This window comes from Malania oleifera, chromosome 2, assembly GCF_029873635.1.
Source record: "Malania oleifera isolate guangnan ecotype guangnan chromosome 2, ASM2987363v1, whole genome shotgun sequence".
Lineage (NCBI taxonomy): Eukaryota > Viridiplantae > Streptophyta > Magnoliopsida > Santalales > Ximeniaceae > Malania > Malania oleifera.
This window is the reverse complement of record NC_080418.1, coordinates 47342658-47486836: the sequence shown is the minus strand read 5'-3', so window position 1 is coordinate 47486836 and position 144179 is coordinate 47342658. Positions and strand designations below refer to the sequence as shown.

The following is a 144179-nucleotide window of genomic DNA, read 5'->3' as shown; positions in this document are numbered from 1 at the left end:
AATCATATGGTCCAACTAAGGATTATCATTGACACATTACATGTTTTAAATGTAAAAGGTTGGGTTATATAAAATTTGATTGTCCTTTCAAAAATAAAGATGTTAAAATTAAGAAAGTATGGAAGGTAAAAGGAGAATCTAGCACTAACCCCACTGGACCCAACAAAAAGTTGGGTACCAAAGCTAGTTGTTTGATTGTGTCTTGCAGATATGCTTAAGATCAGCATCCTCAAAAGACAGATGGTATATGGATAGTTGATTCTCACGTCACATGACCGGGGATAAAATAAAGTTCACATCCTTCACCCCCAAGGATGAAGGATTTGTCACTTTTGGAGATAATGGTAACGGAAGTATCACAAGTGTAGGTAAAGTTGGCAATGATTCGTCACTTATTATTGATGATGTTTTACTAGTAGATGGTTTGAAACACAACTTATTGAGTATAAGCCAACTATTTGATAAAGGTTACAAAGTGTCTTTTGAACATGACATGTGCACTGTTGAACACAAAAAAGATAATAAGATATTGTTCACTGTTGAACGTCATGAAAGCGTATATACCACAAGCTTTGATAACTTAACCTCACAGAGTGTGACATGCTTCTTTGCTATGAATGAAATAAGTTGGATTTGGCATAGGAGACTAGGACACGCAAACATGGATTTAATCTCAAAACTTGTTAAGAAAGAATTAGTTGAGAGACTGCCTAAGACTAAATTCGTGAAAGATAAAATCTGTGATGCATGCCAACTAGGAAAACAAGTAAGAACAAGATTTAAGAAGAAGAAAGAAATCTCCACTACTAGGCCATTCCAAATGCTACATTTAGACTTATTTAAACCAAACCTAACTCAGAATTTTGGAGGAAAATCATACGCCTTTCTCATAGTTGATGATTTTTCAAGATGTACATGGGTACTATTCTTGGGACACAAAATTCATAAACCTATGCAAGAAAATCCAAAATGAAAAGGGATAGACAATTACTAAAATTCGAAGTGATAGGGGTAAAGAATTTAAAAATCAAGGCATGGAAGACTACTGCAATTTATTAGGAATTGCCCATAATTTTTTAGCTCCTAGAACACCACAACTGAATGGTGTAGTTGAAAAGAAGAATAAGTCTATACAAGAAATGGCCATAACTATGCTTAACGAACATAAACTACCTAAGTACTTATGGGCTGAGGTAGTGAATACCGTCTGTTATATTCTAAATGGAGTTCTAATTAGACCATTACGTAATAAGACTTCTTACGAATTATGGAATGGCCATAGACCAAACGTATCATATTTTCATGTCTTTGGCTATAAATGTTTTGTGCTTAGAGACAATGAGCATCTAGAAAAGTTTGATGTGAAATCTGATGAAGGTATCTTCCTAGGGTATGCCTTAGATAGTAAAGCCTATAGAGTATATAACAAACGAACATTGACGGTTATAGAATCTATTAATGTTGTGTTCGATGAGTCAAATCCCTTCTCCAAAACTGATGAAGATGAAATTGAATTAAACAAGAAATTTGAAGAACTATTCATTGAGAATGATTCAGAAAAAAAAAATGAACTTAAGAAACCATCCATTGAAACTAAGCAAATTGAAAATGAGGTTAATGAACCACCTAGAGAATGGAAATACATAAAGAATCATCCCATTGATCAAATAATAGGTGAACGATTACGTGGACTAGCCACTTGATCCTCTCTTAAGAATATGATTAGCTATTTTGCATTTCTATCTCAAGAAGAACCTAAGAATGTGAGTGAAGCTATAGAGGATGAATCATGGGTGTTGTCCATGCAAGAAGAGCTAAATTAGTTTGAGAGAAACAAAGTATGGACATTAGTTCCTAGACCTGAGGATAAGCCAATCATTGGAACAAAATGGATATATAAGAATAAAAAGGATGGACATGGGATAGTTGTTAGAAATAAGGCTAGACTAGTAGCTCAGGGATATAACTAGGAAGAAGGAATAGATTTTGAAGAAACCTTTGCACCTATAGCCAGAATGGAAGCCATTCAAATGCTTTTAGCATATGCAGCTTTTAAGGATTTCAAGCTATATCAAATGGATGTCAAAAGCGCATTCTTAAATGGCTACATAAATGAAGAAGTGTATGTAGAACAACCCCTAGGTTTTGAAAACCATTAGAATCCAGATCACGTGTATAGACAAATAAAAGACTTGTAGGGTTTAAAGCAAGCTCCTAGAGCTTGGTATGAAAGGCTAAGCGGTTTTCAATTAGAAAATGGACTTATAAGTGGAAAGATAAATACAACTCTGTTCATAAAGACTAAGAAAGATGACATTGTCCTAGTTCAAGGATATGTAGATGGCATCATATTTGAAGCTACAAATCAAGAATTTTGTAATGAATTTGCCAATGCTATGCAAAACGAATTTGAAATGAGCATGATGGGTGAACTAAATTTCTTCCTAGGACTTCAGATCGAACAAGTAAAACATTGAATATTCATAAATCAATCGAAGTATATTAGAGATCTACTCAAAACGTTTAGTATGGAAGATGGAAAAATACTAGGTACACCTATGAGAGCTTCATTGAAATTAGACAAGGATGAACAAGGTATACCAGTAGATGTCAAACTTTATCATGGAATGATTGGTAGCTTATTATGTCTGACTACCAGTAGACCTGATATAATGTTTAGCGTATGTTTGTGCGCAAGATTTTAGTTTGCACCAAAAGAGTCACATTTGCTAGCTGTTAAACAAATTCTTAGATACCTGTAGGAACCATGGAACTTGGGTTATGGTATCCTAAGTACACATCTTTTGATATTTTCAACTATTCAGATGCTGATTTTGCTGGTAGCAAAGTAGATAGGAAGAGCACAAGTGGTATTTGTCATTTCTTAGGACATTCGTTAGTCTCTTGGTTTTCCAAGAAGCAAAATTCAGTTGCTTTGTCCACAGCTGAGGCTGAATACATAGCGGCAGGTAGTTGTTGTGCTCAAACGCTATACATAAAGCAACAACTGAAAGATTTTGGATTAAGCTATGAAATAATTCCCATAAGATGCGATAATATAAGTGCAATAAACATCTTAAAGAATCCCATATTACATTCACGAACTAAACATATAGAGATAAGACATCATTTTCTTCGTGATCATGTGCAAAAAGGGGATGTAACACTTGAGTTTGTATGCACGAATGAACAATGGGTAGATATATTCATGAAACCACTTGCGAAGGATAGGTTTATCCAAATTAGGCGTGAATTAGGCCTGATGCAAAGTCGAGAGGTTGCCTACAGTTATATTAGACGAAAATTCAGGGAGAGCAACGTCACTTAAGATGTAATCATTTGGTATCAAATCAATCAACATTTGTTCTCATTTGATATAACATTAGTCAACTTTTGGTATCACATCAATAGTCATTTGATATCCTCACATAATCTCTGAAATTTATGCATTAGCATGAGGGATGGTTGATCTAAAAAGGGGAGAAGTAATTTTTTCTTGGTCAAATCTGCTAGTTGGACAAGTTTAAAACTCTAAGATGTCATATGGAAGAAGAACATAAGGTTATGTACACTCTTGCACTAATTCTTATACACCTTTTTGTTGATGTCAAAAGGGGAAGAAAATTAAAGAGCGAAAATTAAAAGGAGCAAAAATGTTGTTGGCATTACTAGATAAATATCATAAGCAAATATGGTTGGAAGCAAAAGGGGAGAACGATAATAGCAAAAATTGTTGAAAAATCAGAAGCAAAAATTGTTTGGAAAAACTAATTGTGTAAATAGGAGAAGAATCAGGTTAAACAACTTGTGTATGAACATGAACATACTTTGTTAGACACACTCTCACACGTTTATTCATATTGACATTATTTTGAGAGTAGCTTCACTTAACCAATCTCACCTGAGCATAAATACTATTATTTGTGAGTGCCTTGGTTATTGTTTGAGGGCATCGGTACATATCTGCTTAGCATAGAAGAACTGGATTTGTACATGTTGATTGTGCTCAAATTGTTATATCTATTGTATTCCTGAGGTGTGATCAGAAGGGGGAGACTTGCCCTGTGAAAGTCTCAGACTTGCTCATACTGGTTAGGAGAGGACCAGATTAGTTCAGACCCAGTTAGGAGAACTAAGTGCACCAGCCGGTAAGGTGTTGTAAACGGTGTCGCTCCACCCGCAAGTGAGTAACTAGTGGAATTCTTTTACTTGTTAGCTTGAGGCAGGGATGTAGGCAGTACTGGTCGAACTCCGATAACATATCATGTGTGCACTTTATATTTTTTGCTATTTACTTTCTGCACCTATATGTTTATGTTTATTGTTTGAATATTTGATTGGGTTTGTGATTACATAGAAAGACCCCAGGTTTGTCTAATACTGCTTGTGGAATATGGTTTAACCTAGGAAGAATTTTTTAAATACCCAATTCACCCCCCTCTTGGGAATACACAAATTCCAGCAAATTTAAAGTGATCTTTGATAATACCTAAGTGACCTATGCATGTTTTGTTATAACTTAGAGCCATTCTAACTTGTTGCATGTCTGTTATTATGTTATATGATTTGTTGATTGAACAATTTTCTGAATGCATGGTTGTGTTGAACGTCATTAGCATCGCTGATGTAGTTTATTGTGAATTGCATACTGGTAGTAGATTTATGAAAGAACCCTTCATTTATATGCCTCTGCTTATTCCCAGACCGAGGGCACCTAGTAAGGATATTGATGTTTACCTGCATCTGTTAATTGATCAGTTGAAAGAACTCTGGGAAAAAAGAGTGAAGACATTCAATGTGGAAACCAGGACAATATGTCGGATACATACTGCATTGTTGTGGACAATTAATGATTTCCCCGCTTATGGTAACCTATCGAGTTGGAGTACAAAAGGTTACTTAGCATGCCCAATGTGTAATAAGGATGTTGGGTCCTTATCCTCGAAGTATGGACACAAGTTATGTTTTATGTGTCATCGTCGTTTTCTATGACCTGGACATCCTTGGAGAACTCGTGGTGTTAGAAGCTTTAATGGAAAACCTGAACGAAGGTTTCAGCCAAATCGACTCAGTGGGGAAAAGATATTCAACCAACTTAGGTTGATCGAAGATGTAAAATTTGGGAAACCACTGAGCTATAGAAAAATGAAACGTGTTGAGTGGAAGTTTAATTGGATAAAGAGAAGCATCTTCTTTGAGTTGCTATATTGGAACGATCTTTCACTACGTCACAACTTGGATGTCATCCATATCGAGAAGAACATTTGTGAAAATGTCATTTGTAGATTGCTAGATATAAATGGGAAGACAAAGGACAACACAAATGCTCGCCGTGATATGGAAGATATGGGAATACGGCTTGAGTTGCATCTGATTCGTGATGGGGACAAACTTCTTATGCCATCAGCATGTTACACATTTTTTAAGGATGACAAGAATCATTTCTTCGAATGGTTGAAATCAGTGAAGTTCCCTGATGGATATGCATCGAACATAACTCGATGTATAAACACAAAGCAAGGCAAGATGCTAGGAATGAAAATTCATAACTGTCACATCCTTCTACAATGGGTTATACCTATTTTCCTTTGTGGACACTTGACCAATGATGTTCGCTCAATGCTGATTGAGCTAGGTATCTTCTATCAATAGTTGTGCTCAAAGAAATTGAGCGCAAACGTACTTGAATGGTTAGAGGAGGACATCGTGATCATGCTATACAAGCTGGAGAAAATATTTCCGCCAGCATTCTTTGATATGGTCCACCTAGCCATTCATTTAGCAAAGGAGACCATAATTAGAGGACCAGTCCAATATCGTGTGATGTATCCTATTGAGAGGTAAATTATAAAGTCCTTCTTCAATGTTCACATTGTTTACTTGCTTTCTTTGTACGTAAAAGTTACTAATGGTATGTAAAATACACTAGTTCTTATCCACTTTGAAGGGATATGTGTGCAATAAGGCACGACCGAAAGGTTCAATCATTGAGGCATACATTGACAGTAAATGTCTTGCATTTTACTTACTGTATCGGCATGATATTAATACTAGGGTTCATTCATAAGGAGCAAAATGCAGACGTTCATGCTATTAATGTCGAGGAATAAGAACCAATGAGCTCTATATTTCAAGTAAATGTTCAGCCATTTGGTGCATGAGTTTACTATTTCATAGGTATAGACGACCTACGAAAGGTGCATTTTTACGTCCTCAATAATTGCAATGAAACTATTCCGTATATCGAGTACGTGGTTCCAAACTCCTTACTTTGCATTGTATTTACATATGCATGTATATATATATATATATGTATATATACTTAGTTGACATTAACATGTACTATTGTTGCATATAACGAACATAAACCTGAACTTCTGGCCCAAAATGAAATGAATGTTGACGAAAGACATAAGAAGGAATTTGTCAATTGGTTTGGGAGCCATGTAAGTAACAAATGTTGCCTGAGTTCAAAGCAATGTACATTTTCAATATTGAAATTTCACTCATCTAAACTCTTTTTTAATAAATAGATGCAATTCGTTTAGTATAATAAAGAACCAGTAGCAAGTAAAGATTTGTACGCGTTGGCATGTGGCCTCGATCAACTAGTTAACCGCTACAGTGGTTGCATTGTCAACAGCTTAAAATTTCAAACGAAGTCCGTCAAACTATATAGAAGAACGCAAATTTGTGGAGTTGTGGTGTTAGGCATAGAAGGAGATGAAGAAATTGACTACTTTGGTGTCTTGGATGACATTCTAGAGCTTCACTATGGAGCTAACGGACTTGTCCACGTGTTCAAGTGTACCTGGTGGGACGTTAGCAATAAAAAGAGTGGGGTAAATATGGATGCCTACTTTACCAGTGTCAATTTTAGAAAAATATGGTATCAAAATGATCTTTTTATGCTAGCAATGTAGGCATAACAAGTATTCTACCCTTAAGGACACAAAATTGAAGGATGAATGGCATGTGGCCCAAAAAATTTCTCTTAAAAATTCGTATGCTATATAAAAATCATAGATTTGGATAAAAGTATTAGCGATGATGCTTTCTAAGAAGATCAGCCATTTTTTAGTGCAGCATTGTAATCTACTTTCAATGGTGTTTAGGAAGGAGTTGATGCTATACCATTGAATAGGGTTGGTACCATGGAAGAACATGTAGGCACTGCGAACATTAGAATTGAATTTTCTGTATATGTTGACTTCATTGACAATGATGAAACTGATAGTGAAGATGAAACAGTGGTCGAGTACTATAGTGAAAAGGAAGACACTCTAGAAAGTGAGGATGATATCGATATTGAGAACGTATTAAGGGGTAAGCAAGTTATGTTGTCGCCATGTATCTGACATGTGTAAATAACTAAAAATATATTTATTATGCATCCATCTAATATCCCATCTTCTTATATTTACTTGTGTAATGTTTTTTAGATATGGTACCAGGATGTCGTCGTGGCTGACTTCAGTCCAAGCTCTCAATGACATCATCACATAAGGCTGATTTGACATTTTCGAGACTGGCGGAGCATGTCAGTCCTTATGTGGCACCATTATCGTCTAAACCCTTGGGACCTCGGCCAGACATGGATACTTCAGCTGGGGATCAAACCCAGGGTGAGTTGCTCACCATGATGAGCAGCGTTGGTAAGGTTACGATTAAATGATTTAGAATAAAACTATTGATGGTTGTACATGTGTATAATTAAAATGTTGTTCTTTAACTCTTCTTTCAGCATCGATGTCTACATCACAGATGACGAGGTTAGGCCATGGTGTTGCGAAGAACATGGCCCTAAAGAAGCACCTAGAGAGGACGGGGCAACGAATCCAGATAGACATTCATCCAGGCTTCACGGTCCCGCATAGCGATTGGTGCCCAACTTGGACATTCTTTACAAACGGATCCTGGTAAGTAATCCCAAACCTTTTTTTTTTTTTACTTTTACTATACTAGCCGAACAATTTTCTAACATTATAACTGTATTTCATATGCAAGAGGAGTTCGATATGGACATTATCCACGCAGACTATGTAAAAAGGGCGGTGGACGTGCAGGTGTGTAACAAATTTAAAACCTATCATGCCAAAATGCACCATATTAGGGCAATGGGAGATCAGGCAGAAGCGCGCCCATATTAAGAGGACTGGGAGGTCGTGTGTCGTCATTTCTGCAACCCCTACAATGCATTGCGGTAGGTCGAGGTTATTCATCAATCATCAAATCGTAATTTCTATAAAACAATTTGACTATTACTTGATGAGTGTTATTTATGTTTACACCACCAAATTAATATTAATGTTGTTTTATATGATAATGTAGCGTGATCCCAAGCCTGGCACAGAGGAGCCAATCCCCTATTTTTATCATAGAACACACCAAAGGCGATCAGGGGAGTGGTGCCAGGGTGCACAGGGGCAACATGTAACTCAAATATATTATTTAGTTCATTATTTTATTCAAAATGTCAAAGTTGTATTCTTATTTATTCATTTTTATCATTTTCATGACTGAAAATAAACAAAGATGCTCGAGCTGAGGGATGCACCCGTTTCAGAGGGGTGTCAGACAATGACGAATTACGAGATCTCCGCTCAAATGATTGGGGAAGGAGCGGGGGTTTGGGTCAAAGGTCTTTGGAGTTGATACATCGACCCAACAACATCATCTTCTATGGGTGCACCGTCTCGTGCTGAGATTGAACGAGTGCGTCGAGACGCCGAGTCTCGGATGGAGAAGATGGTTCACTGGGTGCATACGGTGCAAATGGACAACCAACAATTGAAGGAGAAGGTGTCCAATGTTGAAGCTTGGCTGGAAGCCATAATGAATGGGCAAGCTCAGCTCGAACAAATGATGCGCCAATCCCGACCAAACGATGTAGGTGGCTCCTCCTCTCATTCAAAGGTATGTAAAAGGTAGTTTATGTGTGTGTATGTATATATGTACATATTTATGTAAGTACATACATACATATTTGATGTGGGTTTGAATTGTACAATTTATATATTTGATGTGGGAATAACTAACGTATTGGGTTTTTTTTTATATACTAATTGAAATATCTTCTGATTATACAAATAAAAACAGTGAGACTTTTTTTTTTCCTGTCAATTTTCATGTGCATGTGTGTTTTAATGCATGAGCTGGTTATTGCATATTGCAAATGGATTGGAGTAAATTGGTTCTTACTGCAAATGGAAATGTTTGGTTTGATATTTTTCTTTGTTTTACAAAAAGTTGGTAAGGTTTATTCATGTTTCTCGAAGTCAAGTTGTATTTGCTATATGAACAGTTAAAACATGAGTTGTTTAAAATTTCATGAAACATGGAGTGGTGTAATATGCTGATTATGCTTATACATGTGTCCTTTGTGGATGGATTATTGATTTTGGTTGTACTTGGGACAAACTATGATCGTGCTTAGGGAAATTTTTTTTGAACTTTTTGCTAGTTAAAATGGACCCAAGTTTTCATGAGCAAAAGAATGTCATTGCATTTGTTTGTTGACTTCTTTCTTGAAATTGTCCTAAAAATATGTGCTGTTATTGAGTTCAGCTGGACTGAGCTACACATTTGTATGCTCTAGTTTTAACAAGTTGAGTTGTTTTGGATAGGCTTTACTCTTTAGCATGCTACATATATGCACTCATGTCCAACACTTTGTTTATATTATTCGATAGTAATGGAAATGTTGGTTGGAAGCTAGTTCAAGGTGTCTTTGGTTCTAGAAAACTTGGATGCTTGTCTGATATTCATATTTTTCCTTGTATGTGGATGGCTTTTCATGTTCATGTTTCCCCTAAGTAATTTCGAGGATGTACAAGAACGGCTATTGTTTTGCCCTATTTTATTTGATATGATGCACTGAAATGGACTTATAATGACGGAAACCATTGTTTTATGTTGTTCGTCTTCTTGCAAAGTTAGAAAATTCCAAAGGATGGAACTTTTTATTCATGTTATGCTAATAGACTGAAAGTGAAAATGCAACATAGGGTGAGGTTTTATTTTGATTTTCAAGGATTATGGTGACAAGTTTACATTTCTGTACATTAATTGATAGCTTTATACATTACAATTAGATGGACTAGTTTTTCATGTCTTATTATTATTAATACATAAGAGGGTGAACTTGGAGTGGTATGTATGCTCCAACAAACTGCCGCCTATTTTTTCTCTTATCTTCTTCTCTTTCCTCTTTTACCTCTCTAAATTTACAACTTGGTATCCTAGTATTGATCTCCTCTAAGTCTAATTCATCTGTTATTGGACACTCTGTTTTATGTTTTTTTTCACTTATCTTTCCTTTGTTGGCTCTCAAATTTGGTTTTCTGTTTAGTTTGAGAGTTGTTTAGGTGCAACATCCTTAGTTGTATGCTAGGTGTGTTTTTCATTGTCTGCTAATATGAAGATCTTGTGCACTCATAAAATTCATTATTTGTTGGATTATTGTGAATTATTTATTGCAAACAACATGTTGGGAGTATTTCTCTATGGAAAGTGTCCTATTTACCGAAGAAATGCTGCAAAATTTTTTCTAAACTTATATAATTTTGGAAAACATAATCCTATGGACTATCATGCATATCATTGTCTTTATTTTTTGAGTCCTAAGGTTGTCTTGAGCACATTGAGCATATGTACGATGCAATAGTCCGGTGATTTGCATGTTTTTGTGACTTGCAGGTTTGGGAAATGATCTATTACAAACGACATGTTGCTGAAAATTTGTTAAATTTTTCCTAAAAGTAATCAAAGTCATATACCATATTTGTGAGAATGATTATAGTGTGCAAAATATTAAAACATTTTCGAAAGGATGAGTGAAATTCAAATAAATTTTGAACTTCATCTCTAAATTTAATTTTGCATATGCTAAGTGAAAATTCTATCAATCATGGACTCATTTGCATTATTTGATTATTATAGTTGTTTTTGAGTCCTAAGGAAGTCATGTAAACCATGAACATCACATTCTATTTTTTCATAGAACTATATTCAGATAAAGATTGATTGTGGAATGCATGAACACTGTCGCGACGTCCCGGGAGCGCGTGTGCCCCGGGCGGCGAACTAAAAATCAATTTTAATTTTCATGGAAAATATGGAATGTCAGAGTCGCCACTAAACTTTTAGTGTGGTTAGAACACATGATTACTACCCTTTAGGGGTAGAATGGGTCTACGTTACCAGAGTTAGGTTCGGGAGTTCGGTTACGTGAGGGGAAGGTACTAGCACCCCCTACGCGCCCGTTCTTACGAACGGTACCTAATTAATTTGAAATTATCCCTAAGTTAACCTAATAAATATTTAAATTACTCCTTCTTATGAATTTATAAATACATATGAAAAATAAATAAATAAATATAATATATACATATATATTCCCTCAGAGCTTAAGGTACGTGATGCCTGAAGGCTCATACCCCCGCAATAAAATCATAGGGATTAAAAATCAATAAAATATCTAAGAAAATACGCTCTCAAATTTTAAAATTGTATATAAAATTTTTATAGGAAAATACTAGTATGGGAGGTTTTACTATATATTCATAAGATAATAAGTTAAAATATTAAATTATCACAATGCATATAAAAATAGTAATGATAATAAGCATATCTATTAAAATATTACAACTTTCAAAATAGGCAATAAAATACCATATGTATATATATATTAAAACACTCAAGACACTATACAAGGTAATTCCATCTATAAAAAAATGCCTTAATAAGTGAAACTAAATAATAATTATGCTGTAATATTATATACAATATCATACTAAATATAATAGCAAAATATATAACAAAACACTAAACTTACCATAATGATTGATACCTTTATATGTAAACATGATAAAATATTAGAATACGAATACTAAATATCAGAAAATATTAATATGAGTATAGATAACACATACAATAAAGAAAACCCTAAGTAATTAAAATTGAACATACATCAACGATGAAAACCCTAAATAGCCCTAAACATATGGATTAAGTAAATAATTACAATAACTATTCTAACTACATATTAAACATGCAACAATAATACTAACAATCCAATGAATAAAATGAAATTAAACTTTAAATATCTAGACAAATTCCAACTATAAAAATTCCGCACTCAAGAAAATTAACTTATATGAATAATACAATCAAAACTTACCCTGAGTACCAAAAATTAAAATGACTACAAAAATCATAAAAACCTATATACCTGCATACGCAAAGAAAAAAAAAAAACAAAAATCAAGACATTAGATATTAGGACAAACCAAAACTAGCAAAAATAATAATAATAATTATATTAATAATATTAACTAAATACTACAACAAATATTATATCAACATACACCTTATAACATGAACATTAATATTTTAACGAATACAACCACAGCCCTAATATTAGGTATGTAAATTGACTATCATATACTCAAATAAATAGGACATTTAAATACCAAAATTCATATTATAACTTTAAAACTCTTTTGTCAATATGATTCATGCGACAAGATTTCAAACTTCAACTATTAAAATGAATTTCCACAATAAAGATTCTACAACTATGTCTAATATTTAAGAATAAATGAATGAATAAATAGACATTAACAAGTATCATAAAATTAACTTATTTAATATATATACAATCAAATCATGACCATAAGATTTAATCTTTGAACATTGAAATAAGCCCCTAACAAGAATCTTACAAAACAGAGAACAAACAAATTAGTATTAACTTAAATAATAAAAAGAAACAAAACAAAACAAGGGGGTGATAGCAAAATAAAAAATCAATAAAGTGAAACCAAAATAAACAGGACTTGTGCACTGTGCGTTGTGGCTGGCATGCAGAGGATTACCTGGGAGAAGCTTCCAGCTGTGCTGCGTCTGGTAGGTGGTGACGGCGTGGTGAGGGTTGTGGAGTTGCAGTGCGTGTTGCCGGTGATGGAGATGGCTGTCGGAATTGCTGGTGTGATGGATCTCTGGTGATTGCAGAAGGGGACGGTTGGGGATGAAGATGACCAGTTGTAGACGAAACTTCTGCTGCTGCTGCAGGGGAGTTTGGCTCGCTGGCAGAGGGCGGTGATGGCCCCGTGCGACGTCGCCGGTCGTGGGGCTGATGAAGTTGGGCTCAGGGTGGTTGCCGGAGTCGGAGAAGAGAGTGAAGGAGAGGGGCGTGGGGTTGATGAAGCTGGGCTCGGCTGAAAAATGGAGAGGCCGTGGTCGTCTCTGTGAGCAGGGGCTGCGGCTGGTAAGGTGGCTGGTGACGAAGGAGAAGAAGAAGGAGAACAGAAAAAATCTTTTTTTTTTTTTTGGTTCCCTTGTGCGCTGTGCCCCCCGCTGCCTCCCTTTGCTTGGCCTCTTTGCCATTATATTAAAAAAAAAATTTCAAAACCCTAAAACAAATTCCTTTTTTTGATTTTCTTTTTCTTTTTTCTTTTTTTTTTACTTTTATTCTTATGGTAATAATGAAAATGGAAATAGTAATAATAATTATTATTATAGTAATAATATATGGATAATAAGGTAATAATAATAATAATAATAATACTACTAATAGTAAATAATAAATAATTATAGTAAAAAATAAAAATGAAGATACTATTGATAAAATAATAATAATAATAATATTAATAAAAATAAAGTAATAATACTAATATTAAAAGTAATAAATAATAATAATAATAATAATAATAATAATAATAATAATAATAATAATAATGATGATAACATTACCAAAAATAATAAAAATAATAATAGCCAAAATAAGATACTAAAGCTAATAATAATAATAATAATAATATATCAAAAACAATAAAATAAATGAAAAATAATTATAGTAAAGAAAAATAAAATAAAGATAATAAAAGTACTAGTATAATAACAAAAATGAAAAATAATAATAATAATGATAATAAAAATACTAGCAAAATAATAGTAAAGTACTAATAATATAGGAAAATAATAATAATAATAATAATAATAATAATAATAATAATAATAATAATAATAATAATAATAATAATGAAAATAATAAGAGGGGACCCCGTGTTCTATTTGGTTAGGGCAAAAATAGGGTGTCTACAAACACATTACATTATTTAATGTTGATTATATGAAGGTCTTATGCACTCATAAAATTCATTACTGGTTGAATTATTGTAAACTGTTTAGTGTACACAATCAGCTTTGGAGGATATCTCTATGGAAAATGTCATATTTATAGACGAAATGCTGCCAAAATTTGTCTAAACTGATAAATCTTAGCTATTTAAAATTGTATCATTTTTTTTTAACTATCTCCGATTATTTTGCTATCAAATCATTGATACTTAATAGTACGTATACATATAAGTTCAAAAATCGTATACTAATTTTTTTTTTTATAATTCTTGATTTACAGGGTTTGTGGCTAGTATAACATCAGCACGATGCCATGCACTATAGTTAGATGCAACTTTTTATTATTTTTTTTGTATTTTTCTTGTTATCTAAATAGATGAAATTTCTATATTTCAATTTATATTTGTATAATGTATTTGTATTTGAATTTTTTTTGTTAGCTGAAAAGAGGAAATTTCTAAAATTTAATCGAATTTGTTTAATGTATTTATATTTGTATTTTAATTTAAATTAGAATTTTGAATAATTTATGAATTTGATAGTAATTATGGTTTAATGTTATGTATGCGAAAATGTAATTACAGAAAATTTTATAGGAATTAATGATTAAAAAAATATTTATTTTAAATTATTAGTGACGGTTTTAAAACCATCACTAATAATTGTTGTCAATATTAGTGAAGGTTTCAAAACCATGACTAATAGTACAGTATTAGTGACGAATTTTAAAAACGTCACTAATAATAAAGTATTAGTGAAGGTTTTAAATTCGTCATTACTAGTATGTTATTAGTGACGGTTTTTAAATTCATCACTAATACTGCACTATTAGTGACAACTTTGAAACCTTCACTAATAATCTACTATTAGTGACGATTTTGTAATTCGTCACCAATACTCTACTATTAGTTACGATTTTGAGCCGAGCCAATGTAGAATCTATAGTGACGGTATTAGGGTTTTAGTGATGGTCATAATCCGTTAATAATACTCCATTATTAGTGACACTTTTAAAATTTGTCACTAATAGTTATTAGTAGCGGTAGGTATAACAACTAGTTCAAAACCGTCACTATTACTTATAAAACCGTCACTAATACTATTAGAGACGGTTTTGTGATTATTAGTGACAGTTTTAATCCTTCACTAATAACCTTACTTTTTGTAGCGAGAAAAATGGACACATAAAGTTTGAATGTTCATTTAAAAGAAAAAATAAAGTCAAGAAAGTATGGAGAGTAAAGGCTGAAACTAAACTTGAAACCAGAAAGCCTAAGAAGTTTTGGATACCAAAGAGTAACACCTTGAAACCTTCTTGTAGGTATGCTTTAGGACCACCCACAAATGATATTTGGATAGTGGGTGTCGAAGACACATGAGTAGAGACAAGTCCAATTTCACCACATTAATGCATAAGGATGGTGGATATGTCACTTTTGAAGACAATGCCAAAGGAAAAATAATCGGTATCGGTAAAGTAGGTAAAGAACCATACTTAACCATTGATGATGTTTTACTAGAAGATGGGTTAAAGAACAATTTACTTACCATTTGTCAATTAAGTGACAAAGGCTTTGATGTAATCTTAAAACACGACAAATGCATAGCTAATAATAGGGAAAATCATGATATCTTATTCACAACAAATAGAGTTGATAATGTGTATTGTATAAACCTTGAAAATGTAATATCTCAAGAAATTACATGCTTAACAGCTATGAATGAAGCAAGCTGGTTGTGGCATAGAAGACTAGGACATGCAAGTATGGAATTACTTTCTAAATTAGCTAAAAAGAATTTAGTCAAAGGACTACCCAGTACTATGTTTGTAAAAGAAAAAATACGTTATGCATGCCAACTTGGAAAGCAAACTAAAACTAGCTTCAAAAGAAAGAAACATATTTCCACTAGTAGGCCCTTAGAACTCATACACTTAGATTTATTTGGCTGTACCCGAACACAAAGTCTAGGAGGAAAGAATTATGCTTTCGTCATTGTTGATGACTACTCTAGGTTTACCTGGGTACTCTTCTTAGCCTTTAAGGATGAAGATGCTAATTAACTCATGCAAAAGACTCCAAAATGAAAAAGGGTGCAGTGTTTTAAATATTAGGAGTAATTAAGGAAGAGAACTTAACAATAAAGAAGTAGATAAATTATGTAATGAACATGGAATAGATTACAATTTCTCAGCACCTTGAACTCCTCAACAAAATGAAGTTGCTGAGAGAAAGAATAGATCACTTCAAGAAATAGTTAGGACCATGCTAAATGAGCATAAACTACCTAAGTATTTTTGGGCTGAAACGGTAAATACCACATGTTATGTGATGAATAGTGTTAGTCTTACAAGACTTAACATCCTTTTTTGATGCTAACAAACAAGTAGAACTTAACATGCTTTGTTTAGTGATGTCTTTTCAGGACTCAATGATGAATGCAAGGTTAAAGAATTCATGAAAGCTTGTACTTCAAAGAAGGATGATTATATCAAGCTTAAGGTATGGATTAAAACTTGAAGATCATGAGAGCATTGATATTAAAGAAAAAGTTTCAAGAATGAAAGCTCAAGTGATCAACATGGAAAGCTCAAAGATCAATGAAGCTCAAAATCTAAAGCAATTTTGAAAGATCAAGAGAGATAAATCTTGAAAGCTCACAATCAAATTCAGGATCATTAAAGCTCAGCAATAAAGAGAACTCAAAGAAAAGAAGAGTCAAATGAGTCTTTACGACAAGCTTTGCTCTCTCACTCTCAACTTGCATGAAGTCTACTGAGGATTTGCTTATTCCAAATCATCAATCTTGTACTACAAGTTATAATTCTTTCATCCATTGAAAGAACTATTCGGTGATATTTTTTTAAAGCTTCAATCTGAATCTCATATTTCAAATTATATTGAAGTATATAGTTTTGAAATTGTACTAATCTACTCTTTGTGACAGTATACTTGTACGTAACTTGTATCTTGTGGTTCTTACAGTACTTTGACATTCCAAGGTGTTTGGATCGTTGGTTAAGCGTGGGGTATCGTCTAGAGAGGTGCTGCTCTAGCCTATTGAAGAAGTGACCTAGTGAGGGGATATCACTTGGATAGGCGGGCTCTAGCCTACTAAAGGAGTGTGTAAATGGTGTTGTTCCGCCTAGCGAAGGATGTAGCGACCTGCTTAATAAATTGATTTTTTTTCCACTGTAGTAATTAATATACTCTCATACCATAATATTAACCTAAGCAGCGAGAAGCAGAATCATATAAAGATAACCATAACTATTATATACAATATAGAACCAATATCACTCAATACCAAAGTACTACATGTGTTCCCCATATACACATATATCTGAATTTTCCAAAATACCCTCAACTAGCGAGGGTAATACAAAAATCCTCCCAAAACATACTCACTTTGTTGACAGGGCACTACAGACACCCCTCTATTTTCGAGCCTGATCTGCTCGCCTACCTGGATCACCTGAAAAATGTTTCAACACTGGGATGAGCCAACGCTCAGTAAGAAGAAATATGTTATTACTAGTGTGTGGCAAATGAGCTAACAATATTATGCAAAACCTGATTTCATATAAACATGTATAACCGGAGATGTTAAGTACAGTATAAGTAAGAAAATGCATCCCTTTTTCCAAGTTGCTTAACATAACAGTATTGTAGGTTATAATTCAAAATACTTCTAGTGTACATAAGTAGGGTCCCTGAATCTGTAAATCCATATGTATGTAATAGTAACTGAAACAGTTCCCTGTGGCTATCTGTGTCATGACATGCCCCCTAATGATAAGGTTGTGCGGTCCATATGCTGGATTTACCCTGGCTGGCCAACTAGGAATAAATCACTGTACTCCGTCAATCAACCTGCCCACCTCAACCCATATCTGAATGGGGAGCCTAACCTCTTCAAGGGCCTAGGTGGTCGACCTTACCACGTATATCTGAATAGGTTGTTGCACTCGTAATGTAGCATAGTATCTGTAGCTGCAAGTCCAACAGGGTCTGATATCATATAATATATTTCTATACATAACTAACTGATTTGCCATGATTCTGAAGTACTGAAATAACCATGATGCTGCATAACGTACTGAAATCTGAATAATCATAACATGGAACTGCATATTCGTAATACTAGAATTCGTATAATCATGATACTGAGATTCATAAAATCATGGTACTGAAATCCATAAAATCATGATACTGAAGTTCGTATAACCATAATATTGAAATTCATAAAATCGGGAAACTAAATTCGTAAACCATATCCCCGTACCATATACATAATCACAAGCCACACCATACTAAAATATGTAATTTTTGTAAATAAATAAATTGTATAATATTTAGAAATTTCCTAGCATAGCATATTTCCCTTACCTTAACTTTGAAAAGCCCCTACTGTACTCTAGCCCGATACCCGTAGGGCCTTCTTTATAACACCCTGAAAACAATATTTGCCAGAACTAAACATCAGTATTTTTCCATCTATATCATTTCCTATAACTGCCAGAAAGCCAAAAACTAGCTAAAAGGCCTTACCCTGAATTTGGGATGAAATCCAACTCTGTTTTCCCGACGATCTGCTCCGACAGATTTGCAGAGAACTCTGCCAGGAGCATGGTGGTAGCCTCGGATTGTCAATCCGGTGATTGGTGGGACCGAAATTGAAGAGAGAAGGGAGAGGGAGTCGTAGGAGAGAGAGAGCGGCGAGAGAAATGAGAAATATCCCAGGTTTCCACTACTTATAGGGCCAGGTTCGTCGACGAGACACGTCACCTCGCCGACGAGCACTTCACAAAATTCGTCGACGAGGCCCTCTGTTCGTCAACGAAACTTGGCAATTTTCTGAAATTATAATTATTTAATATTATTTCCAAAATGTAATGTCATCGACGAAGTCTACGGCCTCCTTCTGTTTCTGGTTCTATTTCTCTCCCTCTTATTATTATTAAAATGCTATTATTCTTTGGGTCACTACATTCTCCCCTCCTTATAAAATTTCGTCCTCAAAATTTACTATTTGTATCTTTATCTATATTCTCTATCATTCAATAAATAAAAGGGTCTACTTATTTTATTACCTGCCCTCACTTATGGCAGAGGAATACGGTGGTTACATACCATGTTCTAGGAAATTACACGTATAAAAGTAAAAACTATCTACTATCCAAGATCAATACATGTGCCTACAAAAGAAACTTATCTAACTATTATACTTTACTGGGGTATCTCTATTCCTCTTGGAACAACTGTGGATATCTCTATCTAATATGCTCCTCGAGTTCCCAAGAAGCTTCCTCTATGGTGTGATTCCTCTACAAAACTTTAACTAACTGTATTTCTTTCGTGCGTAAAGTCTGAACCTTTCTGTCCAAAATCTAAATTGGTACTTCTTCATACGTTAAAGCCTCACTGACTTCCAGTTCTGCATGGCTGATGATATGGGAAGGATCTGGGACGTATTTCCTCAACATAGAAACATGAAATACGCCATAAACTCGGAATAAGGATGGCGGTAAAGCCAGCCGATAGGCTACTAACCTAATCTTCTCAAGTATCTCAAAAGGGCCAATAAACCTAGGGCCCAACTTACCCTTCTTCCCAAATCTCAAAATTTCCTTCAGTGGTGCTATCCTTAGAAAGACATGATCACCTACTCCAAATTCCAATTCAAGGCGGTGAGTATCTGCATAATTTTTTTGCTGACTCTGCGTTGCACTGATCCTATCATGAATAAGTCAGACTTTATCACATGCTTGCTGAATTATCTCGGGACCCAAAACTCGCCTTTTGCCAACTTCATCCTAGAAAAGAGGAGATCTACATCTCCTACCATATAATGCTTCATAGAGTGCCATGCCGATGCTAGCCTGATAACTATTATTATAAGCAAATTCAACTAACGGCAAAAACTAAATCCATCTTCCTACAAAGTCTAGCACACAAGCACGAAGCATATCTTCCAATACCTAGATGGTTCTCTCAGTTTGACCATCGGTCTGAGCGTGGAAAGTTGTGCTGAATGTTAACTGAGTCCCTAGTGCCTCCTGCAAACTCCTCCAGAATCGTGATGTAAAATTTGGATCACGGTGTGAGACTATGGATACCGGCACTCCATGGGATCGTACAATCTCCTGTATATATATCTCTGCTAATCGGTTCATAGGATAGCTGACTTTAATGGGCAGAAAATGCGCTGTCTTCGTCAATCTATCAACTATCACCCAGATGGCATCCTGACCATGCAACGCTGGCAGCAGCCCAGTAACAAAATCCATGGATACGTGGTCCTACTTCCACTCGGGAATGAAAAGTGGCTGCAACTGACCAGCCGGTCTCTCGTGCTCAGCCTTAACCTACTGGCACGTCAAACACTACTGCACAAACTCTGTTATCTCCCTCTTCATGCCACTCCACCATAAAGAATCTCGCAAATCCTTATACATTTTCGTACTGCCAAGATGAACAGTGTATAGAGATCTGTGTGCCTCCTCTAAAATCGTCCTCCTGATGCTATCATCTGCAGGCACACACAATCTAGTGCGAAATCTCAGAGCCCCATCATGAGAAATACTGAACTCCTTCCTCTGACCGTCCTGAACTCTGGCTATCACCTCCACTAACTCTGGATCATCTCTTTGAGCAGCTTTAATCTTCTCATATAACATGGGCTATACAACCAAACTAGCCATAAATTCCTGAGAATCATCCTCCACTAACTCTACACCAAGTCTTTCTAAGTCCATCTGAATCGGATGCTGAATTATCATTGCTAACTGTGCCGTGTCTCCTAACTTACGACTCAGTGCATCTACTACCACATTTGCTTTACCTGGGTGGTAACTAACGGTGTGGTCGTAATCATTGATGAACTCCAACCACCTCCTCTACCGCATATTCAATTTTTTCTATGTAAAAATGTATTTCAGGCTTTTATAATTAGAAAATATCTCGCACCTCTCACCATAAAGGTAATGCCTCCAGATCTTCAATGCATGTACCACCGCAGCCAATTCTAGATCGTGAGTAAGGTAGTTCTTCTCATATTCTTTCAGCTGTCTGGACGCATACGCCACCACCCTACCATGCTGCATCAACACACAAATGAGCCCTTTCAAGGTCGCGTCACTGTAGATAACATAACCATCGCCACCCGATGGAATCGTAAGAATTGGTGCAGTGACGAGCCGCTGCTTTAATTCCTGGAAGCTCTGCTCACACTCTTCATCCCACATAAATCTGGCATTTTTCCTAGTCAACCGCGTAAGAGGACTTGACAAGGCTGAAAACCCCTCAACAAAACGACGGTAATAACCTGCCAATCCTAAGAAGCTCCTGACTTCCTGCACATTCCTCAACCTATCCCAATTCACCATTGCATCAATCTTACTAGGATCCACTGCTATACCGTCTCCTGAAATCACATGGCCTAAAAATGCCACCTTCTCTAGCCAGAATTCACACTTGCTCAACTTTGCATAAAGTTTCTCCTCCCTAAGAGTCTGCAACACCTGCCTTAAATGCACCTCATGCTGCTCAAAACTCCTTGAGTACACCAGTATATCATCAATGAAAACTACTAAAACTGATCTAGAAACTGGTGAAAAACTCTGTTAATCAAGTCCATGAACACAGTCGGGGCATTCGTCAAACCAAAAGGCATAACAAGAAATTCATAGTGCCCATACCTAGTCCTGAAGGCTGTCTTCACGACGTCTTTCGCTTTTTCTCTCACTTGATGATACCTGGATCTGAGGTCAATCTTGGAATATACCCGTGTACCCTGGAGCTGATCAAACAAATCGTCTATACAGGGTAGACGATATTTATTCTTGATAGTAACTTTGTTTATCTCCCTGTAATCAATGCACATCCTCATGGACCCGTCTTTCTTCTTTACGAACAATACTAGAGCTCCCCATGGCGATACACTGGGTCGTATAAACCCCTTGTTCAACAAATCCTGCAACTGGTCCCTTAATTCACCAAATTTAGCTGGAGCCATAGGATACGGAACCTTAGAGATTGGCGCAGTCCCTGGAGGTAAATTTATAGGAAAATCTACCTCGCGCACAGGAGGCAACCCTGGTAGCTCCTCTGGAAAAACATATAGAAATTCTTGTACCACTAGGATGCTGTCAATCTTCAATTCATTTTCAGATGCTTCTTTCACAAATGCTACAAACCCCTAACCTCCATCCAAGAGTAATCTGTTCGCCTGCACGGCTGACACTAGCTGTGTTGGAGCACGTACCCATGAACCAACGAATCTGGATTCCTGCTCTCCAAGTGGTCTGAAAATGACTTCTTTCTGAAAACAATCAATGTTGGCATGATTGGCAGCCAACCAGTCCATATCGAGTATTATGTCGAACCCACACGTATCAAACAAAACCAGATCTGCCGGTAACACTTTCTGTTGAATTTCTATCGGATAGCCTCTAAGTACCCTCTGACATCTGATCACTGATCCTGATGGTGTAGCTACCAATAGTGCTATATCTAATGACTGGGTCTCACCCTCACATAATTTAACATAAGATGTAGAAATAAAAGAATGTGTAGCACCCGAGTCAAAAAGAACAATAACTGGATATGATGAAACAGTAAATATACCTATCACCACATCCATAGCAGTCTCTGCATCTCCTGGCGTCAGAGCGTATACTCGTCCTGGGGCCACATTCCTCTGCTGACCACCACAAGGTGCCTGGTATCCTCCTTGTGCTGCCTGATATCCTTCTTAATAAGGCTTGGGTGCTAGGACCTGATCCTGCTCACCTGGGCAATCACGCATCACGTGACCTCATCTCCCACAATGATAACATACACCCTTGCCTACCCGGCACTCTCCCAAATGATGTTTCCCATATGTCTAACAAACCAGGTAAGTCTGCGCACCCTGGTTCCCACGAGGTCCTGCCATCTGCCTCTGGTCACCCCTACCACAACCACCTCTCTATGGACCCCTACTAGTGCTAGCCTGGGAACCTTGAGGTGCAGGGACTCTGAGCTGCCACACCCCTCTGAATACCACTCTCAATGATCGCAGCTCTGTTTACAACCTCTGTGAATGTATGAGCCCTGAAGCCAATCCCATGCTCAAACAGATTCTGTCTTAGTCCCTCTTCAAACTTCCTCGCCTTCTTCTCTTCATCAGGCACTAGATGTGGAGGAAAACGCAACAACTAGACAAACCGAGCCGCGTACTGAGATACAATCATCTGCCCTGTACCAAATGCAGAAACTTTGCTGCCTTCGCACTCCGAACAATAGCAAGGAAATATCGCTCGAAGAACATATCCTTGAATTGGTCCCTCGTCACTGGAACTAGAACCGGACTCTGCTCCTCTATCAGACGCGCTGCTCTCCACCAGCACTTCGCCTCCTTTGTTAGTTTAAAAGTGGCAAATGCTACCTTCTGCTCATCTGTATATGGAAGCACCGCCAACATCTCCTCGATATTCTGGACTCAATTCTCAGATACAGTAGGGTCATCTCCTCCAACAAAGGATGAGGGCTTCATACGTGTAAACTGCCCAATCGAACAGTCACGCTCCCCAGAACTCCTGGCCATCTCAGCCATCACCTGCTGAGTGACACTGCGTAGCACAACATCAGTATCTCCTCCACCTATGCTGGATGGTCCTGGTCTGTCCTCCCCAGCATTCGTGCCACTACTCCCTGGGTCTATCCTGAAAATAAGAAACACACTTAAGCACTTATTCCTTATACGGACCTATCCTGTACCAACTCTAAATCAACTACCTTCCCTATCCTTAACCAATATCCGGTTCTGCCATCTAGACACACGATCCGACAATAGTTTACTATGGTTTTCCTAAAATTGTCACCCCAGGAAAAGCACAGAAACCACTATGGAAATCCTGTACCCAGACACAGAACAAACCTTAATTCCCTTTTCCTATACTCTGGTATTGCTTTTGTTGCACTCTAAAGTCTACACAACCTAGCAAACCTAGGCTCTGATACCAAACTGTAGCGACCTGCTTAATAAATTGATTTTTTTTCCACTGTAGTAATTGATATACTCTCATACCACAATATTAACCTAAGCAGCGAGAAGCAAAATCATATAAACATAACCATAACTATTATATACAATATAGAACCAATATCACTCAATACTAGAGTACTACATGTTTTCCTCATATACACATATATCTGAATTTTCCAAAATACCCTCAACTAGCTATGGTAATACAAAAATCCTCCTAAAACATACTCACTTTGCTGACAGGGCACTATAGACACCCCTCTATTTGCGAGTCTGATATGCTCGCCTACCTGGATCACCTGAAAAATGTTTCAACACTGGGATAAGCCAACGCTCAGTAAGAAGAAATATGCTATTACTAGTGTGTGGCAAATGAGCTAACAATATTATGCAAAACCTGATTTCATATAAACATGTATAACCGGAGATGTTAAGTACAGTATAAGTAAGAAAATGCATCCCTTTTTCCATGTTGCTTAACATAACAGTATTGTAGGTTATAATTCAAAATACTTCTAGTGTACATAAGTAGGGTCCCTGAATCTGTAAATCCATATGTGTGTAATAGTAACTGAAACTGTTCCCTGTGGCTATCTATGTCATGACATGCCCTCTCATGATAAGGTTGTACGGCCCGTAGGCTGGATTTACCCTAGCTAGCCAACCAGGAATAAATCACTGTACTCCATCAATCGACTTGCCCACCTTAACCCATATCTAGATGGGGAGCCTAACCTCTTGAAGGACCTAGGTGGTCGACTTTACCACGTATATCTGAATAGGTGGTTGCACTCGTAAAGTAACATAGTATCTGTAGCAACGGTACCATGCTCTGTAGCTATAAGTCCAACAGGGTCTGATATCATATAATATATTTCTATACATAACTAACTGATTTGCCATGATTCTAAAGTACTGAAATAACCATGATGCTGCATAACGTACTGAAATCTGAATAATCATAACATGGAACTGCATATTCGTAATACTGGAATTCGTATAATCATGGTACTGAGATTCATAAAATCAGGGTACTGAAATCCATAAAATCATCATACTAAAGTTCGTATAACCATAATACTGAAATTCATAAAATCAGGAAACTAAATTCGTAAAACATATCCCCGTACCATATACATAATCACAAGCCACACCATACTAAAATACGTAATTTTCGTAAATAAATAAACTATATAATATTTAGAAATTTCCTAACATAACATATTTCCCTTACCTTAACTTTGAAAAGCCTCTACTGTACTCTAGCCCGATACCCAGAGGGCCTTCTTTACAACACCCTGAAAACAATATTTGACAGAACTAAACATCAATATTTTTCTTTCTATATCATTTCCTATAACTTCTAGAAAGCCAAAAACTAGCTAAAAGGCCTTACCCTGAATTTGGGATGAAATCCAACTCTGTTTTCCTGACGATCCGCTCTAGCAGATTCGTAGAGAACTCCGCCAGGAGCGTGGTGGTAGCCTCGGATCGTCGATCTGGTGACTAGTGGGGCTGGAATTGAAGAGAGAAGGGAAAGGGAGTCGTAAGAGAAAGAGAGGAGAGAGAGAGGCGATGAGAGAAATGAGAAATATCCCGAGTTTCCACTATTTATAGGGCTAGGTTTGTCGACGAGACACGTCACCTCATTGATGAGCCCTTCACAAAATTTGTCGACGAGGCCCTGTGTTCGTTGATGAAACTTGGCAATTTTCTGAAACTATGATTATTTAATATTATTTCCAAAATGCAATGTCATCGACGAAGTCTACAGTCTCCTTCTGTTTCTGATTCTATTTCTCTCCCTCTTATTATTACTAAAATGCTATTATTCTTCAGGTCACTACAAAGGAACTGTTTCAGTGAATCCTTTGGTGGTTTACAAAGGCGAGGACGTAGGCTAGGTATAAGAGGAACCTCGTAAAAGTCGTGGTCTCATTCTCTCTTTCCCTTGCTCTTTATTTTCAACACATACAAACTGCATGGATGATTTAATTTCTTAATCATATATACTACGTAAATTTGAAAATTAAATAAACTTAAAGTCTAATTTTGATTTGGGTTGCGGAAATCGAAAGGGAGTACGTTGGTTAATCCCTACTTTGCGGAAACCATAAGGGAGTACATTAATTGGTTAACATCCCAAATATAAATTAACTAAGAGTTTATTTGAATTCTGAATTTTGGAAAGAGTGTGAATGTTTTGTTGAAAAACATTTTTGAGAAAGCAAATTCATTACCACATGGCTTGAATCAAACTGTCATAATTACAGGGCTGCAAACAAACAAAAGTTGAATCTTATATCTTAGTTTGGATATTGTGGTTGATTGGAAAATTGATTGGCTTGATTGATTGATTGGTTACTTGATTGTTTAAATACTTGTGTTGTGGATGTGAATTGAATTTTGTTTTAAGTATTCATTGTGCATTTGATAAATCAACAAGAAGCCAAGAATTTGTTGAAGAAAATTAAAATAAAATTTTAAATCCAATTCCCCCCCCTCTTGGGACTACACCTTAGTTTTCAAATAGAGTTTCCATAAGATAAAACCTAGACAAGACCCCCTATGAACTATGGAAAGGAAAAAGACCTAACATATCTTATTTTTAGGTATTTGGATGCAAGTGTTTTGTGTTTAATGATAAAGATGACTTAGGAAAATTCGATACAAAATCAGATGAAGGAATATTCTTAGGATATGCAGTAAATAGTAAGGCATTTGGAACCTACAACAAGAGAACACTCACAATTATACAATCAATACATGTAACCTTTGATGAGGTAAATCCTTTCACTAAAGCATCTAATATTGAGGAAGTTGAAACAACACAAAAACTAGAAGGCTTAGAAATAAGAGAAGTCAAAAATGAGAACAATGAATCAACCTCAAATGATGAATCTTTAGAAAATTCCGAACTACCTAAAGAATGCAAGTTTGTAAGGAATCACCCAAAAGACCAAATCATTAGTGAGCCTTCACGTGGGGTCTCTACTAGATCCTCACTAAAAAGCTATGTAATCATTATGCATTTCTCTCTCAAGAAGAACCCAAGAACATAGAAGAAGCCTTAAGTGATGATTCTTGGATAGTAGCTATGCAAGAAGAATTGAATCAGTTTGAGAGAAATAAAGTATGGAATTTAGTTCCCATACCCACTAATCATTCGACCATTGGAACCAAATGGGTATTTAGGAATAAAAATGATTAAAATGGAATAGTTGTTCGAAATAAAGCTAGACTTGTAGCTCATAGTTATAATCAAGAAAAATGAATAGACTATGATGAGACCTTTGCTCCCATAGCTATAATGAAAGCCATAAGAATCTTATTAGCCTATGCATCTCACAAAGAATTTAAACTCTATCAAATGGATGTGAACAGTGCATTCTTAGATGGATTTAAAATAAAGAAGTCTATGTAGCACAACCTCCTGGTTTTGAGGATATTCATAACCCTGATAATGTGTTTAGATTAACAAAAGCATTATATGGTTATAAAACAAGCCCCTAGGGTTGGTATGAGAGGTTAAGTGGATTTCTATTAGAAAATGATTTTTCTAGAGGAAAGGTAAACAACACATTATTCATCAAATCTAAAAATAAAGATATGCTTCTCATTCAAATCTACATAGATGATATCATATTTGGTGCAACAAACGAAGACCTATATTAAGACTTTGCACAATGTATGCAAGAGGAATTTGATAAGAGTACGATGGGAGAATTAGATTACTTCCTAGGACTTGAAATAAAGCAAGCCAAAAATGGAACCTTCATAAATCAATCAAAATATATAAAAGAAATGCTTAAGAAGTTTGATACGGAAGGTAGTAAACCTATAGGAACCCCAATGAGCACATTTATAAGCCTTGATAAGGATGAGAAAGGAAAACCAGTAGATATGAAATATTACCAAGGCATGATAGGAAGTCTACTATATTTAACAGCTAGTAGATTGGATATTATGTTCAGTTTGTGCATGTGTGCTCGGTTTCAGTTAGTCCCTAAGGAATCTCACAAAATAGCCGTAAAAAGAATCCTAAGGTATTTAATTGGTACTATTGACTTGGGTCTATGGTATCCTAAAGACATCGGCCATGAAATGATTAGCTATTCAGATGCTAATTATGTTGGTTGTAAAATTGATAGAAAAAGCACAAGTCGTACTTGTCACTTTCTAGGATGATCTCTTATGTCTTGGTTCTCTAGGAAACAAAATTTTGTAGCCTTGTCTATTGCTGAAGCTGAGTATGTGGCAGCAAGCAGCTGTTGTGCATAAACACTCTATATGAAACAACAATTAAAGGATTTTAAATTGGAATATTCAACTATACCTATAAAGTGTGATAATACTGGTGTCATTAATATTTCCAAAAATCCCATATCACACTCAAGAACCAAGCATATATACATAAGACATCATTTTTTTAGGAGATCATGTGCAAAAAGAAGATATCATACTTGAATTTGTAAATACAAGTGACCAATGGACAGATATTTTTACCAACCTTCTTTCAAAAGATAGATTTATATCAATAAGAAGAGAACTAGGATTGTTACATGGCATAGAAGTTGTTCAGCAAAGTAAAATTTGAAACACAAGAGAAGTCAGGCGACTAAACTACATGTATCAGTCAACTTAACCCTTACTAACTTTGTTAATATTTCAGGATAAGTAAGGTCGACTAACATGCTACTGTCTGGGAAAATTTAATTGCACTAAAATGTCATGCAATTGACACTTGATATTAGTCTACTGACTAAGAGCAATTTAAATACTCATAGTACGCAAAACCCTAACTTTTCAGATTCCCAGTCAACTGACCCTGGTTCGTCCCTCTTCTACTCTCATTTTCCTTCGAACTAAATCACTTCTACACTCAAAAGTCTCCAATTAAATCATGAATCCCATCTTCCTACATCATTTGCTCACAATATCTAGGGCTTTTATTGGTTGATTTTTCTTAAGATTAAAATGCCATGAACGAAAAACACTGGCCACAAAGGTTCTACTTCTGGGAAAGACAGCAGCGAGAATATTGAACAATGGCTTGTAGCTCCAAACGCCAAGCGTATATACAGGGAGTATATTCATTCCTCTAATCCTATTTTTGGTAAGGTTCTAGACACTACATTTTTCGAAGAAGAATTTCTAGACGTATTACCCATGTTTAGGAACTTAGGATGGAAGAAGTTCATTACATATCAAGTCAGAATACTTTATCCTAACCTGGATAAGATCTTCTAGGCAAACATCACTAAAGGAGAATCGGTAACTACTACCAAAGTTATGGGCAAATCCATCGCCCTTACTCCACAGACTTTGGCCAGCATTTTCAATATTCGCAAAGGAGAGTTTGAATGTCTAACATTTAGACAATCATGGATTATGGAACAAGGATTTACCCTTGAAGAATTTTTGCCACTAATCATGACCGAGGAGCCTATTTACTTTGGAAATCCCCCACTTTATAAACAATTGAACCTTCAGGCACAAATCCTCCAGAAGATCATCATATACAACATCCTTCCTCAGGTTGGTCCTCATGAATACATATTATATTTAGACTGTTTCGTTATGTGGTGTTTGCTGAAAGAAAAGAAATTTGATTTATTGAGCTTAATTCTTAAGTGTATGATATCTCGAACTGAAGCCCGCCGAGTTTTTTTACCTTATACAGGAATTCTAAACCTCCTCTTTGCTCATCCTCATGTACCCACTATGATCTTTTCCTCCACTAAACTAAATTAAATGGGATATGAGAAACATGAGCAAGGTAGGTTTTATAAAGGAGGGCGATAGCAAAGACAAGCTCTTGAGCCACAACCTCAACAACCTACTCCTCACGCTGATGCTGCACCTTCATGGTTTCTCCCTTTTCATCAACAATTCACCACCTTTAGTGGTGACATGAGATCTGTACTTCAATCTCTTCAAACTAATTTTGCATCTCCTCAAACCAAATTTTCTTCACTAAATCAATGAGTTGGTCGTATTAAACAACACTTGGCTAGTTCTTCTCGAGGAACAAATCTTATGGAGATTAGTTCTGCTAATGCAAGTGATGATGGATCTGACCAAGCAGGAGATGAAGAGGAAATTGACGAAGAAGAAGATGATGAAGCAGGAACTGGAGAAGATGAAGAAGAAGCAACTGATGATGGTATGCTTGATTTTTAGTTATTATTTTGTATTTTTTATCTCATACCTATGTTTTCTCTGTTTGAATGTATTTCATGCTGTTTTTGGACACCTTCTGATAAATATCATTCTTTTTTTTATTTTTCCTTTTTTGCTTAATATTGCTCTATGTTTTGCTTGTCACGCCTCTCTTTTTGATTGATGTCAAAAGGGGGAGAATTATTTAGCAAAATTGATATTAACACAACTAAGCATTAAAATTGAAATATCTGAAAATATGGCATGGCACGACTGAGATATACATTGTTGATATTCATTTGTGATATGATGATCTTGAAATATGACCTTCAATTGAATCTGAAACTGACTTTAATACAATTTGATATACCATCAAATTAATAAATGATTTATTTTTCGAAAGATGTTAAGAGTATACTTTTTGTAAAGGAGAACCTTATTAAGGTTCACTCACTTTTACTTCTTATTTTTCATCATAAAAAAAAGGGGAGATTATTGACCTAACAAGACTTACGAATCTTATTTTAATGATAACAAATCAAGGAAACTTAACATATTTGGTTAAATGATATTTCAAGATTCAAGTATGTGAATACAAGATCAAGTGCTTACAAGTCTTATGGAAGCTTCTGCTTCAAGAAAGAAGATTTTATAAAACTGTAGACTTTTGAAGCTTGAAATCAAGCTATACTTGAAGAAAAGAAGCTACACAATAAGACTAAGTAATTAGAAAGGTCATAGTTTTTTAAGACGTCTCATGTTAGTACTTCACATATTTTTCAATGTAAGTGATTGAAGCTCTTAGGGTTCAATATTGACTTAGTAACCTGATTTTGAAAATTTTAGAAAATGATTTTAAATTAAGTCTTATATAAGTTTTTCAAAAATTGAAGGTTTAACGTATTGAATAAAATGAACTTTTTGGAAAGATGCAAGCTCAGATGACTGACATATTTTATGCTAAATAAATTAAGCAAATAGAATAGTATCAGGTGACTAACCATACTTGAACAGGCGACTGACATTTTATGCTGATGAAAAATAAACAGACAGAATAGCATCATGCGACTGACCTCTCAGGATCAAGCGACTAACCCCATTCTGTATTTGAAATTTCGCTGATTTATAAAGGCATAGTCGCCTGACCTTGATAGTTCAGTCGACTGACCTTCGATTATTTAAATTTAAAATAGGGAGGAAATGTTTCCATAATAGATTGCTTGGATTCCAAACAATGAGAAAACTTGAGAAACACACCAAGTAACTTGGGGAATACGAAAAGTGCTTTTTAAACTATATAAATACAATTTAATTTCAAGAATTTGAAATCCAACAATCAATAGCAATCAGCACCCAAGCTTTTGCTCATACTCTCAATGCTCTCTTACTGAATACACTTTGCTAAAAGTTCATTGCTGAGTTCTTACTGATAAATTCTCACTGTACTCTGATTTTTCTACTGAGATTTCAATCTAAGAATAAATCCATGGTGATATATATCTGAGCTTCAAAATCTTTATATTGATAAATTGCTGAAGTATATTTTAATTTTAACTGTATTAATAAGCTCTTTTGAGAGTGTTTCTTGTACACAAAATTGTTCTTGTTTCTCTTGTCGTTTTTTACGATTCAGGGGATTGAATCATTGGACTAACGAGAGGGGATTCTCGTTAGAGAGGGAACTCCACTTGAGAAGGAGAGAGGTTGTAACTTTGGCCTAATAAAAAAAGTTGGAATCCTCACAGCGGTTGCTTGGGGCAAGAACGTAGGCTTTGGATCGAACCTTGTAAAAATCCGGTCTTTCTCTCTCTTCCATACTCTCTTAAATTTTTTGTATATATTAATTGTGTGGATGCTTACTTAGTTGCTGAAAATTAATTTGTTATTGGGAATTGTAGAAACTTTAATTTTAGGGAATACGTTGATTGATAAACATAAAAACTTATTAACTTATTGATCAGTTAGTTACTTAAGTTCAAGAAACTTATTTGATATCAAAGTCTGAATTTTGGAAGCTTACTGAAATTTTTATTTTGTTTCATATTGTGAAATCAACCTTATCTTGTTGATTGGATTGGCATATTCAAAAGATAAATTGGGTTCGGATTTTGAATTAAATTGCTGAAAGGAATATTGATAAAGTTGCAAAGCGTTGTAAAATAAAATCTCTGAACTTCTATTCAAGTCGATTTTTCATTCATAAAGATTTAATCTTAAATTGGTTCTTAGGTGTACTTGTGATTGCAAATCAATTATACTTGTGTGATTGCTGAATATAAAATAGTTGGGAAAGACTTAGTAAAAAGATTTATAAAAAAATTCGTAAATCCCAATTCACCCCCTCTTGAGAGTACACCTTACTTTTCAGTTTATATTTATATCATAAAGTTTTGTCAGCTTTATATTGACATTGCTAAATATATATTATATGTTCATACATCAATATATCTAATTTACCAAACCAGGCTCACGCTCCTCCTCATTGTTCTCAACTTTTCTGTTACTTTCTGTGCCTTTGTTGATTGTTTCCTTTTAATCAGCTGCGTAGGTCAATGAAAATATTATATCACATTAATAATGAATATTCATAAATAAATACACGCATGTATGCATCAAGAGAAAGTACATATTTGAGTGCATTACTTTTATTACCTCATGTCGTCGCTTTTGCTCAGCTTCAACCTATTACAAATTAAGATTGGAAATAAGGTTTCAATGTCACATATAAATTAATTAAGGAAAGTATTAAAATGAGATTTTTTTTTCCATATATATATTTGCTTTACCAAAGTTTGCTTCAGCCTTGTGTTCTCTTCCTTTAGTCGGTTCATCTCCACTTCTAGTTCCACCGTATATGCCTGCAATAGATTACAATTGAATGAAAAGTGAACAATGGATGTTAGCCAAATAGAGATATATAGAAAGTTCAAACTCTAAACACCTACTAAAGATGAGAAGCTAACAAACACTATGCTTCCAATATCCTAAAATGTCCATGGAATAAATCATCTTCAACAAATGAATAATAATTGTTGGGGTGCCCTTTATGTTTGTATAGGGTCTAAAGGACCAAGTGAGTTTAATGCCCATAAATATCAAAATTTTGATTTCTTAGTCGAAGTAAAGCACTCGAGGATTTCACTAGCTATACCATTTAAGTTTCCTAGTAAAAATAATATGTCATAAAGATTCAATGTCAAACTACAACCATAAAGACGGAGATTAAAAATATACACCATGCTTTAAATTTGAAGCCACATTTACTACAAATGATATTTGGTTAATAAATAGGTCCTTCACTACCCAAGTATTTTGTTAATGAAATTTTCCAAGATGCAAGTTGTTTCTTTTAATGCTACACATTTGGACTCTAAGCATCTTTCAATTTATGAGAAGCCCCTAATGGTAGATGAACATAGGTAGTGGGAATATATTTAATGAAAAAAATATGATTAGTTACTAGCGTTTGTATAGTAAAAAACTTAGCCTATTTGGAATATGTTTCAATCTAATCCCTAATTTGTAAACCACTTCAAAGAAAACAAAGATGTTGTCGATGATCTTTTTGTCCAAGTGATTGTAATACTCTTTCATGCCTTTGAAATCTAACCTCCTCTTGTATGTCTCATCCTTTACTACACATAACTTTCATTGTCTAATTTTTCCTTATTTTGCTATTAAACAATCTCGCTACATTCAAAAATGTCTGGGCCAAGAGTTGAATCCTTTTCACTTGAAGCATTACAATTACTTTCTCTATATCCCATCTCAACAAAAGCTAAATAAAAGAGTTCCTTTTCCATCGAGTATGTCCTTATTCAACCTTTCATATCCAACTCAATTCTCACATTAGACCAATATAAACACAATTAAAACTCCAAATCATTGTATCAAACACAATTGAAACCCTAAGTCATTGTATCAAACCCAAATAAAGCACAATTGAAAACCTAAAACCATTTTCACTACAAAAAAATTGGTTTTTATTGATGAAAGTATTAGTGGCGCTTTCAATTTCATCACTAAAAGTACATTATTAGTGACGGTTTTAACTTTCGTCACTTTTTCCAGCTCAAACTATTGCATGAAATTAATAGCGACGTTTTTTTTTTTTTTTTAATATTAGTGACAAATCCAAAGTGTCGCTAATAGTCATTTATTAGTGATGGTTCCAAACCGTCACTAATAATATCAAGAATATTAGTGACGGTTCTCATAAACAGTCACTAATAGTCTTATAGTAATGACGGTTTTAAGAACCCTCGCTAATAATGCATTTGTTAACGGTGAAAAAGGTCAAGAATATTAGTGACGGTTCTCATAAACCGTCACTAATATTGCATTTTTTGACGAGAAAAAAGGTCAAGAGTACTATTAGTAACAGTTTTCTAATTACTTGGGCAATGTGCTTCAAATGTAATGGCCAGAAACTATTTGCAAAAACTGATTCACAAAGACTTCTAATGGGGCAATGAAAAATGGCCATCAAGTGCAATGAGCAAATGCAAGCATAATTAAAAAATGACCTTGCCTAGGGACAATACTTGGAAACTGACCTAACTGATGAGTTCGACCAAAAGACCTCACCCTATTGAACTAGCACCTATGCATCTCTCAAACTTCATAGCAGAATGATCTATATGTCTGGCCATGGACTAGAATTGTTCTTAACATAGTGGATAAAAAATATGGAAGAGCTGTCATTGATAGTGAATATTGGTTGAAAAGATTCTCTGAATTTAAACCTCTTGAAATCATACCTTTTGGATATGAATGATTGTGCACAGACCAGAGAAGCTATGGTGAAGTTCTGCAATGATTGGACTTGTTTTTTTTTTTTTAAATGCAATAGATTTTAAGGGATATTTTGAAGCTATTCATCATCGTTAAAAGGAATGGGTTGCACGAAAGAAATAGCTTGGCTCAAATATCTATGGGTGGGTTGCTCGTGAAGATCATTACAATTTAGAAGGGCCAGTAGAAGACCATTTTGTAGCAGTGAACAAATAAGAACAGTTATTGATATTGTGTAGGAAGCAAAACAAGATAGAAATAATGTTGTGGCTAACCTAGCAAGTGTCCTTGACACCACAAATGAAAATTTGGGTAAGTCAAAGATAAAATACAATTAGAAGAACATGTCCTTAAGTTTAATGCGTGAAGAGAATGACCGTCACTAATAGTCTTATATTAGTGATGGTTTTTAGAACCACCACTAATACTACATTTGTTTATGGGAAAATATTAAATTATATTAGTAATGGTTTTCGTAAACTGACACTAATAGTCTTAGCCTTAATTTCCCACCAATTTATTTAATTGTTAGTGATGCTTAATGAGAACTGTGACTAATAGTCTACTACTAGTGATTGTTCTAAAAACCGTCATTAATACTCTAAAAACTAAAACACTAACCCCTCAATATTTTCCCCACACATTCCCTAAATTCCCTTCTCTTCCAACACGCGCCCTGCTTCTGCCTTCTCCTCCCTGCTCCTCTCTACCCATCCCTCCTCCTCCTTATGTATAGTGCAGTCGTCCCACTGTCACTGCCGCTGCTGCCACTGTTCCTTCCTCCCACCGCCCCGCCGCTCGTTTCGGAGTCCAACCGTCACCGTCACTATCTTTCCATTCCACCACCACCGCCTCCGCTGCTCCATCATTCATGCATATTGGCATTTGTTGACAATTGCAATCATAGTCCAATTGTGATTGTGATTGTGATTGTTATGTTTAATATATGTTATCACAGTCAATTGAAATGTTAAAATTTCAACATAATTTTTTTGAATGTTTAACTGATGGAAAAATTTCAAAGAAATTGAAGTTTGAGATATGCAACTCAAATAGAAATTGTCATCTTAATAAATCCTTTTTTCCATTGAAAACTAAGATTATTGTGGGAAGTATATGGATTATAGCTTTTACACTTTTGAAATTTTAAGTAAAATTGAAATTTGAGATGTTATATACAACATTTTATTGGACTTCTTATGTCTAAATTAATTGTAGTTGTATAATGACTAATGTTCAACTAATTTATAAATTTCATTGATATTAATTGAATATGAATATTTAATATGACTAGTATGTTATAGTAAAACCTGCAGTTTTGTGGAAAATCATGAAGTCATATTAAAGTATCAACATTCAAACTTGAGCACACACCAAAGATTGTTTAGTCTCAAAACATTATGAAACACTAGAGAAATTCTTTAGTAAATGGCCAAAAATATAGCCACACAATAGGTTAGTCAACTACGCCTACAGGCCGATCAACTGTTTGCATTCCCGCTTAAAAACCCCTTATGAAATCCTCTTCCATACACCACCGCATTACCAACACTTATCCCATGGGAGGAAGAAATTTGATCCCCGAGGTAAAGGGTGTGTCTTTTTTAGGCTATCATTTTGGAGTTAAAGCATATAAATTACTTGATCTTCAAATTGAGAAAATCTTTCTATCCCAAGATGTTCAATTCTATGAAACAATTTTTCCCTTCCATTCCCCCAAACCTAACACAGTGTCTCCTTCTCTGTCCTTGAATAGGATGTGCACACAAATACAAGCATCCTATCTTTACCCAAGTACTCAGCTAGTATCCTAGCTATATACAAATAATGAAGGATCAAAAAATAGGGATCTCTACAACGTTATAGATTTGAAGTGTGGGAAAGGGGGAGAGGGAGTGAATCTCTAAATTGCCTTGACCAAGTGGGCATGCTTAATTTGAGAGTGAATTGGGAGTAGATGGTGAGATAATGGTAAATGTATATCCACAAAGTTGCCACTAACCTATTTCATCTTAAATGAGATTAGAACACCTAATTAATTGCTATCATTTCATTGTTCTCTTTAGTCATTCATTATATGCATGTGTTCATTGAAGTTTAGACCCATTCAAGATTGGTTAGTATACATTCATGCCTTATCGTACATATGAGACAAATCAATTAATAATCAATTGATTATTAGTCATAGTATGTTGATTAATAATCAATTAAATATTTTAATTATTTGTTTCATTTTTGATTAGTGATGTTTGTATTTTAACCATTCTTCAGTTGTCCAATGTGGATAGTTTAGGATGTTGTATTTACATTGTTGCCATCATTCACACTTTGTTCATTGTCATTACAGATTTTGAGAGCCTCTCTACTTGTGTTCTCTAGGTGCATAGTGGGGTGTCGTGACAATTTGTTAGTGATGAAAAACTAGCAACACATTCACTTCCCCCATCTCGTGTACTTGGGGAGCCATGGGGAGATGCTGTCAAAATTTGGAGTGACTATGATAAAGGAATTTAAGTGATTTACTGTTATGTAAATGTAACATTCTTGAATCAGATAGGATCCGTACCCTTTACACAAAATGTTGTTGACTTTAGGATTCATGATGCATGCCTCATAAACATTATGAAAATATAATCAAATTAATTTAGTTGAACATGTTATAGGCTAATTAATAAACATGGATAAGAGTTGGATGAAGGCTTGGGGTATGTCTCTACCTAAAAACATGAAAGGGGTTCATGATTTCATAAAGTTTAAGCATCCTCATGTAGACAAATCTAGTAAAATAAGGCGTCCTTGCAAGAAATTCCAAAACATAACATTTTGATACATTGATTTGGTTGAAACACATTTATTAGACAATGGAATGGACAAAGACTACGCAACATGGGTGTTTCATGGTGAAGATTACACACTTCTGAGCGATGATGAAGAGGATGAAGATGAGGGGGAAAATATAGTAGGTGGTGATACATGTTTGGAAGGGTTAGTTGAAATGTTAGGTAACTTGCAAAGGGGATTATAGTGGACGTGGAGGATGTCAATGTGTCGCGTGCTAGTGCTGAATTTACTTCAATAGGTACCATACCTTGTGATCCTAGTCAGTTAAATAACCTCGGTAAACCATTTACTAATCTTGTGAGGGATGCATGGGTGCCCCTATATCTAAACTGTAAAAAATTCTCAAAATTAGAGTTCTTGATAAAGTTGCTCCATGCAAGGACAATGTATGGGTTATCTTGAAGGGCATTCAACATGCATTTAAGCCTCCTTAGGGCAGCACTACTAGATGGTGAAACACTTTGAAAGTCTTTTTATGAGGTGAAGACATACATGCATAAATTGGGTCTTCGTTACACTCCAATATACATGTGAGGTACGATTGAACACTTTTTTATGGTGATTTTGAAAATGTGAATGAGTGTCTAGAATGTGGTGAACCGAGGTATAAAAGTAATCAAAGAAAGGGTAAAAAGATCCCCCAAAAGGTTTTTGCAATATTGTCCATTAATACCGAGGCTCCAAAGATTTTACATATGTAGAAAGACTACTACAGATATGAGATGACATAAAGAGAAACATCTTCAAGAGGAAAACACCCTTAGTCATCCAACGAGCTTGAAAGCTTGGGTTGAATTTTATAAAAAGCATCCGTAGTTTGCTAGTGATCCTCGCAACATCAAACGTGGCCTTGCTTCAGATGGTTTCAATCCTTTTAGTAACATAAACAACTCGTATAACATGTGGCTAGTTATGATGATGCAAATGTTGAAACTGGGACAACATTTTGGATGCATGCAACATTGTTGTGGACAATTAATGATTTCCACGCTTACCAAAATCTATTAATCTGGTGCATAAAAGGTTACTTAGCATGCTCGGTGTGTAATAAGGATGTTGGGTCTTTATCCTTGAAGCATGGCACAAGTTATGCTTTATGTGCCATCATCATTTTCTACGACTTGGATATCCTTGGTGGACTCGTGGGGCTAGAAGCTTTAAGGGAAAACCTAAACGAAGGTTGTAGCCAAACCGACTAAGTGGGGAAGAGATATTAAACAAGCTCAAGTTGATAAGAAATTTGAAATTTGGGAAAGCACCGAGCAGTAGAAAAAGTAAACGTGCTGCGAATGAGTTAAATTGGACAAAGAGAAGTATCTTCTTTGAGTTGCCATACTAGAAAGATCTTCCACTACGCCAAAACCTGGATGTTATGCCCATTGAGAAGAACATTTGTAAGCATGTCATTTGTACATTATTGGATATAAATGGGAAGATAAAGGACATCGCAAATGCTCGTCGAGATATAGAAGATATGAGAATACGACCTGAGTTGCATCTGATTTGTGATGGAGACAAGCTTCTCATGCCATCAGCATGTAACATATTTTCAAAGGCTGAAAAAAATAAATTATTTGAATGGTTAAAATCAATGAAGTTCCCTCATGGATATGCATCCAACATATCTTGATGCATAAGCACAAAGGAAGGGAAGATGTTAGGAATGAAAAGTCATGATTGTCATGTCCTTCTGCAATGGGTTCTACTTCCTCTCCTTCATTGACACTTGACTGAAGATGTTCGCTTGATGTTGATTGAGTTCAGCATCTTTTTTTGAGAGTTGTGCTTCAAGAAATTGAGCGCAAACGTACTTGAATAGTTAAATGAGGATATTTTAATCATACCATGCAAGCTAGAGAAAATATTTCCACTAGAATTCTTTAATGTGATGGTCCACCTAGCCGTTCATTTACCAAGGGAGCCCATAATAGCAGTGTTGGCCTAGTAAGGTCTTTTAATTGATCTTGGTGATAAAAAACAAAGGATGATTTAACTTAAAAAAAGTTGAGTTTTGATGTTTCAGGAAATATGAATCAAGTGTGATTCAAAGTAAAGCTGAAATTTAGATCAAGTATGATTTATGAGAAGAATAAGTGTAAGTCAAGTATGAAGATATCTTCTCAAAGATTCATGAAGGGTCTGATATTGTTGAAGCTCAAGAAAATTGTTTAAAATATCTCAAGAGATGAGAGGACGTAAGCTTGAAGGCCTAGGAAACATATATGTAAGTATTTCAAAAGGTAAAATATCTTTGAAATATATTTTGAAGCTTTTTCTAGGAGATTATTAATGTTTAAAGACTTATTTAATCAAATATTTATTTCATGAGAGAACAAAAGAGTTTTTTTTTAAAGAAAGTAAAGAAGACTGAAGTAGAGACTTCAGTTGACTGAACTTTTCAGTTCAGATGACTAAAGTAAATACTTCAATTGACTGAACATTGAGTTCAGACATCTGAAGAATTACTTCAGTCAACCGAAGAATAAGTTCAGTTGACTGAAGAATTTTTAGAACAGGCAGAGAGTTGCAGCAGTAACTTCATTCGACTGAACATGTGACCTTAGTCAACGGAACCTGTGATTTCAGTAATCTGAACTTTGACTTCAGATGACTGACCCTGTATCCTGTTTTAATTTTTGAAAGTATAAGACACTTCAGTCGACTGAACCTGTGACCTTAGTCAACTGAACCTGCGATTTCAGTCATTTGAACTCTGACTTCAGTTGACTGACCCTGTATCTAGTTCAAATTTTTAAGGGTTTAAGGAACTTCAGTTGACTGACCACGATACTTTAGTCAACTGAGCATTGTTCAACGGACAAAATTTTTAAAATTCTTATTTTTAAAATATAGTCATTTGAAACTCAAATTTTCTAAATAACTTGGGAAACTTGTTAAGGAAACTTTTACAACAAGCGAACCCACTTGAAAGCCTATAAATATATGGTTCTTGTGAATTAAGAAATTTATCCAAGTATTGAAAACTCTCTTAAAGCTCTCTTGTTCTAATATCTCTTACTCAATCTCTTGCAAAGCTGAATATATTGTTGTTCTGATATTTTGTTCATCAAATCCTGAAGAATTACTGATTTCTCATCTGGAGAAAAGGATTTTGGTGAATTCTTTGAAAAGCTTCAAAAGTTTATTTCATTGTTGATATTTTATCTCTTGGAGTACATAGTTCTTACTGTACTAATCTGCTCTTTGAGTGAGCTTCTCTTGTACATCAGGTTTTGATATTTCTTTTGTAGATTTTGAACGTTTTCAGGTTGTTGGAACGTTGACCAAACAAGGATATATTGTTTGGAATAGGCGGGCTCTAGCCTTGACCAAAGGAGTGATTGTAAATAGGTTTTGTTCCACCCGGTAATGGAACTACAATAGTGAAAACCTTTGGTATTTTCCCAAGGGCGAGGACGTAGGCTGCGTTGAAGCCGAACCTCATAAAAATCTTGTGTCTTTCTCTCTATTTTATATACGTTATTTTTTGTGTTGTATGATTTCAAAGTGCAGGTAATAAGTTTTAAAGAGAAAGAAATAAAGATTCTTAGTATTTTAGAAAGTACGTTTTTGATTAACCGTTTGCAGAAACCCAAAAGGGAGTACGTTAGTTAATCTGCGAAAATCTTAATCAAGAAAGGTACATACCGAAAGTTAATTCAAAGCAGGTGATACATATTCACATGGAAATCAACAAAATATATATTATCCTTGATTAAGTAATTAAATTGTTTAAACTTTATTGATTATCTTGTTTGGTTAAATTACAAGTATTCTAAGGTGTGTCTATATATTATTTGTTGTGCTCTATCTAGTATCTAAAGAACAAGATTAAAAAGTATTAAAATTAAAAAGATTCCAATTCACCCCCCTCCCCCCTCTTGGAAGCTATTCCTAATTTCAATTGGTATCAAAGCGGGTTATAGAGATTTCTAACAAGAAACTATAAAAAGATCTAAATGGCAAATATTGGAGTAGCACCCTTTGGTGAAGGCCAATCATCAACCCGTCCACCAATCTTTTGTGGACACAATTATACTTTCTGGAAAAAGAGAATGGAAATATATCTTCAACACATGGATTGGAAAGCTTGGGAAGTAGTCTTAGATGGAAATCTTATCCCTACTAAAATAGTTGATGGAAAACATATTCCAAAAGAAAAGAAAGATATGACTGACCTAGACTATAAAATGCTACAAATAAATGCAAGTGCTATAAATGTATTATATTGTGCATTGGATGCTAATGAGTTTAACCGAGTCATGGCCTGCAAAACAGCTAAAGAAATTTGGGATAAACTAGAAGTAACTTATGAAGGTACTGTTGATGTTAGATATAACAGGATAGACATGTTAACAAGTGAATACGAAGCCTTTAAAATGAATTCTGATGAAACCATATCAAGCATGTATACTAGGTTTACTCACATAATAAACTCCTTAAGTGCCTTAGGAAAAACCTATACTACTTATGAAATGATCAGAAAAATTTTAAGAGGCCTACCTTCCATTTGGGAACCAAAGGCCACAGCTATCACAGAAGGGAGAAATTTAAAGACTACTTCACTAGATGAACTTATAGGGTCACTTCATGTATGAAATGACATTGAAGGAAAGAAATCCTAAATCTAAGCATAAAAAATCTATTGCTATAAAAGCATCTAGCCATAGCACTAGTGAAGAAGAAAGTGAAATAAGTGACTTAGATCAAGATGAGCTGGCTTTTATTATTAAGAAACTAGGAAAATTTTTTAGAAGAAATAAAAGGTTTCCTAAAAAGTTTAATAAAAAGAAAACTAAAAAAGGAGAGACAAATAGGAAAGAAAGTAAAGGTAAGAATGATTTACCAATTTGTTATCATTGCAAAAAACCAGGGCATATCAAACCTGACTGTCCATCATTCAAGAAAGACAAGAATAAAAAGAAGGAAGCAATGAAAGCTACTTGGGATGACTCGAGCTCCAGCAAAACTGAAATCGAATCAAGTGAACAGGAGATGGAAAATATATGCTTCATGGCAAACAATGAAGAGGTAAATTCTTATTACTCTTCATCTGAATCTCAAAATGAGTCTTGTGATGAGTCATGTGACAGCTTGCCCTCTTATAAGGAATTACAAGCTGAGTTATTCTCACTCCATAAAAGATTTATAAAAGTGTCTAAACGAAACATGATTTTGAAAGATAAAAATCAAGAGCTAGCAAAACAACTTGAATCATTTAAAGTTATTGAAGAAGAAAGACATACTTATAATAAGCAGCTGGAAGAAGAATTAAATGTAGTAAAACAAGAGTTGGATAAAACTCATAAAGAAAATAAGAAAGATTTAAAAATAAATGAACTCAAAAAGGAAATTGAGGATAAAGAAAAGATAATCTATGATTTTACCAAAGAAAAAGAAAACTTTGAAAAGATGATTGGACAACAAAGACTTCATGGAAACAAAGAAGGAATAGGCTACAATGGTAAGACAAACAAAAAGAATAAAAAGCTATATATGGGATATTTTGTTAAGGAAGCCAAGTTTTATGCTAGTACCTCATCAAATAACAAACATGAACACATCACTTGTTATATGTGTAAAACTAAAGGACATGTGATGTTTAATTGTCCATTAAAAAGAAAATATGTTAAAATCCAAGGAGAATGGAAAGCAAATAATGGAACTAATAACAAAATAAAGAAAGTCAAAAGAATTTGGGTACCAAAAACTAACATATAGTGTCCCTCATTGTAGGTTTGCCTTAGGACAACAATATCAACGGACAAATGGTACTTGGACAGCGGTTGCTCAAGGCATATGACCGGTGACAAGACCAAGTTTTCTACTCTTAAACAAAAGGATGGGGGATACGTAACCTTCGGCGACAATGCCAAAGGTAAAATTATTAGTATTGGAAAAATTAGTAAAAATCTTCACTTACTATAGATAATGTGTTATTAGTGGAAGGACTAAAACATAACCTTTTAAGTATTAGTCAATTAAGTGATAAAGGTTTTGAAGTAATTTTCATGAAGGAAAAATGTATTATTCAAAATCCCAAAAACAAAGAAATCCTGTTTATGGCTTATAGAATAAATAATGTATATTGTATAAATCTTGAGAAAATAACAAATCAAAACATAACTTGTTTAACAGCTATGAATGAAGTAGGTTGGTTATGGCATAGGAAACTAGGTCATGCTAGCATGGATTTACTATCAAAATTATCTAAGAAAAATCTTGTAAAAGGACTACCAAATACTAAATTCATAAAAGACAAGTTGTGTGATGCATGTCAAAAGGGAAAACAAGTAAAAACTAGTTTTAAAAAAGAAAAAATACATATCCACTAAAAGACCTCTAGAACTCTTGCATCTAGATTTATTTGGTCCAACTAGAACCTTAAGCAAAGGTGGCACGCAATATGCTTTTGTTATAGTAGATGATTATTCAAGATACACTTGGGTAATATTTTTAGCAAACAAAGATGAAGCATGTAACCATTTAATAAACTTATGTAAGAAATTACAAAATGAGAAAGGTTACAATGCAACAAGTTTTAGAAGTGACCAAGGAAGAGAGTTTAAAAATAAGGAAATTGAAAGATTTTGTAATGAATATGGAATAACTCATAATTTTTCTGCACCTAGAACTCCACAACAAAATGGAGTTGTTGAACGGAAAAACAAAACTCTACAAGAAATGGCGAGAACAATGCTAAATGAAAATAATTTGCCTAAATACTTTTGGGCTGAAGCTGTAAATACAGCATGCTATATTGTAAATAGGGTTTCAATAAGATCAAAAATAGATAAAACGCCTTATGAACTTTGGAAAGTTAGAAAACCTAATATTTGCTACTTTCATGTTTTCGGTTGTAAGTGCTTTATATTAAATACTAAAGATGATCTAGGAAAATTTGATGCAAAATCAGATGAAGGAATCTTCTTAGGTTATTCAACAAGTAGTAAAGCTTATAGGATTTTCAACAAAAGAACTTCTACGATCATGGAATCAATTCATATAACTTTTGATGAAACAACTAGTTTAGACATTAAAGACATGAATGATGAAAAAGAAGTTATTCTTCAAAAAGAAAAAGATATTGATATAAAGGAAGAAAAGAATAATGTAGTCTCAAATGAAAACTTTGTAGAAAATCTAAACTTTCCTAAAGAATGGAAATATAACAAAAATCATCCAAAAGAACAAATACTTGGTGAAACATCAAAAGGGATAACTACGAGAGCCTCACTAAAGAATATTTGTAATCATTATGCATTTTTGTCCCAAAATGAACCTAAAAATATTGAAGATGCTTTAAATGATGATTCTTGGATTATAGCAATGCAAGAGGGATTAAATCAGTTTGAAAGAAGTCAAGTATGGGAACTTATACCAAAACCTAAAGATAAATCAATTATAGGAACTAAATGGGTGTTCAGAAACAAGAAGGATGAAAATGGAATTGTTATAAGAAATAAAGCTAGGCTTGTGGCTCAAGGGTACAATCAAGAAGAAGGAATTGATTATGATGAAACATTTGCACTAGTAGCTAGGATGGAAGCTATTAGGATGTTTTTAGCTTATGCAGCTCATAAGGATTTTAAGCTATATCAAATGGATGTAAAAAGTGCTTTTTTAAATGGATATATAAATGAAGAAGTGTATGTCAAACAACCCCCCGGTTTTGAAAGTTCTAAAAATCCAAACTATGTATTCAAATTGACAAAAGCTCTCTATGGTTTAAAACAAGCTCCACGAGCTTGGTATGAAAGGTTAAGTAAATTTTTACTTTAAAATGAATTTATAAGAGGAAAAGTTGATAGTACCTTATTTATAAAATCCAAAAACAATGATATGCTAATAGTCCAAATATATGTAGATGATATTATATTTGGAGCAACAAATGAAGATTTATGTCAAGACTTTGCTTTATGTATGCAAAAAGAATTTGAGATGAGTATGATGGGAGAGTTAAATTATTTTTTAGGACTACAAATAAAACAAGCTAAAAATGGAACTTTTATAACTCAAACTAAGTACATCAAAGATTTTCTTAAAAAGTTTGATATGGAACAAAGTAAACCAATAGGAACTCCTATGAATACAACTACAAGTCTTGATAGAGATGAAAAAGGAAAGCAAGTAGACATTACTAACTATAGAGGAATTATTGGTAGCCTACTATATTTAACTGCTAGTAGACCGGATATTATGTTTAGTGTATGTATGTGTGCTAGATTTCAATCAAATCCCAAGCAATCACACTTAACAGCTGTAAAAAGAATTCTTAGGTACTTAGTAGGATCACTTGATCTAGGATTATGGTATCCAAAGGACACGGATTTTGACATGATTAGTTATTCTGATGCTGATTATGCTGGATGTAAGATTGATAGAAAAAGTACAAGTGGCACATGTCATTTTCTAGGACAATCATTGGTATCATGGTTTTCAAAGAAGCAAAATTCTATAGCTTTATCTACCGCTAAAGCTGAATACATAGCCGCAGGAAGTTGTTGTGCACAAATCCTATATATGAAACAACAATTAAAGGATTTTAATTTAGAATATAAAACAATTCTGATAAAGTGTGATAATACAAGTGCCATAAATATATCTAAGAATCCAATTTGACACTCAAGAACTAAGCATATAGACATAAGACATCATTTTTTGAGAGACCATGTTCAAAAGGAAGATATAATTCTTGAATTTATAAGTACAAGTGATCAATGGGCTGATATTTTTACAAAACCTTTATGTGAAGAAAGATTCATACATATAAGGAGGGAACTTGGGTTAATTCACTGCAGAGAAGTGTTTTAAAAAAAATAATAAAATAAAAAAAATAATAATAATAAAATTTCAGAATTTATATACACTTCAGACGACTGATGATTCATACCTCAGATGTCTGAACTCAGTAGAAGAAGAGTTCAGATGACTGAACCTTGGGCTTCAGATGACTGAACTTATACTGATTTTTAAACTTTCAGATTCTTCAAACTTCAGTCATCTGAACTTAATCTCAGTCATCTGAAGTCGTGGGATTTATATATTTTCAAGTGGACTAAACCCTAACTTGAGACTTTTGAAGTTCTTTGCTTCATTCATTCGAACTCCAAAATCTCCATTTTTTTACTTTCTCATCACTTCACCATTACAACCCTACTCAGATTCCTCACAGATATCTCAAGTGTCTGCAAATCTGTCTCTCCATGCCTCGAACCAAGAAGACTGCCCACAAAGGTTCTTCTTCAGGCAGAGAAATCCAAAATATTGATAAATGGTTAGTTGCTCCTAGAGCTTGAATTCGTTATCAAAATTCCTTGAGTTCTATAGAACCTATCTTAGGTAAACTTCTGTATCATTCTTTGTCACTGAATTTCCTAATATTCTAAACTTGTTTCGTGATATTGGATGGTATGACTTTATCATTCAACAACCTAACGGTTGTTTTCCTCATTTAGTCAAAATCTTCTATGCAAATATACAATATGAACATAGGATTTGTACTTTCGAGGTTAAAGGAAAGAAAATTTTGTTGAATTCTGAAATATTATCTCCTATCTTTCAAATTGCTCCAGGAGATTTTAATTGTCCTGTGTTTACTCAGTCTTGGATCCTAGAACAAGGCTTCACCCCTGCAGAATTTCTTCCTATGATTATGGAACGTGAGCCTGTTTATTTTCCACATCCTCCACTTTACAAACAATTGAATTTGAAAGGTCAAATTCTTCATACGATCATTTCCACTAATATCTTACCAAAGCAAGGTTCTTTTGATCATCTTTCTTATATCGAATGTTTTGTTCTTTGGTGTCTTCTTAAAGGTAAGAAATTAGATTTGGCTAGTTTGATTGTCTGTTGGATGTGTACTAAGTTGGAATCCAATCGAGTTATTCTTCCTCATGGAGGCCTTTTTACATGCCTCTTTACTAAACTTAATATTACCACTGGTTTTGAATTTTTCATAAAAAGGACTAGATATGATTTCTTCAATGAGACTTCTCTTAAACAAATGGGCTATGATAAGGGTAGTACTGGCTGGTATTTGAAAGTTGCTAAGTCTACCAAAACACCACCTGCTTCTGTAGTAGGTTTAGCTTCAGCATCAGCCTCAGCCTCTGCTCCAGTTTCAACCGCAGCTCAATCTTCCTCCTCACAAGACCTTGGTTCATCTTCAGAAGCACCTTCTTGGTTTTTATCCTTTCAACAAGATTTTTCTTTCTCTTCTGAAGTACGCACTGGTCTTCAGAATATCAAGGCAAAGGTCACATCACTTGATAAACGAGTGACTCTTATAGAGCACTATCAAGCTAAACTTTCCAAGGGCAGTGATCCCATGGACATCAGTTCTGCTCATCCAAGTACTGAAGGTAATGTTGATGATAGTGATAGTGATGATGATGCAAAAGATGATAATGAGGGCAATTCTGACAATGAAGATAATGAAGAAAACACTAAAGAAGAAGGGTCTCAAGAAGAAGGAGGAGGAGAAGGAGAAGAGTCTCAAGAAGAAGGATGAGAAGAAACAACAAAAGGAGATGATTATGTAGAAGAAGACTAGGATAGCTATATGTTATCTAGTTTAGGTTTCTATGTATTTTTTTTTGCTCCCAACTGATGTCTTTTACCTTATCTTCTTCTTCTGCTTAAATGTAACTTCTTGATGTATGGGATCTATATATATATAAATATATCTCTTCTCAGCACATTTTTTTTTTGCTCTTTATAATTGGCTTGTTCTTTTTGATTAATGCCAAAGGGGGAGAAAAGCTAGCAAAGATAAAACTTAAAACCTCCTTAATATATATGTGAACTTTAACAAACCTCCTTAATATATATGTGAACTTGAACTGAAATTAGGATCTGGATTATGTAAAAGCACATAAACTGCAATCATATATTGAGAAAATGATTCCTTGTTATATATATGAATTACATAAATATATGAACTCAAAATTTTCTATGGTTTTTAGCAAGGGGGAGTTCTATGGCTTTTAGCAAGGGGGAGTTATTTGGCCTTTAGCAAGGGGGAGTTATTTTTACTTGTTTATTAATGTTCATAGTAAGGGGAAGTAATTCACTTTACATTTTATCTTTACCCCTTGTTTGTCATCATCAAAAAAGGGGAGATTGTTGGCCTAGCAAGGTCTTTCAATTGATTTTGGTGATAAAAAACAAAGGATGATTTAACTTAAAAAAAGTTGAGTTTTGATGTTTCAGGAAATATGAATCAAGTGTGATTCAAAGCAAAACTCAAATTTAGATCAAGTATGATTTATGAGAAGAATAAGTGTAAGTCAAGTATGAAGATATCTTCTCAAAGATTCATGAAGGGTCTGATATTGTTGAAGCTCAAGAAAATTGTATAAAATATCTCAAGAGATGAGAGGACTCAAGCTTGAAGGCCTAGGAAACATATATGTAAGTATTTCAAAAGGCAAAATATCTTTGAAATATATTTTGAAGCTTTTTCTAAGAGATTATTAATGTTTAAAGACTTATTTAATCAAATATTTATTTCATGAGAGAACAAAAGAGTTTTTTTTAAAAAAGAAAGTAAAGAAGACTGAAGTTGAGACTTCAGTTGAATGAACTTTTCAGTTCAAATGACTGAAGTAAAAACTTTAGTTGACTGAACATTGAGTTCAGACATTTGAAGAATTACTTCAGTCAACCGAAGAATAAGTTTAGCTGACTGAAGAATTTTCAGAACAGGCAGAAAGTTGCAGCAGTAACTTCAGTCGACTGAACCTGTGACCTCAGTCAACTGAACCTGCGATTTCAGTCATCTGAACCCTGACTTCAGATGACTGACCCTGTATCTTGTTTTAATTTTTGAAAGTATAAGACACTTCAGTCGACTGAACATGTGACCTTAGTCAACTGAACCTGCGATTTCAGTCATCTGAACTCTGACTTCAGTTGACTGACCCTGTATCTAGTTCAAATTTTTAAGGGTTTAAGGAACTTCAGTTGACTGACCACGATACTTCAGTCAACTGAACACTGTTTAACGGACAAATTTTTTTTAAAATTCTTATTTTTAAAATATAGTCGTTTGAAACTCAAATTTTCTAAATAACGTGGGAAACTTGTTAAGGAAACTCTTACAACAAGGGAACCCACTTGAAAGCCTATAAATATATGGTTCTTGTGAATTAAGAAATTTATCCAAGTATTGAAAACTCTCTTAAAGCTCTCTTGTTCTAATATCTCTTACTCAATCTCTTGCAAAGCTGAACGTATTGTTGTTCTGATATTTTGTTCATCAAATCCTGAAGAATTACTGATTTCTCATCTGGAGAAAAGGATTTTGGTGAATTCTTTGAAAAGCTTCAAAAGTTTATTTCATTATTGATATTTTATCTTTTGGAGTACATTGTTCTTATCTGTACTAATCTGCTCTTTGAGTGAGTTTCTCTTGTACATCAGGTTTTGATATTTCTTTTGTAGATTTTGAATGTTTCTAGGCTATTGGAACGTTGACCAAACAAGGATATATTGTTTGGAGAAGGCGGACTCCAGCCTTGACCAAAGGAGTGATTGTAAACAGGTTTTGTTCCACCCAGTAACAGAACTACAATAGTGAAAACCTTTGGTATTTTGCCAAGGGTGAGGACGTAGCCTACGTTGAAGCCGAACCTCATAAAAATCTTGTGTCTTTCTCTCTATTTTACATACGTTATTTTCTGTGTTGTATGATTTCAAAGTGCAGGTAATAAGTTTTAAAGAGAAAGAAATAAAGATTCTTGGTATTTTAGAAAGTACGTTTTTGATTAACCGTTTGCAGAAACCCAAGAGGTTGTACGTTGGTTAATCTGCGGAAATGTTAATCAAGAAAGGTACATACCAGAAGTTAATTCAAAGAAGGTGATACATATTCACAGGGAAATCAACAAAATATATATTATCCTTGATTAAGTAATTAAATTGTTTAAACTTTATTGATTATCTTGTTTGGTTAAATTACAAGTATTCTAAGGTGTGTCTATATATTATTTGTTGTGCTCTATCTAGTATCTAAAGAACAAGATTAAAAAGTATTAAAATTAAAATGATTCCAATTTACCCCCCCTCTTGGAAGCTATTCCTAATTTCAAGCAGTATTGATGCAATATCGTTGGATGTATCCTATTGAGAGGTAGATTAAAAAGAATCAACCATGTTTACATGATTTCCTTGCTTTCTTTGTACCTAGAAGTCACTAATGCTATGTAAAATGCAGACGTTCTTGTCAACTTTGAGAGATTATGTGCGCAATAAGGCACAACCAGAAGATTCAATCATTAAGGCATACATTGATAATGAATGTTTTGCATTTTACTTAATGTATGTACATGATATTGACACAAAATTCACTCGTGAGGAGAAAAATGGAGACATTCATGGTAATACTAAAGATGAAGAACCCACGATTTGTGTATTTCGAGCAAATGTTCAATCGTTCGGTGGATGAGTTTATAATTTCATTAATATTTAGGACTTATAAAAGGCATATTTTTACGTCCTTATTAATTGTGATGAAATTGTTCCATATATCGAGTATGTGGTTCCTAAATCCATACTTTGCACTGCATATACATATGCATATAGATATACTTAGTTGACATTTCATTATTGAGTCGAACTATGGAGCCAAGAGACTCGTCTACTTGTTCAAGTGTGTCTGGTGGGATATTAGCAATAAAAAGAGCAAGATGGACACAAATGGCTACTTTATCAGTATCAATTTTAGTAAGACATGGTATGAAAATGACCCTTTTGTGCTAACATCATAGGCACAACAAGTGTGCTACCATAATGACACAAAATTGAAGTGTGAATGGCATGTGACCCAAAAAGTTCCTCCCTTAAGTTTGTATGATATTACAAAAGTTGCAGATGGGGAGAAGAGTGTTAGCGAGGATGCTTTCCAAGAAGATGAGTCATCTATTAGTGCAACAACTCAATCTGATTTCAATGTTGCCAAGGAAGGAGCTAAACCTATACCATTGAATAGGGTTGGTGCCACGGTAGAATATGTACAAATTGCTGATATTGGAATTGACCCTTCTGTACCTGTTGACTTCATCAGCAATGATGAAACTGATAGGGAAGATGAAACTATGGTCGAGCACTGAAGTTAGGAGGAAGACATACTAGAAAATGAGGATGATACCAATATTGAGGATGTATAGGGGTATACATGTTATGTTGTCACCATGTATCTGATATGTGTAAACAATTGAAAATATAATTATTATGCATCTATTGATGCAATCTTCTTATATTTACTTGTGTATAATATTGCATACATGGCACTATAAGGTCATCAATCTATTCAACCTAAGCTATCCAATATGGCATCCCATGGGAAAGTAGCATCCTTGAGAGAGCAAGAGCACGCTGTTGTTGATGTGGCACCATCTGCGCCCCTGGGAACCCATCTCGTCATGCATCTATTAGTTAAAGAGACCCAGAGTGAGTTACCCACCCTTATAGGCAGCATTAGTAAGATTATGAGTATTTTTTTTTAATATATTGATTGTCTTACATGTGTATCTATAATGAATCGTTGAACTCTTTTTTCAGCATCAACCTCATCAACACAGATGACAAGGACATGCCATGGTGCGGCGAAGAACACCACGCTTTGCAAGCACCTGCAAAGGATGTAGTATCGGATGAGAATCAGGATTTTACCAGGTTACATGGCACCGACCGATGATTGGTGTGCGTCCTGGGTACGAGTGGTTGACATTATATGTTGACAATTTGCTCTAGTCACCTACTTCACCTGACTAAAGGTGACTAATGAGCAACACCTAGTTCTCTACGAGCACATCTTGGTAAGTTTTCCAACTAGAATTGTTACTTTTAATATACTACACTATTTACTGTCTAGCATTCTATATGTATTTCATATGCATGACGCATTTGATATTAGTATTCACACCTACCCTAATGTCAGAAAGGTAGTGGGCTTGAACTCGTGCACTCGGTTTGAGACCTATCTTCGCAAAATGCATGGAAATTTTAAGACAATGGGAGATGAGACTGAACGACGACCGTATGATATGATCTCCCATGATGACTAGGAGTTGGTGTGTCGAAATTTTTGTGACCCTCACTATTAGGTGATGTGTTTATATTATATCTAATTATTCATATTAATGAGAATTATTATCTCATTAAATCTTTTCTATAGCATACATGTCGAAAAAATGTTGAGATCCACAGCAAATTTGATGCGACGTATAGTGATGGGTTGAAGTTATTTGTGCATCATCAAGCGATAATTTCTATAAAACTGGCTGAGTATTGCATTACAAGTGTTATATATGTTTACACTTCCAAAGTTATTAATATGATAATGTAACGTGATGCCGTCACTGGAGAACTGGAGCCGAGGTCTTCCCCTTATCAAAGAACACATCAAAGACCATTGGGGGAGAGGTGCTAGGGTGCTAAGAGCAAACATGTAAGTTAGTTATAGTATTGAGTTCATTATTGAATTCAAAACACCATTATTGCATTGTCATTTAATTATTTTCTATATTTTTATGACTGAAAATAGGAGAAGATTGTCCAAATGGGGGATGCAAACGTTCCTGAGGGTAGTTAGCCACCCAGAGATGATGACATCTGCGATCAGGTGCTGGGGCATTGAGCGGGGGGTTACATAAACAATCTTTGTAGTGGATACGTAGCCCAAATAGCATCATCAAGAACAAATGCAGCTTCTCGTGCTGAGATTGAGCGAGTGCGTTGAGCTGCTGAGTCTCAAGTGAATGAGCTTGCTGTTAGGCTGGATACAGTGGAAACTAAGAACCAGTCATTAAAACAACAGATGATGGGCATGGGAGCACCGTTGGAAGCCATAAAAAATAGAAAAGTAGAAATGAAACAACTTCTATGCCAAACTCGTGGAGATGCTGTGGGTGGCTCCTCCTCTCATTAAAATGCATGTAAATGGTAATGACGCAGTATAAACCAGCAATAGGGTTTTAGGGAAATAGGATGTCTTTAGGCCATGGTCCAAAAGTTGGGACTTTCACAACTACTAGTATTGCAAACAGTTGCACACTCCAATCTTGTGCACAAAGTACTGGAGTTCAACAACACCAACTACCTCTGGTAGAAAAATTTAATGACCGTCTTCATTCAAGCATACAACTTGAATTTATGAGATATCATCTCAAATGGAGACTTCTCATTCACAAAGAAAATGACCAAAATAAGGATATTTCAAAGACTATAATAGAGCTATCAATGAGCGAAAAGATGTTACGACAAGTCAATTTTAAAGCAAGACATTGTATTAACTGTAATTTAAATGATGTTGAATATAGTCATATTTGAGGATGTGAACTCGTAAAAGAAATGTGGGAGACACATCTAAAGATAAAAAATAAAAAAATATTCATGCTAGTTAGAGAATATGAGATGTTTAGCATAAATTAAGGTGAAGAAATTACATCCATGATCACTCGGTTCACACACCTTATAAACAACTTAAAATAACTTGGTAGAACTTATTCATTAGAAGATTATATTCAAAAATTCTCCAAACTTTGCCTGAGTCATTATTGACCATTGAACAATAACAAAACCCAGTGAAGCCTAAGAAAGAAATATGTTTTGCCTTTGACTCGTCTAGTGCTACTCACCAAGGCATAGTAGGAGAAGATGAAGATAGTGAGGATGATATAGCATTCTTTACAAGAAAAATTAAGAAACTCTTAAGTAAGAGAAGGCAACAAATAGGAGGAGAAGAATCAACCAATAATAGCAATGAATGTTGTAATTGCAATAACACCGGGCACGACATGGTAAATTTCCCTCTAAACAAAATGAAAGAAATTTTCTAAATGGGGATCATAATGCCATGAATGTTGTTACTTGGGATCAAATCGATGGATTATCCACCGATGATGAAATAGAGAAAGAAACAAACTCTTGCCTCATGGTAGAAGAACAAGAGCAAGTAAGTTTGGATGAGAATGATTATGCTCCCTATTAAGATGAATTAAGGATCTTATGCACTAAAATATGTTATGAATTAGTTGTGAACAAAAGAAGGAACAAAACTTTGAAGGAACAATTGCCAAAAAGCAAACTGAAGGAACCTTACCTTTGTTCCCCAAAAAAGAAGAAAATATCTCCCTGAAAATGAAAATTGAGGAGCTTTCCACAAATGCTCAAAAAGAACATGAAATGTTTCAAAAAGAAATAAAAAATTTGAAAATTCAAATTAAAAATTGTTTAAAAGAAAATGAACAATTGAAAAAGAAGATTGATGATGATAGTATAATCACCAATGGGAAGGAAAACTTTAATAAGCTTTTAGGAACCCTAAAAAATAAATTTTACAAAAAAGGTTTGAATTATGGTTCTTCTTATAAATCCATAGTCATATTAATTTTTATGCATCATCAAAAGGGGCAAATAAATCAAATCATTCACATGCAAACAAGACTTGCATGTATTGTGAAAGGAAATGTCACATCCGTTTCACTTGCCCATTTAAAGGTGCAAGATGCAAAGGAAAAAAGCTAGAATGGGTAATTAAGAAGACTAACCCCTTGGGACCCAAAGAAGAATGGGTACCAGAACGAATAACCTAAATTTTAGAATATTGCTTCCTTAGAACATATGATTTGTTAATAGGAATTAGGTAGATTTAACAATACCTAGGTAAAGAGGGATTGTGATGACTAGGTGAATTTATTTAGTGCAAGATGAAAAAAAAAAAAAAAACTTGTCACAATAGTGGCCAAGGTATAAAATCCTAGTTTATTCATAATAAATTGATTGATTACTACGCTAGGGACTTTATAAGATCAAGCCAATACTAATGAGTTCAAATGTAAAAAAAAAATATGATCACTTAATTGTATACATCTTTGTTAACTGTTTAAATTTTTATATGAAAGTATTCGCTATAGTTTTGTGGGATGAAATAGCGTACACGCCCTCACAATCTCTTTATTCAAAGTTTGTTCATTACGAATAAATTTATGGGTGATGAAAGAAAAACCTTGTATTTTTTAGATGAACAACCTAGCTTATCTACTTTTAATTAAAATCTCATAAGCATGCCCAAGAAACCCACCTCTTATAGACAAGAGATGTCTTCCTTACTCATATGAACATATAATGGTAAAACTTTTGAATATGCATAGTCAGCAGATTTTTTTTTTTTTTTTTTTTGCATAAAATTGGATCTTAGGGAGACTAGCCTTAGTTTATGGCTTCTTCCCATTAGTGGCTAGTCGGGAGAACATGTCTCCTATGACCAAGAGCTTCTTAAGCTAAAAGAATAGTTCCTCTCTTTTTGATGATGATCATAGTAGGTTGGTATCATAGGATGGGTACTATAGGTGGGTGTTTTAAGTACAAATATGTTGTGTTGCTTAAAACGTTTTTAACGAAAGTTTAGATTTGTTACTTAATCTGTTTTAATGAAAGTTCAGTTAAACTATTCTTATGTCTTAATATAAAATGAACCTACTAGTTTGTATAATATCATAGCCCCAATGAATATGAAATTGAATGATTTATATATGCCTTATATGCATATAGTAAGGGGGAGCAAAATTACATCTTATTCAAATCATATGCATAAATTAAGGGGGAGCTTTCAATTATATCCTATGAGAACACCAATGGTTTGCCATCATCAAAAAGGGGGAGATTGTTAACTTAGGTGGCTACATGATCCTAATTGTCGTATTTTGATGATAACAACCCATTAGTTGATCTAAGTTATATGGAACAAGTTTTAAATCATGTTAGTGTTATAATCTTTTAAAGACTTGGTCCTACTTGGGTTAAACCATCATTTACACGCCACTCAAACTCCTCTCTTGAATTTCCTAAAACACCCTTAAGTATTTGGAGCATAACGTTTGCTAGGAAACTCCAAAAATGGCAATCTTGGTATCTATGGAAAGCTAAGAAAAAATATCACAACTTTTGTGTTGAATATTTTCAATGATGAGAAGTTTTAGATAATGAAAGAATGGAGCAAATCGTCAGTGGTTTGGCTAAGTGCATCGACAGTTTTAGGCAGAGAGCTATGTGGTTTTTTTTCCAGAGAAAACCATTGATGGCTTGCATCAGGACTTGGAATCCAACAAGGGAAAAATCTCTAGTTTCGAAAATATTTAATTTTTTTAAATGCCCAACGGGCATAACACTAGTTTGTTAATTTGCCAATATATACAAGCCCAAAGACTTGTTTAAATATTGATCTTAGTTATTAAAATCTTTAGAATATCATTCACAAGCACTTTACATTTATTTCATCATCTCAAGTGCTCAAAATCTCTCTTGCTCTCTAATCATGTGTTGATTCATTACTTGAGAGATTTGTGTGAGGTTTGTGTTGTATCAAACATCCACTCATTCAACGAGCTTTGTCTGTAAATCTTTTTCATCTTGAAGGCATTTTTTGTGAACCAAGTGTTAAATGGACTGGTTCCCTTATTTGGGCTTTTTGTGAACAATAGGGATTGGTTCTCGTATGAAGGTTCCTAGTGAACTGGAATGCAAGGGTTCTTAGTGAATCTTGCAGAAAGGCTTTAGGTGGGCAAAAGAAATTTATTCCTGCGTGTAAAGGCTTCTTGGCTGGTGAAGGAGGTTTATAGTAGAATGTGGAATCCTTAAGTGTGTATGAAGGCATGGACGTAGGCAAAGGGCAGAACCACGTTGATATCATTTTTCAAACTTTTCTTCCCTACTCTTTTATTTATGTTTTGTGCATGATTTATATTTTGTGGATGGTCATATTTGCAGATGTGAAACTGCAAAAGAAATGTGGGATATGCTTCAAAACACCTATGGAGACAAATCTCAAGATAAACAATCAAAAATATGCATGCTAGTTAGAGAATATGAAATGTTTAAAATAAATGAAGGTGAAGAAGTACATCCATGATAACTTGGTTCACACACCTCATAAACAACTTAAAAGCACTTCACAAAACTTATTCATTAGAAGATTATATTCAAAAAGTTCCTTAAACTTTACCCGAGTCATTATTGACCATTGAAGAATCACAAAACCTAAAGAAGCGTAAAAAAGAAATAGGCTATGCCTTTGATTCATCTAGTGCTACTCACCAAGGCATAGTAGGAGAAGGTGAAGACAGTGAGGATGATATAGCATTCTTTACAAGAAATTTTAAGAAACTCTTAAGTAAGAGAAGACAACAAATAGGAAGAGAAGAATCAAGAAATAATAGCATTGAATGATGTAATTGCAATAACACCGGGCATGACATGGTAAATTGCCCTCTAATTCAAAATGAACGTTTCTAAATGGGGATCATAATGCCATGAATGTTGCTACTTGGGATGAAATTGATGGATTATCCACCAATGATGAAATAGAAAAAGAAGCGCACTCTTGCCTTATGGTAGACGAACAAAAGGAAGTAAGTTTGGATGAGGATGATTATGCTCCCTCTTATGATGAATTAAGGATCACGTGCACTATAATATATGATGAATTAGTTGTGATCAAAAGAAGGAAAAAAAATCTAAAGGAACAATTGTCAAAATGCAAACTAAAGGAACCTCGTCTTTGTTCTCCCTTAAAAGAAGAAAATATCTCCCTGAAAATGAAAATTAAGGAGCTTTCCTCAAATTCTTTAAAAAAAAGAAACATGAAATTTTTCAAGAAGAAATAGGAAATATGAAAGATCAAATTACAAGTGTTTAAAAGAAAATGCACAATTGAAAAAGAAGATTGATGATGATTGTATAATCACCAATGGGAATAAAAATTTTAATAAGCTTATAGGAAACCAAAGAAATAAATTTCACAAAAAGGGTTTAAATTATGCTTCCTCTTATAAATCCCATAGTCATATTAAGTTTTATGCATCATCAAATGGGGAAAATAAATCAAATCCTTCATATGCAAACAAGACTTGCCTGTATTGTGAAAGGAAAGGTCACATCCATTCCACTTGCCCATTTAGAGGTGCTAGAGGCAAAGAAAGAAAGTTAGAATGGGTAGTTAAGAAGACCAACCCCTTGGGAACCAAAGAAGAATGGGTACCAAAATGATTTACCTGAATTTTAGACTATTACCTCCTTAAAACCTAGGATTAATTAATAGGAATTACGTAGATTTGACCATACCTAGGTAAAGGGGGATTGAGATGACTAGGTGAATTTATTTAGTGCAAAATTAAAAAAAACTTGTCGCATTGGTTCTCATAGTATAAAATCCTAATTTATGCATAATAAATTGATTGATTACTATGCTGGGGACTTTAGAAGATCAAGCCAATATTGAAGAGTTCCAATGTCAAAACCAATATGACATAATTTTATATATCCTCTTCAGTTGGTTAAATTTTTATATAAAAGTATTGGTTGTAGTTTATGGGATGAAATAGCACGAAAACAGTCACAAGCTCTTTATTCAAAGTTTGTTTGTTAGGAATAAATTTATAGGTGACAATAAAAAAGCCTTGTATTTCTAATATGAACAACCTAGGTTCTACTTCTAATTAAAATCTTGGAAGCATGCCCAAGAAACCCACCTCTTATAGACAAGAGATGTCTTCCTTAGTCATATGAACAAGTGATTGTAAAACTTATGAATATGCATAGTCAGCATTTTTTTTTTTGCATAAAATTGAATCTTAAGGAGATTAATCTTAGTTTATGGTTTCTACCCATTAGTGGTTAAGCGGGAGAACATGTCTCCTATCACGAAGAGCTTCTTAAGCTAAAATAATAGTTTCTCTCTTTTTGATGATGACAAAATGGGGAGAAGTCGGTTGGTGTTATAGGATGGGTACTATAGGTGGGTGTATTAAGTACAAATATGTTGTGTTAAAATGTTTTTAATAAAAGTTCATATTTGTTACGTAATCTGTTTTAATGAAAGTTTAGTTAATTTGTTTTTCTGTCTTAATATAAAATGAACTTTTTAGTTTGAATAATTGCTTAGCTCTAATGAATATGAAAATAAATGATTTATTTATGCTTTTCATGCATATAGTAAGGGGGGAGCAAAATTACATCGTATTCAATTAATATGCATAAATTACGAGGGAGCTTTCAATTGTAGCCTATGAGAAAACCAATGGTTTGCCATCATTGAAATGGGGGAGATTTTTAGCCTAGGTGGGTACATGATCATAATTGTTGTATTTTGATGATAACAACCCATTAGTAGTTATAAGTTAAACTAATCTTTGCATACTAAGTTGTGGCAGATATTAGTGGAGAAATCACACAGATACAAGTTTTAGTGCAAAGATCAAGTGAACATTTCATGGACAAAGATCGAGTGGTCAATTCAAGAAGGAAATATCAAAGTGGACAATCACTCGAAAGGACTCAAGCACAATAATCAAAGCAAATGTAAAGTCATATATATAATGGGGAGAGTTTGAGGTAGTGTTTATTGTAACTCTTGTAGTTCTTATTTGAGCAAATTTATTTAGCAAGAGTTGAGCAAATTGCATGTGCATATTAGTTCGTAAGAGTGCACAGGCTATCACCGAGTCATAAGTTCAGTACAAATGAGTTTTCAAAGTCAAAATAAGAGTTTTATGAAAATATCCTCTACTCATTTGTATTTTCATATGGGACAAGTTTTAAATCATATTATTGTTATAATCTTTTAATGAGATGGTCCTGGTTCGGTTTAAAACCTCATTTATGCACCACTCAAATTCCTCTCTTGAATTTCATGAAACACCCTTTAGTATTTGGAGCATTGCTTTTGCTAGAGAATTCTGAAAAGGGCAAACTTTGCATCTACAGAAAGCTAAGAAAGAATCTCACAACTTTTTTGTTGAATATTTTCACAGATGAGAGGGTTTAGATAATGAAAAAGCAGGGCAAAGTGTCAACGGTTTGGCTAGGGTCATAAACGGTTTCAGGCAAAGAGTTGAATGGTTTTTTTCTTGAGGAAACCATTGATTGTTTTGGGAAACCATTGATGGTTTGCGTCAAGACTGGGAATCCAACAGGCGAAAAAAAACAAGTTTTCAAAATATTTAATTGTTTTAATTGCCCAATGGCCATATAACGGTTAGTTTGTTAATTTGCCTATATCTATAAGTCCAAAGACTTATTTAAAGATTGATCTTAGTTATTAACATCTTTAGAATATCATTCACAAGAACTTTGCATTTATTTCATCATCTCAAGTGCTAAAAATCTCTTTTACTCTCTATTCTTGTGTTGATTTATTACTTGAGAGATTTGTTTGAGTTTTGTGTTGTATCAAAGATCCACTCATTCAAGGAGCTTTGTTTGTGATTTTGTTTCATCTTGTAAGGGTTCTTTGTGAGCCAAGTGTTAAAGGGATTGGTTCCCTTGTTTGGGATTTTTGTGAACAATAGGGATTGATTCCTGTGTGGAGGTTCTTGGTGAACCTAATTGCAAGGGCTCTCGATGAACCTTGCTAAAAGGCTCTGGGTGAGTGAAAGGGATTTGTTCCTGCACGTAAAGGCTTCTCCATCAGTGAAGGAGGTTTATAGTTGATTGTGGAATCCTTGAGTGTGTCTCAAGGCGTGGATGTAAACAAGTGGCTAAACCACGTTAATATCATTAGTTGAGCTTTTATTACCTAATCTTTTATTTATGTCTTGTGCATGATTTATATTTTATATATAGTGATATAATTTCTTGTATCTTGCCAAGTCTTATTATTTTGTGGAGAAAAGCCTTAATACGCGAAGGAGTCCATTCACCGCCCCCCCTCCCCCCTCTAGACTCAACTCTAGGACCAACTATTGGTATCAAAGCAAGGCACTTAAATTATTGGAGTAACTTCTAGAGTGGAAAGATCAAAGGACGTATTTAGTGGACACTTCAATTTTTCAAAGGGAATTTGTTAACAAAGTAAGAGAGTTCAATGATGCCAACTACCTCTCATGAAAAAAATCGAATGACCATCTTCATTCCAGCATACAACTTCGATTTATGGGAGATCATCTCAAATGGAGACTTCTCTTTAACAAAGAAAAATGACAAAAATGAGGATATTCCAAAGACTATAATGGAGCTATCAATGAGCGAAAAGAGGTTAGTACAACTCAATTTTAAAGCAAGCATTGTCTTAACTGTTCTTTAAATGATGTTGAATATAGTCGTATTTGTGAATGTGAAATTGCATAAGAAATGTGGGATATGCTTCAAGACACCTAGAGAGACACATCTCAAGGCAAATAATAACAAATATGCATGCTAATTAGAGAATATGATATGTATAAAATAAATGAAGGTGAAGAAATTACATCCATGATCACTCGGTTCACACACCTCATAAACAACTTAAAAGAATTTGGAAGAACTTATTCATTAGGAGATTATATTCAAAAAGTTCTCCAAACTTTACCCAAGTCATCATTGACCATTAAAGAATCACAAAACCTAGAAAAGGCTAAGAAAGAAATAGTTTTGGCTTTGATTCCTCTACTCGCCAAGACATAGTAGGAGAAGATGAAGATAGTGAGGGTGATAGAACATTCTTTACAAGAAAATTTAAGAAACTTTAAGTAAGAGAAGGCAGCAAGTAGGAAGAGAAGAATCAAGAAATAATAGCATTGAATGGTGTAATTGCAGTAACACCGGGCACGACATGGTAAAATGCCCTCTAAATCAAAAAGAATGAAATTTTCCAAATGGGGATCATAATGCCATGAATGTTGCTACTTGGAAATAAATCGATGGATTATCCACTTATGGTAAAATAGAGAAAGAAGTACACTCTTGCCTCATGGCAAATGAACAAGAGGAAGTAAGTTTGGATGCGGATGATTATGCTCCCTCTTATGAAGAATTAAGGATCACATGCACTAAAATATATCATGAATCAATTGTGATCAAACAAATGAACAAAAATGTGAAGGAACTATTGTCTAAATGCAAACTAAAGGAACCTTGTCTTTGTTCCGCCCCTAAAAGAAGAAAATATCTCCTTGAAAATTAAAATTGAGGAGCTTTCCTAAAATTCTAAAAAAGAACATGAAATTTTTCAAGAAATAGGTAATTTGAAAAATCAAATTGAAAATTGTTTAAAAGAAAATGCACAATTGGAGAAGAAGATTGATGATGATAGTATAATCACCAATGGGAAGAAAACATTTATAAGCTCTTAGGAACCCAAAGGAATAAATTTTACAAAAATGGTTTGAATTATGGTTCCTCTTATAAATCCCATAGTCATATTAATTTTTATGTATCATCAAATGGGGCAAATAAATTAAATCCTTCACATGCAAATAAGACTTTCCTGTATTGTGAAACGAAATGTCACATCTATTTCACTTGCCTATTTAGAGGAACTAGAGGGAAAGAAAGGAAGCTAGAGTGGGCAGTTAAGAAGACCAACCCCTTGGAACCCAAAGAAGAATGGGTAACAAAACGAATTACCTAAATTTTAGACCACTACCACCTTAAAACCTAGGATTAGTTAATAGAAATTGGGTGGATTTAACCATACTTAAATAAAAAGGGATCGTGATGACTAGATGAATTTATTTAGTGCAAAATTAAAAATACCTGTCACATTAACGCTCAAGGTATAAAATCCTAGTTTATGCATAATAACTTGATTGATAACTATGTTGGGGACTTTAGAAGATCAAGCCAATATTGATGAGTTCAAATGTCAAAACCAATATGATCTCTTAATTGTATGTATACTTGTTAATTGGTTAAATTTTTATATGATAGTATTGGCTTTAGTTTATGGGATGAAATAGCCTGCACACCTTCACAAGCTCTTTATTTAAAGTTTGTTCTTTAGGAATAAATTTATGGGTGACAATAGAAAAACCTTGTATTCAGTGATGAACAACCTAGGTTATCTACTTCTGATTAAAATCTTAGAAGCATGCCCAAGAAACCCACCTCTTGTAGACAACAGATGTCTTCCTTATTCATACGAACATGTGATGGTAAAACTTATGAATATGCATAATTAGCATATTTTTTGCATAAAATTGAATCTTAAATAGATTAATCTTACTTTATGGTTTCTTCCCATTAGTGGTTAATTGGGAGAACATGTCGCTTTTCACCAAGAGCTTCTTATGCTAAAAGAATAGTTCCTATCTTTTTTATGATGATCGAAGGGGGAGAAGTTGGTTGGTGTTATAGAATGGGTACTATAGGTGGGTGTATTAAGCACAAATTTTTTGTGTTTCTTAAGACGTTTTTAATGAAAGTTCCTATTTTTTACTTAATATGTTTTAATGAAAGTTCAATTAGTTTGTTGTTTAGTCTTGATGTAAAAGGAACTTTCTAGTTTGAATAATAGCATAGCTCCAATGCATGTGAAATTGAATGATTTATTTATAACGTATATGCATAGAGTAAAGGGGATCAAAATTACATCTTACTCAAATCAAATGCATATATTAAGAGGGAGCTTTCAGTTATATCCTATGAGAACACCAATGGTTTGCCATCATAAAAAAGGGGGAGATTGTTAGCGTGAGTGACTACATGATCCTAATTGTCATATTTTGATGATAACAATCCATTAGTAGTTTTAAGTTAAACTAATCTTTGCATACTAAGATGTGGCATGTATAAGTGGCAAAATCACATAGATACGAGTTTTCGTGCAAAGATTAAGTGAACATTCTCATAGCAAGAGTTGAGCAAATTGCATGTACATACTAGTTCATAAGAGTACATAGGATATCACTGAGTCGTAAGTTCAATACTTATGAGTTTTCAAAGTCAAAACAAGAGTTTTATAAAAAAAAATCCTCTACTCAATTGCATTTTTATATGGGACAAGTTTTAAGTCATATTAGTGTTATAATCGTTTAAAGACTTGGTCGTAGTTGGGTTTAAGACCTTATTTATGCACCACTCAAATTCCTCTTTCAATTTTCCTAAAACACCCTTCAGTATTTGGAGCATAACCTTTGCTAGAGAACTCCATAAAGGGCAATCCTGGTATTTACGGAAAGCTATGGCAAAATCTCACAACTTTCGTGTTGAAGATCTTCACAGATGAGAATGTTTAGACAATACAAACTGGGCCAAATCATCGATGATTTCAAGTAGAGAGTTGAATAGTTTTTTGCTTGAGGAAACCATCGATGGTGTGGGGAAACCATCGATGTTTTGTGTCAGGACTCGGAATCCAATGGGCGAAAAAGGACTAGTTTTTAAATTATTTAATTTTTTTAAATGCCCAATGCTCATGTAACGGCTAGTTTGTTAATTTGCCTATATATACAAGCCCAAAGACTTGTTTAAAGATTGATCTTAGTTATTAACATTTTACAATATCATGCACAAACACTTTGCATTGTATCATCATCTCAAGTGCTCAAAATCTCTTTTGCTCTCTAATCTTGTGTCGATTCATTACTTGAGAGATTTTTGTGAGGTTTGTGTTGTATAAAATATATGCTCATTCAAGGAGCTTTGTTTGTAATTACATTTCATTTTGTAAGGGTTCTTTGTGAACCAAGTGTAAAAGGGATTGGCTTGTTTGGCCTCTTTGTGAACCATAGGGATTGGTTCTCGTGTGAAGGTTCTTGGTGAACCGGATTGTAAGGGTTCTTGATGAACTTTGCTAAAAGGCTCTGACTAAGCAAAATGGATTTTTTCCCGCATGTAAAGGCTTCTCTACCAGTGAACAAGATTTATAGTGGATTGTGGAGTCCTTGAGTGTGTCTCAAGGCATGGACGTAGGCAAGGGGCTGAACCTCATCAATATTGTTTGTTGAGCTTTTCCTCCCTAGTTTTTTATTTATGTCTTGTGCATGATTTAAGTTTTATATATTGGGATATAATTTCTTGTATCTTTCCAAGTCTTATTAATTTGTAGAGAAAAGCCTAAATATGCAAAAGAGTCCATTCACCCCCCCCCCCCTTAGTCTCAACTCTATGGCCAATAATTGGAATTAGAGTAAGGCGCTAACATTATCGAAGTAACTTCTAGAGTGGAAAATCAAATGGTGCATTTGTTGGACACTTCAATTTCTTAAGGAGAATCCGTTAACAAAGTACCCAAATTCAATGGCACCAACTACCTCTCATGGAAAAATCGAATGACTATCTTCATTCAAGCATACGACTTGGATTTATGAGAGATCATCTCAAATGGAGATTTCTCCTTCACAAAGAAAAATGACAAAATGTGTATATTCCGAAGACTATAATGGAGCTATCAATGAGTGAAAAGAGGTTAGTACAACTCAATTTTAAAGCAAGATATTATCTTAACTGTGCTTTAAATGATGTTAAATATAGTTGTATTTGCGGATGTGAAACCGTGATAGAAATGTGGGGTGTGCTTTAACACACCTATGGAGAGACGTCTCAAGATAATATATATGCATGCTAGTTAGAGAATAGGAGATGTTTAAAATAAATGAAGGTGAAGAAATTACATTGATGATCACTCGGTTCACACACCTCAAAAGCAATTTTAAAGCACTTGGTAGAGCTTATTCATTAGAAGATTATATTCAAAAAGTTCTCCAAACTTTACCCGAGTCATCATTGACCATTAACGAATCACAGAACCTATAGAAGCCTAAGAAAGAAACAAGTATATATATATGCATGCTAGTTAGAGAATAGGAGATGTTTAAAATAAATGAAGGTGAAGAAATTACATTGATGATCACTCGGTTCACACACCTCAAAAGCAACTTTAAAGCATTTGGTAGAACTTATTCATTAGAAGATTATATTCAAAAAGTTCTCCAAACTTTACCCGAGTCATCATTGACCATTAAAGAATCACAGAACCTATAGAAGCCTAAGAAAGAAATAGGTTTTGCCTTTGATTCATCTAGTGCTAGTCACCAAGGCATAGTAAGAGATAATGAATATAGTGAGGATGATATAGCAATCTTTACAAGAAAAATTAAGAAACTCTTAAGTAAGATAATGCAGCAGATAGGAAGACAAGAATCAAACAATAATAGCATTGAATGTTGTAATTGTAATAACACCGAGCATGACATGATGTATTGCCCTCTAAATCAAAATGAATGAAATTTTCTAATTGGGGACCATAATGCCATGAATGCTGCTACTTGGGATGAAATCGATGGATTATCCACCAATGATGAAATAGAGAAAGAAGCACTCTCTTGCCTTATGATTGACAAACAAACACAAGTAAGTTCAGATACAGATGATTATGCTCCTCTTATAATGATTTAAGGATCACATGCACTAATTCAATGGGGAGAGTTTGAGGTAGTGTTTATTGTAACTATTGTAGTTTTGATTCGAGCAAGTTTGTTTAGCCAAAGTTGCGCAAATTGTATGTGCATACTAATTCATAAGAGTACATAAGATGTCACCAAGTCATAAGTTCATTTCTTATGAGCTTTCAAAGTGAAAGCAAGAGTTTTATAAAAATATCCTTTACTCAAATGTATTTTTAAAGAATTTGTCCTAGGTGGGTTTAAAGCATCATTTATGCACAACTCAAATTCCTCTCTTGAATTTCCTAAAATATCCTTCAAGATTTGGAGCATAATTTTTTCTAGAAAACTCCAAAAAAGGTGATCTTGGAATCTACGAAAAGTTAAAAAAAAAAATCTCACAACTTTCATGTTGAATATTTTCATAGATGAGAAGGTTTAGAAAATGAACAACAGGGCAAACCATCAATGATTTAACTAGGTGCGTCGAAGGTTTCAAGTAGAGAGCTGAATGCTTTTTTGCCTGAGGAAATCGTCGATGGTTTGCGTTCAGACTTCGAATCCAACGGATGAAAAGCTAGTTTTCAAAATATTTAATTATTTTAAATGCCCAACAACCATATAATGGCCACTTAGTCAATTTGCCTATATATATACAAGCTCAAAGACTTGTTTAATGATTGGTCTTAGTTATTAACATCTTTAAAATATCATTCACAAGCACTTTGCATTTATTTTATCATCTCAAGTGCTCAGAATCTCTTTTGCTCTATAATCTTGTGTTCATTCATTACTTGAGATTTTGTGTGAGGTTTGTGTTGTATCAAATATCTGATCATTCAAGGACCTTTGTTTGTAATTCCTCTTCATCTTATAAGGGTTCTTTGTGAACCAAGTGTTAAAGAGACTGGTTCCTTTATTTGGGCTCTTTGTGAACAATAGGTATTGGTTCCCATGTGAAGGTTCTTGGTGACCCTTGCTAAAAGGTTCTGGGTGAGTGAAAGGGATTTGTTCCAGTGTGTAAAGGCTTCTCCGCTGGTGAAGGAACTTTATAGTGGATTGTGGAATCCTTGAGTGTGTCTCAAGATGTGGACGTAGGTAAGGGGCCGAACCAAATTTATATCATTTGTTGAGATTTTCTTCCCTACTCTTTTATTTATGTCTTGTGCTTGATTTATATTTTATATATTGTGATATAATTGCTTGTATCTTACCAAGTCTTATTATTTTGTAGAGAAAAGTCTGAATACGCAAAAGAGTCCATTCACCCCCTCTAGACTCAACTCTAGGGCCAACAAGTTCTTTGAACTCAGTGTTGACAGATGATTGACAAACATGTGTGAAATACTGATAAATGACAAAACACATATTGTGTGCTAAATGGAAATAATCATTAAATTATTTTTGTGTTCTTCTCGTTTAAGTTGCACTTTGATACTCTCTAATTATGTTATATGTGAATGTTTTGCTATTCAATGATTGTAAGGAAGAGATTTATATAACTACTATGTATTATAAGGGGAAGCATGATGCATAAAATGTTGTCGTCATTAAAAGAAGGGGAAAATGTTGGATTTAAGTTTTGATGAGTGACAAAGCTAGTTTATAAGCATGATTGATTAAATATTCTTTGTATACATTATGCTTTAACCTTGTGGTAAATGTATATTAATTAATGAAAACATTTATAAATGCATTTACAAATACTTTTGTAGACAATCTTACATATGCATTTACAAACAAGCTTACAAATGCACTTACAAATGCACTGTGAACAAGTGTCTAACTTAAGACCATGACTAATAAGTAACTAACCTATTTTTATTCAAATATATTTCCTATGTTATAACTTGATTATGATCTTGATTAGGTTTCTTATTAAGATAATGATAAGATATTTAATGGATAAAATTCAAATTTAAAAAGTAGTTTGACTTAACTTTATTAGAATTTCTATATTTATTGATGATCAAATCCTTGAACTTTATTGAGCTTTAACATTCCTTATATTGAAGGATTTTGTCCATTAGACATGGAAATTCATACCAAAGATGGTTTGTCTTACAAATGTAATCATATATGAGTTTATAGAAATAATTTTAGATATGTTTAAAATTGTGATTGCAAATGCACTTGCAGGTGCACTCAAAGACAGATCTGTAGATGCACTCACAAATGCAATTGTAAGTGCATCTATAGATGTACTAGCAGACACTGTACTAAAAATCACTAATCCATTTAAATTATTTAGTATATTATTAATTATGATTTTGATCAAATACTGTGACTGCTCATTGACAAGAATATTCAAGTTCATATTTTGAGTGAAGAAGCCAAGAAGATTGATTTGATGAGTATAAGTTTCCATTTTACTTGGGACCAAAGATTCATTCTTTTTTTCATAGAACTTCTTAACCATTAGATAATTATTGTTGACTCAAATATAAAGACCCAACACCATCTATAAATTAAGCACAACCAAATTGGAGAAAATTAATCGAAATACACATCTTGAAGGATCCTTCACTACTATCCAGATTGAGCTAAATTGTCATTACATTTTTAATTCATTTGGTTTTTGATGATGTATTTGCTTAAAATTTTGAGACCTCGATAAAGGCTTTCTAAGCTCACATATTCTAAAATTTTGTCTGTGTGAGATAGAAAAGATCTTAGAGACTTATCTCATTTTTATTCTTTTGTTGGTTGTAATGTTGGTGGAATTGGTATATCCTAGAGTTCTATAACAATGAGGTTAGCCAAAGGACCATGTGATTGGGGTTATGTTGACCTTAAGGGGTTGTGTTGTACTTGGTGCTATGACACAAGTTGTTGGTGGTTGTCCAACAATGGCAAGTAAAACAGTTCGTTAAAGGAGTTGATGTTGGTAAGGTGATTGAACCATTATGAAATCATGTTTGCCACTTTTATCTTTGTTTTATCTTATGCTTTGGTTTATGTGTTTCATTCCCATTATCTTGAACAACCAACTCAACAATTTCTTAAAATGAATATCTCATTATTGAATTCTTTATTGGGCACATTTTATTTCACAAAGTTAAGTTTTTTACTTTATCTTGTGTAATTTGTAATAAAATTAGAAGTTTGAAATCACCCACCCTCTTGGGTGCCTAACAAGATTAATAACTTCCATGAAAATAGTTTGTATCTAAGGTTGTGCTATGATTATTTCAAGTTTCCATTGTGTGTATAAGGATGTGTATATTGGTTTGGGAATATAATGCACAAAGTGTATAGGTATTTATATGAAACCTTTTAGATTGTATGGAGGCCAAATTCTTTAATGGAGTGGGTTGGGTTAAAGAAATGTAGACAAAAATAAGATAGAAGGGTGAAAGAAAGATATATATATATATATATATATAGAGAGAGAGAGAGAGAGAGAGATGGGTGAGCTTGGGTTAGGAGGATTTGGAGGTTTATTGAATGGAAGCTATAGTTGCTAAGCTCAATGAATAAAGGTTTATTGAATGGCAGCTATAGTTGCTGAGCTCAATGAATAAACATCAGGCATATAAATCAGGAGTTGAGAGAGATAACGAAAAGAGAAAGAGAAGGGAGAGATAATATTTTTTTTGGCCAAAATGTGGTTTTTGGAGCTCTGGCGAGGCATAGGGTGGTTGGTAGTGACTGGTAAATGTATTGTTGTTACGTTGGTGTCTATAAGGAAGGATTGCAGCAATGGCCAATCAGACCACCCCTTGTCCGCACATACTAAGACGGAAAGGAGGAAGTAATTAGTTGGGAAAGGAGGGATTGACCTTTGAGAGATGTCTTTCAACAGATACCACATGCTAGTGGCCATTACCAACATGGTTGAGAGTAACATATGTCTAGCACACGTGTCACCACTCCTTTGGCTCCCATCATATCCACAATTTCCTTCCAATTCTTTTAAGTTCACCTAATTCATGTCTGAGTTGATCGGGTCACCTACCTAGTTTTTCTTAAAATTGATATATATATATATGACTCGATTCAACAATTTATTTTAGTTCAAATTTTCTTAAAAAATTCAAAAAAATTCAAAAAAAAAACTAGAAACCCCAAAAACATTTTTAGGAATTTTGTATGTTTGTAGAAAATGTGGAGAAAAAATTTAATAGCTAGGGCTCTAAGAAATTTTCATGATTTCTATTTTCCACATTTTCTTAATATTTAGGTGGTATGTATAACCAATAAAAATCCAAAATTGTGGAAAAATATAGACAAAAGACACCCAAAATAGAAATAATTTTTTTACAAGCATTGCGAAGAATTTGGGGCTTTCTTAGCTAATTAATCACTTGAAAGTCTGATCCAATGCTTCTTTACTAGACAACATCTTCTTCCCCTATCCCTAGGCTTGACAAGGACTCCTAACCCCTAAAGATTTGATGCTCATAGGGGACTAGGAACTTACACGATGAGATTTGATTGAATGAAGGAAGAGTATTTGTTTGGATGCATGTTTGTACTAAGAATCATTTGATTTTTTAGCATAATGACTATAATGTGAATTTGGTTTGATTATCCTCTTCCCACAAGTCGAATTTTGGCTAATGATTAGATAGAGGGAAAGACCTTACTAGATGGTGTCTTCTTCCCGTGTCCATATGCAAGATAGAGGCTATCTTTTCCTGGAAATAGAATGGTTGAGGGGAGTTGACTATTAGACCAATAAAATTAGGTCAAAAGGAGGAAATATGTTTTGACTTTTTAATTACACTATGATTGCTTACTCGAAGTCTCCATTAATAAAATTTATCAAGTTTCTAGATTAGAATTCCTTTTAAAAAGCAAAAACTCTTTTCTAGTCGACGATGGTAACTGCAATTTTCAATCAAATTCACGCATTCTTAAAACATGTTTTCAAATCAATAACACAAATCTATATATTTTATAATACACCTCCAAATTGCATTGTCAAATCAATGATACAACAAGATGTTTCTTTCCCTTTTTTTTTCCCCATTTTTGAAAATGTTTTCTTCAAATCAGTAATACAAACCAATGTCCCCTTTAAACATGTTTTCTTCAAACTAGTAGCACAATCTAATATTTTTCAAAATCAACTTCTCATCATCATCTACACCATTTTTTTTCAAAATTAGGAATATTGAGGCTAAACCTTTTATATAGAGTAATCCCAAGCACTTTGGGTTCTCTCAGTGTCGCACTTGAGCAATTTTAATGGAAATGACATTATCTAATGACCAAAAGGGTCTTGTCCTTTTAATTATTTCCTTTCTATTTCTTTTCTTCCATCAAGTACCCATACGTGGATCGAAGTAGCTAATCTTAGAGACGGTGACAATATGGGTGCTGGTTGTCTAACCAACCTTGAGATTATTATACAAGTCACCTTCTCTATACATAAATATACTTTTAGACCTAATATTCTATTTTTAGGAATTTTATAGTCTTTCTTTGAATTTACTTCTTTTAGGGGAAAAAAAAAAAAAAAGAAAGAAAGAAAGAAAAGGTTGTGATTTTATTTTTTTTATTTTCTTCCCATGTTTGTTTTTTTAAGACCCATTTTTCAATTTTATTTTGAGATTATCATACTAACGCACTTCCTACGCTCCCCCAGCAAAAAACTCCAATGTCAATAGATGTCCATAAGCATCTCAAATCATTATAGACATATTTATAGAAAATTATAATATCGCATATAAAGAAATTATGTCAAACATTTAGTGAATGAGAATTGTAGTCCACTTGAATGCCAAAAATAAGTGTAATTCCCCAAGTCAAGTGACTAGCCTAAAACCTTTTAGGCTAGCTATGATAGTTAAATAAGGAATTCTCATCACACCCCCATCTTTGGTTCAATCTTATGAACATAGTGGTGTATAGATATGATATTCTCTACTTCCTTGCTTCCCATAAGATAACATGTCTATATGACATGCATTTGTTAGTCTACGTGGGTAACAATGAGTAGTACTACCTTGTTGGTCTAATTCTATTCATAACATTCTAGGTCACGTTCACTTGCCTAATAACTTTTGAATTAGTTAATTAGCCTAAAATGCTCAAGTTGTTTTGTTTCTATAACCAATATGAAATTAAGATATAGGTGTCACAATTCCTTAGTTAAATAGATAATGCCTTCATTGCGCAACATATATATGACAAAGCTAATCTCACCTACGTTTGACATGAGTATGCTCTATCACACTATCTAGCTAGTATTCCACATCTTCTTGCCATGTGTTCCCTCCAAGGTAAGATTGAGTAAAGAACTTTTGGTTTGGTAAACTAGTCTAAAATGTTTAAAATAAGTTATTTGGTACTTACCTTGCACAAAGCTTACATATGTCCCATAAATACTTCCTTCATAATCAATTTCAAATTGGATTAGGGTGTCATAAAAATACTAGCTTCTTACTTTGGTTAGCATCAAAGTAAGAGCCTCCATAATAACAAGGACAAGAATGTAAAGCAACCCACTTTTTCATATATCATTTTAGAAGTCAGAAGGAAATATTTAATTTGATTCTCTTTCAAATAAAATTATGAATAGAAAAGAAATCTTTAATTTTCTCTGTCAAATAAAATTGTTAGGCTAGCCCTTGTTAAAGATGTATAGGTAGTTACCCTATTTCATAAGGGGTGCCTCATAAAATAAGGAGTAGGAGAGAGTCATAAAAATTGTAGAAGAAGGAAAAAGGTGAAATAGGTTAAGGAACTTAGATTAAGGGATAGGAAGGTTAAAAAGAGGCTAAAAGAGGAATAAAGAGACACTAGGGCCTATTTTAGAATTAGGCTGCTATATTAATTTATGAAATTGATTGGGAGATTCTCTTATAATAACATATATGTATACCATTTTCAAGTTAAACCTACATTAATAATACAGTTACAAGCATAAATTCAAAATATTAAATCCTAATAATAGAGTTAGAATGTTTCTAATCATTAAAGATCTCGTCATAAATTGGAACCATTTCCTAACATTCAAGGTCTAATTATTATTGTTCTCTTATGCTAAACTTGATTATTGTTTGTTTTGTCACTTGGTGACTGGGATACCTTTGTCCTAGATGACTAGGTAATTGTCATCCTAAATAACTAGGTAGCCTTCTGTCTCTTGATGACTAGGCCATATCTATCATGTGAATGGCCAATTATAGCTCCGTTGTGCTTGATGATAATTTGTTTTCTTTGCCTAGTAACTAAGTGACCTCCATGCCCCTTGCCTTGGTGACCTCACATTGTAATTCCTTAGGTGATATTCTTCACTATATAATCATTGACATACTCCAAAAGGGTGCACAAAGATGGTACAAATAGATAGTAGCTTATAAGAGGCTTTGAAAATTTTTGCATCCTTACAAGGATAAAGCTGGCCTTCTAAGATAATCAAGTCCAACACATCATCTAATTTATTTTCTATAAGCATGGATATGATTTTATAGAAGAAGAGTTTAGGAGATGAATACAATAAAATTCCCTAATGGACTCTTTCTTGAAAACCCAAATTAATAAAACTCTCTATTTGAAGCAAAATATCATTTTTTATATTCCAACAATGATAAAGCATAGATAAAGTCAAACCCTTATGCCTAGGCATGTCATCTTCATTGATTTCCTTTATAACAAGGAGTCTCCTAATCCTTAATGCTTTCTCCAAATTTGATTTGCTAAGTCGATCAAGCTGCACTCAAATTATCCAAAGTTGGTTTCCATGAAGAATAGCCTTAACTACACAAGAACACATATAGAAAAAGTATGTGTATGTGTATGACTACACATTAAAAGATGAAAAAAAGATGCATGAAAATTGTGTCTAATGCCTGAATTCAAAAAGTTAGTAAAACACATTTCACTCCAAGAGGGTGCAAGGAAAATAACAAAGTCAATTAGAATTTGACAAGACAAAAACGATAAATGTGAACTTTGAAATAAGGTTTTATATCTATGTACGTAGGCCATATTTCTTATGCATGTAAAATTCAAAAAAAAAAAAAAAAACAACATGAAATAAAATTGATAAGGCTTTGCAAAGATGATCTATGACTTCAAATAACTCAATACCATAAATCAAGCTATAACCAACCTTCCTATAAAGTCAAAAAACTTAGAGCATTCAATCTAAATGTCTCATCAAGGAAACACATGGTCAAAATCCCACTAACTGCATATGTCGACGATGTCAATACAACATTCTAACATTATACCCTAGTTTGAAATACCATACCACAAAATAGATTTTTAGCTTAACAAGGCTTAATCTCGTTTTGGTAGACAAACCAAGGCATCTAATTGTACTGTTAAGCATGTATATAGGTATTACAGTATAAAAACACAATGAAAGATGCAAATTGGAAAGTCATGAAGCACACAAGTAAATGAAAGATGTCTGTTGAAGAAAAGTTTGGATGAAGAACAAGCTTAAGGATATGAAGACCTAATTAGTTTACATGTGTATTGTAAACTAGGTTTCATGTAAGTACATCTCAATTTATTTTTGTTACAAAGCTTTTAGGCTATTTATTTAGACCCAAGATGCATTTCAAATTCTTGAAAAATATTTTGACATAGTCCAAATTTTATTTCAAAAGATTAAAATCACTTTTTGAATTTAAATTATAAAGGAATTTGAATTTCTGAACAAACTGTTCTAGCATTAGAGAATTTAGTCAACCTAACCTCAGGTTCCATTGACCGAATGGCTACTGCCATTATAAAGTTTTAGACATACTAGTTCGGGCGACTGAACTTAGATTTTAGTCTACCGAATGGCTACTACCAGTTTTGAAATTTAGAATTAAATTGGTTTGGGCAATTGAAATGTCTGTTCAATCAATCGAAGAGCTGTGATAAGTTTTGCAAACGGTAAAAAATATTTTTGATTTTCAAATATAATGTTACCTAAACACGTATAAATGGCTATAATTCAAACATACTTATAAAAGGCCAACCTTAATCGTGTTTGGTTCACTGAACATACAGATTTACACTTATCAATCGTGTTTTTTGCCGCCCTTGCTAAAAATATTTTTTCAGTTGTTCTTTCAAGCGCACAGCTTTCAAAACCCAAAAAACTTAGCCTAACTCTTTAAGCTTCTTAGAAAGTAATTTCTGAGAGTGTATTAGAGTGCTTATTGTGTACGAATCTACTTTGGTTAAAGATTGAGTTCTCATTGTACAAATCAGTTCTGAATTTTGTTGTGTAAAGTGATGACTCTGGCATAACTACTTAAAGAGTTTCAAGCAACTGAGGGCCTCATTAGGAAGCCAACTATTGCTCTTGTGACTAAGAAAGGTCCTTCTTCTAGGCTAAAAGGCTAAAAGAAGCAGAACCAAGGCTGAAAGAAGCAGAAAAAGGTTCAAAAACAACAAGGAGCTCCTCCAATAGTACGCCGGCCGCAAGATGGAGTGAAAAATCCTAAAGGCAAGTGTTTTCACCACAAGTAGCCATAGCACTAGAAATCACAATGTCCAGTTTATCTCGCCAAACAAGACAACAAAGGTCTATCTCATTCACTATTAGTTGAAACATGTTTAGAAGTGATATCTACCGATACCTGGTGTTTAGATACGAAAGCCACTAATTATATTTGCAATTATTTGCAAGGGTTCTAGCAAATCCGCTAGCTAAGTGATGGGGAGATTGACATATTTCTGGGAGATGGCATGAGAGTGTTAGTAGTTGCAATAGGAGATATTCGCATTTCTTTTCTGGGAGATGGCACAAGAGCGTTAGTAGTTGCAATAGGAGATATTCGCATTTCTTTTGGTAGAGATAGGTTTTTAATATTGAGAGACTCCCTTTATGTGCCTTCCATTATAAGGAATTTGATCTCAGTTTCCAAGTTGGTTGATCACGGATATTCCGTTTATTTTAATAACTCAGTTATTATTAAGTTAAATAAACATTTTATATGTTCTAGTACATTGGTGGATGGTCTTTATATTATTAATCATGTTTCTTCTACAGTACAACTAAATGAATTAAATAACACTAATAAACTACCATGTAAAAGAAAGAAACCTTCTGAATTGAACCAAACTTATCTTTAGCACTTATGCCTAAGTCATATTAATCTGAGACAAATTTCAACACTAGTTCAGAATGGACCATTAGGTTTATTAGAAGTGGAGGCACTATCAGTTTTTAAGTCCTACTTAGAAGGTAAGATGACCAAGCAGCCCTTTTTGGCCAAGGGCTATAGGGCAAAAGAGGCATTAGAACTGGTTCACTCTGATTTGTGTGACTCCGTGAATATCCAGGTTAGAGGTGGTTTTGGTATATCGTTACTTTCATTGATGATTACTCAAGGTATGGGCATATTTATTTGATGTGCTGTAAGTGTGAATGCTTTGAGAAATTCAAGGTAGTTAAGGCAGAAACGGAGAAGCATTAGGGTAAATGTATCAAGACACTACGATTTGATCATGGTGGCGAGTACCTCTTCGGAGAATTTGTGGATTACTTATTAGAAGAGGGAATTGAATCCCAATTTTCTGCACCTCGTATGCCACAACAGAATGGTGTAGCAGAAAGAAGGAATAGAACTCTTATTGACATGGTCAGATCTATGATGAGTTATTCATATTTTCCTAATTCGTTTTGGGGGCGCACACTAGAAATAGCGGCTTATAATCTAAACTTGGTCCTATCTAAGTCAGTACCTACTACACCCATAGAATTGTGGACTGGGCACAAACTTAGTCTGTGGCATGTTCAGATATAGGGTAGTCTAGCCCACATGCTCAAAGGGAAAATAGATAAGCTAGAATCAAGGACAAATGTCTATTTATTTATTGGCTACCCTATAGGAATGAAAGGTGGTTTATTTTATCGTCCTAAGGATTAGAAGGTCATTGTTAGCACCAATGCCTGATTCTTAGAAAAGGACTACGTAATGAACCACAAATCCAGAAGTAGGATTATTCTAGAAGAGTTGAGAGGAGATATACCAGCTATACCAATAGTGCAAGAAGAACCACCACAAGAAAAAGTTATTGACATCCCATTGCCTCATCAAAGTCGAAGGAATGTTGTAACTTGAGCTGAGCCTAACCCATCACGTGCATTTACCATCAATACACCGGCTGTACAACCAGGGCAGAATGATGGTGCACAAGGATCAAGATCAACACAAAAAAGCGTGCCTCGTCATAGTGGGAGGGTTGTACACCAGCCTGAATGGGAATATGTTCTTGGGAGAGTCTTATGACAAGATCCCTAATGAACTGGATACCAAACCCAATAACTACCGTGAAGCACTTCAAGATAAAGATGCAGAATTATGGCAGGATATTATGAAATCAGAGATGGAGTCCATGTACTCTAATCAAGTCCGGGATCTTATAAAGTCGCCTGAAGGGACAAAACCCATTAGATGCAAGTAGATCTATAAGAAGAAAAGAGGAGGAGATGGGAGGGTGCAAACCTTCAAGGCTAGACTTGTTGCGAAAGGGTTTACTCAGAAAGAGGGAATCGACTATAAGGAAACTTTCTCGCCAGTAGCCATGCTAAAGTCTATCTGGATTCTCTTATCCATTGCAGCTCATTTCAATTATAAAATTTGGAAAATGAATGTCAAGATAGCTTTCCTAAATGAAAGTCTTGATGAGTGCATCTATATAGTGCAATCAAATGGTTTTGCAGCAATAGGCCAACAACACATGTTGTGCAAGCTTAATAAGTCCATTTATGGACTTAAGCAAACATATAGGTCTTGGAACATCCGTTTTGATCAAACCATTAAATCTTATGATTTTGATCAATGCCCTAATGAGTCATTGTTGGCCTAGTTAGGCTTACAAACTCCTGGTTTTCATGATAACAAAGTAAAGTTATCTAATGTGTTTCCAAGTGATATTATTTCAGGCAAAGATGATTTGCTCAAATTTCACATACCCTGACATGAAAGCTTACAAGGATCAAGGAACAAAGAAAGTCACACATGAATACCGAAGATCCATAATGAAAGCTCATAGAAGTCTGAAAGATTAAAAAGCAGCATCAAAAGGACTCAAAGCAAAGAAGTGTCAAATGTGTTTATAGAACAAGCTTTGTAAGTACTTCAAAGTTGATTCAAATATGAATTTTCATTTTGAAGCTCATCATGCAAAGACATACTTAAGAAACCTTAGTTTTAAAATCTTGATACATGTTTTTCAAAGTTAAAACAAGTTAAAATTCCAACGTTAATTAAACAAAAGAGAAAGAAATCAAAAATGATTTGAAAAGAGAAATAGTCAGTTGATAGACGATTGTCTGTATAAGGACAGACGACTGGCAAGTTAAACACCCTAAACTAACAGAAGTCAGAAGCCTAACAAACAACTGCCAGTGTAAAGTGAGACGCATGTATGTGTTCTGCCAGCCGAATGCCATCATTTTGTGTGTTTTGAAAAAAATGATATGTTTAGTGACAGATGACTGCCACTTTGAGGACAGGCGACTACCACCTCTCTGTTTGTGAATTTTGTAGTTGTAATACATGGACAACCGATTGCCAGTGACTACACAGTCATCTGGCTCAGTAGATTTCAAAATCTCCAACGGACATATTTTTAAAATTTAAATTATTTGAAGCCCAAATTAATTTATAGCTTGGACCCTACTCAACGTAAACTTGGGGAACACGCAAGAAGTATTTATACATCTATAAATACCCTGAAGGCTCATTAATTTAGACACCAAGAAATCAATTCAGCTATCATACTCTCTCAAAGCTTACTGAAATTCTGAAAGTTTTCTATTGCTCTCATCACTCTCGAAAATCTTTGAAGCCTTGCTGAGTTTCTCACTATGATTATGCATCGATTTTTGATTCTTACATCTATTGAAAGATACTTACGGTGATAAATCTTTAGAGCTTTATAGTGAATTTTCATATTCTAAATTTACTGAAGTACTTAGTTTTTCAATTTGTACTAATCAGCTCTTTGAGGAGCAAGTTCTTGTAGGCCTTGTTTTTTATATTTGTAACAGATTGATTGACGGTTCGAGTGCTGAATCGTTGGACCAAACAAGGGCATATTGTTTGGAGAAGATAGGCTATAGTCGTACCCAAGGAGTGTTGTAACTGGTATTATTCCACCTAGTAAAGTAACGATGATAGTGAATCCTTTGGTGATTTTGCCAAAGGCGAGGATGTAGGTTGTGTTGAAGCTAAACCTCATAAAATCTTGTGTTCTTCTTTCTATTCCCTATTCTTTATTTTTTAGCAAAATTTACAATCTCTGTGGTTGCTTTAAAATTAATAAATTCTGAGTGTTCGGTTGTTAAATAGACCGGAAGGTAATTTGTTTTGGTTTGATCAACATTGATTGCGGAAATCGAAATGGACTACGTTCGTTGATCTTCCTTAACTTATTATACTGAAAGTTTATTTAAAAGCTAAACATTGGGAAGAAGTGTAATTGTGATACAAGGCTTAAATAAGTTCAGCAAATTTTCATATTAATACAGGGTTATTATTACAAGAATTGAGTGGTTGATAATTTTACTTTGATTGTGATTACTCTGAATTAATTTTGATTGTATTTAAGCATTGATTATAACACAAAAGGTATTAAAAAGGAGGAATAAAATTTTTAAATCTCAATTCACCCCCATCTTGGGAAAGTTATTCCAATTTCAATTGGTATCAGAGCCCAGTTATAGTAATTCCTAACAAGAAACTGTAAAAAGATCAAATGGCAAATATGGAAGTAGCACCCTTCGGTGAGGGCCAATCCTCAACCCATCCACCAATCTTTTGTAGACATACTATACCTTTTGGAAAAAGAGAATGCAAATCTATCTCCAACACACGGATTGGAAAGCATTGGAAGTAGTTATGGATGGAGACCTTATTCCCACTAAGATAGTAGATGGAAAACAGATTCCAAAAGAGAAAAAGGATATGACCAATTCAGATTATAAAATGCTTCAAATCAATTCAAGCACTATAAATGCTTTATACTGTGCTTTAGATGCTAAAAAATTTAATAGGGTCATGGCCTGTAAGACGGCTAAAGAACAAATTAGAAGTATCATATGAAAGAACAAAAGATGTTAGAGACAATAGGATAGACATGTTAACAAACGAGTATGAATCATTCAAGATGAATTCAGATGAAACCATATCAAGTATGTACACAAGATTTACCCATATAATCAATTCCTTAAGTGCCGTAGGAAAAACTTATACTACCTATGAAATGATTAGAAAAATTCTAAGAGGCCTTCCCTCCATATGGGAACTAAAAGGTACAGCTATCATGGAAGGTAGAAACCTAAAGACCACCTCTCTAGATGAACTCGTAGGTTCACTACTTACCTATGAAATGGCCCTTAAAGGAAAGAAATCTTGAACCCAAACATAAAAGGTCAATTGCATTAAAAACTTCTAGTAACAGCTCAAGTGAAGAAGAAAGTGAATCAAGTGACTTAGATCAAGATGAATTAGCATTCATCACTAAAAGATTAGGCAAATTTTATAGGAGAAATAAACAGTTTCCTAGAAAGTTTAATAAAAAGAAACCTGAAAAAGGAGAGATAAATAGAAAAGAAAATTAAATTAAAAATGAACCTTCTATATGCTTTCATTGTAAGAAACCAGGGTATATCAAGTCGGACTGCCTGTTACTCAAGAAAGAGAAGAATAAAAAGAAGCTATGAAGGCCACTTGGGATGATTCAAGCTCCAGCGAGATGGAAAATGAGTCAAGTAGACAAGAGATGGCAAATATATGCTTCATGGCTAATGACGAAGAGGTAAACTCCTACTATTCCTCTACAAAATCTTACGATGAGTCTTGTGATGAGTCTTCTGATAGCATGTCTTCCTATAAAGAATTACAAGCTGAGTTATTTTCTTTACATAAGAGATTCATAAAAATTTCCGAGAGAAATATAACTTTGAAAGATCAAAATAAAGAATTAATGAAGCAACTTGAAACATCTACAACCAGTGAAAAAGAGAAAGATTCTTGTATTGAAAAATTAGAAGATGAAATAAAAGAAATTACTCAAGAGATAGGAAAAATTAAAGAAGATGATTTAAACAAAAAAGGAGTTAGAGATAATCGAACTTAAAAAATCAGTAGAGGATAAAGAGAAAATTATATATAACTTTACCAAAGGAAAAGAAAACTTTGAAAACATGATTGGACAACAAAGACTAAATGGAAACAAATAAGGGATAGGTTATAATGGAAAAACAAACAAAAGGAATAAAAAATTATACATGGGATATTTTGTCAAAGAAGCCAACTACTATGCTAGTACTTCTTCAGACAATAAACATGAACACACCACTTGCTACATGTGCAAGACTAAGGGTCATCTAATGTTCAATTGCCCACTAAAAAGAAAATATTTCAAAGTACAAGGACAATGGAAATTCAATAATGGAACTAAAAACAATACAAAGAAAGTTAAAAGAATTTGGGTTCCAAAGACTAACACAATGAATCCCTCATTGTATGTATGCTTTAGGACTACACGACAGCGGGTGTTCAAGGCATATGACAGGTGATAGGACCAAGTTCATCACATTAAAACAAAAGGATGGGGGATACATCACCTTCAGTGACAATGCCAAAGGTAAAATTATTGGCATTAGAAAAATAGGTAAAGAACCTTCCCTTACTATTGATAATGTGTTATTAGTAGAAGGATTAAAACACAATCATTTAAGCATTAGCCAATTAAGTGACAGAGGGTTTGAAATAACTTTTAAGAAATAAAAATGTGTTATCCAAAATCTTAAAAACAATGAAACCTTGTTTATAGCTCATAGGATAAATAATGTTTATTGTATAAACTTTGAGAACTTAGTAAATCAAAACATAACTTGTGTGGTAGCAATGAATGAAATAAGTTGGTTGTGGCATAGGAAACTAGGCCATGCTAGTATGGATCTTTTATCCACATTATCTAAGAAAAATATTGTAAAAGAATTACCAAATACTAAATTCATAAATGACAAGGTGTGTGATGCATGCCAAAAAGGAAAGCAAGTTAAAACAAGCTTCAAAAAGAAAAAATACATATCTACTAAAAGACCCCTAGAACTCTTGCACCTAGACTTATGCGGTTCAACTAGAACCTTAAGCTTAGGAGGCAAACAATATGCTTTTGTAATCATAGATGACTATTCAAGATTTACTTGGGTAATATTCTTAGCAAACAAAGATGAAACTTGTGACATGCTAATCACCTTATGCAAGAAATTACAAAATGAAAAAGGCTATAATATAACTAATTTTAGAAGTGATCAAGGCAAGGAATTTAAAAACAAAGATATTGATAAATTCTGTAATGAACATGGAATAAACCATAATTTTTCAGCACCTAGGACTCCACAACAAAATAGAGTTGTAGAAAGAAAAAATGTAACTCTCCAAGAAATGGCAAGAACCATGTTAAACAAAAATAATCTACCTAAATACTTTTGGGCAGAAGTTGTGAATACAGCTTGTTACATTATAAATAGAGTATCCATAAGATAAAGTATAGACAAAACACCATATGAATAATGGAAAGGTAGAAAACCCAACATTTCCTACTTTCTTGTATTTGGGTGTAAATGCTTTATTCTTAATACTAAAGATGATTTAGGAAAGTTCGATGCAAAATATGATGAGGGTATCTTCTTAGGTTACTCTACAAATAGTAAAGCTTATAGGATTTATAGCAAAAGGACTCTTACTATTATTGAATCAATACACATAACGTTTGATGAATCAAATAATTATGACAATAAAGTTAAGAAAGATGAAAAAGAAGATATCTCACAAAAAGTAGAAGATCTTGAAATAAAAGAAGAAAATAATAATGAAGCTTCAAATGAAAACATCATAGAAAATCTAGAACTACCTAAAGAATGGAGATATGTTAAAAGTCACCCAAAAGACCAAATTCTTGGTGAACTATCAAAAGGAATAACCACTAGAGCCTCATTAAAAAAAAAAAATTTGTCTCAAGATGAACCCAAGAATATAGAAGAAGCCTTAAAAGATGATTCTTGGATTATAGCTATGCAGAAGGAACTAAATCAAATTATACCTAAACCCAAAGATAAATCTATCAGAGGAACCAAATGGGTGTTTAGAAATAAAAAGGATGAAAATGGGTAGTTGTAAAAAATAAAGTTAGGCTAGTAGCACAAGGCTATAATCAAGAAGAAGGTATAGATTATGAAGAAACCTTTGCTCCCGTAGCAAGAATGGAAGCTATAAGAATGCTTCGTGCCTATGTAGCCAATAAAGACTTCAAACTATACCAAATGGATGTAAAAAGTGCATTCCTAAATGGTTATATAAATGAATAAGTTTACGTTAAACAACCTCCAGGTTTTGAAGACTTTAATTACCCAAATCATGTATTCAAGCTAACTAAAGGCTTATATGGATTGAAACAAGCTCCTAGAGCTTGGTATGAAAGACTAAACAAGCTCCTACTCCAAAAAAAAATTTCAAGAGGAATGATAGGAAGCTTACTTTATTTAACAACAAGTAGACCGGATATCATGTTTAGTGTTTGTATGTGTGCTAGGTTTCAATCGGCTCCTAAGGAATCACATCAAATTGCAGTTAAACGAATCCTTAGATATTTACTAGGCACACTTGATCTAGGTTTATGGTATCCAAAGGGAATTGATTTTGAAATGATAAGTTATTCAGATGCGGATTGTGCAAGATTCAAAATAGATAGAAAGAGCACTAGTGGAACTTGTCACTTTTTAAGACACTCACTAGTTTCGTGGTTCTCAAAGAAACAAAATTTCGTAGCATTATTTATAGGTGAAGCAGACTACATAGTAGTTAGGAGTTGTTGTGCTCAAACCTTGTATATGAAACAACAATTAAGGGACTTCAAAATACAATACCAAACAATCCCTATAAAGTGTGACAATACAAGTGCTATAAATATTTCAAAGAATCCGGTATCACATTCAAGAACCAAACATATTGATATACGTCATCATTTTGTAAGAGATAATGTAGATAAGAAAGAAATAGTACTTGAATTTGTTAACACTCACGATCAATTAGCTGATATATTTATAGAACCATTAGATGAAGATCAATTTGTATTTATCCGACGAGAATTAGGAATGTTACATGTAAGAGAGGTTAACTAGGAGTGAATCAAATTTTTCTTCAGAGTAGATGACTTCCAAACACTAGGCAGGCGCCTGACAGGCTACTGTCTATCTGGAAAGACAGTGGACAGATGACTGTCAACTTGGTGACAGACGACTGTCCCACAGCGGTTCATGTTCTTTTAATATAAAAACACTCTTTTCAAAACCCTCAGATGCCTGTCCATTCGTCTCCCCTTCTTTAAACCAGCTCCTCTTCATTCTCTTCGAAGTTCCTTCTCTCCAAACCTCTTCCCAACGTCATTCTATCAAAACGCTACATCCTTCACATCCAGGGTTTCTCGAATTACTGCTTCTTTATCATGCCAAGAACCAAAACTATTGGGAAAAAGGACAAAGCTTCTTCTTCAAAGGCTGCAAGCAACAACGACATAGAGAAATGGCTGGTCTCATCTCACGCAATAAAGTTGTATCAAAATTGCATCTCTACAATCAATCCAATAATTTGTAAGGTATTAGATGTTACTTTCTTTGAAGAAAACTTCCCTGAAATTCTTGAGTTGTTAAAAAATATAGGATGGAATAGGTTTGTTCTTGGCCAAGTTAAGGGATACTATTCTGACCAGATTAAACTTTTCTACTCAAACTTGGTAAAGGAAGACGTTGGATTTGATACTATAGTTTTTGGCCAAAAGATAACACTTACTCCACACTCATTATGAAAAACACTTCGTATCAAGCATGGGGATTTTGAGTGCAATCCAATAGAAAAACAGTGGACTATGGAGCAGGGTTTTTCAACACAAGAATTTTTGCCTCTTGTGATGAACAATCAACCCGTCTATTTTGGACATCCTCCACCATACAAAGCTCAATCTCCAAGCACAAATCCTTCACAAGATCATTGCTTATAATATAATTCTGAGGTCTGGATCCTTTGATCATGTGTCTTTCTTCGATTGTTTCATTATGTGGTGCATATTAAAAGGAAAGAAATTGGAAGCCTTGTACTCCAATGGATGGTTATGAAGCTCAAATCTCCTAGAATTGGGCTTCCGTATGGTGGCATTCTTTCCTTAGTATTTGCTTATCTTCAAGTCATCACTCCATCTTCCAAACTGGTGAAGCGAACCCATTACAACCTATTCTCCTACACTACCTTAAAGAGGATGGGCTACAAAAAGTACACCAAAGGATGTATGTTTAAGGGCAATAAACCAGCACGACCAGCACCAGAAGAAAGGAATCCAGCTCCTGAAGAAGCTGATATGCCTCCTTGGTTTCTCCCTTTTTATCAGCACTATTCTAGCTTCAGTTCTTAAATAAGGGATAATTTTGCTTCTCTTCAAAAGAAGATCACAAATATTGATGATAAATATACTTTACTAGATAAACATCTTGAAAACATAGAGCAACGTGTCACACAAAATGACACTGATTCAGATAAAGAGAAGAAGAAGAAGAAGAGGAAGCATATTTTGTATGCTACACATGCTCAATTTTTGGATGTATTAGGCCTTTTTGTTGATGTCAAAAGACGGAGTATGTGTGTAAGCAAAGTTTATGAGTCTATGTATGTTTGATGTTTTATGAGTTCTATGACTTGTGAGTTTGATGTATGTATATACTTTAATGATAAATCTGAAACTAGCATTCAATCTAAAACTTTCACCTTTTTGAAATTATGTCTTAATGAGATTATTTTAAGTCTATGCTAATTGACAGGGGGAGCATTAATTTTATATCTTTGCTCTTTCTTTGTCATCATAAAATAGGGGGAGATTGTTGGCCTAGTTAGGCTTACAAACTCTTGGTTTTGATGATAAAAAAGTAAAGTTATCTAATGTTTTTCCAAGTGATATTATTTCAGGCAAAGATGAATTGCTCAAATTTCACATACCCTGACATGAAAGCTTACAAGGATCAAGGAACAAGAAAAGTCACACATGAATACCAGAGATCCATAATGAAATCTCACAGAAGTCTGAAAGATTAAAGAGCAACATCAAAAGGGACTCAAAGCAAAGAAGTTTCAAATGTGTTTATAGAACAAGCTTTGTAAGTACTTCAAATTTGATTCAAATATGAATTTTCATTTTGAAGCTCATTAGGCAAAGACATACTTAATAAACCTTGGTTTTAAAGTCTTGGAACGTGTTTTTCAAAGTTAAAACAAGTTAAAATTCCAAGGTTAATTAAACAAAAGAGAAAGAAATCAAAAATAACTTGAAAAGAGAAACAACCAGCTGACAGACGATTGTCTGTATAAGGACAGACGACTGGCAAGTTAAACACCCTAAACTAACAAAAGTCAGAAGCTTGACATATGACTATCAAGGTTCTGACAAATAACTGTCAATGTCAAGTGAGACGTCTGTATGTGTTCTTTCAGCCAACTGCCATCATTCTATGTGTTTTGAAAAACTGATTTGTTTAGTGACAGATGACTGCCACTTTGAGGACAGGCAACTGCCACCTCTCTGTTTGAGAATTTTGTAGTGTAATACATGGACAGCCGATTGCCAGTGACTACACAGTCTTCTGACTCGCGGCAGATTTCAAAATTTCCAATGAGCATATTTTTAAAATTTAAATTATTTGAACCCCAAACTAATTTACAACTTGGACCCTACTCCATTTAAACTTGGGGAACAAGAAAGAAATCTTTCTACATCTATAAATACCCTCAAGGTTCATTAATTTAGACACCAAGAAATCAATTCAGCTATCATACTCTCTCAAAGTTTACTGAAATTCTAAAAGTTTTCTATTGCTCTCATCACTCACGAAAATCTCTAAAGTCTTGCTAAGTTTCTCACTGTGATTGTGCATCAATTGTTGATTCTTTCATCTATTGAAAGAAACTTACAGTGATAAATCTTTAGAGCTTCATATTGAATTTTTATATTATGAATTTACTAAAGTATATAGTTTTTCAATTTGTACTAATCAGCTCTTTGAGGAGCAAGTTCTTGTACGCCTTGTTTTATATCTTTGTAATAGATTGATTAACGGTTTGAGTACTGAATCATTGGACCAAACAAGGGGGTACTGTTTGGAGAAGGTGGGCTCTAGCCTTACCCAAGGAGTGTTGTAACTAGTATTGTTTTGCCTGGTAAAGGAACGGTGAGAGTGAATCCTTTGGTGATTTTTCCAAGGGCGAGGACGTAGGTTGTGGTGAAGCCAAACCTCATAAAACCCTGTGTTCTCCTTTCTCTTCCCTACTCTTTATTTTTTAGCAAAAGTTACAATTTGTATGGTTGCTTTAAAATTAATAAATTCTAAGTGTTCGGTTATTAAATAGACCGGAAGGTAATTTGTTTTGGTTTAATCAACATTGATTGCGAAAATCAAAAGGGACTACGTTGGTTGATCTTCCTTAACTTATTATACTGAAAGTTTATTTAAAAGCTAAACATTGCGAAGAAGTGTAATTGTGATACAGGGCTTATACAAGTTCAGCAAATTTCATATTGATACAGGGCTATTATTACAAGAATTGAGTGGTTGATAATTTTACTTTGATTATGATTACTTTGAATTAATTTTTATTGTATTTAAGCATTGATTATAACAAAAAAGGTATTAAAAAGGAGGAATAAAATTTTTAAATCCCAATTCACCCCCACCCCTCTTGGGAAAGCTATTCCAATTTCAGTCATGTGTATATAAAAATCATGATAGAAATGTGGTGGCTTTCTTGGTGCTATATGTGGATGATATCTTACTCATCAGAAAAAATGTGGGGGTATCATCTTCGGTTAAGGTATGGTTATCTAGACAGTTTGACATGAAGGACTTGGGAGAAGCTGATCACATCCTTGGGATCAAGCTTTTGCGAGATCGCAAGCAAAGGATGTTGGGCTTGTCACAAGCTACTTATGTCAATATGATTCTTAGCTGTTTTAGCATGCAGGATTCCAAGAAAGGGTTACTCCCTTTCAGACATGGAATCTCTCTATCTAAGGATCAGTATCCTAAAACACCGATTGAGGTAGAGAACAAGAAGGTAGTTCCTTATGCGTCAGTAGTAGGAAGCCTCATATATGCTATGCTTTACACTAGACCTAACATCTATTTTTCCATAGACATGGTTAGTAGATATCAGTCTAACCCACAGCAGAAACACTGGACTGCGGTAAAACATATAATGGAGTACCTAAAAAGGACTAGGGATTATATGTTGGTTTATCAGGCAGATAGTCTAGCACCCATTGGGTACACAGACTCAGATTTTCAGTCATATAAAGATTCTAGAAAATCAACCTTGGGAAATGTGTTTACCCTAGAAGGTGGAGCCATTAGCTGGAGGAGTATCGAGCAATCAAGTGTTGCTAATTCTACTATAGAGGTCGAATATGTGGCAGCCTTTGAGGTAGCCAAAAAGGTCGTTTGGCTTAGGAACTTTCTATTGGATATAGGAGTGGTGCCTTCGATACAATCACCTATTACACTTTACTATGATAATAGTTGGGTGGTTGCAAACTCAAAGAAACCCAGGACCCACAAGATGGCAAAACACATCGAGCATAAGTATCACCTAATACGAGATATTGTGCAGAGAGGTGATATGACAGTGACCAAGATTGCATCGACAAGCAACCTGGCAGACCCATTTACAAAAAGCTTACCAACTAGGACTTTTGATAGTCATGTGGAGGGAATGGGAGTGAGATGCATGACAACATGGCTTTAAATCTAAGTGAGAGATTGTTAGGGATTTATACTGAAAGACATGCTTTATGTAATCGGTTTTAGTATTTATTAATAACTTCAGTTATTCCATTTTAATGAAAATCTTTGTGAGCAATGTTTTTCTGACATTATTTATTTAATAATTATGCATGCGTTTCTTTTATTCTATATAGTAGGTGATCTAATTTGTAGAGTACAACTTATACACTGAAGATTAGATCATCAGTTCTTATAGAATATAAGTTTATTGTTCACGGTCTTAAATGAAATTGGACACACCATTAGTAGGACTATAGCACAAGGTTTTAATAGGTTTGTCTTGACTATTGGGAATGGTACAATTCCAACTCCTTGTGCTAGTACACTTTGTGTGTATTGAAAAGTATCATCTTGGGGTAATTGCTTTTATACTGACTATATAAAACAATTAATACCTCATGGTTATTATGAGTGATTACGCTATTAATCTTGATATAATTATTGGACACATGCATATAGTGTTTATTACTTTGATTCATAGAAGAATGAGATTCTTTATGGGTCAAAAAATTCAGTGAGTTGGGTGATGACATTATGTGCATGGTGAACTATAATTATTGATGGAATCCACATCCCGGTATCGAGATTGATGATACCCCCTTGAGGAAACTTATAAGTATTGATTGTGTCAAACCCTGCAGGTGGATTTTGAATTCGACACATCAAATAAGTGAAATAGAAGGTGTTAGGGAATTAATGTGTCAATTAATTAAATTGTTATTAATTTAATTTAAAAGATGGGTATCTGTAATCATTACGTGGCGAGATTAATAAGCATTTAATAATAGGAGCTCGAAATTTAATTTTGAATATGATAGGGAGTGCAATTATAATTTTTTTAGTGGTATGAATTATACTTAACGTAATTAAGGATGAATTCGGGTCGTATTAGGAATTCTTAATTATGTGGGAAGCCTTAATCATATTTGCCCAGAGGTTTCTACTGTAGCCTATATACACGTGCTCCATTCAATAGCTAGGGAGAGACGAGCAAACTCTCATAGGGGCAGACATTTTTTGTTAGAGAAGAAAACCCTAGCAACCGCTTCCAAGCCCACTCTCTCATGAGCAAGGCGTGTTTAAAGAATATAGTAGAAGATTCGTGGTCATCTTCAAGACCTCGTTTTCATACATGCAGATTCAGGATCAAACCAGATAGATCTCGCAAGTTTTATCCTAATCACATAACTAGGGTTTGCATGATCATATTTTTTTTTATTATCCGTATGCACTATAGCCGAATCTTAGGGCTATTCCGCAAGTCCCTTCAAAGCTTACATCAAAGGTTACAAATATAGTTTATATATCTAATCCTATGCGCACAGAAGACTTAGACTACATCTAAAACACTTCTATAGCAATCTATAGAGGAAAAACCTCCAAATCCCCCAACATACTAATCCCCAAATTCAAAAATTCGTAAACTGCACTAAATGAAAACGTCGATGATTAAATGCTGAGAGCTATTCCAGCTGCAAACTAAAACTGTCAATAGTTTTAGGGAAATTGTAGACACCTAGAAAATATAATAATAATAAAATAAAATAAATAAGGAAATGGAATTGTATTAAGGAGCATCAGTAAAATTCGTCGACGAACCTAGAGTTCTCGTCAATGAACATCCCTCTAGATCTCGTCGATGAAGTACACGTGTCTCGTCAATGAGAAGATACTGAGAGCAGGAAAATCAATTCATTAAGGGTTCATCGAAGAACTCATTATCTTTTTCAACGAACACCCTTCTATGACTTGTCGATGAGTACACGTGTCTCGTCGACGAGGCCACGTTGACAGTCACCTCTATATAGTGAAAAATCAGATTTCTTGGCGAGAAATTCATATTCTCTCTCTCTCTCTCTCTCTCTCTCTCTCTCTCTCTCTCTCTCTCTCTCTCTCTCTCTCTCTCTCTCTCTCTCTCTCTACTTTGAGTTTCTCCACCTTCTCTCCTCCAGTCCGGCTCCATTTTTTTCCATTTCGACGATCGGAAGTTACCCATTGATCCCAAAGAGATTCTCTACAACTTAGCCGAAGCAGATTTCTAATTTGTGGTTCTTGGTCACCATCCCAAAATCAGGGTAAGTAAGTTATTTTAGGCTTTATACAATTATTTGGAATATGTGAACCCAAGAAAGGGGTTAGATAGTAATATACAGTGGTTTGAGTTGTTTAAACTGGCGTTAATGTAATTTCAGGGTTCGGAGTTCTAGACGTTGTAAGCGTGATTTAGGGTTTTCCACTGGCTTCTTAGGAAACAAGTAAGGGAATAGATTAAGTCAAGTATTTTTAGAAATTTATTAATAATTTCATGCAGTTTTTGGAAATATTGGTATTGAACAGAGAAAATAGATTTTATAGCATGTTATAGTATAATATGGAGTATAACTCACTCGTGTGACACGAGTATAAGTTCAATGTAAATTTTATAGCATGTTATAGTATAATATGGAGTAGAACTCGCTCGTGTGGCATGAGTATAGGTTTAATGTAAATAGTAGTATGTTAGAATATATTATATTTCATAGAATAAGTATGATTTTACAGTAATTTTTAGAAAGATCATAAATAGTACAGAAGTTAAGATATTTATAGTATATTATGATATGATAGCCGATGCATATGCCAAGTAATGATAACCGGCGCAGATGTCATGTAATGATAGTCGACGTAGATGTCGTGATATGATAAGCTAGCATAGATGTCGTGATTAGTTTTAATATGATAGTTTATTTAGAAATTATGAAATGTCAACTTTTATTCAGAAATATGTGAAACCTAGATTTTATATGACAGTTTATTCAGAAATTATAAAATGACAGCTTTTATTCAAAAATATGTAAAAACCATATTTTATTTCAAAAATATGAAAATGTTATTCATGAACAAAAATATATTATGTGAAATGTATTATATAGTAGTAGAACCTAGATGGTTACTTATGTTATGAGCGTGGTACAATTGCTGGCTAACCAATTGGAGTGTAGGATACCCACTGTGTGCTAACTCGTTAGAGGTTTGACATAGAGTAGGATGGGCAGACCAAATTGGTGTATAGCTGAGAGTGCAACCACACTATTTAGGAAATGTGGGTCGGAGGCTGATTAGCTCGAAGTGTAGGCGGTGATTAGGATACCCTCTGTGTACTGACCCGTTAGAGGTTTAATGGAGAGTAGGATGGGCAGGCTAGGATGGGTGGGTAACAGTGCATAGTTATGTCATGTTTGACTTAACCCGGTAGGTCAGCCAACTTTGAATCCAGCCTACGGGCCGCACAACCCGAAGCATGCGAGGTTAATTCATGATTTATAGTTATACATCCATGATAAGATTTCAGTAATATACAGATTTAACAGATGATTTAAATGATACGAAGATTTATTATGATATAGTAAAATTATGTTTAAAAGTACATATTTTCATACAATATTAGTTACAGTTTAAGGATATATTACAATTATATTATTTGCAGTATATGTTTATAATATGATAAAATTCACACTGCCACACACTGATATTAGTCCATTTCCTTTACTAAGAGGTGTCTCACCTTAGTATTACAAATATTTCAGGAAATCCTGATAGATGAGTGGAACGAGTTCCGTGATAGAGGAGTTAGTTGGTATTACCCCAATTGCAAGGTAAGTAATCATGTCAGAGACAGGATGGATTTTGGGGGTATATATGTGTATATGTAGAACAGTGAATCTCTGGTATTGTATATAAGTTAAGTATGTTATAGTGTCGCTGCTTAGATGACATCTTTGTATAAACAAGTAAATCCCTGGTACCTATGGGTCCGGATTAACTTTGACTACGTTTTAGGATATCAGAGTATTATTAGTATATGAAAAAAAATAATATAGCAAAAATTTGGGGTCGTTACAAGTTTTGTATCAGAGCCTAGGTTGTTAGGTTTTGTAAACTTTGGTGTACAGTGGAAACAATACCAGAGTATATGAATAGATCAGGAATTTAGTGAGTCAATATTGGGGAATTAAGATGAGTATTTAAGGTTTTGTTCCGTAATCGGGAAGTAGGATTTTCATAGTGGTTTCTGTGTCTTTCCTAGGGTGACAGTTTCAAGAAAGTCATAGTAAACTATTGTCGAGTTGTGTTTCTCAGTTGCAGAATTGAATCTTAATTGAGAATAAGGATGTCAGATTAAACTGATGATATGATATTTCAGTTAGATAAATATGTTAGTTAAGTTATGCAGACAGGGTCCTCAGACTATGTTTATTATCTTTTCAAGATTGACCCTGGAGATAGCAGCGCTCATGCCAGTGGTGATGATGGTGTAGCCCCCTCTAGTGCGAGCGGCGGTGAGTCAGACGTAGTTCTGCGTAGTGTAGCTTAGCAGGTCATAATTGAGATTGCACAGAGCTGCAGGGAGTAGGGAGGACCATCAGTAAACCAGGGCTGCACTATAAAGAAATTCGCCAAAATGAATCCTTTAGCATTTTCAAAAGGAATTGATCCTGCAGTTGTCGAAAACTTGATGTAGAAGATTGAGAAAACATTGTTGTTGTAGCACTACATTGATGAAAAGAGGGTTCTATATGCTACAAATAAGTTGACAGGTGCGACTGAGAGATGATGGACAGCCGTGAAGTTTCTTGAGGAACAGAGACCTATACCAGTGGTCATGACATGGAACCGATTCAAGGAGATGTTCTTTGATCATTATTTTATTCCCATTGTTAGAAAAACTAAGATAGCATAATTTTTGAATATGACACATGGGTGACTGATGGTTCAGCAATATGCAGCAAAGTTTATCAAGCTGTCACGCTTTGCTCCCTACATCGTTCCAGATAAGGTTAAGAAGGAGAGAATGTTTGAGAGAGGTTTGAGGCATGAAATCCATAGACAGGTGGCAATCCTAAAGGTATAGGATTCTCTAAATTAGTGGACAAGGCCACAATAGCAGAGGAGAACAGTCAAAGGGATGTGGTGACGTCGAGTTAGAGAAAGAGACCCACACCTCCAAGATTCTAGGTAGGGTCCAGCTGTGGCCCTTGGAAGGGAGACAGATATGGTAGAACTCTGAGGTAGGAGATTAGGAGATGGGAGGTTTAGGGCAAGCAGGCATATCTAGTTTGTTTTACTTGTGGAAAAAGACATAAAGGAGAATGTCGAGCGGGGAGGAATGTCTGTTACCGATGTGGTGGACCGGGTCATGTAGCACGAGACTATCATGCGCAATGTAGTACTGCTTTTGCTCCCACACCATTTGGAAGGAATATCTAGGCACCCAGGGGTCGCGGCCAATAGATGAACACAACTTCTGTGAGGATCTATGTGTTGACCCTGAGAGATGCTGAGGCTGTAGGCGACATCGTGACAGGTATGATTATTGCTTTATCATATAAAGTTTTTCTTTATTTGACTCAGGTGCCACCCATTGATTCATGTTGTTGGGGTATATCAAGTCGACTGGAGTTGAGACACAATTGTTAAATACTGATTTGTCAGTAGTCACGCCAACTAGATTAGTAGTAAGATATGGAAGGGTACTTAAAAACTATCCAATGGGCATTCAAGAGAAAATATTACCAGCCGATCTTGTAGTGTTAGACATGCAAGGATTAGATATGATATTGGGTATGGACTGGCAAGCAGCTAACTATGCCAACACTGATTGTCATCAAAAAGAGGTAATCTTCAGACCCTCAGGAGAGCAAGAATTTAGATTTGTGGGATAGCGTGTATGCATCTCGCCACAATTAGTGTTAGCTATTCAGGCTAGAAGGCTATTTTAGGATGGTTGCCAGGGGTATGTAGATTTTATAAAAAAGATGTCAGAGGAAGAATTGAAACTTGCTGATATTCCGGTAATCAATGAATTTTCATATGTATTTCTAGAAGAGTTACCTAGTTTACCGCCAAATCGGGAGATTAAGTTTGTTGTGAAGTTACTTCTAGTAACAGCACTGATATCTAAGGCACCCTACAGGATGGCCCTAGCTGAGTTAAAGGAGCTCAAAGATCAGTTGCAGGAGTTGTTAGATAAAGGGTTTATCAAACCTAGCGTGTTGCCTTGGGGAGCGCAAGTGTTGTTTGTAAATAAGAAAGACGGAATGCTGAGAATGTGCATCGATTATAGGGAGATAAATAAAGTGACGATCAAGAATAAGTATCCTCTTCTTAGAATTGATGATTTATTTGATCAGTTATAGGGGACCCAGGTCTACTCCAAGATTGATTTTCGGTCGGGATACCATCCGGTGAAAATTAAAGCCGACGATATTCTGAAGACAGCATTCAGGATCAGATATGGCCACTACGAGTTTCTAGTTATGCCATTTGGTCTAACTAATGCACCCATAGCATTTATGGACTTGATGAATCGGGTATTCCATCAGTACTTTGATTAGTTTGTTGTTGTCTTTATTAATGATATATTAGTCTATTTGAAGAGTTTTGAAGAACATGAAAATCATTTAAGACTAGTACTAAAGGTACTGAGAGAAAATAAGTTATACGCTAAGTTCAAGAAATGTGAGTTTTGGCTGAGGCAGGTCACTTTCCTCGGACATGTGATTTTTGAGGATGGTATATCAGTAGACCCAAGAAAAATAGAAGCGGTAGTGAATTGGGTGAGATCGAAAAATGTTCAGGATATCAAAAGTTTCCTAGGTCTAGCAGGTGACTACTGGCGTTTTGTGGATGGTTCTTCCAGATTATCGGGTCCACTAACATGGCTCACAAGGAAAACGTGAAGTTTAAATGGACCGATGAGTGTGAGTAGAGTTTCTAGGAGTTAAAACAGCGGCTTGTCACTGCACCGGTGTTATCCATTCCATCAAAAGAAGATGGATTTGCTATATATAGTGACACATCCCAGAAAGGACTCAGGTGTGTGTTGATGCAGCACAAGAACATTATTGCATACGCTTCTCGGTAACTTAAGGAGTAAGAAAAGAATTACCCTACCTATGATCTGGAATTAGCTGCGGTGGTCTACGTGCTGAAATTTTGGAGACATTATCTCTATGGGGGTAGGTGTGAAATTTTTACTGACCATAAGAGCCTGAAGTATTTCTTCACAGAGAAAAAAATAAATATAAGGTAGAGGATATGGTTGGAGCTTATTAAAGATTATAACTGCACCATCAGTTACCACTTGGGGAAAGCAAACGTGGTGGCTGATGCTTTGAGCCGAAAATCACTGGGAGCAGCACTATTAGCAGGGATTATTCAACATCCGATTCAAATGGATTTGGAGGCTTGGTGTCGATTTGGTAGAGGGTGAGCACCAGGCATTTATTGCTAACTTGATACTACAACCTACCCTTCAGAAGAGGATTAAAGCCGCTTAGAGGAATGATGTAGAATTAGAGCTGATAGGTAAAGTGCAGGATGAACACAGAGAGGAGATTAATATTTCAAATGATGAAAGTCTGAGGTTTTGTACCAGACTGTGCGTACCTACAAATATTGAAATTAAAAGGACTATCCTATAAGAGGCGCATAGATCCCTTTACATAGTACATCCTGGGAACACTAAGATGTATCGGGACCTTCAAGAGTCATTTTGGCGGAGCAATATAAAAAGGGAGATAGTCGAGTTTGTGGAGCAGTGTTTGACATGCCAATGGGTAAAGGCTGAGCACCAGAGATTGGCGGGACAATTGCCGCCACTCCACATCCCTGAGTGGAAGTGGAATCATATCTCTATGAATTTTTTTATAAGGTTACTTTCGGCGTTGTATGGGTAGAATGTCATTTGGGTGATTATAGACCAGCTGATGAAGACTGGTCATTTTCTCCCTATTAAAGTCAACTACTCCACGAGCAGGTTGGTGGAATTATATATTCAGAAGATAGTTTGACCCCATGGTGTGTCGGTATCTATAGTCTTAGATCGAGACCCACGATTCATGTCACAGTTTTGTAAAAGTTTGTTGGAGACTTTAGGATCTTAGCTAACATTCAACATAGCATTTTATCCTCAAACTGATGGGCAAACGGAGAGGACGATTCAAATATAAGAAGATATGCTCCGAGCATGTGTGTTAGACTTCAGCGGTAGTTGGACCCAGTTTATGATGTTGGTTGAATTTGCGTATAATAATAATTACCCAGCTAGCATTGGAATGGCACCTTACGAGGCATTATATGGTAGGAGATGTCGTTCTCTACTATACTGGGATGAAGTGGGTGAAAGGCGAGTTTTAGGACCAGAGTTAGTGCAGCAGGCATATGATAAAGTCCAATTTGTTAGAGACATAATTAGTAAAGCCCATAGTCGGTAGAAAAGCTACGCAGATACTAGCCACCAAAAATTGGAATTTGATGTAGGAGAGCATGTGTTCTTGAAAGTTGCACCGATGAGAGGAGTTGTGAGGTTTGGGGAAAAGGTAAACTGAACCCAAGGTACGTTGGCTCATTTGAAATACTTGAGTGAATGGGTCCAGTCGCCTACATATTAGCTTTACCCCCAGCACTATCTAGATTTCATGACATATTCCATGTATCTATGCTGAGGAAATATGTCTCAAATCCCTCCCACGTGATCAACTATGAGGAGTTGGAGTTTAAAGATACTTAAGCATATGAAGAAATACCAGTGCAGATTCTGGATAGGAAAGAACAGGAGTTGCGCACCAAGAAAATTCCACTGGTGAAAGTATTGTGAAGGAAGTTTCGTGAAAGTTAGGGGAGGAAATACGATAGAAGTACCCACATTTGTTCAGTGGGAATCAACATTAGTTAGAAAAAGAAAAGTAATAATTCAGGTAAGGTAAATATAGTTTTGATTTTACTTGATGTAGTGCAAGGTAATACATATATAAATTATGTTTTAGTTTATAGGATATAGTGGGTTTTGGGAAAATTTTGGTTAGTTATTGTAATCTCCCAGAGTTGTACGTGTAACCACGGTATACCTCTGCCTTAAGTGAGGGTAATTAATAAAGGTACAGAATTTTTCCTTTAGAGGTTGGTACATGTATAGTTACCAAATTTTAAGGATGAAATTTTTAAAAGAAGTGGAGAATGTAGAGACCCGGAAAATATAATAATAATAATAATAATAATAATAATAATAATAATAATAATAATAATAATAAAAGAAATAAGGAAAAGAAAAGAAGGAAAAGGAATTATATTAAAGAGCATCAGCAAGAATTTTTCGACAAACCCAGGGTTCTCATCAACGAAGTACATGTGTCTCGTCGACGAGAAGATACCGAGAGCAGGAAAATCAAGTCATTAAGGGTTTGTCGACGAACTTATTATCTTCATTGACGAACACTCTTCTATGACTCGTCAACAAGTATACGTATCTCGTTGATGAGGCCACGTGGACAGTCGCTAATATATAGCAAAAAATTAGATTTCTTGGCGAGAAATTCATATTTTCTCTCACTCACTCTCTCTCTCTCTCTCTCTCTCTCTCTCTCTCTCTCTCTCTCTCTCTCTCTCTCTACTTTCAATTTATCCTCCTTCTCTTCTCTGAACCGGCTCCGTTCACCATTTGGACGATCGAAAGTTGCCACGTTGATCCCAGGGAGATTATCTACAGCTTAACCGGAGCGAATTTCTGATTTGGAGTTCTTGGTCAACATCCCAAAATCAAGGTATATAAGTTATTTTAGGGTTTATACAATTATTTGGAATATATGAACCTAGGAAAGGGGTTAGATGGTAATATACTAAGGTTTGAGTTGTTTAAACTGTCGTTATTGTAATTTCAGGGTTTGGAGTTCTGGAGTTGTTTAGGGTTTTTCTACAGGCTTCTCAGGAAAAAGGTAAGGGACTAGATGAAGTCAAGTATTTTAAAAAATTTATTTATGATTTAATGTAGTTTTTGGGAATACTAGTAGTGAATAGAGAAAACAGATTTTATAGCATGTTATAGTATAATATGGAGTAGAACTCACTCGTGTGGCATCAGTATAAGTTTAATGTAAATAGCGGTGGGTCAGAATATATTATATTTCATTGAATAAGTATGATTTTATAGTAATTTTTAGAAAGATCATAAACAATACAGAAACTAAGATATTTACAATATATTATGACATGATAGCCGGCACAGATGCCGAGTAATGATAACTGGCGCAGATGTCGTGTAATGATAACTGGTGCATATGTCATGATATGATAAGCTGGCGCAGATGTCATGATCAGTTTTAATATGACAGTTTATTCAGAAATTATGAAATGTCAGCTTTTGTTCAGAAATATGTGAAACCCAGATTTTATATGACAATTTATTTAGAAATTATGAAATGGAAACTTTTATTCAGGAATATGTAAAAGCCAGATTTTATTTCAGAAATATGAAAATGTTATTTATGAATAGAAATATATTATGTGAAATGTATTATATAATAGCATAACCTAGATGGTTACATATGTTATGAGTGCGGTACCGTTCCAAGCTAGCCAAATCAGAGTGTAGAATGCCCACTGTGTGCCGACCCATTAGAGGTTTGACAGAGAGTAGGATGGGCAAACCAAATTTGTGCATAGACGATAGTGCAACCACACTATTCAGGAAGTGTGGGTCAAAGGCCAATTGGCTCGAAGTGTAGGTAGTGAGTAGGATACCCTTTATGTACTAACCCGTTAGAGGTTTGATGAAGAGTAGGATGGGCAGGCCAAGATGGGTGGGCAACCATGCTTAGTTATGTCATGTTTGACTTAACCTGGTAGGCAAAGCAGCGTTGAGTCCAACCTACAGGCCGCACAACCCGAATCATGTGGGTTTAATTCATGATTTGCAGTTATACATCCATAATAAGATTTCAGTAATATACATATTTAACAGATGATTTAAATGATACGAAAATTTATTATGATATAGTAAGATTATGTTTAAAAGTATAAATTTTCATGCAATATCAATTACAAATTAAAGATAAATTACAGTTATATTATTTGTTGTATATGTTTATAATATGATAAAACTCACATTGTCACACACTAATATTAGTCTATTTCCCTTACTGAGAGTTGTCTCGCCCCAGCATTACAAATATTTTAGGAAATCCCGATAGACAAGTGGAGCGAGCTTTGTGATAGAGGAGTTCGTTGGTATTACCCTAGTTGCAGGATAAGTAATCGTGTCGAAGACAAGATGGATTTTGAGGGTATATATGTGTATATGTAGAACAGTGAATCTCTAGTACTGTATATAAGTTAAGTATGTTATAGTTACGCTACTTAGATGGCATGTATGTATAAATAGGTAAATCTCCGGTACCTACGGGTCTGTGTTGACTTTGACTACGTTTTATGATATCAAAGTATCATTAGTATGTGAAAATAATAATAATAATAATAATAATAATAATAATAATAATAATAATAATAATAATATAGTAGAACTTTGGGATCATTACAAAAACCGTCGACGGTTTGATACCGAAAGTAAACCGTCGACGGTTTGATCCTACAAGCAGCTTTCTTGTTCTTCACATCACTATGCTTCCCTGGCACATGCGTTCCACTCAAATACAAGCTACATCTCCAACATGCTGTTTCAATAATGTGATTATACTAGAAAAATCCAAATAGATTCTAAATGAGACAAAAAAAATAAAAAGGGGTTTAGAGACCACTTAATAAATTAAATGTCTAAGAATTTTCTTTTGGGCGATTTGAGAGTTATCCAACTTTAGTTATAAGTATTAGTGAGTTTTTCTATTTTTTGAAAGAAAAAAAAAAGTTACCTCGAATGAAATTTAAAAGCAAAATGCACCTTTCGACTTTATGGTCTAGCGTGGGTTAAAGCTCACAGAGAATGGAAGTATATGTTATGCAATCAAAGATCCTTAATATAGAGTAGTACACCACTTTATTTGCACAAACATCCATAGTCATTCTATGATCTAACCTTTTTGAATATAATCCATTAATATTTAACACTATACAATGTTAATTTGATTACACCTACCCACCCAAATACTTGGAGGTAATCCATCATATGACACTCCTAGCCTTCTCAAGTAAGGTTTTGTTCATCCTCTCAACTACCCCATTCTTTGTTTTTGAATCTTAAGAATTGAAAAATGTTGGATAATTCCCTCAAACCTATAAAAAATTTTATAACTTATTTAACTTGCACCCCAATTCACTAGTATGTCCTAGACAAATATGCTAAGGTATGGTGTCAACTATGTTAGCATCCCATAAAATGGCCATTTCACTACTCACAATTTTATAACCGAGTAGCTTATACATGCCATAATCAACTAATTTACCATTAATGACAATCATAGAACCTTTTGACATATTCATAATTTCACTAGTTGCACTTGCTTGAGCTCAAGTAGATTCTTCCCTAAGTAACTAAAAGAAAGCAGATTCTTCTTCAGTTATGAAACAAGTATAACATTCTATAAAATTATGACAATATTGCCTAAAATGCTTGCCAATTACAAGGCATGAATGATCATCCCAAAAACTAGGATCCATGATTAGATTCCCTATAGGTATCAAAGCTCTTCTTGTATGGATAGTATTGAAAGAATCAACCTAAATCCATAGTCACATTATGGTAGAAATAATTATTTCCTAAAGTAATGAACATACCATTTTTATCATCCAAACTAACTATCACAACACTTGTTAAGGTTGATGGTTGGTTTTTTTGTCTTTCACTTTATTTATTTATTTATTTATTTGAAAGAAGACAATCCTACTTTCAATGATCCTTTTTTTTTTTTTTTTTTTCACTTGAAGAATTTGATGTTCTTAGTTCAAAATATGGACCTTAGCATGCCTTTCTAATTGCCTTCTCCTTGGATTTCCTTTTCTAGGCTCAAGCTTCACAGTAAAGCCTTCTAGCTCATACATGGTCCACCTACCTTGTTCAATTTTGTTCTAACTTCATTTGAGTTAAGAATCCCATAAAAACATCTTCATAGAACAAGGTGGACTTTCCTAAAATGAAACCTTGTAACCAGATGTCCAAATGATCCAAGGATAGTATATAACAACAATAACACCTTATTTTCATCTTAATCCTCGCATCTATGAGAAAATTGGTAAGAATCTGATTAAACTAATTAATATGTTGATTTAGACCTTTGCCTTTAGACATACAAAGATATATTAGTGGCTTATTTAATTAATAACAATTTGTTAGGGGTCTTCGTAAAGGTTCTCTAGTTTCGCCTACAAACATTTTACCATTTTCTTTTTCATTGTATATTGAATATTACTAAATTGTACAAAAAGAATTGGTAGCACTCAAGGTGATATATTCTAGTTCCATATTGTAATCTTGATCCATCTTCGTCTGGTTCTCTCCAATCAAGGCCCATATAAACCTTCTTTTGAACTAGTTTTGTTATTGACATATGACACAAGTTGAAGATTTTCTTCCCATTGAACTCTTTGAACCTCGCGCATCCATATCGTGACCTAGATGAAATTAAACCCTAAAACACGGTAGCACAAACCTAGGGCTTGAATACCAACTGTTGTGAAACATGCCCTAGAGTTACGCACCCACAAAAAACTTGAAATAAAACAAAAGAAAGTAAGAACATTACAATTTAAGTAGCCTTTGTGAAATCTCTATTATATTATTGTATCAAATTGTCTTACGTTTCAACCCTTGGCTATATATTCATAGTTCCTACGAAGGGAATCTAAAAATAAAAAACTGTTATACAGTAGTATAATGATACTATGGTTTGACTGAAAATATTATACCTACTGTAGGCAACCCTCCTAATGCACGATCTTTATTGATTAGGGTGGTTTTGCTTGGAAGGCGAGGGGCCTAATAGCCGATCCAGGGTGAATAAACTTCTATGTATGAGTCATAACTCAATAACGTGTGTGCACAAGAGTGTATCTCTAGATAAAATCTGTAAAGTAAAACCGAATTAACATATGCAAACCTACATACATTTGCAACATGAGACGAAAGTGAAAGAGAAATACTGAATACGCAAATATTTCTAGCTTAGTTCCATAATAATCGAGATGCATATTGGTAAAGGTACAAACCTGTTTCCTAGCCCGAGATCGTGCTGCAGACTCTCTATTCTTTATCATCCTCCGCTGTCTTCGCTCCACCACCACTTCCAATGAACCTTCCATCATTCTCCTTCTGCTCTTCAACCCACCTGACTGATCATTTCCATTTTCACCATTCTTTGAAGACTCCCCCACAAACTTAGCACTCTGTGTGATCATATGATACCCTGCTAAGGAATCACTTGAAATGTTGCTCATCGTATTTTCCAGATTGGAGATTAATCCAGATCCCATCACATTCCCCCCTCCAAAGTCCGTGTTGAAACCTGCATTACCACTGCTTGCAAAGGTCCCATAGTGGCTTTGAAGAGGCATTCTGTTATGCAAAGAAGATCCAGACTGAACAACCCCAGCTTTTATTAAAAAATCTTCCAAAGTCATCTCCTCAAACGTTTTCTGGCGTGGAGGTGACTCGTCCCTGTCCAAATTGCCATGGCTCTGCTGCTTTGGTTGGTCTTTGTGGATCTCAAACCAGACTTCGTCCATAGTCTTGTTGCACAGCTGCTTATTGGGGAGGGAGAAGGAGGTCTGTGGAGACAGAGAAGGCGGATCATGGATGTTGTCTATTACATTATTGTCAGTGGTGGGTTTGCTTTGGTTAGTGTGGGAAGGAGTTTGGTCTCCTTCCGCGTCCCAAACGCTGTTGAGGAACTCATCCATGTTCATAGACCCAGAATTCCTTCCACTCTTGCACTGTAATTCGTCCAGGGTGAGTGTGAAGATTGAGTTGCTTCTTTGACGAAGAAAATACAGGTTTTCTAGTGATTCTTCTGGTGAGTACTTAATTTGCTGCGGCAGCACTGGTCTGATGTTATCACTGGCAGTATTAGTTTCTCAATCAGAGGATACCATTGCTTGATTAGTTCAAGGTGAGGGGTTTGCGGAGAGAATTGCAGGCTGGTGGGAAGCTGAATTAAGTCCCCCTAAAGCGTAGAGAGTAAATGAGTACTTAGTTATACACTATGAATATCAGTGTGAACTACTGTGCATACCATCATGAGGGACACTTCTTACTTTCTATTTACAAAACATATATGCTTATTTGTGGCACATTTCCATTAAAAGAAAAAAAAATCCCAGTCGTTAAAATAATTACGAAAATGAGACTTAAAAAAGAACTTTCTAAATTTTTATACCAATACTCTTAAATTTGAAAACAAAAATTATTTTTATAATTAAAAAGATATGGATTTCAGATCTTAAATTTGGATTTGAATAAATTTACATAAATTTTAATACAATTTTATATTATATTATATTGTATTTAAATCTAATACAAGTCAAAATCTAAGTCCTTCTCAAACATATGAAAAATATTTTTCTTAATATTGATAGTAAGATTAGTTGGTTTCCTCCATCAACCAGAGTTCCACAATATATAATCGCACACAGGAGCCTATACACAATCTACAAATATCAATCCTCATCTTACATAAACAAATCACATATTTTTTTTTTTTACCCAAAAGGAAAAATTACATAACTAGAACATATCAATTATACATTCAAAAGAATGAAAAAAAAAAACAAAAAAAAAAACGAAAAACTCATTAGACATGTATCAAAGAACATAAACAAGATAACAATGAAACTAAAGAAGGAGATTGTATTATAAAAGATGTACGTACATTGTAATGTGATACAGCAGTTGATGAAGGGAAACCATAAATGCATGTTTCCACCCAAACCTTCTAAGCCATATGAGATGGATCGTGAAAAGAGAATTTATATAGAGCAACGACTTATATTAATGGAGAGAAGATAGTCGCAGGTAGAAGTGACAAAAACAGCGGAGAGAACAAGAAAAGTATTAGCGGTGCATAGAGGAGGGGTTTGGAGCTGGAACTCCCTGTTGCGTAACTGCCACTGCCACCTTTTGGTTGCATGCATTGCGGTGGTACTCACGTGTCATACATTCGTTGACACGTATGTTCCACGTGCCACTCTCCTTACGCCCAAGCTTACATTAATTATAGCCTCCAGCAAGCCTTTTTGTGCTGGCCCAAATTATTAATGAACACTACTATTGAGTTATTGGGCCGAGAGTCTTGACACCATGGACTCGGAACCTGGAATATAATTTACTTGGGTTGATAATAATAATAATAATAATAATAATAAGCATCATCAATATAATAGTATATATGGGTAGTTCATTTTTAAATGATTAGCATGTCTTTCAATTTATATTAATTATATACCATTGGGAGTCGATCATATTTTATCTTTTAGCCTTAGTCAGCCAAAAGAAGCGCCACACTCAAGGAATTAGTGAGGACTCTCTAGTAATCTGTATTATAGCTTGATTGATTAGGCCAACCACATTCATACATTTATCATCAATTAAGAAAATTCTATGGTGCACTCTTTGGTAATCAATTATTTAACTATCATTATACTCAATTCATCTGGCCTAGCTATTAGGTTTTCATTCACAATAACTATTGTTATCATACCAAGTACTATTACATATTTGATGTAACTGTATGAGAGTTATTTATGGTTACCAACACAATCACCATGCCCTAAAGGGGCAACCTAACATTTGAACACTATTCACTAATTGAATAATTTGCATATTGGAACGAGCATATATCTTTAATATCTTAATACAAAAAATGGAATGTTATCTAAAATGGATACACTCCCCCACTTATGGCGAAAAGTGGTGAAACCAAACCAAAATCTTGTTGCAACGTAACGAAAATGGGTCTGTAATGGCTAAAAATAATAATATTGAAAATTTGGAGTTGCCACTAACATGTTATTTACCTAGGTATGGTTAGATCACCTAATTACTACTCATTGATTGGTCTCTAAACTAATCCTAGGTCAAGGAACCAATAGTCTCAGTATGCTTTTATCGAAGTTGGGATCGAGAGTTTAGTTATGCAAAAGGAAGCTACTAGCACGCCCTACATGCCTATTCTACAAATGGTACCTAATTAATTATAAATTATCCTTAAATTGAATATAATGTTCTTTAATTAACTCCTTTAAAATAAAAATAAATAAATAAACAAATAAATATAAATTTAAAAGAAAAATGAAAATCAAAGTGTGATTTAGGAATGTCTAATAAAACATCCAAATGAGGGGATCTTGTGTTGGCCTAATAAGGTTTGATCTCGTTTTGCCAAGGCGGGGATGTGGGCACTTTGGCCGAAACTCAATAACATATCATGTGTGTAATTTACTTTTCTGCAATTTATTTACTACATGTGTATGTTATATTATGAATGTTGAGCGTGATTTAATTTCCGCATCTTACATTTATCTGCACATTTGAATTTATGAGTATATAGACAGACCCTAGGTTGAGTATTATTGCTGCTGATTCTGACACACTTATGAATAAATTTTAAATACCCAATTCACCTCCTCTTGGGAATATACCAAAGTTAATACAAAACTGGCAGTAGTCATTCAGTCGAGTGAACCTATGGTTCCGTCGCCCAAAGTCTCTGATGCTAGACCAGTTTCTTTAGACTCCTGCATTCAGTCGACTGAGCATTAGCCTTAGGCGCCTAAAGATCTTGAAATTCAATATTCCTTTAAATTATGATTCCAAAAATTATTGTTTAACCTTTTGAAATAACATTTGGACTTTGTAAAAAGTTTTTCCAAGTCTTTAAAAGGTATCTAGGGTCCAAATAAATAACATAGGAGCTTCATAACAAAAACCAACTAAGATGTACTTACATAAAACCGATTTTACAATACACATGATACGCTATTGAGGTCTTCATGTCCTTAGGCTATGGTCTTCATCCAAGCATTCCTTGAACAACCATCTTTCATTTACTTGTGTTCTTCATGACTTTCCATTATTCATCTTTTATTGTGCTTTTATATAGTAATACCTGTAAATACATTTGATAGCACAATTAGATGTCTTGGTTTGACATTATCATCACCAGTACAAGGATTCCACTATAAGCTCACTTCACAGATGGAGCGGTACCGATTACAATCAGGTCAATTAACAGGGCTGACCTCAACCTACAACTACACCTTATCAGGATGGTGCACCTAACTTTCCTAACCGGGTCTAAGCCAATCCGAAACTATTCATCAGGGCTAGTCTCCCTCTTTAGACCCACGCCTAGAATACAAAAGATATAAAAATTTACATACATGCAAATGCTTCTTACATAAGCAGATATGTACCATTATGCACAAACACTAATCAATGCACACCAAACAAATAAGAACTATAAGCTCAGTGCAATATGTGTGATAACACTCAATCTAATGTCTATAGCCAATCAAGAACAAGAGTGTATCAGCAAGCTAATCTTTGAAACTATGTATATATGTAAATCTCAATTAAAGTTTAAATTTTTAAAGATTTGTACAAGAGTAATATGAATATCTCAAGAAAAATGTTTTCTCAATATCAAAGCACAAAGAGATATTCAAACATGAACTTGTAAAATAATTTTTGCACACAAAAAAATATGAGCTATGGTGTCTTGCAATATAAGTGCAAAGACCCACAAGCTCTAAGTTTTCCCACTCAAAATATTTTTTAAATTAAATCTGGAGGGAAAACTAAACTTAACCTTTAATCCAAAAATCAATAATGTAATGAACAAAAGAGGGTTTCTACCAATAGCACTCAATAAATAACACACTCACAAAACTAGATTTTTCAAAAGAATGGTAGTGTTTGAGTGTAGAGGGCTTGTATGAGAAAATAAGGCTTAGGAAATTTTAGAGGATTTTTTCCCTAATTAATGTACGAATTGCTTGCTAATCCAAGCAAATGAACTAGTATATATAGGCATTGGCAAAAATATAACCATTAGGGACACCTAAGGGATTATTAGAAATGTTTTAAGTGAGGATTAAAAACTTAACCCTGATTTACCCCTTTTAACCCATAGCAAAAATATGCCATATAACGCCCCGAACCGTTAAACCTGGTCCGGTGCGCTATACCTGATTAAATCCAGATAATCCATAATTAAATCGTACATACACAGCGGAAAACATAACTATCATCCTGAATCATAAAATAAATACCAGAGTTTACTAATTCTATCTGTAATCCACAATAGTCATTCATCACCTGTATTTCCATATATATATAGATATCTCCAAAACATCAATATTCACAAACACCAGTATGTTTCACAACCATTCATACCACAGAAGACTTAAAACATAAAACATAAAATATAACTTATATACATCCCAAATTATCATCAAAATGTTTATACCATTTTCTCTATCTAGAGTCCCAAAAATGCTATCAACCTCAAGCTTCTCTAAGCTCGTTTACGTGGTGGTCTTGAAAAGAATCAATTCGTAATCGGGTGAGACTCATCTCAGTAAGGGAAAGAAACAATATATATTAAAAATAGCATGTGGTCAACATGAGATTATAATCAACATTTTAATATCATTTGCAAACCTTTAACATAAATTCTAAAATCATTTTCTGAACCCAATCATATATAAGCAAATATTTACCCACGAGACTACCCAAGGATAAGGGTGATTACCTGCTCATACAAGTAGTACCCCTTTGCTCTGATATATTAGACAATCCAAAGGTCCAAACCGAAGCATACCAAAGCACTCACCTTACTCAGTAAGCTCTCAAGTGCTAGATTAATCTCATACACACACAGTTCATATAAAGGTTTACTAGTGAAAGCCCCTAAAAATAAGGAAATCTACCTGCTCATACAAATAGTTTTCCTCTGCCCTAATACGTTATACAGCCTACTGCTACATCTGATACTACTAGTGCACTCGCCTTTCTCAACAAGCCCTCAAGAAAAAAGTTTGCCCCACCCTAACATTATATGTTCTACTAGCATAAATACCTGATAATACCATAAAACTTCATTCTTTTTGTCATTATTCAAACATCCATAACTGTTCATGTTCATAACTTTAGCATTTCATAGCATTTTACTTTATATAACCTTTAACATTTTATATCGTTCACATTTCATAATTCACATCCATTTTATTCACATTTCCATTTCATTTCATTTTCACTTCATTCATTTGTACTACAGCTCCTTTTAGTTGTACATCAGTTAGTCCACATAGATATGCGCTCGAATCTACTAACACAACTCCTTTTAACTATCATCAATTAGTGTACAGATCCTTTCAGCTGTCATTACATATATGGTTGCATTATCAAACTTAAGCAACATGGTCCGTATAACATTTCATTATCAATGCATTTCCTTCATAGCCTGCATCTCATACATATAACATACATTTATACTGCATTACCATCTACTCATGTCACACAATTTTAGCAATAAAATTCATACATTACTTGTAAAATAAGCCAACCAATATTTAATGTTTATTTACCAAAAATATACCATCATTTCTTACATAATTATCCTGAAATACTTTCCACTTTCATCGTTCATTTTCACATATACGTAGCTAAATAAGCAATCCTAAGTTTAGAAAACATAATTTACGTGGTTGACATTTTATACCCACATGAAAACATATATACATATATAACATAGTCCATTTTTATTTAATTCATAAAAACATGATCTAATATATATAATTTCCCCCTCACCTGAATCCTCGAGCTACACCAACAGGTATCCTAAATCGATGCATGTGATGCTCACCCGGACCCTGTTTCAAAAACCTTAGTTTAATTAAATAAACTCCAAATAAATTATTATTTCTACATTTTCTCAACTTAATAACCTTAAATAAACTTTTAAAATCCTAAAACTGAGAATCCAGACCCTTACCTCAAATCAGGAGCGTTTCTTAAAATGCCTAGTTTAAGAAACTGATCCGCTAGATGTGTAGAGAATCTTCCCTAGAACACCGTAGTGACTTCTAATCGTCGATTCGGGCTGAATTCTTAGAGATAAGTGAGAGAGATGATTTTAGAGAGAGGGAAATGAAGGAAAATTAATTTCCTTCGCAAGAAAGCAAGCTTAGGTCTTTATATACTCGTCCTTGCCACGTGGACTCGTCGAAGAGAATATAAGACTCGTTGAGGAACCACTAAAGAACACTCGTCGACAAGGCCGTGAGCTCATCAACAAGTTTCAGAACAGCCTAAATCCTCTCGATTAATCCTCGTCAATGATACATACATACTTGGCGACGAGTTTCTGAAGATCTCTCGTTGACAAGCACCTGCTTAATATCCTTTTACAATTTCTTTTCCTTTTCTTCTATTTCCCCTTTTCCTTTTTATTATATTTCTTATTTTTTTAAATAGTTAAAAATTCTCTAGGTCATTACATGCCAACCCAAGACTTTAGGTCAACCGAACCCAAGGTTTAGTTGCCCGAACAGACACAATGGAAAAAGCGAGTTTGCCATGTTCAGGTCCACCAATTTATATTCGGGTGGCTGAACTAGGTGATTTTTCTAAAGCTTTAGGTTTGGTCACCTATTCTTAAGCTCGGTAACCTGAACTTGCCAATTCGGTCGCCCGAGGGTATTTTTAACGTAAGAGTACGGGTCCCTGAGTTGTTGAACTAAGTCTTAGTATGTTCGGTCAACTGAGGGCACTACGGCCAATTTGGTTCGGTTGCCCGAACTCAAGTCAACTTATTGACTTAGTCCACTGTTCGGTCGATTGAGGCAAGATACACTGCCAAGTTCAGTCGCCCGAAGTCATATGATTTTGAATTTTTAAGTTCAATTTAAAACATAAGATTCCTCAAATAATATATGTGATAGTGGGGACTTTCCTAGGTGCAAGTGTTGGGACCGAGGATCTTTCTAAGGTCATTTTGCTTGCCGAAATAATCCGGCATCGGTCAACCGAAGGGTGATTCTTAAGGTCTTTCTAAGGTCTTGAGCTTATAGTCCTACATGCGTGATATGCAAATTATTACAGACCTTTTTGAATTTAAATATTACAAACCTGAATATGAAAATACAACAAGTAAATATGTCAAGGTCTTCATTCTTCTTCAAGTTGCCGCATGCCATCAATATGACCTTACTAGTATTATCTTGCACACAAACTTGATAGACATTAAATACTGGAGTATTTTTCATAATCAAAACAAGGCACGACCCATAGGGTCAACATTTTGAAATTTAGATTTTAAATGGTTTGGGCAACCGAACTGGTAGTTCAATCAACTGATGTGTTGCGATAAGTTTCGCAAACGTCCGAAAATATTTTCGATTCTCAAACATATTGTTACCAAAGCACACACAAATGGCTATAATTCAAACCTATATATAAATAGCCAACCCTAATTGTGTTTTGCACACTGAATATATTGATTTACATTGAAAAAGCGTGTCTTATGTCGTTCTTGTTGAAACTTGTTTTCTAACTTGTTCTTTCACATTCAAAGCTTTCAAAACCTAGAAAATTTAGTCAATCTCCTTGAGCTTATAAGCAAATATCTTCTGAGAGTATTGTAGAGTGTTTATTGTGTATTAATCTGTTGACCCTATAGTTTATTCCCAATTTTGATAATGACAAATACTCTTGGTATTTGATGACTTTCAAGTTTGTGTGCACGATCATATTAAGCTGGATCATATTGATTGCATGCAGTAACTTGAAGAAATATGAAGACCCAGCATACTCATTGTTTGTCTTAATATATTTTGGGTCTGTAATAATTTCATTTCAAAAGTCTGTAATAATCTGAAAATCATGCGTGTAGGATCTATAAGCTCAAGACCCTAGAGATACCATAGGGATCACCCTTTGGTTGACCAAAGGTCGACCGACGTCAGGTTTTTTGGCGTACTTAAAAAGACCTTAGAAAGACCCTGAGTCCTAGCACGTGCACGTAAGAAAGTCCCCATAATCACTTAAAATATCAGGGGAATTAATTGAAAAAAAAAATTGGACTTAATTGAAAATCTTGAAAGAGGTCGGGTGACCGAACCCTAGGAGTTCAAAACTCCTCGGGCGCCCGAACTTCTGGAAAGTCAATAGTTTGACCAGCCTTCGGGCGATCGAACCCAAAATGACCCTATCGCCCTTGGGCACCCGAACCCTTAGAAGGTTACTTTTCACCAACTTGAGCTACTGAAACTTCGCATTGAAAAAGACCTCAGGCAACTAAACTTGCTAGTTTGGTAAACTGAACTTTCCTTCGGGCACCCGAACCTCAGAAAGAATGCTACTAACTTTGGTTCAGCCAACCGAAGCTGATTTTGGGCACCCGAACCTTTAAAAATTGAATTTCTGACTGAGTCTATTCGGGCTCCCAAACCTCATACTGAGCACTTGAATCTCGCGGGTTAAATTATTTTTTACTAAGGTTAAATTTTATTAAAATGGGTTCATTTTCCTAAATCGTTTTAATACAATTTTAAGAATCCCCATTTAGTCCCCAACGGTCAAAAATTCTTCCTTGCCTATAAATACATGTTCATTTGCAACAATTAAGAAGGATTAGAAAAATTGATTAGGGCCAAACTCTCTGAAATTCAAAAATCCTTCTTAACCCTCTAATACTCCAAAACACTTATACACATCATCCTTCTTGATCTTACAAGTGTTGTGAGTATATTTTGTGTGCTTGTGCTTCATTCATACTTTCTAATACTCTCATTAGATTATATTGATTGTTTGATTTTATTGAGAGTAGAAGCATCAAGTTCTTTCACTGATTTAACTTGATAGATCTTGTGTGGGAAGACTTGGAAGGTTGTGGTTCTTGCATTGTCATTGCAAGTAACCTAAGCCTATATTTTTGTGTGCAAAAATCATTTTCAAAGCTTGTTTTCAAATAACTCTTGTGCTTGCTACATTAAAGAAAATATTTTTAAGTTTGTTTGAATATTATTACTAACATCTTTGAAACCCTAATCAGACATTGAGATTTAGTTTATCTGGTTTTCAAAGAAGAGCTTGTTTGATATGCACTCTTGTGCTTGATTAGATAAAGTCATTATTCTGAGTGTTGATTGCACACGTAAAGCACCGAACTTATAGTTCTTACATTATTGAGGTGCATTCATTATACTATGCGTATTGTGTACATATCTGCTTGTGAAGAAGCATATTTCCATGTACAAAAATTTCATTTCATTTGTTGTGTTAGCTTCATCGTGATCCCAAGAGGGGGTTGAATTGGTATTTTTAAACTTTAACCTCTAGGTATTCCTCCTAACAGCAGTATGTTCACAACCCTATGGTCAATATAATGCGAATAATATAAATATATCAAAAAATTAACTGAAGCAGTTTAATTAATCGCACAAGCACCAGAAAGCAGTAAATAAAGGATGACACGTAGATACGTTATCGAGGTTCGGCCAACTGCCTACGTCCCCGCCTTGGCTAACCAACACAAGGATTATCACAATAACTTGCTCACTTAAATGGGTGGAGTGGAAGCTATACAAACCAAGTCAAATTATCATAGGGCTGACCTCAACCTCAACCAATCCTTACCGGGCTGGATTATTGCCCCCTCAGGCCACGCCTGGAATCTCTCAGATATACAATCAAAAGGTACAATGTATGGATGCTTTCACATAAAGCAAATTTGTACCACAAATGCGCTCAAACACAAGCACCACAGATGATTTAAAATGTAAGCTCGATGTGGTCTAAATATATTAACTCTCAAATATGTTTTCTATCAGTGTAGTGAGTACGTGAGAGTGTCAAATAAACAATCTGTGTATTTCAAAATATTCAATCAAACGTGTTCACACAGAATATCAAACAAGCCTCAAGAATATCAATCAATAGAATGTCTCAATCACATGAATATGTATATGCTTGGATTGTAAGATATATATAATCTTTGTATTTTCAAAAAATGATATAGACTTGAATAGATATTGCCACAAAGATTAATATAACACACACAAATATCTTTTCACAAATATATCAATATGAATACCACAAGATATTTGAGTACGTTTGAAAGTATTTTTGCAAGCCAAAAACAAATACAAACTTACTAAGATATTGCAAGGAGAATGCAACACTTAGAAGTTCAGCAAAGACTTTTTAGGATAGGCTTATGAGAAAAGCCCCCTAAGAATACTTAGGTAATGCTCTCAAGAAAATCGATTCAAACAATCAAAGAATAATAGAGAAAAACCTTAAACCAATAACACTCAAATACACTTACAAATGATTTTGAGATGAAGTAGGCAAGTTTGAGTAGATTTTGAGATAGTATGAGCAATAGGAAGTATTTAGCTTTGAGAGAGAAATTTGATTTTTTGTTTTTTTGCTTATCAATCCTTCATTCTCCCAAATGAAGGAGTATATATATATAGACGTACTGAAAATTTTGACCGTTGGGGACCTATTAAGGATTGTTAGAAAAGTTTAATGACATTTAAATCAATTTAACCCTGTTTTAAAATTATTAACCACAGTAAAAGAATATGAGCAACCCAAGAGGTCCGGTCAACCAGAAATATTTCGGTCGACCAGGACTCAAGTGGTACGATCGACCAGGGGTACTTTAAACTAAGTGGTCGGTCGACCGGGGGAGGGAAATTTTCCAAATCTCTGAGTTTCGGTCGACCAGGACATTCTGAACTACCTGGTTCGATCGATCAGACCGCTGGGAATTCTCCCGAGGACCCTCCGGTTGACCAAGTAGTTGGAGTACAAAAGTGGTCGATCGATCGGGAGGTCAAAATGTTGACTCCCAAGTGGTTCGATCGACCGAGATCAAATGAACTGTAGGGGCTCGATCGACCGGACCATGGTCAACATGTTGACCCGGACCAGTTTCGGTCGACCAGGAGGAAATGACTTGTGTGGGTCGATCGACCGAAAGTACAAGACTTGTACATTTTTGTCCTTTTTCAAGCATGCAATTACCCAAGTCAAATATTCAAACATATGTATGCATGAATGAGTGTCCTAGGGTCATTTGGTCCAAAATTAAGATACCAAAAAAGTCCGCTGTCGGTCGACGTTTGGTCAACCGAAGGGTATACCCTAAGGTCTTTCTAAGGTCCTTTTTCATTCATGGTTTGTTTTGAGCTTACGTAGTAAATCATACATGTGATGTGTGTGTGAGCTTATTACAAACTAAATACCTACTTACTATTACAGACCAATTAAATATATATTACAATATTGAATAAAATTTGGTCTTCAGTTCTTCATTTTCTCCATGTGCATGTGTATTATGATTTTGACAGTTTGGTTCCTGCACATATTCTCAAACACTCATTAGATATATAATGAGTATTTATCATAATCAAAACCGGGCGTGACCCATAGGGTCAACATGTTGTATTCCAGGCGTGGGCTTGAAGAGGGAGACTAGCCCTATTGAATAGTTTCGGATTGACTTAGATCCGATTACAAAAGTTAGGTGCGCCATCCTAGTAAGGCGTGTTGGTTGAGGTCAGCAACTTGAATTGACCTGATTGTAACTGGTGCCGCTCCACCTGTTAAATGAGCATTAGTGGAATCCTCAGGCTTGCAAGCTAGAGAAAGGGACATAGGCATAGTTGGCCGAACCTTGATAACATATCGTGTGTGCATTTTATTTTTCTTTAATTTATTTATCACGCATATATGTTATATTTTGAATGGTGCACATGATTTAATTTCTGCACGTTTTATTTATCTGCACATTTGGAATTATATAGACAGACCCTAGGCTGTGATTATACTATTGTTAGATTAGCTAAACCTAGGAATAATTTTTTAAAATTCCAATTCACCCCCCCCCCCCCATCTTAGGAATACACCAAAGCTAACATAATCTACTCTGGTTAGAGAGTTCTCTTTGTACAAAATCAGTTCTTGATTTCCTTGTGTAAATTGACGGCATTGTGATTGAGTTGTTGACAAGCGGAATGATTGTTTTCGCTTAACAGGTTTCTCTACCTACTAAAGAAGAGAAGTGTCTCCACCTATTCAAGGAGGGACTAGCGAATTCTCATAACTTGTTGCTTAAGGCAAAGACGCATGCACGATTGCTGAACCTTGTAAAAATTGGGTGTCACTCTCTTCCTTATCTCCTTTATTTTTCAAGCATATTTACTTTTATTTTTGAATGTTGTGAATACTCTTATTAATTAAACTCTGCTGTAGTTACAAATATAATTTTGATTTAATCTACAGGAATATTATCATGTGTTGGTTTATCTCCTATTCAAGTTAAAGTTTAACTATCTTGTGGCTGAGCATATATTTGTGAATATTGTTAATATTTTGTATTTAAGCACATTCATATAAATTTTTGGAATTGGTGTATTCCCAAGAGGGTGAATTTGAAATTTAAACTTTCTTCCTAGGTTAACCCAGATAACTGTATAACACAACCTAGGGTCTTTGTAATCATATATCAATTGCGCAGATGATGATATGCGGAAATTAAATCACGCGCAACATTCATAATATAGCATATACATGCAGTAAATAAATTACGGAAATGTGAAACATGGCACACACGATATGTTATCGGGGTTCGGCCAACTGTGCCTACGTCCCCGCCTCAGCTCACAAGCTTGAGGATTATCACTATTACTCACTTAACGGGTAGAGAGGCACTGTTTACAACCAGGTCAAATTACCAGGGCTGACCTCAACCTGTACACACTCTCCTTATGAGGCAGAGAAGGCCCTACCGATCCTTACAGGCTGGATCAACGCCCCCTCAGACCACGCCTGAAATACAATCAGATAAAATTTTTCGTATAATGAAAAGTGCTTCTAACACAAACAGATTTGTACAACAATTCAGCACAATATAATCAATGCACACAAATAATGTAAGAACTATAAGCTTAGAGCTATATGTGTGCTATCAACACTCAAAGTAATGTCTATATTCAATCAAGTGCAATGAGTGTATCAACAAGCTAATCTTCGAAACTAAGTATAAATGTAAATCTCAATCACAGTTTAGGGTTTCAAAGATTTATACTAAGAGTATTCTAAATATTTCTAAAAAATATTTTCTCAATATTCAAGCACAAGAGATATTCGAAAAATGAGCTTGTGAAAAGATTTTTGCACACTCAAAAATATGAGCTAAGGTGTCTTACAATATGAATGTTAAGACCCACAAGCTCTAATTTTTCCCATACAAAAGATTTATTAGATTAAATCTGAAGGGAAAACTAAGCTCAACCCACAATCCAAAAATCAAAAATGCAATAAACAAATGAGTGTTTCTAGCAACAGCACACAATGAATAAAACACTCATAAAGCTTATTTTGTCAAAAGAATGGTAGTATATGAGTGCATAGGGTTTGTATGAAGAAATAGGGCTTATGAAATTTCAGAAAGTTTTTTGCTTAATCAATGTGTTAATTACTTGCTAATCAGAGCAAATGAGCTCTTATATATAGTCTTGCTCTATTTTATAGCCATTGGGGATACATAGGGTATTATTAAATTTTTAAAAAAAAAAATGTTTAGGAAAATTAACCATGTTTAACCCTTCTTAACTATGATAAAAAATTTTGCAACCCGAGAGTTTCAGGCACTTGACCTGTGGTTCGGTTGCCCGAATAGACACATGAGAAAAAGTACATTCTTCATGTTCGGATGCCCTAGGAAAAGAGCAGTTCGCTGAACCGAGGTGATTTTCCAAAAGTCAGTGATTCGGTCACCTTGTATCAAGTTCGATTTACCTAACATGAGCATTCGGTAACCCAAGGCAATTTTGAACGTGAAAGTTTAGGCTATCGAGTTGATGGAAAAGGTAAGCATGTGAGTTCGGTTGATCAAGAATGGTGAAGTCCTTTTTGCTTCGGTCACCCAAAGTCAGGTCAACTATCTGACCTTTCAACGATTCGGTCAACCGAGGCGTTTTAAACACCAAGGTTCGGTCACCCGAAACCTTATTCTTTTAGCCCTTTAAGTCTTGTTTTAATTCAATTGATTCCCCTGATATTATATGTGATTTTTGGGAAAATCTTACGTATAAGTGCAAGGACCTAAGGTCTTTTCTAAGGTTTTAGGCATTTTAACTTAACCTAAAAAATCTGGCGTCGGTTGACCTCTTGTCTAAGATCTCTTAATTTTCAAGTGATGTGTAGGAACCTAGGGTCATTCTAAGACCTTTGAGCTTTTAGTTCCTATATGCATAATATGCAAATTATTACATACCTTTGGAATTATAATTAAAGACCCGAAAGAATGAAATATAAATTACAACAATTTAAACACTTTGTCTTCATCATTTTCTTCGAGTCACCATATACACCATATGATGTGTTCAATTCATGCAAGACTCAACCTGCACACAAATTCGGCAAACATTAAATACCTTGTATTTGTCATTATAAAAAACAAGATAGGACTCAAAAAGTCAACATAGATATTGATCTACAGTGAGTAGGTTGGTCACTTACTGAAATATTAGCTTAGATTCTTAATTAGAATTTAAGGATATATATATATATATATATATATATTTACATACATACATATTGATTGAGAATACTATTGTTGTTAAGAAGTTATAGCACTTGTAAAATCAATTTTAAACTTGACTAAAGATTTCGTGTTTAAAATTTGAAAATACCGATTCAGCCCCCCTCTTGGGATTACGCCTCAACTTTCATCTTCTTAGATAAACCCGTGGTCAGAACTAATATAGGTGAATTTTGAAATACCTCTTTACTCTTTATTAAATCATTGGGACGCACACACACACACAAAAATCAAGTAAAATTATCAAATTTTAAGCAAAAGAATCCTTAAAAAAAATCCTAGATTTTTTCAAAATTTTGTAGAATTTTTCTAAAATTTTTTTAGATCGTTATGCAATTCTCTAGAATTTTCAAAGACTTTTTCTTTTTTTTCATTTTATTCATTTTTTGTTTTTTTTTTTTTTTTTGTTATCTAAGTCAAAATAACTCAAATATTTTTTTTTATTTTCCTAATTTTTTTATTTTTATTTTATTTTTTTATATAACAAAGAATCACACACACACACATATTTGTGTTGATTCGAACTAACTCAATAACATATGATAGTCAGACGACTTTATAGTTCATCGATTAACATTAAAAATAAAATCTAAGATTATTTTGGTATTATTTGCTTTGAGCTTTGACATTGATGAATGGATGCATCCATATATTGAGAAGTAAGAAAAAACCACCTTTTTAAAGTTAATATTTGAATTTTAGTAGTGAATTTTTTTTTATATTTTATATTAATTGAAAATGAAAATTGTATCCATGAAATGGCAATGTTGGTATTGTATTCGTTTATTAGTTATCGTTGTTGCTATTTTCTAAAAAACAGATAACCCTCATATGTTGAGATATTAAAGAGAAAATTTTAAATTAATTATATTTATTATGTATTTATTAACATAGAATACCTATTTGAAACCTATTAATTGATGGGTTGTATTTGAATATAGGTTTTATTCTTCCATTTATTAAATGAATCAACTCAAACTTAACTTGTATTTCTATATAAAATAATATTCTCATCATGAAAATTTGATATTTTTTTTCTCGAAGAATTATATGGAAAAAACAAATATCACAATATCACCATTAAATTTTAGTCTACGGATATGTTTGTTCAATTTTTGCTTTCTCATGAGTACTAATTGAAAAAAATAATTGTGAAAATAGCAGTTTGTATGTAATTATACGAGTACATGTTGTTATTGAAAATTTAAAATATTTTTTTAAGTAAAATAAAGATTGTTTACAGATCCTATCGGGGGATAAGGAAATATAGAAAAATAGATTCCGTTGCCGAGACTTGAACCCGGGTCTCTCGGGTGAGAGCCGAGCATCCTAACCAACTAGACTACAACGGATGACGTCTCTTGTTATCCGTGAATGAGATTTGTCAATTATATGAAGTTTAAACCGTCTGACCATGCTCCACACTATTCAAACAAAACAATAAAGTAATTTTAGCCGGCGGCTGTAATTTAAAAGAATAATAATAATAAAATAAAATAGGATATATTAGTTTAATCACTTGTTAGGATAATAATAGAATATATCCAATTTATTTTACTTTTCATTCTACTAAATTTTTTTTAATTAATTAAAACATGGGTTGAGACTTAGAAAAATAAAAATTAAAAAAACAATGCATTAAAATGTTACATCATGCTAAAAATAAAAAATATTTAATGAGGGTAAATTGTATCGTTGGCGCTGAACTATGACCACAATTGCACATAAGTTTTAGTACTTCAACTTATTATGTTGTTGGTCGTGTAACTATTTAACTTAGTGCAATGTGATCCTGCATTGCACATGCAAGGGAAAAAGTAAGAAAATTTAGAGATTGTTTAACTGTGGAAATTATTTTACTTTTTATATTTTAATTTTAAAAAAATACTAAAAAAAGAATTACTTTTTATTTTTGCAACATTTGTATAAAATAAATAAATAATAATAAAAGGTTTTGGAAATAGATCTAGTTTTCTTACCAATTTTTTAAATGATTATGAAAAAATAACCCTTTATTTTTTATGTTTTAAAATTTATATAGAGAAATTGAAATTTATTATTATTATTATTATTATTATTATTTTCATGATTTCTAACTATTACTTTGCATATGGGAGAATTGAATTCGGATGTCTGACTTTGATTTGTGTTGTTTACATATTGAATTTCTTTTTAAATTTACAAAAATTCAAATTCAAGTCCCGAAATCCATAATCTGCATACTACGTTACATAAAATACATATGTGCTTATTACATATTTGTTTATGTAAATGCATGGGTAGATCATAGGGTAAATGGACAATAATATTTAGGGAATGAAATACATTCCCATTTATATCTACTGTCCTAATTTGTAATTAATCATAAGTTTTACCTCAACTAATATTCTTAATCATTTGAGAGATTACCATACATGCATAAGAGGTCAATTATGATTCAGATATCTATCAGTCCGAATTCATTTTACACATTTACTATTTGATCAATGCATTTGTATTTTCATTAGTCATTATAATTTTTTTATAAGTAATCCAATTGAAGCACTATTACATACTAGATTTTTTGGGCAAAAGATAAGATTTATATATTACCAAGGAAAGAGTTCAAACAATACAAAGAAGTTACCAGAAGCAACAACCAAACAATTGGATATCAACTAAACACTAAAAAAAAAAAAAAGATTTTAATGATGGCGGAGCTAAAATCGTCACTAATAATGAGTCATTATTAACAAAAATAAAATTCGCCACTAATAGTTAACATATTAGTGACGAAAATATCAACCATCACTAATAATTCATTTTTAGTGACGAAAATGAAATCATCACTAATACTTTTGTCACTTAAAATAGGTTTCCTACTCAAACTATTTTGAAAAAATATTAACAACGATTTTTTAGGTATTAATAACAAAAATTTTCGTCACTAATAGTGGACTATTAGTGACGATTTTTGAAATCGTCACTAAAAGCCTTATGCAGAAGGAACCTATTTCCCCTTTGTGCAGAAACCCGAGAACCCCTAATACCCCTCCTCTCCCAGCTCCCTCGGGCGAAACCCTCCTCCCTCCTCCCTGTCCTCCATGCGTTGCCACTACCCACTACCGCCTACAAAAAAGTATGTCTCCTCCTCCCCCTCCCTCTTTTCTTCTTCTTCTTCTTCTTCTTCTTCTTCTTCTTTTGCGGATGAAGATGTTGATGTGGTGTGATTTTTACATTGTTGTATGTAATTAATTTTCCATTTTCCCTTTATTATGTTGAAACCCTCTCTTTGTAATTACTAGTTTGGGATTGGCTTGAATGAACCCTAATTTGTAAAATTATGGTTTAAAATGAGGAGTGAGTTAAAGTGTTATCCTATTTTTAATGTGCACTGTTTAGGATCTCAAAAATAGTTTAATATGCTTATAAGCATATTACACACTAAAATGTAGTATTATAAATTGTGTTATATTCTCTGTTGAAGTGTTGTATTGTAGGACAAAAGGGGAGTAGGTTAAGGGATTAGAGTTTTCTGCTTATTATTATTGTTGAAGAGTGGAATTAGTAACTTGATATGATTCTGAGAACTTAGCGAATTGTTGAACCTTACAAATCTGTGTGTTCTGCGGGGTTGACTGTTTTTGATTTCTCATTTTTCTTTTTTCTTCTTTTTTTTGTTTGCTAACTTTGTTGTGGGTTTTCATAATATATGTATGTATATATATATATATATATATATATATATATATATATATATATATATATAAACACACAGACACATTGTCAGAATTTTGAGTTATAAATTGTAATATAAGTTTGTTTCACACCAACATTTGAATTAGTTAAAATAAGTTTTATATTGCATTTTTCACCATTTCATTAGATTGAATCCGAATTTCAAGGGATTAGCTGTTGTTAGCCTTGGTGTATTCCCAAGAGGAGGGGTGAATTGGGTATTTAAAAATTAATCCCCTAGGTTCAACTAGTCTAGCAAGCAGTATTTCACAAACCTAGGGTCTTTCTATATATTCACAATCCTAATCAAATATTTAAACGATAAACATAAACATACAGGTGCAGAAAGTAAATTGCAGAAAATAAAATCAACACTAGATATGTTATCGAGGTTTGGCCAACTGTGCCTACATCCCCGCCTCTAGCTCGCAAGTCTAAGGATTCCACTAAAGCTCACTTAACGGGTGGAGCGGCACCTAATACAATTAGATCAATTAGTACAGGGCTGACCTCAACCTTTACAAATTCTCCCTACGTGGCGAAGAAGACCCTAACAATCCTTACGAGCTAGATTACCACCCCCTCAGGCCACGTCTGGAATACAACAGTATGTTCACAATATAGCTGGTACAATGATTATACTTCTCAAGTAAAGCATATATGTACCCCAATATGCACAGTATACTCAATCAATCACACATCAACAATGTAGGAAATGTAAAGCTTAGTGATGTGATTTTGTGTAAGCAACACTCACCAAGGTATTATCACTAATATGCTCAAGAGTGCTCTAATCAAGCTATTTCTTTAAAACAGTAAATATCAAATCTCAATAATAAATTAGGGTTTCAAAGATGCTTAATTAAATATTCAAACTAATTCAAAATATTTTCCTTCAATGTGATGAGCTTAAGAGTAGTTTGAAAAATATTATAGTTTGTCGAAAATGTTTTTGCACAACAAAATCAAAGTTAAGGGAATCTTGCAATGACAATGCAAAGATTCCTAAGCCTATTAGTTTATTCCAACCCAAGATTTAAAATATTAAAATCTATGGGATAAACCTTAGCCAAACTCTCCAAAAATAATATTAAAAATCAATCAAGCAAATGGGAGTTTAGCAATACCTAATATACACTAACACAACCAATATGCTCTCACAATACTAAAATGTATCAAGGGAATAGAGATATGAGAGTATTTGGGCAAGAATAGGATTTTGAAATAGAGAGAATTTTTGTTAATGATTTTCTACTAATCTCTTGTTCATCTTTACAAATGAACTCATATTTATAGACAAGGTCAAAAATATAACCGTTTAGGACCTATTGGGTAATATTAGAAAAGTTTCAAAATGCTTAAGAAGTATTTACCCTCATTAACCCGTATTTACCATAGTTAAAATAATTTTAACCCGGCAAGGTTCGGGTGGCTGAGTCGTGGTTCGATCGTCCAAATAGACACATTTATAAAATATCTTTAAATCGATTTGGTAGCCCGAGTCTCAGTTCGGTGGCTCGAACAAAAGTCAGAAACATTTGTTCGTAGGTTCGAGTGCCCGGTCCTAGGTTTGGTAGCCCAAACGCATATGTTCGGTTGCCCGGGGCCTATTTGAACTAAAATGATCGGCAGCCTGAGTTGGTGAAATGTTTTTTTCAAAGGGTTTGGGCGCCCGAGGGAGATAGGGTCAAAATAGGTTTGGTTGCCCAAAGCCTGGTCAAACTGTTGACTTCTAAACAATTAGGGCGCATGAGAAGTTTTGAACTCCTGGGGTTCAATCGCCCGACCTCTCACAAATTTTGCCTGTTTAGTCCATTTTCACTTTAACTAATTCCCATGATATTATAAGTGATTATGAGGACTATTTTGTGCGTTTGTGTAGGGACCTAAGGTCTTTCTAGGGTCTATGAGGATACCGAAAAAATGCAGCTTCAGTCGACCTTCGGGTGCCCTAAGGTCATTCGGTCCGTATGGTCAATCTACGGTCATTTTTGAGCTTACAAAACCTACATGCATGACATGCGAAGATTATTACAAACCGATAGAAATTATAACAAACCCAAATAATATAAATTACAACAAGAAATAATCTTCAGGATCTTCAGGCTTTACTTCGTGTGCCATCAATTGATTTACTAATATAAACATGCACACAAACTTGAAAGCTATCAAATATTAGAGTATTTCTCATTATTAAAACCGAGTGTGGCCTATAAGTTCAATAGCGGTTAGCCTATATGCATGTGCACCATTTATGATAGTATTATATGTAAGGACCTGAACTCGAGTGGGTTATTACATATAAATTTTTCAGTGGACACAAATAAATCTAAATTATTTTTATTATCATAGCACTAATTAGTTTTATTACAAATATATATCTTAACTATTAAAATGCAAATTTCTAAAATTATAAAATACACAAACATATTCTAAATTGTATTATGTTAAATTTGTATTCTACTCTACTATTTCTATTCCTGCCCATGCACTTGTTATGCCATATTTCTGGTACACTCTTCAAAATGATTTGAAATGTAAAATAATGATTTGGGTGAGACGATGCTCAGTAAATAAATAAATAACATTATTATTGGTGTGTGGCTAAAATGAGCTTTCATAATATTTTAATTTCATAAAATAATATTTAATAGTATAACTTCAAAATTGCTTTAAAAATAAATGTAAATTTAAAAATTCCTGTATAAAATTTTTACTATCTATAACAGTAAAATTTTATAATCATATATTATAACTATTAAACTGAACTTTTTAACTTTTAAAACTATAACTATAATACTCAATCATGTATATATATAGATATTTTTCCTTATTAAATCATTATCTAGGAACAAAAATGCCCCCATTCACATAAATATATACTTTTCCTTCAATTCATTAATAGCTCTGTATACGTAATTAAATATGTATATACACATACTGTAAAAACCACTCTTAGGTCTGTTAATCGTAAGTCATGTTTACCCCCATGACTGCGTTGTGTAGTTCAAAGACTGGACTTAACTGGCTGGCCAACCAAACTAAATCAGCGTACATCATCATTAAGTGAGATTTTCCTTATTAAGTCTTGGTTCGAAACCAGATGTGCACTCAAGAGAAATCGACTACCATACATAACCATTTTGTAAACAATGTGGATGCACTTTGATCCATTTCAATTTTAAACTACGATACCGAGCATTCGTAATTTTCTATATCGTTTGAGCCATAAGGGGTTTTAAAAATATTGTTATTATATAATTTGTACAATTAAAATAATATCATGAAAATCTCATTTTTACTCATATTTTTGTGAAATACGCAACGTAAAAAAAATCAACTCATGTAATCTTTACTCATATTTTCTTAAAATATGCAACATATAAATAAACTCATGCCACACAATTTTCGTGTTAAAAATATTTTCTTAAATAGAAATTAATGATGTAAAATATCTGAGGGGTTTAGAACATTTCTTAACTAAAAAATAAATGCAAGTATATTAAAGATAAAACTAGTATAATTAAATATGCGTAAAAATAAACTCAGGAGAATTTTATGAAACTAACTAACATAATCAAAATTTACTTATAAATAAACTCGGGTATAAATTTTAAATAAAAGTTTAACACAATCAAATTCACTTACAAATAAACTCAGGTTAAAATTTTAAATAAAAATCTAACATAATCAAATTTACTTACCTCTTACTTAACCTTGTATAACAATCACAACAAATATCTTTAAAAAATGATATCGGAAAGAGTGGGTGAATGAGAATTTTAATTATAACAAAAATTTTTACTCCACCACTAATTTTTTCACTCACTAATCCTTCTCTTCCTTTGAAAATTTTTTATGAAAAATGAATGTTGAGAGCTTCCTATTTATAAGAAAATTTTGGGGAAGAAAATGTAATTTGTAAATGTGTAGGGAGATGAGTGAAATTATAATTTTTTAAAATTAAAGAATGAGCATGGATGTGTTAGGTATGGGCTAGGTATGAGATAGGGATGGGGATCATGTGAGAGAAATGGGAGTGCTTGCCGACACTCCCATTTAATTAATTTTTAATTAATTAAAAAAATTTTAAATCATTATTATTATCATTGTTATTATTTTTAAGCTATGTTTTAGTGTATATATATATATATATTGAAAAAGAATTAAGTTCGAATTTTGAAAACTCATGTGGACCCCACATGGTCATGTGAGCCCACACAACTTCGAGACCTAAGTGGATCCTACGTAACTCTAATAGTTCTCACATGATTTTATGGGCCTTACATAGCTTTGGGATTCATGTGAACCCCACACGACTTGAGGACTCTTGTGGGCCCCACACGATCTTGTGGACCCTGCATAAGATACTTATATTATGATTATTATTATTATTATTATTATTATTATTATTATTATTATTATTATTATTATCTACAAATTATGTCAGTCAAAACATTATTTTATATATATGTACTTATTTATGTGTACAAATAGTGTTTACACTGTTTATCCTATGAAATTCCACTTTGATCAGATCGATCTTCAGGGAGCGACTGAACCGCAATGGTCTTTGAGCACTCTCTAGGACAAGGTCTTTCTTAGACATCAAATATGAAATCAAGGATCCTATAGAAAAACACATTTGTATTGATATTAATTTAATGCTCATTTTTATTATTATTATTATTATTATTATTATTATTATTATTATTATTATTATTATTATTATTATTATTATGCTTTAATCGTATATATATTTTTGAGGTCATTACATCCTCCCCTCCTTATAAAAATTTCATCCTCAAAATTTGTTAATTTAAAATGAGTACTGTATTTGTACTCTTGGTTTGAAAGATTTGGCTAAGTCTTATTATAGGACCAATTTGACAGAATATTTTGTCTGGGAGACTGAAGTCAGAATCGTTGGTCTAACAGGGGTTGAAGTGAAAAAACTCAGAAAATGTGGAAAATGATTGAATGATTATATATATATATATATATATATATATATATATATATATACATATTTATTTATACATATCTAATAAATTATAAAGAAAAACAAATAAAATAACATAAATTAAAATTTTGGTCCTTCTTCCCTATGTGTGTGCTCAAGTTAAAGCCTTAACTATTTGAGAACCATGTAATTTCCACTATAGAACTAATCAATGTAGTCCAAAGGTATACCTATAGGGCGGTTTTTGATAAATTTGACATATACTCAGTTGAGTAGTGTAGCTTTATTTAGAGAGACTTATACTCCGTTTTGTAAGGAAGGTAGTTGATGTATTGTTGACTGGTCATTTTTTACCCCTGGGGATGCCCAGGTTATGATGTATATGATGGATGTATATTGACTGTCTATATGGGAACTTAGCTTCTCTTGGCCTAGGAATGCCCAATGTATTTGTACATATGTTCTTTGATCAATATATTTACCTATTTTGATCCAAGAAAAAAGTTAGAGCCTTAGCTCAACGTCAACATCTATTGAAGTGCTAGCGATGTTAGTGCTATCTGCGTGGGTTCTTTCTTGGCGGTGTTGACCTCTTGTAATGTCGCTAGTTTGGGTCGGAAAAAGGGAGAGAACGCCCATTTCTTCGGCAAGGGAGGCCCTCTTTGTTGACTTTTTGGTCAGCTCCCTATTTTGATTATGACAAATCACAATAACTCATCTGTGTGCTTTGAGTGTATGAAAAGGATTACTTGTCTAAGCATAGATGACATATGAGAGATGGAAGCAAAGACGCACTTAAACGCGCATATTTTTCTGTATATTCCATGGATTTGCAAAGGAGCAGTGCATGAAGACTGATGTCTATTTCTAGTTGTATCTTTATATTTTATTTTATATTTGGATTTGTAATAATTTATATCGGTCTATAATAATTTTTTCATGTCATGCATGTAGGTTTTGTAAGCTCAACATAACCATAGTTTGACCATAGGGATCGAATGACCTTAGGGCAGGTTGATCGACGCCGGATTTTTGGGACTATCTCAAAATGGCCTTAGAAAAGACCCTAGCAAGACCTTAGGTCCCAAACACTCATGCACAAATATCATTCACAATCATGAGTGTTGTTAGAATTGGTGTATTCCCAAGAGGGGGGGTGAATTGGAATTTAAAACTTTTTCACCTAGGTTAATTTATCCAACAACAGTAAATACACAACCTAGAGTCAGTCTATACAATTTCCAAATGCGTAGATAAGTATAATGAGAAAATTAAGTCATACACATCATTCGCCCATAACATACATGTGCGATAAGTATAAACTGCACAAATATAAACAAACACACGATATGTTATCGGGGTTCTGCCAACTGTGCCTAGGTCCCCGCCTCTAACTCGCAAGTCAGAGGATTCCACAAATAGCTCACTTAAGGGTGGAGTAACACCGTTTACAATTAGGTCAAATTAACATAGGGCTGACCTCAACCTTAACCAGGTCAATTAGCAAGGCTGACCTCAACCTACACGCTTTAACAGGACGACGCACCTAGCTTTCCTAACCGGGTCTAAGCCAATCCGGGACTATTCCAAGGCTAGTCTCCCTCTTCGGGCCTGTGTTTGGATATACAACAAATGTGTATATAATCAGATGGTACAGTGATTGTGCTTTCGTGTGAAGCAGATATATACCCAAATGCGCACAATGACATACACCACAAATATGATTCAATATGTAAGCTCAATGTGGTCTAGATGGTTCAACTCTCAAAATATTTTCTATATGTGTAATGCGTACATGAGAGTGGTAAACAAGCAATCTTTGTATCACGAGATATTCAACAAATAAGTTCACACAAAGATGTCAAGTCTCCAGTATTTCAATCAGTAAGATATCTCATGCATGTAAGTATTAAATGATGTATATGCTTGGTTTGCAAAAGATGTGTAATCTTTGTAATTAGCAAATAATATATGAGTGAAAGAATATTGCAACAAAGATCACTATCACACGAATAAATATCTTTTCAAATATTTTACAAGATAAAAGCGCAATAGATATTTGGAAGTGTTTGAAAAGTTTTTGCAACCAAAAACAAACATCTTCTCAAGATCTTGCAATGAAGGTGCAAGCTTGGAAAATCTATCAAGGTCTTCTTAGGATAGACTTATTAACAAAAGCCCCATAAGAATCCTTAGGTTTGGCTCTCAAGAAAATCGTGTCAAACAAGTAGCACAAGGAAAGAAAACCTATTTAAGAAAAACACTCAATCAACTTACAAATGATGTAGGCAATAATAGAAGGCAAGTATGAGTGATTTAAGTAAGAAAATGAGTAGTATAAGGTTTTTATTTTTTAGAGAATTCTTCCCTAATCGAAGTGGCTAATTCATGGTTAATTTTCTCAAATGAAGTCATATATATAGACATGGGAGAAAATATGACCGTTGGGGACCTATTGGGAATTATTAGGAAAGTTTAATGATGTTTAAAGCATTTTAACCCTGTTTAAAAATATTTAACCTGCGGTAAAAATGATGGCAACTCGAGAGGTCTGGTCGACCAGATCAGTTTCGGTTGACCAGGATTCATATGGTTCGGTCGACCAGGGAGTTTTTGAACTGAGGGCTCGGTCGACCGGAAGTGGGCGATTTTCCAAATTTCTGAGGTTCGGTCGACCAGGCCATTTTGAACTACCTGGTTCGGTTGACCAGACCACTGTGAATTCTCCCGATGACCCTCCGGTCAACCAGGTAGTTGGAGAACAAAAGTGGTCGGTCGACCAGATGGTCAAACTTTTGACCTCTGGTTTCGGTCGACCAGGGCCTTTTGAACTACCTGGTTTGGTCGACCAGGGCCTTGGTCAACAGTTGACCCAGGCTTGGTTCGGTCAATCAGGGCAGAATGAACTGTCTAGTTCGGTCGACTGAAAGTGCACCAAGTGTGCATTTCGGTCTCGTTTTGAATCATACAAGCCCTATTCAAGTGCCTAACAAACATATGTGTAAATGAGTGTGTCCTAGGGTCACTTGAAGTCCAATTTGAAGACACCAAAAAAGTCCAGTGTCGATCAACCTTCACCCTAAGGTCTTTTTAAGGTCCTTTCTCATTCATGATTTGTTTGAGCTTACGTAGTAAATCATATATGTGATGTGTGTGAGCTTATTACAAACCAAATACCTACTTACTATTATAGACCAATTAAATATATTATAATGTTGAATTATAAATTGGTCTTCATGCTTTACTTGCTTTGTGGACATTTATCTTAACATTCTTAGTTCCTGCACAAAAACTCAAACACTCATTAGATATAATGAGTATTTGTCATAATCAAACCGGGTGTGACCAATAGGGTCAACAAGTGTTAAATATGAATTGAATTAAACATTATAGAGAAGTTTAAGAGAGCTTGGGCGACCAAACCCCAAGAGTTCAAAACTCCTCGGGCGCCCTAACTATTGAAAAGTCAATAGTTGACCTAAGCTCTCGGGTGACCGAACCATTTTATGCATATCTTCCACGGGCGGCCGAACCCTCTAAAAGGGACCCCTCACCAACTCAGGCAACCAAGGAAATTAGTTCAAAAATGGCTCGGGCGACCGAATATCTGTGTTTGAGCTACCGATCCACTAACCAAGCACCCGGACCTATGAACAAATGTTTCTGACTTTTGTTTAGGCTACCAAACCTACACTCGGGTTGCCGAACTATTTTTAAGGGTTTTTAAATATGAGTCTGGTCGGGCAACCGAACCTCGGTTCAGCCATCCAAACCTTCTCGGGTTAAAATTATTTTACCTGAGGTAAACATAAGTTAATTTGGGTTAATATTTCTTAAGCATTTTAGAACTTTTCTAATAATATCTTGAAGGTCCCAAACGGTCATATTTTTTACCTTGTCTATAAATATAGGCTCATTTGTGAGGATTAGCATGCAATTAGCAAAAATCATTAGCCAAGAATCCTCTCTACTCTAAAATCCTACTTTGCTCAAATACCCTCAAATACTCATTCCTTTGATACATCTTGATATTGTAAGAGCTTAGTGAGTGTGCTTGTAATTTCTAGATGGTGCTAAAACTCTCATTTGCTTGATTGATTATTGATATTGTTTTTGGGGAGTTTGGCTAAGTTTTATCCCACAGATTTCAATATTATAAATCTTGTGTTGGGATAAACTAGTAAGCTTAGGATATTTGCATTGTTATTGCAAGTGTCACATAGCTATGATTTTGTTGTACAAAATATTTTCTACAAGGTAAAATATTTTTCAAACTGCTCGTGTGCTTATTTCATTGAAGGAAATCTTTTGAGTTAGTTTGAATATTTGACTAGCATATTTGAAACTTTGATTTGTTATTGAAATTTGATATAAATTGTTTCAAAGAAATAGCTTGATTAGAACACTCCTGAGAATATTAGTGACAATGCCTTGTTGAGTGTCGCTTGCACAAAATCACATCACTAAGCTTACATTACCTATATTGTTGATGTGCATGTCATAGATTATATTGGGTACATATCTGCTTTACTTGAGAAGCATAATCACTATACTAGTTATGTTATGAAATATTGTTGTATTTCAGGCATGGTCTGAGGGGGAGGTAATCTAGCCCATAAGGATTATTAGAGCCTTCTCCACCCTACAAGGAGAATTTGTAAAGGTTGAGGTCAGCCTTGGACTAATTGACCTAGTTGTATTATGTAACGACCTACTATTTAATTGGGTTCTTTTTTCTTTTTTATACTATGATATTTAACATGTTTTGATACTATACTGGATTAAACCCAATCATTAACCTAAGGAGCAAGAAGTAGAAATCAAATAAACATATCCATATATAATTATATACAATAGAATACCACAGTGCTAACATGTTTCCCAAAATATAGACATATCACTGTTCCCCCAATATCCTCAATCGATGAGGGGTATACAAAAATATTCCCAAAATATACTCACTCTCTCTCTGACAGGGCAGTACTGATGCCCCTCTATCTACGAGCCTAATCTGCTCGCCTACCTGGATCACCTGAAAAATGATTCAACACTGGGATGAGTCAATGCTCAGTAAGACGAAATATGCTATTACTAGTGTGTGACAATTGAGCTACAATACTGAGAAAATCTATTACTTTATAATCATGTATCACTGAATCTGTAAAGCATAATACTAGAAATATAATCTTCATCTTTTACCTGTTGCTTAACATTTATGTACTTTAGGTTTATATTCAGAATACTGCTAGTATATGTATATCTTTTCTGTTTCTGTAAAGCTGTATAAACATAATAATAACTGTAAACTTCCCTGTGGATAACTGTGTGTCATGATTTAACCCCTCATGACAGAGTTGTGCGGCCCGTAGGCGAGATTTACCTTGGCTGGCCAATCAAGAATAAATCACTATACTCCATAGTCTGATCAGCCTTCCGTAACTCATATCTGATGGGGAGCCTATCCACTCGTGAGCTCTATGCGATCGACCTTTATACCACGTATTATCTGAATAGGTGGTTGCACTTTATAAACTGTATGTAGCTATGGTACCGTGCTCTGTAACTGTATGGTCCAACAGGGTCTGATACTACATAATACACCTCTATATACAACTATCTATTTTACCATGATTCTGTAATAACTGTATAAACCATGACACTGTAGAAAACTGTATCTATATCAACTGTCTCTGTAGTTAATTGTAAATATGTATGTCATGATATTGCAAAACTGTATAATCATGGTATTTCTGTAATTGCAGTAAAATACATTCACTGTCTATATATACTGTAAAACATATCTCTGAAAATACTGTAAAACATGTTTCTATATTATATTTATATTCTCAAGCCACACAATACTTTTAAAACATATTAATCACATTTGATAAACTGTATACATCTCTGCTGTAAACAATACTTTGGTGGAACATTTATAATTTCATACTGAAAACATATTCTTATAACCTAGCATAGCATATTTCCCTTACCTGTTTCTTGCTAAAAATCCCCTATTGTAACAAGTCCAACACCCGCAGGGTTCTCCACTCAACACCTTGAAAACCATAAATCTCATAACAAAACATCAATATTTCTTGGCCTACATCATTTCCTACAACTGCCATGAAGCCAAAAACTGAATAAAAGACCTTACCCTGGATTTGGAATGAATTCCAACTTCGTTTTACCAACGATCCACTCCGGCAGACTTGCAGAGAACTTTTCCAGGAGCATCGTGGTGGCTTCGGATCATCGATCCGGTGACTGGCGGGGCCAAAATCGAAGAGATAAGGGAGAGAGTCCGTATAAGAGAGAGAGAGAGAGAGAGAGAGAGAGAGAGAGGAGAGAGAGAGAAGCCTGAAAATGTGATAAAAATCCGATTTTTCACTACTTATAGGGCCAGATTTGTTGACGAGATACGTCACCTCGTCAACGAGTCCTTCAATAAATTCGTCGACGAACCCTACCCTTCATCAACGAAATTCAGAGTAGCCCAAATCCGTCTCTCAGTATTTTCTCGTCGACGAAACGGGACCTCGTCGACAAGATCCTGAAGACATTCGTCAACGAACCCCTGTATTCGTCGATGAATCCTGGAAATTCTTGAAATTGTATTCTCCAAAATGCAATGTCGTTGACGAACGCCTCCTTCTGTTACTGATTCAATTTCTCTCTCTCTTTTTATTATTTAAATACCATTATTTTTAGGGTCGTTACATATTAGGTGTCGCTCCACCCGTTAAGTAAGCATTAGTGGAATCCTCGGACTTGCGAGCTAGAGGCAGGGACGTAGGCACAGTTGGCCGAACCCCGATAACATATCGTGCGTGTTCTTTATATTTTCGCAAATTTATTTTTCGCACTTTTATTTTTCAACAGAAGTATGTTGTATGCTTGATTCATTATATATGTAGTACATGTGTTAATTGAGTTTATAATTATATAGAAAGACCCTAGGTTTGTGTAATGCTGCTGTTAGATTGGTTAACCTAGGGACAAATTTTTAACTATTTAATTCACTCCCCTCTTGGGAATACACCAAAGCTAACACTCTTCCCCTTGTGGCTTTCGGTGGGGATGCTCGTAACGAGCCATCGATGGCCCGTACATAAGTCTCAACGTGTATTGGATCTCTTAGCAATGGTGGAGTAGGTCAGCATTATCCGAAACCCTCAGTGTGGTGACTGCGATGCTGCCATTATAAGGGGTATGACTCATTGGTGTGATGTTAGTTGTAAGCTTCATAGAAAAAATATTGTCAATAGGGATAAGGGTACAAGTGGTTGAGAAAATGGCAGGGGCACTGCTCGGGGCGGTAGTGGAGGAGGAGGTAAGATGGATAATTAGTGGGGTAGCAATTGAAATAGTGGCTTCTTCAACTGATCCCCGCCTACGCTTACGGTTCTCAAACCAAAAGTGTACATTTTTCGGCTTAATTGGACCATGTCATCGGAGTCATGCTGTAAGCAAAATATCCCGCTCCACAGAAAGGAGTTCTCCTTGACTGTTGCTGAAGGCCTCCTCTAAAATCTCCAGTTGTGCCTTACTGGATTTCCACCTTTGGATTGGCGAACTAGTGCTACTCTCAGTAACTTGGGGAGTTGGGTGATTTGACAACATTTTCAGTTAAATGGAACAAGTAATGAGACAACCAAGAGAAAAGTTGGGAAGAACTCTCTGCAAACTGAAATGTGGCTATTTAAGATGGTAAAAATATGTGATGCTTAGAGTTTGAGGACGATAGACCCTTTTTATAGGAGAATGGCCGCGTGTTGTGGAAATCAAGAGAGTGCAACGTGTGCCACGAGAATCAAGAGAGAGCTACGCGTACCACGAATATCAAGCATGCGACACATTTTTCCAAAATCGAGGGAGAGCGACGTGTCTCGCGAGATTCAAGGGAGGGCGACGAGTGTCGCGAGCAATGCGTTATCAAAGGAGAACAATGTGTGTTGTGAAAATAGAGAGAGAGCAATGCGTGCCTCGAGTGATGCATTTTGCAAAAATCGAAGGAGAGTGATAAGTGTCACGAAAATCGAGAGAGCATGACACGTGCTGCGAAAATCGAGTGAGCGACACGTGTTGCAAAATTTGCGGACTCAAGGTTCTGTTTATATTTCTACATATTTTGTTGACCTTATAGGTCACGCCTGATTTTGATTATGACAAATACTCATTGTATCTAATGGGTATTTGAGGTTTTGTGTAGGAACTAAAATTGTCAAGATCAAGATGCACGTAAAGCAAACAAAGCTTGAAGACCAATTCTTGTTTTCAATTGTAATTCAGTTGTATAATTGGTCTGTAATAGTAATTAGGGTTTTTGGTTTGTAATAATCTCACACACATCACATGCATGATATAATACGTAAGCTCAAAACAAACCATAAACTAAAAGTGACCTTAGAAAAGACCTTAGGGTTTACCCTTCAGTCGACCGACATCGGATTTTTTTGGTGTCTTTAATTGGAGAAAAATGACCCCAGGACACACACCATTGCACCTATAAATGTTAGGCACTTGAATAGGGTTTGTGTGATCCATAACAAGACCAAAATGCACACATTGTGCACTTTCGGTCGACCGACCAAGGTAGTTCATTCTGTCCCGATCGACCGAAACTGGCCTGGGTCAACAATTGACCAAGGTCCTGGTTGATCGAACCAGTGTAGTTCAAATTCCCTGATCGACCGAAACCCCCTGAGGTTAACAAATTGACTATTTGGTCGACCGAGCCAAATTTGTATTGCAACTACCTGGTCGACCAAGGGTACTCGGGAAAAATCCCAACTGTCTAGTCGACCGAACCATTCAGTTCAAAATGGCTTGATCGACCGAACCTCGATAAAATGGAAAATCGCCCTTTGGATAGGCACTTTCGGTCGACCGTGTCTCCAATTCAAAAGTGTCCTGGTTGACCGAATCATATGAACTCTGGTCGACCGAAATGGTTCTGGTCGACTGGACCTCTCGGGTTGCCCTGATTTTTACTGCGGTAAAACATTTTTAAACAGGGTTAATTAGGGTTAAAATGATCCTAAACAATATTAATAATACTCTACATGTCCTAACGGCTATAATTCTTCCAATGTCTATATATAGCCCATCATTTGCTAAGATTAGTATGAGATTAGAAGATTTGATTAGGGAGAATTCTTTGAAAATCCAAAAACCCATAATACTCATCTTTGAGCCTCCAACATTTATTCTTACCAGATCTTACTTCTCAAATACTTTTGTAAGTGTGATTTAAGTGTTGTTGTTCCTTAAGGATTGCTCTCTCAAGATTGTGCTTGTGTGAAATTTATTTTATTTGAGAGCACATCCTCAAGTGTTCTCAGGTGACTTTATCAATAAATCTTTCCTAAGAAGACTTCGTTAGAACTTCTGAGTATTGCATCATCATTGTGATATCTTGAGAAGTTTATATTTTATTTTGGTTGCAAAAATTCTTCATAAATCACTTTCAAATATCTAGTATGTTTCATCTTGATAAATCTTTGAAGAGATATTTGTTTGTGTGAAAAAAATCTTTGTTGTCGTTGAATACAAAGATTAAACTCTTTTTGCAAACAAAACATATATATTACTTGAGCATTATATAATTGAGAAAATCTGCTGATTGAAATATACATATATATTGTCTGGTTAGTATCTTTGTGTGAGCTGTTAGATTGAGCATATATTGTGATACAAAGATCATACTGGTTGATACTCTCACGCACTCATTACACTGATAGTAAATATATATATATATATATATATGTGAGTTGAACTATTTAGACCACACCGAGCTTACATATTAAATTTTGTGGTGTATGTGATTGCGCGTAACTAGGTATATATCTGCTTTACCTGAAAGTTTAATCACTGTACCGTTTCATTTATTGAGCGAAACTGCTGTATTCTAGGCACGGGCCTAAAGAGGAAGACTATTCTTGGAATAGTCCCGGATTGGCTTAGACCCAGTTAGGAAAGCTAGGTGCGACATCTTGTTAAGGCGTGTAGGTTGAGGTTAGCCCCCCTAATTGACCTGGTTAAGGTTGAGTTCAACCCTGTGCTAATTGACCTGTTTGTAATCGGTGCCACTCCACCCTTAAGTGAGCTATTAGTGGAATCCTCAAGCTTGCGAGTTAGAGGCGGGGACATAGGCACAATTGGCCGAACCCCGATAACATATCGTGTGTTTGTTTATATTTCCGCACTTTATATTTACTGCACGTGTATGTTATTATGTGAATGATGTGCTTGATTTAAATTTCCGTATATTATATTTATTGGCGTATTTGGAACTGCATAGAAAAACCTTAGGTTGTAATATTTTGCTAACATCTAGTTCAACCTAAGAGAAAAGTTTAAAATTCCAATTCACCGCCCTCTTAGGAATACACCAATTCTAACATATTTATTAATGATTTAACTATAATTAATCTCATCCTTAACTCATCACTTGGGTGGGTGGTCTAGTGGTAATGAACCGGCCGTGCATCCATGTGATCGCGGGTTCGAGTCCCCACTATACCCAAATGGTCTCGTGCCCTGACCTTACTTCGGGGGTTAGTGAGTTATAGCCGATGATTTCCACCTATGAGGCTATTTTTTTTTTTACTGCGAGAGTATCCCCTTTTATATATATATTCCAATATTATTAGTATTATTTATTTATTTATTTTTTATTATTATTATTATTATTATTATTATTATTATTATTATATTAGAACAAATATATTGTTGGTATGTTTGATCGATCAATTATTTGACATTGGTTAGTTATTTGAAGAAGACTAGTTAATTTTTATATTACTTTCATTAATGGATTTTTTTTATTTTTTTTACTATATAAAGTTTTTTTTATATAATAGAGTAAAATTTAAGTTGTATTAATTTTTATAAATTTGTACAAAATAAAAATTAAATATTTCGTCAAAATTTGTACTCTTAAATCAAACTTGGATACTTGATGGGAATTGAATATGCAATGAATTTATATATATATATATATATATATATATATATATATATATATTCATATTTTAACTTGCACATGCTAAGAGATTTTTTTTTTTTGGAATTTAAATAAACTATAGTAACAGTAAGAACCCGAAATATTTAAAAATGAATTTATGCAGATTTCGTCGACGAAGGCAGAAGACTTTTCGTCGACGAAATTCAGAGGGTTCGTCGACGAAGAGAAGCCGAGAGGTCTGGAGAAATTGAAATATCAGACTTCGTCGATGAGGCTACCGACATCAGTAACGAAATGCTCGACTTTTCGTCGACGAAAACTGGGCGGGTCAAAGGGGTATAAAAGGAAAAATTTGTTTCTTCTTCATCAAGTCTTCTAATCTCTCTCTCTCTCTCTCTCTAGATTTCCTCACTGGTTGTTGATAGAATCAGAAATCCGAGGTTACCATGAGGATCGTGGAAGGATTCTCTACAACTTTTGCAGATCGAAATCTCGTTTCGGAGATTTTTCGGGTTTTGGCGTAAAATCGAGGTAAGGCTCGGTTTTCATTTCTGATCTGGTAGTTTTGTAGAGGATGGTCTCGTGAGTATATTCTGCATTGGGAATTGTAGGTTTTGGAACTTGGTTCGCTGCTTAGGAGCCGTGGAGTTCGGGTTTTGCTTACGGGGTTGAGGTAAGGGGAACTATGTTTATATTGGTTATTTTGAAATCAGACTCGGTGGAACTATGGTCCACGGTCTTGTGTGTGTTTTGGCTACTCATTTGGGGGGATCTAACAGGGAAAATATGAGTTTTTCATTATTACAGTTTTTGAAAAAAAGGGGGAACTATGTTTATATTATTTATTTATTTATTTTTAAAATCATTATTATTATCATTGTTATTATTTTTAAACTATGTTTTAGTATATATATATATATATATATATATATATATATATATTGAAAAAGAATTAAGTTCGAATTTCGAAAACTTATGTGGGCCCCATATAACTTCGAGACTCAAGTAGATCCTACGTATCTCTAATAGTTCTCACATGATTTTATGGGTCCTGCACAGCTTTGGGATTCATGTGGATCTCACACAGTTTCAGGACTTATATGGGCCCCACACGGTCTTGTGGGCCTCGCATAGGATACTTTTATTATTATTATTATTATTATTATTATTATTATTATTATTATTATTATATATTTTTACAAATTATGGCAGTCAAAATATTATTTTATGTATATGTATTTATTTACGTATACAAATAGTGTCTACACCGTTTATCCTATGAAATTCTACTTTGTCCAGGCTGACCTCCAGGAAGCGACTGAGTCGCAATATTTTCTGAGCACTCGCTAAGACAAGGTCTTTCTTAGGTATCAAACATGAAATTAAGGATCCTACAGAAAAGCACATTTATATTGATATTAACTTAATGATCATTTTTATTATTTTATTATTATTATTATGCTTTAATCATATATATATATATATATATATATATATATATATTTTTGGGGTCATTATATTATATATGACAAAATCATTTTTAATGTTTAAAATAAAAATGAGAATGTATCATATCTCAAAATTTTTGGGGTCATTACATTATATATGCACAGTGCTATAACTTTCTAAATTTTTACTAATAATGATCTATTAGTGACAATTTTAGTAAAAAACAACAATTCTAAATAAGTGATTTGGAATTTTTTTTTCTTGTTGCAAGTAATGTTTCTAACTTTTAAGTATCAACTGCCACTCACGTGGTGTAGCGAAAAAAACAGGGTGTCCTCTATGGCACAATTGATACAGGACGATGTCCAGAGGAACGAGGAAGTGGAGCATCGACTTGATGAAATGATGTGTTGGAAAGCGTAGATTGAAGAAATGCTCTACCAACGTCAAGGAGATGTTGCGGGTGACTCCTCCTCTACTTAGTATGCATGTAAGTGTGTGTATGTGTATGAATATATATAACTGTGGTTAGGTGCTTAATAAATATTGCATGTGGGTGCTTGCAGGTGTTGGTATATAGATGCATGTAGGTGTATGACCTACATGTGTGAGTATATGCATATGTGTGTGAGTATGCATGTACATGCATATATTTATGTAACGACCCGGTGTCACTCACATACATCAAATACCTATACCTGTTCAAGATATGGAAACAACCCGCCCTAAATAGGGACATACGAGTGTAAATCATACATAATCATGATGTAAATGTTGAAGAAAAACATAAACATCCATTGGGATTACTACTAGCCTTATACCAGAGTTCACTAATACATCCATAATTTACATACATTTGGACTTAGAGTAATCGTCATATTACAACCCTCCAAAAAAAAGACTTTCATCAAGTTTAGTACAAAATTTAGATGCTTATGTAAGCTAACCAAAATAACCACCCCAGTCCCTTTATCTACTAGGACCGACGCACGGAAAACAAAGGTTGTAAGATAGGGTGAGACACCTTTCAGTAAGGAAGAAGAAGTTACAACAGTGTGTGACTGCATACATGCATATTTTCATTCAACATCTGGAATATAAACCAAATATTTTCAATACAGTAATGCATCAAGTATATCATCATTCATATTACAAAATTCCCACATCTGTCTTTCGACCATTTAATGAATTATCAGATGACCAACAACAAAATATCCCTATAACCAGTTTTACCCCGTGGCTCAGGTTGTGCACTGGTACTCGTCCAATGCCCTGTTCGTGCAGACACTACCGAGTACCTACATACAATCCGACTGCCTCCATTGGCCCAATATCAACCAATAGTTTCACCCTGCTAGCCGACCATCTTGGTACCCACATCGTTTAGTACGTGTGGTTGCACGTGTACATCTAGCTACAATATCGTGCCATATCATATAACAGTGGTTTCATTTCACCCTGCAAAGAAAGTATTTTTCGACCCTCCCGGGACTCTCAAGCTGTGGTTCCGTGTATCATAAATTCAATTTATACAAATATGATAACCTGCGCATTTTCAGTATTTTTTACAAATTCACATAATAGCATTGGGTTCAAACCGGTGTCTTTCCACTCAGTTTACCCTTCTTTGTTTACTGATGCGGCTCAATGTATTACCAGCCTTTGTTTATTCACATTATCAATATAACAAATTTGGAACTTCGTTCCCATATTCTATTTCAATAGTATAGAAAATCCATTCATTCCCATATCAACATATATCACACAAGTTTAATACAAAAACCCGCTAAATGATAGAAATTCAATATACATAGTTTAACTGAATAAATAAAGGATTCGAGCCTCTCATACTATAGTATAAACACAAATAAACAATATTTGTAAAATTTGCACGTCGAAATCCTCGTTTTTACCAAAAATCATAAAATCGTCAAACCGGCATTTCTACTCGGTAGAATTTCACAAATAAGCAGTTAAATCATACATAATAACGTAAACTAGCTTTTTAGCGGTTTAGTTTTCCAAAATAACTGTTGTAATCAAATTCCTCTTACCTTATATTAGAAATGAAACTTCGTACGAAAACGGTCCAAAACGACAACCCGAGATCCCGAAAACCTGAAACCACAAAACATAACCTTACTATGTTTTCTACTGCTATCCAAATATCCAATCAAAATTAGGATCAGATTCCTACCTCGATTCTTGGGAAAACCCGAAACTCTCCAAAACGACGATCCGATCCACTAAAAGTGTAGAGTTTCTTCTTCTGATCCACATAGTACCCTCCTTTTTTGGAAACGGACAACGAACAGCGAAGGATCATAGAGAGAGAGAGAGAGAGAGAGAGAGAGAATGAGAGAATGAGAGAGAATAAGAGAATTTATAGAATAAATCCTAACTTAGCCCTTAAGTAATCTAAATAAATATCTCCTCCAAGATATTTATATATAAATATCTCAAAATATCTCTTTTCATTTTTTTTTTTTCGGGGTCGGGTTACTACATATTTATATGTTTATGAAGGTGTATATGTATGTTAATGTATAACTGTAGAAATATATGTTTAAATATGTATGCAGGTACTTGGGTTGGTATAAATTTGAATACTCATTTGTGTATGTGTGTGTGTGTGTGTGTGTGTGTGGGTGCAATATGTGTGATTGGGAGGGGGGAACTAGTCCTACTTCAAATGAGGCAACTGAGAATTTTGGTATACTCCAAAGAGGGGGAGTGAATTAGGTTTTTAAAATTTCTTTATAACTTTGTTTCACAAATTCCTTAGTTTAAGTATTAACCCAACAAATTGATTTTCAACTATCACACAAACACAATTGTAGACACCCCATTTTTACCCAGGCCCGATATGATTATTATTATTATTATTATTATTATTATTATTATTATTATTATTATTATTATTATTATTATTATTATTTACATTGTTATTATTACTTCATTTTTATTTTTATTTTTATTTTTATTTTTTGCTATAATTATTATTATTATTATTTTATTATTGTCATTTTTACTATTACTATTAGTATTATTATTATTACTAGTCTTATTATTATTATTTTATTGATAGTATCTTTATTATTTTTACTTTTACTACAATTATTTATTATTATTATTATTATTATAATAATTATTATTACTATTACTATTTTCATTTTTACCATAATAGTAAAAGCAAAAAAAAGAAAAGAAAAATAAAAATAAAATCAAAAAGGAAGTTTTTTTTTTTTAGGGTTTACAGAATTTTTTTTTATAAAAGGGGGGCATAGCCAAGCCAAAAGGGAGGAGGCACAGACCAAAGAAAGAAAAACCTTACCTTGCAGTCTCGTGCGGCGGCAATGGAGTCGTTGGCATTTGCGCAGTCAACTAGATGAAACCAATCGAGTAACGATTTCTTATCCGATTAATGCGAAACTTTATGAGCTCTTTCCTAACCCTTTCATCTTACTTTTCACCGTTCAGATTCTTCTTTTGCGTTTTCTCCCTTTGTGTTAATGTCTTGCACAGCCGTATCACCGCAGCAGCAGTGGAGTCATTAGCGTCTGCGCATCCAACTGGACGAAGCCAATCGAGCGGCGATTTCTTATCCGATCAATGCAAAATTTTACACGGTCGTTTCTAACCCTTTCTTATTAATTTTCACCGTTCAGATTCTTTTTTTTGAGTTTTCTCCCTTCGTGTTAATTTCTTGCACATCCGTATCACCGCCGCAGCAGTGGAGTCATTGGCATCTGCGCATTCAACTAGATGAAGCCAATCGAGCGATGATTTCTTATCT

The 144179-nt window shown here is 34.4% G+C and overlaps 1 protein-coding gene and 1 non-coding gene across 11 annotated transcripts; both read right to left on the bottom strand.

Annotated features, from left to right (window-relative positions):
- Positions 1–32614: 32614 nt before the first annotated feature.
- Positions 32615–105760, bottom strand: LOC131147989 (ABSCISIC ACID-INSENSITIVE 5-like protein 7). Of its 10 annotated transcripts, none has more exons than XR_009134975.1 (6): positions 105540–105708; positions 103882–104834; positions 81876–81913; positions 33120–33191; positions 32977–33015; positions 32678–32873 (listed from the first exon to the last, which is right to left on the bottom strand). XR_009134975.1 is itself a non-coding variant. In XM_058097702.1 (6 exons), exons 2-5 carry the CDS (start codon positions 104575–104577, stop codon positions 33011–33013), a joined length of 873 nt encoding a protein of 290 aa, XP_057953685.1. In that variant the 5' UTR covers positions 104578–104834; positions 105540–105708; the 3' UTR covers positions 32678–32873; positions 32977–33010. The 10 variants fall into 10 exon arrangements, 8 of the variants coding, with proteins under 8 accessions (XP_057953683.1, XP_057953684.1, XP_057953685.1 ...); XM_058097702.1 differs by lacking the exon at positions 81876–81913 and adding an exon at positions 74679–74778; XR_009134976.1 differs by having other exon boundaries at positions 32827–32873; positions 32986–33015.
- A 14807-nt stretch (positions 105761–120567) lies between these two features.
- TRNAE-CUC (transfer RNA glutamic acid (anticodon CUC)) lies at positions 120568–120640 on the bottom strand. Its single transcript has one exon. It is a non-coding gene; the product is annotated as a tRNA-Glu (tRNA).
- Positions 120641–144179: the final 23539 nt, after the last annotated feature.

Bases quoted from the DNA above. Each gene is read 5' to 3' on its own strand.
- LOC131147989 (XM_058097699.1), bottom strand. From the start codon at position 104,577: ATGAACATGGATGAGTTCCTCAACAGCGTTTGGGACGCGGAAGGAGAC. The intron at 74,779-103,881 runs GTTTGTACCTTT...ATTTGAGTGCAG, and splicing joins GATCTCGGGCTAGGAAACAG to CTTGATCGACTTAGCAAATC.